General features: G+C 37.5%; 1 protein-coding gene across 1 annotated transcript; it reads right to left on the bottom strand.

Moving 5' to 3' along the window:
• Window positions 1–56881: 56881 nt before the first annotated feature.
• Window positions 56882–143688, bottom strand: TBC1D32 (TBC1 domain family member 32). The gene is made up of 34 exons (XM_039343546.1): window positions 143340–143688; window positions 140439–140593; window positions 138593–138754; window positions 134673–134850; window positions 131780–131851; window positions 129528–129653; window positions 126852–126930; window positions 126658–126761; window positions 126504–126565; window positions 125667–125811; window positions 123921–123980; window positions 123349–123448; window positions 120148–120285; window positions 116231–116320; window positions 115348–115490; window positions 113476–113606; window positions 112486–112687; window positions 111039–111121; window positions 104646–104784; window positions 104269–104356; window positions 101602–101720; window positions 96931–97047; window positions 95353–95441; window positions 91443–91565; window positions 90551–90659; window positions 89766–89859; window positions 85560–85685; window positions 80932–81015; window positions 72963–73023; window positions 69544–69659; window positions 68242–68396; window positions 65423–65563; window positions 60999–61187; window positions 56882–57646 (listed from the first exon to the last, which is right to left on the bottom strand). Exons 1-34 carry the CDS (start codon window positions 143340–143342, stop codon window positions 57527–57529), a joined length of 3903 nt encoding a protein of 1300 aa, XP_039199480.1. The 5' UTR covers window positions 143343–143688; the 3' UTR covers window positions 56882–57526.
• Between the last annotated feature and the right edge of the window lie 491 nt (window positions 143689–144179).

Here is a 144179-nt window from a genome sequence, read left to right as displayed (position 1 = left end):
TGTAAATTGCCAAACTTTCCCCAGAGCAAGCATAATTTCAATAGAGGGGAAAACATTCAGATTTCTCTAGAATCGTTCTATTCTTGAATATGTGTGTTTTGCACATTCCTGTTCCAATTTAGAGGGGGGGGCTGCAAAGTTAAGGTTTGTGAGTTTTTACATGAAGCAGAGCGGGAAAACATCCCGAATAATATGATAGATTACTAGCAACACCCAAAAAAGCTCTGGTAAGTAAAGTAAGTAATAAAATTCACTGGCTGGCTGTTCAGAGCTATGTCAGAAATCTTGTGATACTGCATTCCACCTCAGGATTAATTGTATGTTAATGTAGAATTACCACATTATTGAACAGAGTTATGGAATACTTTTCATTTGGTTTTTAAAAGGTGCTTTTCTACTTACTTAGAAAAAAATTTAAAGCTACTTTATCTCTAAGTGTACTCTGCAGAGAATCCTTTTATTTATCCTCTGAATTTCAATTTGACTCTCTATTTTGCTTCCCTATTTCATGTATACAAATGAAAGAACAGTCATGCAGGGCGAGTGCAAGTTCATATGCTATGGGCTTGTAGAACAGAGGAAAAAATGTAACAGCTATGACATTATTTGTCATAGCCAAGCACAACGAGGAGAGATTATCACAAATTTGGAGTTTAGATGTAGACTAATGCAGGCTAGAACCCGTTAGGAGCAGCAATGCAGGTGTTTTTTTAATTAAAAAAAGGTGTGTGTAGCTTTGGGGGAAAAGTCTCTCCACAGGAGACAATGACACCACTCTGATTTACATAACTTTGTTTTGGTTTTGGTTTTTTTGTGCATGCGAACAACATGAATTGTTCATGGTCATAAACTCAATTTTTCTCTCAGTAAGCTTTCTCTCAGCAGGCTGAATTTGATTTTGTTTTTAGGCCTTCCAGTCTCCTGAGAAGAAAGTGTTTAGAATAGCGGTTCTCAACCTGTGGGTCACGATCCTTTTGGGGATCGAACGATGCTTTCACAGGGGTCGCCTAAGACCATCGGAAAACACGTATTTCCGATGGTCCAAGAAACCAAGACACCGCTTCTCTATCCAGCCACCGCCACCACCCTCCTCCACCACCCTCCTCCTCCTCTGCCTCCAGGGCGCCCGTCTCCTCCGACAGTGCCTGCTCCTGCCACTGTAGCGCCCCCAACGCCACCCTGGGCTGGCTCAGCGGCCGGTCCGAGCTGAGCCGGGTCTGGCTGCTGCTGGCACTGCCACTGGGCTGCTCCTCTGCTGCCACTGCTGCTGGCTGAGCTGAGCTGCAGCGCCAAGCTGGTCTCCACCCCTCCTGGTTGCCTGGCCATGCTCCGCTCCCAGCTGCCCTCCGCGACATGCGGTAGCCTCCCCACGCCACCCAACCAGCCTCCCTCGCCATCGGAGGCTGCCTCAGCCCTCTGGCACCCGGCATGGCTCCTTCCCAGCTCGCCAGGCTCTGGGCCTCGGAAGTGGCCAGGTGGCAGGGAAGAGGGCGAAGCAGCGGCGATGTCCACAAGGCCATCGGAAGCCAGCCGGCAGGGCCAGGAGGGGAAAAGCGGCACCTTCCGAGCAGGAGCTGGCACTCCGGCCACGCCTCTCTCGTGTGCCATGGGCTGCGCGGCATGAAAAGGGGCTCCCATGACCCCGTCACTGCGATGGTGCTCAGGAGGCTGGAGGGGCAGGCAGGTCTCAGGGGGGCAGCTGGGAGAGGGCAAGTGGTGCCGGGATGAGGATGGGGGGCTCCAGGTTGGTGGGTGTGAGAGGGCAGCTGGTGGCTCCGAGGCGCACGGATCCTCCGTGCAGCTTCCAAGGCCCCGGATGTGCCGCTGCTTGGCTCTCCACCAGGCTCTCCACCAGAGCCTCCCCTCCTCCCCAGGCAATTGTGCGGAGCTGTTTGTGCGTCCTTGGCAGCGCCTCCCCCCTTCAATCTCCCTCTCCTTCCGTCCTTCCTTCCTTCCTTCCTTCATTTCCCCTTCAATCTTCTTTCTTGTCCATCTCCTTCCTTTCCTCTTCAATCTTCCTTCCTTCCTTCCATCTCCATCCCTTCCCCTTCAATCTCTCCTTCCTTCCTTCCTTCCTTGCTTCCTTCCCCCTTCAATCTCCTTCCTTCTCCATCTCATTTCCCCTTCAATCTTCCTTCCTTCCATCTCCATCTCCATCCCTTCCCCTTCAATCTCTCTCTCCTTCCTTCCTTCTTTTCCCCTTCAATCTCCTTCCTTCTCCATCTCCTTCCTTTCCCTTTCAATCTTCCTTCCTTCCATCTCCATCCCTTCCCCTTCAATCTCTCTCCTTCCTTCCTTTCTTCCTTCCTTCCTTCCTTCCTTCCCCCTTCAATCTCTTTCCTTCTCCATCTCCTTCCTTTCCCCTTCAATCTTCCTTCCTTCTCCATCTCTTTCCTTTCACCTTCAATCTTCCTTCCTTCCTTCCATCTCCATCTCCATCCCTTCCCCTTCAATCTCTTTCTCCTTCCTTCCTTTCCCCTTCAATCTCCTTCCCTCTCCATCTCCTTCCTTTCCCCTTCAATCTTCCTTTCTTCCTTCCCCTTCCCTCCCTCTCAACATTTTTGAGCAAGGAAGAGTAAGTTTCTCCAGGGAGCATTGCTATATTGCTTTTGTGATTAATCACTATGCTTTAATTATATTCAATTCGTAGCAATAAAAATACACCCTGCATATCAGATATTTACATTACGATTCATAACAGTAGCAAAATTACAATTATGAAGTAGCAATGAAAATAATTTTATGGTTTGGGGTCATCACAACATGAGGAATTGTATTAAAGGGTCATGGCATTAGGAAGGTTGAAAACCACTGGTTTAGAACATGTTCATGGATTATAATGTTGACATAATGACTTTTACAATGAATTTTACAGGACATGTAAAAAAGGCCATGTGTATTTTTGTCTTCCTTATGTAAGCTAAAATATAAATATTTTTATTTTTATAAGGATTCTTTCCTTACATAATAGCACTGTTGCTAAAAAAATAAAACAATTGGGCTGTGCTCCTCTGGATAGCCTTTCTCAAAATTAAAATGTTGTGGCAAGTGTGCCTGTTGCTGGGAGCTGAAAAAAATCCCAAAATATTTTTGCAAATATTAATGCTGGAGACCCTGAAATCTCAGCAATGACAGGAATGCATGTTTTAAAACCATGGTTGAGATGTTAAAGGATAGATAGCAAAAAAAATGAGGAATGTTTGTTTTATGTTGATTATGCAAATGATCATCACATTGAGAATTCTCTTTACAAACAACCGTTTGTAAGGAATTCACTTTACAAACAACCATTCAACTTTCAGTTTGCATATTTAATACACAATGCTTGTGATGATTTGGACACTATTAATCAGAACATATGGACACTGATCTAGAAGGTCAAGGATAAAGAACTTCAGCTAAAGTCCAGACATGTCAAACTCACAACATCACGTGACTTCGCGCAACGTATCAGGACAGTTTTGCCATTGCCGGCAATGGGGTGGGCACGGCTTCCACATGATGTGTCCAGCCCGTAGGCCGGCAGTTTGACGACACTGAGCTAGACTGTTCCCTTCTCTGAAGTAGAAGGGAAATTGCTCATGGAACTGAGACCTAGTTTAAAATATTTTTTTAAAAAAACTAACTTCCAAAGGACTCCTTGATGTCAGATCCATGCATTACTTGGAAAATGCATTACAAGAGTTATTTTAAGACTGCAAAGAGGCAAACAAGATAAATGTATTAAAATATTTAGCACTTAAAAGCACTAAAGCAAGCTATTAATGGTGACTCAAGACAGAAGACAATTGTTAATAACAATTTATGTACACAATCCTGTTTTATTGTACCATAAGGATACAGAGACTTCCAAATTTCTGACTTGCTCAAAGTCAGTTGGTGAGCATCCTTATGAAAGTAATAAAGTTATTTATTTAGATTTTGAGTCTGCTCAAATGAGTATTTAAGCTACCTAAAATAATAAAAATGTTTATTATATAAAGTGAATTCTAAAATCATTTAAATATTATAAACCTGACCAAAGGGTTCGAAATGCAGAGAAAATGAAAATCAAATACAATCACAACAGAGTGAATGAGAACAGTCCAATAGAAAATTATCTCTTATATTTCAGATAGGTGAAGCTATGATTGTAGGGTACTTTTCAAAGGACTTATAGAGAGGAGCTCAGTATGTTTAAAACAGAAGAATTAGAATTTAGGGCACTAAAGTTTTACTATAGCATTATATTGGGCTTGCCAAACAATTGGCAACCACTAAAAACTTTTTGATCTAGGCATCATGTGATCTGTAACTATGTCCACTAGCATTATCTGCCATATATTGCACTTACTGTCACTCCCACTTTTTCAATGGTCACTCCACATGGACTATGCTGATTTGATAAAAATGTAATAACCAAGACAAAATTTGCAAGTTCTGTGCAAATGCAGTGGAGGCAGAGAACTAAACATGCATTACTTTCTCCATTGCTTTGGTTGAACTTCACTTCATACTTAATCTGATCCTAAAAATCCTTTTACTTTCTGCTGATGTCTTGTCCACTTTACTCTCTGTTATCCAGTAAACGAAGAAGCTAATGTAACTGTGAATCTGATGCTATTTACGAGATCACATTATTGGCTCAGAATTAGCAATCATATGAACAGCTGAGCCACAAAAAGGCTTGCCATAGGTGAAAATAATAACAAATAATATTTGTATTCCTCTCCTCTCCATACTAATAAGATCAGGAATCTCAAGAAGAGTAGTAAAAAGTGAGCATTTAGATTTTATTAGCCTTACCATGACATTATTTCTTCTTTCAGTTGTTCCATAAAGAAGGAATTAAGAAATGATTCTGTGAAGTGAGTATGGCTAACCTTCCAGGAGATAAGAACAGATTGGAACCAACTCTGCTTATTTAGGCAGTAATCCACCCTGTCATCTTTTTTTCCAGTTTCAAAAGATATCATCTCAAATGCCATCCAATGTGAATTGATAAGAAGAGTGGAAACCAGGATTTCTCTGGTACCATTGCTACTAAATGAACTTTTGACATGGTGCAGTATTGCCTTTCTCATTTCTGAAAGCTGTTTTATATTTAGCCCAGGATCACTACAGTAAATCAGAAAACCTAGAATCGGAATATAAATTTTGAGTTGCTTTCCTATACGTTTAAACATCAAATCCATATCTGTATTATATAGCTGTTCCTTTTCATACTTATAAATAATACAAACGAAGCCAGTCAATGTTGGGAAAAATGTTTTACTTCTAGATATATCATGTCTATATTTATTACCTACATCACTTTGTTTGTTTATTGATTCCTGCTCTGCATTATTATCCTGTAGGGCTGTCAGAGTGACTTACAACCCTTTACCAAACCCATAACAGCATAATAAAAGTACAGTGTATTCCCCAATGTCATATTAAAAGAATATACAATTGTTACATATGCTGCCAATCAATACTATTTTTAAGCAAAACAAATACTGGTTTTCAGCTTTTTAACCATAATAGTTACACATTATTATTTATTCTCGTAAGTGATAAAAGTTATTGACTTTAGCAAATATTCTGTTTTATAAAATTATTGTCCATGGAAGGAATAATAGTGATTCAACCAAGCCTTTATGAACCTGAATCTTTGATCACAGGAGAAATAATTTCATGAAATAGTGTTTTTTACTTACTACTAAGTTTCACTGATTATTTTTACTGATTCATTTGGCACATTTATTTAGAACAAAGATCTACTGAAGTAATTAGGATTTTTTTTTCTGTTAACCTGAATACAGATTACTTGCTAAGAAATAGATGAAATGTAACTTTTCTGCTTTGTTCTTAAATGAATATAAAATGGAGGGGAAAGGAGGAAAGATGCTAGTCAGTTATTAATTATGCATAACATATGAATTGATTCTTATGTTATAACTGAGGAGCTAGTCTCAGTGAATTTGACACAGATAACTGCTGTGAATGCCATACCTTTGCAATTTCCATAGACCAAAGACTCAGCTATGAAAAGCTGAGATTGCAAATTGCAATAAATAGAGCTTCTCATTTGGAGAGGGATTTGAATAGGATTTCCTGGTTTTCTAGTAATATTGTGTTGAATTTTAACTGTATTTATTTATTTTGCATTTTTTAAATTTCCTGTATACAACCTGGAGTTACTATGTATAAATTGGGTGGTCTGAAATATAAATGAATAAAGTTTGAAAATGAGATAAGAAAATTGGAAAATCAAAGTACTCTGTGGCATTTCTTGGAAGATAATGAAGGAAAATTGAACAACATCAGAGCATGGTAGTAGCTTAAGAATGGCACAACAAAAAAAAGGAAGCAGAAGGAATGCTTTTGTAGCTGAAGAACATGTTGTTGTTGTTAGTTGCGAAGTCGTATCTGACCCATCGCGACCCCATGGACAACGTTCCTCCAGGTCTTTCTGTCTTCTACCATCTTCTGGAGTCTATTTAAGCTCATGCCTACTGCTTCAGTGACTCCATCCAGCCACCTCATTCTCTGTCGTCCCCTTCTTCTATTGCCCTCAATCTTTCCCAGCATTAGGCTCTTCTCCAGTGAATCCTTCCTTCTCATTAGGTGGCCAAAGTACTTGAGTTTCAACTTCAGGATCTGGCCTTCTAAAGAGCAATCAGGTTGATCTCCTCTAGGACTGACTGGTTTGATCACCTTGCAGTCCAGAGGACTCTCAGGACTCTTCTCCAGCACCATAGTTCAAAGGCCTCAATTCTTTTGCACTCAGCCTTTCTTATGGTCCAACTTTCACAGCCATACATTGGAAAACCATGGTCTTGACTATACGGACTTTTGTTAGCAGGGTGATGTCTCTGCTTTTTAGTATGCTGTCTAGATTTGCCATAGCCTTTTTCCCCAGGAGCAAGCATCTTTTAATTTCTTGAATGCAGTCCCCATCTGTGGTGATCTTGGAGCCCAGGAAGATAAAATCTGTCACTACCTCCATTTCTTCCCCATCTATTTGTGAGGAATTGAGTTAGCAAAGCAAAATACATAAGACAATCTGGATAGTACATGCCAACTGTGCTGAGGCATGGATGGAACAGTTGATCATTAATAATTGGATGCAGCAAAATCACATAGGCAGTTTGTTAAGAAAAAGCACTATTGAGTTGGGAAGATATCACACTGGCATTGATATAATTCTGAATTTGTGCCAATAGGAATAGCTACAAACATGAAGTCACAGAAAACGTCTGAGCAAAATTTAAAATTCATACTGATTGACACTTGGAAGATGCATTACACTAGCTATTACTGTCCCTGGAAGGAACCATGTTTAGCTGATAGATACATATTATAAAGATTATAAAATACTGAAATGTGCAAACAGAGACTGTAAAACTTTGGAAAAAGTCCACAGTATCACCAATTGTTATTTGGAGCACTAGATGCAATAGCATTAAAACTTAGAAAGAATTGAATTGCTTAGATGTAGAGGAACTTATGACAGTCTTACTGAAATAATTTTATTTGTTGGGCATCTCCTACAAAATTAAATGCCACTCTTGAAGCTCTTGGGCAAAGCTCAAATTATAAAGAAGAAAATTGATCACAATCTGATGTAGTACATGATTAATGGAACTGGGTAATAATAATAATTTTAGACAGATATGGCTTATACTCTAACTGGTGCATAAAAAAAGAAAGTGAAGAATTGATTTTGGCTGTATAAGAGCAAGCTATCTGAATTAATGCCATCAAGGTCAGAATTGAAAAATCATCAAATGATTCAGAGTGCAAATTGTGAAAGAAGCAGAAGAAACAATAGATCATATAATCAGTTCATGCAAGATTATACAAACGATTATAAAGAACACAATGATCAAACTGGAACACCTGTAAAAATTATCAAGTACAGGAATGAAAAATTAATGGGAACACAGAGTTGAAAAATTAGTAAAAATGTGCAGATTAAAATATTATGGGATTTATGAGTACAATCTGATGAGAATTTAGCTCTTAATATCTCAGATATAACTGTAGTTGAAAAGAAGAAAAAGTGGATAATTGTTGTAGCAATGCTACAAAAACAAAGAATAGAAGACAAAGAATTAGAGAATATCACAAAGTATCAAGGTCTGAAAATTGAAATGGAACAATTATGGCATAAATCAGTCATGGTAACCCCAGTGGTAATTTCCATGCCAAATACCATAACAAAAAATTGTGGGTAGCACTTAGAAAACTTGTGTATTGATAAAATTTCCATCCCTCAAAAGACCACACTGCTTGAATCTGCACATATACACCATGCCAATACATTGCATCATCCTAGGTTCTTGAGAAGAACTCCATGTGCATGAAATAGAGCACAACAATGATGAAAACTATCTTGAATGCATTTGGGTCAATATAAAGGGGGGAATGACAATTGCCATAGGTGTATACTATAGGCCACCCAAACAAACAGAGGAAATAGATGAACTTTTGCTAGTCAGCTAACTAAGGTATGTAGGAAGCAAATCACAATAGTAATGGGGGACTTGTCTCCCAAAAAGTAGAGAAGGGAACTAGGGGATTAGCCACATTGGATCTAATCCTCACTAACAGAGATGAAATGATAGAAAGTGTTGAAACCACAGGAACCTTGGGAGGAAGTGATCATGCAACATTGGAATTCAACATTATGGAAGCACAAGCAATAGAACACAGTCAAACTAGAGTCTTGGACTTTAAGAGAGCTAATTTCAATAAACTTAGAGAGGGCTTGGGAAGGATTCCATGGATGAGAATCCTCAAGGGGAAAACAACTCAAGAAGCTTGGGAAATTTTGAAAAGTGAGGTAATAAAAGCCCAGTCTAGTACAATACCAACAAGAAGAAAAATAACAGCTCTCAAAAGAAACCAGCATGGCTGCAGAAAGAACTCTCTGATAAATTGAAAGATAAAAAGGACAAGTATAAAAAGTGGGAAAAGGGGCATATAACTAAAGCAGAATATCAGCAAATAGTCTGAGCCTGCAAAGATGAAGTGAGGAAAGCTAAGGCTCAGAATGAACTAAAGCTTGCGATCAAAGTCAAAAAACAAAAAAAGCTTCTTTCAACATGTAAAAAACAAGAAAAAAGTTAAGGAAATGATTGGTCCATTAGTGGAGGAAAGTGGCAAGAAGGTGACAAGCAACAGGAAGAAAGCAGAACTATTTAACTTGTTTTTTGCATATGTCTGTACACAAAGGGAAAAAACAGTCCAACCTATCAAAAACAGTACCATAAAAAACACAAGTTAAGATAGGCAAGAAAATGGTAAGTGAGCACCTGTCCAGCCTAGACGAGTTCAGATCACCAGGACCAGATGGATTACACCCCAAGGTTCTTAAGGAACTGGCAGATATGATCTCAGAACCACTGAACTATATTTTTCAAAGCACTGGGGAACTACCAGAGGGCTGGAAAAGAGCTGATGTAGTTCCCATCTTCAAAAAAGAGAAAAAATAGATCCAGGAAACTGCAGGACTATCAGCCTGACCTCAATACTGGGAAGATTCTGGAAAAAATAATCAAACAATGAATCAGCAAACACCTAGAGGCAAAGTCATTACTAAAAGCCAACATGGGTTTGTCAAAAACAGATCATGCCAGACAAATCTTATTGCATTCTTTGACCAAGTGACAAAATTAGTGGACCAGAGGAATGCTGTGGATATAATTTACTTGGACTTCAGTAAGGCATTTGATAAAGTAGATCACAACCTACTACTTGATAAGATAGAAAAATGTGGGTTAGACAACATCACCACCAAATGGATTTGTAGCTGGCTTACCAGCCCTACTCAGCATGTGGTCCTCAATGGAACTTCATCTACATGGAGGGAAGTATGTAGTGGGGTGCCCCAGGGGTCTGTTCTAGGCCCAGTGCTCTTCAACATCTTCATCAACTATTTGGACGAGGTGATAGATGGGGAACTCATCAAATTTGCAGACAAAACCAAGCTGGCAGGAATAGCCAACACGCCAGAAGATAGGCTTAAGATACAGAAGGATCTGGACAAACTTGAACACTGGGCGCTATCTAATAAAATGAAATTCAATGGTGAAAAAAGTAAGGTTCTACATCTAGGCAAGAAAATGTACAAGTATAGTATAGGTGGTACCTTGCTCAACAGTAGCAACTGTGAGAGGGATCTTGGAGTCCTAGTGGACAATCACTTAGATATGAGCCAGCAGTGTGCCGCAGCTGCCAAAAAAGCCAACACAGTGCTAGGCTGCATTAACAGAGGGATAAAATCAAAATCACATGAAGTATTAATACTACTTTACAATGCCTTGGTAAAGCCACACTTGGAATACTGCATCCAGTTTTGGTCACCATGATGTAAAAAAGACGTTGAGACTCTAGAAAGAGTACAGAGAAGAGCAACAAAGATGATTAGAGGATTGGAGGCTAAAACATATAAGGAATGGTTGCTGAAATTGGGTATGTCTAGTTTAATGAAGAGAAGGACGAGGTGGGACATGATAGCAGTGTTCCAATATCTCAGGGGCTGCCACAAAGAAGAGGGAATCAAGCTATTTTCCAAAGCACCTGAAGGCAGGACAAGAAGCAATGGATGGAAATTAATCAAGGAGAGAAGCACCCTAGAACTAAGGAGAAACTTCCTTACAGTTAGATCAATTAACCAGTGGAACAACCTGCCTCCAGAAGCGGTGAATGCTCCAACACTGGAAGTTTTTAAGAAGAGACTGGACAGCCATTTGTCCAAAATGGTATAGGGTTTCCTGCCTGAGCAGGGGGTTGGACTAGATAACCTCCAAGATCCCTTCCAACATTATTATTACTGTTATTATTATTGTTGTTGTTGTTGTTGTTAAGCTAAGACCAGCTAAAGAACTGGTAACTGTGACTTCACATTCCTTTATTATGAGTAAAACTTGATATGAATATTTTCTAGTAGTCACTTTCAGACCTTGTTTAAGAAAAGTATTGTAACTAATTTTGATATTGCTGAAAAAAAGTATGCTTTTCATCTTTTTTGCATCAGTGGGCTTTATATCCTGATTCTTGAGCTACTTCACTGATTTTAATCAGAGCTTGAAATGACTCCAAACCACTTATCCCTAATTTACCATACTAAATTTCTTGCAGCTCATATAAAAAAAAACATTTCCCTGATTTAATTTCATTCCATGCTTAACTAACATCACTGATTAGATTCTTGGCCATTTATGGCATAATGAATACTGGTATGCCATCTATCTTTAATAACATTTAAGTACATTGAATAATATAAAATATAAAATGAAATATCTCTATGAATCATTGGAATACTGAAGAAGCCACAAAGATAGATGAGAGAGAGAGAGAGAGAGGGAGGGAGGGAGGGAGGGAGGGAGGGAGGGAGAGACAGAGAGAGAGAGAGAGAGAGAGAGAGAAGACAAACTGTTACTTTCCAAGAGAAATGACTCATAGAATAAGCAAACAATAGTGGCTGGACGAACCAAATGTACTTCACTAAGTGTTCCACAGTCATTCATACAGAAAGATTTTATAACATCTAAAGTACAAGTCTAAAAGGTAGCTCGCTAAGCTAAATAAGAGTTTCAAAAGAGCTAAGGTAGAATATCCATTGTGCAATCCCTTGTTCTTACATGATGATCACAATTTCTATCTACTGCTATAACTTCTTAAATGGGTTGGCCAATTTCTAATGCCTCTAGGTATTTTTTCTACTTGAGTGCCATTGTATCATCCAGTTCACATGAAAATAACCTCCTTTTTTAAAGGCGCACTGAATTTTGAAAATTATCTTCTCTTATGTCTTCTTTCAAGTTTTAAGTTTGGTGTCCTTTCCATAGCTGGATAAGATGAAATCTTCTGGAACTAAATTGTTTTATCTTTATTAGTTGCTGAAATTGACTCTCACATTCTCTCTTTTTGATACATATTTGCCTCTTCCTTGGGCATCTTCAGCAAATACCACCACCACTTCTCTACCTTTCCAAATTCAGGTTTATTGTGAGGCACTGAAACTTACTGGATGACACTGGACTAGACAGTTTCTGCTCAACCTATTCAAGGAAGTTCTCATTGTAAACTGTCTTGAGTTCCTTTAGAAAAATATACAAATAGAGCATATAAAAATTGAAATTCAAAAGAAATTACCAGGAAATTAGATTATAAGATTATAAGATTGTATAAACTTTTGCAATATCAGAGTACTATATAAAGGTACTTTGGAGCATATTCTAAATCAGCGGTTCTCAACCTGTGGGCCGGGACCCCATTTGGGGTCGAACCACCATTTCACGGGGGTCGCCAAACAACGCAGTCCACCATTTTTTCCCCTTTTCCTTAGCTGTGCTACTCCCTTTTATTCTATTGGCTTTTGAAAGCCAATAGAATAGACTCTCTTGAATAGAGTCTAATTCTATTGGCTTTCAAAAGCCAATAGGAATTGTCCAGGTGTCTCTGCCATGGCTGCAGCCCGCCAAAAGTCCCATTCTGCAAAACGGTGCTGCACCGTTGACTAGCCTCGACTTATGACCGGTTGAGTAGTCCTCGGACTAACGACCGATTGGGGTAGCAGTCATTTACAAAGGTTGAGAACCACTGTTCTAAATGGACTAGTAATAATTTTTCCTTATAAACTTTAAAAACTGAGTTGTTTCAGAGACTTCTGATATAGACTTTCCTTTAGACTATAACGGAAGTCAAGCAAGAATGCAGGGACAGGAGCACTTCTGAGCCAATATTCTACCTCCTGCAATTGCTTCAATGAATTTAACCGTTGCAGAATATTTATTTTCTGAGCAAAATCTGTCCTTTTTATTATTGATAATTTTATTAATAATTATATAGAATTTTATTCGAGTAAGCAGTAGGTTAATTGGCAGTAGGTTTTCTGAATCCCTTTTTAAAACAGTGTGCATTGACTTCCTCCTGTCCTCGATCGGAGACAATCTTAAGGAAATTGAATTTTCTAAGAATAGTATAAGAACAATTTTCTTGACCTATAAATATTGATGTTCTATACAGTTCCCTCCCCACAAAACGTCAGTCAGAAATAGCATTGCATATTATTGTATTTGCTTGTTATTGAATTTGTATGTGGTATGTAAATAAGTAATGTTCATCATACATAGGATAGGTAGTAACACCTCTTTGTGTATATTTGGTGTTCGGGTTCTCCCACGTAAATTGGAAGTGTCTTGGCGACGTTTCAACGAAGTCCCATTCGTCTATTCAGGCTGGTGTTTTCAGCTTCGGCGCAAGAGCAATGTGTGGTTTCGCTGGTCTTCCTTTTAACTGCCAGTGGGCTTTTTTTTTGGCAGTGGGGGATGAACGATTGGGTGGAGCTTGGCTTGTTATGATTGGTGTGGAGTGTGTGTTCTGATGGTAGGGCTTGGCGTGCTCTGATGAATGGGGGGTTGCGCTGTCTCTGATTGGCTGTGGGGTTGGCTGTGCTCTGTATTGGCTGGGGATTGTTCTGTTTGGTTGTGCTCAGGTTAGTCTGAGTTGAGGGGGTTTTAAGATGGTGGGCTGCCTTGACTATTTTTTGCACATACAAACCCTAAAACCCCTAAATACAGATCCCACCACCTACCTGGAAAAAACCACCAGATCCAAAATAAAAGCCTCCCCCAATAGCGAAGAGATCCAGCAAAGAATCATTCCCAGAGAGAAATCATCCAGATGCCCCAAACTCTATGGTCTCCCCAAGATACACAAAGAAGGAACCCCACTCAGACCTATAGTCAGCTCCATAGGCTCACCTCTACAAAACCTAGCCAAATTTCTCGCCAAACAACTACAGCCCTATGCAGAATCCATCACCTCACACGTAAAAAACTCATTCCAGTTTATAGAGATAATAAAGAAACAAAACTTACAGCCCAGCGACCTACTAGTGAGCTTCGATGTCATATCCCTCTTCACCCAAGTGCCTATCAAAGAAGCCTTGAAAGCTATCCAAAACAAATATAACCCCCCCCAAACACACCTTAGATCTGACCAACCACTGCCTATCCAACACATACTTCATCTATAACGGACAAAAATACAAACAAACAGAAGGAGCACCCATGGGATCACCCCTCTCACCTGTCATTGCAAACCTCTACATGGAACACTTTGAAACCCAAGCTCTAGAAAAATCGGATCACAATCCCAAACTCTGGCTCAGATACATAGACGACACCTTCATAATCTGGCCACATGGGAAAGAAAAACTGGACAACTTCCTCACACACCTCAACAGCCTACACCCCAAAATATAGTTCACCATGGAAACAGAAACTAACAACCAACTTCCCTTCCTGGATGTCTTAGTCTACAAGAAATCCAATGGCTCCCTAGGACACACCATCTACCAGAAGAAAACACACACAAACCGCTATCTGCACGCTCTCTCACACACCACCCAGCACAGATCAACTCTGTAGCCAAGACACTCATCTCCAGAACAAAACGCTTAGCTGACGAACAACACCTAAAACCCGAACTACACACTCTCACCAATGTACTAACATCCAATGGATTCCATAGAAATAAGATTACAAACCTAATCCAAAAAGAAACCCCCACCAAAATCCAAGACAAAGAACAAGAAAACGGCAAAGCCCTCCGCCCATACATAAAAGGCACCACAGACAGAATCAGTAAGATCCTTCATAAACACAACATCAAAACAGCATTCTGCACAAACAGAAAAATATCCACCATCCTAAGAAACCCCAAAGATAAAATTGAATTAGAAAATCAAGGAGTATATGAAATCCCATGCACTGCTTGTCCCCACACATACATCAGACAAACCAACAGAAGAATAAGCGCACGCATTGAAGAACATAAGAGCTCAGTCAAAAAAGAAGAACCAACATCTTCCCTGGTCCACACCTTAAAGCCACAGGACATGAAATTGACTTTAAAAATACCAGAACTATTGCCAAAAGTGAACATTTTAATAACAGAATAATCAGAGAAGCCATCGAGATAGAAAAACGCCCACACAGCATGAACAAGCGAGATGATACCTCCCACCTACCAGCCATTTGGAAACCCGCCCTTATTGACAAACGACTCCCTAACACAAAAAATGATACCAGACCCACACTCACAAAAACCACACAGGATGTCACCACCACACATCCACACAAAAAGCAAACCCAAAGCCACACCGATGATGAGGCATGACCACAAACCAGAAACCAGACCACAGCTGCATCATTAGCCACTTTAAACCCCCCCAATCCATACATGAAGCAAACTGACACCCTCCATGAAGATGAGGCACGACCACGAACGCGAAGCCAAAAAATAGCAAGGCAGCCCACCATCTTAAAAACCCCTGCAACTCAGACTAACCTGAGCACAACCAAACAGAACACTCCCCCAGCCAATCAGAGCACAGCCAACCCCCCAGCCAATCAGAGCACAGCCAACCCCCCAGTCAATCAGAGCACAGCCAAGCCCCTAACCAATCAGAACACACCTCCACCCAATCAGAACACAGCCAAGCTCCCACCCAATCAGTTCATACCCCCACTGGCAGTTAAAAGGAAGAAACAGCTAAAACCACACATTGCTCCTTGAAGCACGAAGCTGAAAACACCAGCCTGAAGATGACGAATGGGGCTTCGTTGAAACGTCGCCAAGACACTTCCAATTTTACACGGGAGAAAACCCGAACAACCAAAGACTTACATACAAACACCCACGAAAACCTCAGAAAATATATATGTATGTATGTATGTATGTATGTATGTATGTATACACACACACACACACACACACACATTGTAATTTATGTACCATTGATACTTTTGCCCTTGATTCACCCCACATCAAGTCTCCCTTCTCTACTGCTGCTATAAGTCTTTCCCCTAAAGCAGTAATTCAATCTTTCTGTGGAAGTCCTCAGATTTCATTGCTCCAATTATAACTGTCAGTTATGGCAAAACTCCTTGATTTAGATAGAGATGCCTTATTAAAACGTAGAATTAGTTCAGCACATTCTGATCTACATCTGTGTGCTATTTCACGCTTCATATATAGATAATAAAAGATAGACTACTGAAAATTGAAGCCTTGTTCTGAACTAATAATGACTAAATAAAATTATAAGGTTTTTTTAAAAAAATAAAATAAAAAAGTAAACTGAAACAATCTGTGCTCCTTTGCATACTTTGACTTCCATAAAGTCACTAAAACAAAAAAAATATTAGGACACATAAAATAAATCATTTATTTTCTTTGCATTTAATTTGAATAACTCAAGTTAGGCAAAAAATGTTGTAGTACATTAGTCGAGTGTGCACCTTTATGATTTTTACTTTTAGTAACACCATGAATAAGTCCCTGTAGTTTTCTGGGAAAGACTGTTGTAGTGGTTTGCCCTTACATGCTTACAAGGGTTGAGAAAGATATGATTGGCCCAAGGTCATTTAGGCTTCAAGCCTAAGATGGAACCAGAACTCATGGCCTTCCGGTTTCTATCCTGGTGCCATAACCACTAAATCATACTGGCTTTATAATAACCATAATCATATCTGAGAAAAATGGTCAGCTTAATGACCAAGGGGGCTGCAAAACTGGCAATCACTTCTCGGATGGATAGCAACAGGTTTGACTACATTAGTTCTGTGGTAGGACTATGATTCCATCAAACAAGATTGCCAACTGAGAAACCTGTTTTTTACAACAAGGAGCTGTCCTATGTATAAACATTGCTCAGTTTTAGTTTTAAGCTTAGGATGTGAGATGGAATAAAAGAATTGGAATTTAAGTAAATAGTACAGAACAAAAAGATGACGTTATTCTGTTTTGTTCTTGAATCTGCTACTTATTTGCTCCTTTGTCTATTTATTCTATAGATTTTTCAAAGCCACTGCCTGTCCATGATATTATTTACAACAGAAGCACATAATTCAGAGCACACTTTTTGAGGATATATTTAAAACTTTAATAAACTATTAAATAAATTGCGTTTAACTCATTGTATGTTAAAATCGCCTCTCTTCTGCCTATCAAAAAAAGTAATGGAGAGAACATAGAGAAAAGTAATGGAGAGAACATAGAGAAATGGAGAGAACAAATGGCAGCTTAGTCTGTCAACTACCAGACAGACAATTGGTCTGATCTTTTGTGTATGGTAAATATAGATTGGATTCCTGTGTTCTGTAATAGTTGGTGTTCTGCAGAAACATTCTAGATTGTAATAGTTTTTTTCTGACTATGTTGAGTCATTTAGGGTTCTGCTATTAGCTACTTGCTGAGTGTGGGAGTTAGGTATTGGAAAAGTCATGAATCAACTTGGACCCGCATAAAACTGTCAGGAGAAATATGTATCAAGAAAACAAACAAATAAGCTTAACAATCAAATTTTTCTCTTAGCTCACAGCATTAAAGTGAGATCAACAACTTCATAAAAAGTAATTCAAAGCTTCTGAGAATGAGAAGCAGAACTGTCTGAAGAAGAAAACTCTGGAACATTGGTAGACTGATTTTGGCAGAGTATTAAAATAGATGCTACAATAATGTTGGGTTTCGAGTTTCTATAGCTACACAGGGTGTTGGGTTTTGTTTTGTTTTGTTGCTTCCTTCAAAGGTCTGTTGTCCTCAAATGTGGAAGCAACAATTCAGTTTGTTCCTTCCACATTGTGAGTTTGTCAGTTTGATTAATATATGTTTATTGAGAGAAGGCGTACCATTTTACACTTAGCCTTAGACATCAAAATGTTTTTGGGTGGAGGACTGGGATATTTTGGAGGGCTGGGAAGATTGTGAGATATATTTATCTGTATTGTCTCCAGCTAGCCAGAAATGAGATGGCCAAAGAACAAACAAATTAAGAAAAAACAACTGCTCTCTTGTCCTCACCATTAGTCACCTTTTGTTTGTTTGGGTAACAGGTCAACAAATAAGCATGCTCTGTGGATGGAGAGCAGCAAAGCCTCCTCCCTATTTATTTTTTAAATATGATTCCAAGGTTACACTAAGCCTTGATTTCAACAATTACAGAACAATTGACTCACCTGCAACACAGATGAGATTCAGCTATTAGTCAGCCACTGGAGAGTGAAATTGTGTGGGAATATAATGGTGATGGACAAATCCAACAGCAATGTAAATTTGTTTTGTGGGAGTTCTCAAAAAACTGGCAGATTTATGAACTTGATTGCATAAATATATAGGCCCAAATCTTTACTTCTATTCCACAATTATCTTAAACCTGTCAGTTTTCTCTTGAATGCAAAGGAACTAAATAAGACCAATTTTCTATATGTTAGAGAAATATTTCTATTGCTAAAATGTCACTACAAGCAGTAGTGGAATTCAGCCAGTTCGCACTCATTCGCCAGAACCTGTAGCTAATTTTTTGTTGCCCAGGCCCAGAATGGACTTCCAGAAGCAGCATCCAGACAGAGAACCAGTTGTTCACATATTTGAATCCCACCACTGACTATAAGGCATATTAAATTTGCTTATTTAATTTAACTGACTTGAAATTACATACCTGAAGATGAACTTCTAGGGCTGTGATCCAGAAATACATCTGAACAATACAGAGAAGTATATGTATTTTGTGGGAAATGTTGTAAAGTACAGTTTTCCACAGTAAGAATACCCATATGGCAACAACCAACTGCCACCTAGCACCAGGCCTGAGAAGTGCAAGTAAATTGTTTTCAGACTTGTCAGAAAGGCTGGGGGGAAGTATCAGATTTGACCTATTAGGCATAACATTTCTGTTAAAGCATAGTTCAGATTGGAAACTTGAGCTGAGCCATATCTATCAGGGCTAAATCTGCCATTTAAATAAGAGACACAACTAGCTAGCTGCAACGAGTGACTTGTATTTTTTATCTCACTTTACCAGTTATATATAATTTGCAGGTACAAATCCCTCAGTTTCAAGCCCAGAAAGGAATATTAATATTTTCCTCAATAAGTTCTGAAAGCTCTATAATTGGCAAGGTGAAATGGTGTTCAGAAAGATCTTTTGTGGCAATTTGGAATGAAAGTCTGAAAATCTGTTTCCCTCTTAGGGACATACATGAATTGGATGGAGATAAATGTCCCACTTGTAAGAATCAGAGCCTGCAGCCTGTTAAAGGTGCAAATGCATTCCTATGGAGAAGCAGCCCCCTGTTCAGCCCCATGGCAGCAGATTTTATGGTTTTCACTTTAGAATATCAGTTTTTTAACAAAATTATTCATAATCCAAGTAGAACTGTGTGCTGGCCTAGAGGTGAAGACTCTTGCCTCCCATTTAGAAGCAATAGCAATAGCACTTAGACTTATACACTGCTTTATAGTGCTTTACAGCCCTTTCTAAGCCATTTACAAAGTCAGCATATTGACCCCAACAATCTGGGTCCTCATTTTATCCACCTTAGAAGATGGAAGGCTGAGTCAACCTTGAACCAGTCAGAATCAAACTCCTGGTAGTTGGCAGAATTAGCCTGCAATATTGCATTCTAACCACTGCACCACCATGGCTCTTCAGGAAGGTTGAGAGTTCAGTCCTAGGCAGTAACAAATGTTTCTCTATCAGGGCATCAAGAGAAAATATCTTCTGTAACCTCCATGTAGGCATCAGGAAGGGATCTGGCCAGTAAACTCTCAGCTCCATTGAGTCACCCCGAGTCCACCCTGAATAAAAGGGTTTAAAGGATCATAAAAAGAAAAAATCATAATCCAGGTAAATGTATTTAATATTAGACCATCTAATACAGTGGTTCTCAATGACCATTTCACGGGGGTCGCCAAACAATGCAGTTTGCCATTTTTTTCCCCTTTTCCTTAGCTGTGCTACTCCCTTTTATTCTATTGGCTTTTGAAAGCCAATAGAATAGACTCTCTTGAATAGAATCTAATTCTATTGGCTTTCAAAAGCCAATAGGAATTGTCCAGGCTGTCTGCCCTGCTGAGCCCGCCAAAAGTCCCATTCTGCAAATGGTGCTGCACCAGTTGAGTAGTCTTCGACTTACGACCGGTTGAGTAGTCCTTGATTTACGACCGGTTGGGGGTCGCGGCATTAAAAAGGTTGAGAACCACTGATCTAATATCTATAGATTTCAATGGAATTTTAGAATAGAATAGAGCTGAAAGGGACCTTGGAAGTCTTCTAATCTAGTACCCTGCTCAAGCAGGAGAATCTATATCATCTCAGACAGGTGATTGTCTAGTCTCTTCTTAAAAATTTCCAGTGATGGAGATTTGGAGACAAGCTGTTCCACTGGTTGATTGTCCTCACTATCAGGACGTTTCTCCTTAATTCTAGATTGCTTCTCTCTTTGATCACTTTCCAACCATTGTTTCTCGTCTTTTCCTCTGGTGCTCTGGTGAACAAAGTGACCCCCCTCTTCATGGTGGAAGCCTCTCAGATACTGGAATACTGCTATCATGTCTCCCCTATTTCTTCTTTTCTTTAGACTAGCTAAACCCCAGTCCTGCAGCCATTCTTTATATGTTTTAGTCTCCAGGCATTTGATCATCTTAGTTGCTCTTCTCTGATTTTTTTTCCCAAACTCTCAACATCTTTTTTGTGATATGGTGACAAAAATTGGCTGCAGTATTTAAAAGATATAATCATCACTTAACAAAATATCTTTGGTATTTTTCCTAATATTAGCACAGGATGGTTACTTCACAAAACAATCTAAGCATCACTGAATGAAGATAAGGCTTTTCCTTCTCTCCTCTTACTTAGGTCCCAACAGTTGTTTGTTTAGTTTGTCTTATGGGCTTAAATTTCTTAATCTTATTGGCGCTGAAATAGAATAGCTCTTTGAGCATCATCTCAATGAAACACAAATATAAACTAAACCAGCATGAAGTTATCTTTTCTATTTTTAAAATTTTCATTTTCTCTTTTTTACTTCATATGTTCAATAGATTGAAGCCTGGAGGTTGATATGTAAACCTTAGCCAACACAAAGGCCTATCTATCCCGTTAAATTGGCTTCAGTAAATCAAGTAATTTCAGAAAACATATTATAAGAACAATCAAGAAACAAAAAGGTTCTGTCATTTGTAATGTAATATAAGACAAATTAATTACATCATACCAGAGGCTTTTTGTCCAGATTGTACAATATTATGTCTTAGGTCTCAAAATACCATTCATTTCCAGGCATTGTGATTGACTGTTCTCTCTGTATGTCCTGTGGGCAGGAATTTGTAAGTAGAGAAATAACCAGCAACATAAAATTTGACCAGAAAGTCTATATGTTTAACAGCTGTTCTAAGAAAAATGTGCGTAAAAATAAAGTATTTGAATGCAGTTCTAATACAAATTATTGCAGTAACTGAATAGAATACATTTACAAATGTAAACATAAAAATGTGAAATAAACTGCAAATAGAGCATAAGATTCCAATTCTGCAGCATACAGATGAGATTGCAAGCCAATGGAAGGTAAGAATGTGGACTGACTTAAAAAGCAGGTACTACCTTTTCAATTCACAAGTATGTGAATGTTTTCCTACCTACAGTTACATTGTGTGTGTGTATATATATATTTGAGAGAAACAATCAAACACCAGGATAAATACAAACAAAACTGTTTAATAAACTTAGCTTTCGTTGACTAACTGCCGATGTTGTCAGAGTAAAATGCCGGATGTTTGGAAGCTTGTTTATGAGACCAGCTGTTTTTGTGCTCTGCTCATTGAGCGTGTTACTGGCCTACCTGCCCCAGTTGGCCATATTACTTCTAATAGTCTTGCATCTGTCTGTGTGTTCCCGGGATTCGTATTTTTAGTGTAATCAAAGATAGATAGATAGATAGATAGATAGATAGATAGATAGATAGATAGATAGATAGATAGATAGATAGATAGATGCAGGAAGTTTTTCAGACAGATGTCTAATTGATTACACCTTGACATTTTTTAACTGCTATACTGCAGTTTTACTTTTTACAATCTCTTTTGCCTTGCAGCCCCCAACGAGGAGCGTTAAGCAGGCTCAAGTCGCAACTGCGAAACATTACAAATCCAAATTTCTTTTTCTGACAAAGAATTAAAGAATTAAATTGGGAGACTAAGATGGCCATTTCGAGCTCATTCTGCTCTCTTCAGTTAGCCACACCCTTTATGGGATTCGAACTTGGGCAGTTTACATACTAGGCAGTGATTTAACCACCAAGCCACAGGCTCTCCTCCCTCTTTGCCAGCTGAGTCAAGGGAGTATATGTCAAGTTGCGACTTGAGCCTGCTTAACGCCCCTAGTTGGGGGTTGCAAGGCAAAAGAGATTGTAAAAAGTAAAACTGCAGTATAGCAGTTAAAAAATGTCAAGGTGTAATCAATTAGACATCTGTCTGAAAAACTTCCTGCATATACTCCCTTGACTCAGCTGGCAAAGAGGGAGGAGAGCCTGTGGCTTGGTGGTTTGCCCTCCTCCACTGCTGTCCATCTTCCCCTCTCCAATGTCCTCCCCGTAATCTGCTGACCTGCCTGCTGTTCATCCATTTCTGTCCATCCTCTCTTTTCTAGCATTCCTCCTCCTCTAACCTGCTGTCCTACATGCTGTTCCCACATGCCAACATCCGTTCCTATTAAACTCTCCTTCCCAAGCTTTCCTCCCCCCCAATCTACCGTCCTGCCTATTATTCTTATCTGTCCTTCTCCCTTCCTATCAGTCCTACCCTCTCCTGTTTCCTCCCCCCTCTCCAGTCCACTGCTCTGTGTGCCGTTCCTTCCAGCATTCTTCCTCCCCTTACCTGCTGTCCTACGTACTGTCCCCACCTACTGACATGCGTTCCTGTTGGACTCTCCTTCCCAAACTTCCCCCCCCAAACTGCCATCCTGCCTATTATTCTTGCCTGCCCTTCTCCATTCCTATCAATCCCACCCTCTCCTGTTTCCTCCCCCCCTCTAATCTGCAGCTCTGCCTGCTGTTCCTGACTATTCTCCTCCATTCTTACTCCCTTCTCAGATGTCCTCTCTCCCCCTGTGAATATGCTTCCAATCTTATGTGCCTCATCTTTTCTGTTCTTTTCTCTCTCCCCTTCCCTTTTGACCAGTCCCCTGGGGTCAGGCATACCCCTCCCTTGTGTTCTGGGTCATACGATCAAGTCTGCTGTTCCCAAGCCTCTTCCCTGGTCCCCTTCTCATTGCAATCCCTCATCATACCCACCTCCTCTTCCCTTACTACCCTTACCTGTCTGTGACTCTAATATTTCCTCATCTGTCTCTACCTTTAACGTATCTATGGGATCCTCCCTATGCCTGATTATGTAGTGAATACTCCCCCCCCCCAGTCCTGGTTTCACCTCTGACAATCAGCATCCGTCTCTTGATGTGCTCTTCCTGCACTCTTAGTGCCTGATATGCCAAGGGCAATTCTATACATCAGTTGATGAAGTCTGTGTTGGAAAACCAAGCCTCCTTTAGTATGCGTCCTCCTTTGGAGGTGTCCTGGGCAATGGCTTCTGCCTCCTTGAAATCAAAAGAATGTCCGGTGTTAATCATGTGTGTCCATATTTGAGAGTACAATATTGTTGGGAGGGTTGAAGGAAGGGGGATTGACAGGAATGGATGACGTAGGGCAGGATGGTCAGGTTAGAGATAGAGGAGAATTGGAGAAAGAAGGGGTGATGGGAATGAATGATGTAATACAGGCATGGACGGATCGGCGGGTGGGGGGGAGAAGTGTTGAGGGAGCAAAGAGGGACAGGAATGGATCGGGCAGGACAGGAACACCAGGGAGATTGGCAGATTGAGGGGGTAGACAAACTACCTGAGAGAGGAAGGTTGATAGGAAGGCAGGATGGGAAACAGGAACAGCAGGGAGACCGACAGAAGAGAAGGAGAGATAAGTTGGAGAAGGGAAGAGTGGAGAGGATGATGGTAAGCAGGAATGGTACACAAGTAGGCAGGTTAGGGAAAGGGAAAAATTGGAGAAGGGAAGGATGATAGGAATGGACAACAGAAGACAAAAAGGGTGTATGAATCGGCAGGTTAGGAGAGGAGGGGAGTTGGAGGAGGGAGATGAGATAGGAACTGGCAATGGAACGCAAAAACGGCAGGCAGACCAGGGAGAATAAAAAGGAGGAACTCCGTGACAGGACTCATGTGGTGTCAAATCAGAGGAGGCACCTTGCATTGGGTAGAGAGGAGGGATTGAGGAGTGTGTTGGTAATAACAGCGCAGGGAGGAGGAGGCGGCACAAGGATGACAGAGCAGGAAAATACAATATTGGAGTGCAAGAAAGAGAGGTGGAACAGTTAAGGCAGTTACAGGCAATCAGGAAGAGTGGCCCTGTCATGAGGGCAATGAGTAGGCATTTGGATCAGCAAGGGGATAAAAAGAAGTTTCCCACCCCCTAAGCCCCACTCTGAGGATGCTGACAGAGGACCAGCGAAAGCTAAGTTGTTTTAACCTTGTATATAACTGTTTTTATTGTTTTTAAATGTTGTTTTAACAATAAATAACTGGAGTATACTCTTCCCGGAGATCGAAGATTGCATCATTGAACAAATATGCCCGGGATTCATATTTTTATAACCATTAAGGATATATATATATATATATATATATATATATATATATATATATATATATATATATATATATATATCTTTGGTTGTTCGGGTTTCTCCCACGTAAAATTGGAAGTGTCTTGGCGACGTTTCGACGAAGTCCCATTCGTCATCTTCAGGCTGGTGCTTTCAGCTTCGTGCCTCGAGCAGCAGTGTGTGGTCTTGGCTGTTTCTTCCTTTTAACTGCCAGTGGAGGTATGAACTGATTGGGTGGGAGCTTGGCGGTGGTCTGATTGGGTGGAGGTGTGTTCTGAGTGGTTAGGGGCTTGGCTGTGCTCTGATTGGCTGGGGGGTTGGCTGTGCTCTGATGGCTGGGGGGTTGGCTGTGCTCTGATGGCTGGGGGAGTGTTCTGTTTGGTTGTGCTCAGGTTAGTCTGAGTTGCAGAGGGATTCAAGATTTTGGGCTGCCCTGCCATTCCTTGGCTTCGCGTTCGTGGTCGTGCTTCCTCTTCATGGAGGGTGTCAGTTTGCTTCATGTAGGGATTGGGGGGGTTTAAAGTGGCTAATGATGCAGCTGTGGTCTGGCTTCTGGTTTGTGGTCGTGCCTCATAGTCAGTGTGGCTTTGGGTTTGTTTTTTGCGTGGATGTTTGGTGGTGACATCCTGTGTGGTTTTTGTGAGTGTGGGTCTGGTATCATTTTTTGTGTTAGGGAGTCGTTTGTCAATAAGGGCGGGTTTCCAAATGGCTGGTAGGCGGGAGGTATCATCTCGCTTGTTCATGCTGTGTGGGCGTTTTTCTATCTCGATGGCTTCTCTGATTATTCTGTTATTAAAATGTTCACTTTTGGCAATGGTTCTGGTATTTTTAAAGTCAATTTCATGTCCTGTAGCTTTAAGGTGTTGGACCAGGGAAGATGTTGGTTCCTCTTTTTTGACTGAGTTCTTATGTTCTTCAATGCGTGCACTTATTCTTCTGTTGGTTTGTCCGATGTATGTGGTGGGACAAGTGGTGCATGGGATTTCGTATACTCCTTGATTTTCTAATTCAATTTTATCTTTGGGGTTTCTAAGGATGGTGGATATTTTTCTGTTTGTGCAGAATGCTGTTTTGATGTTGTGTTTATGGAGGATCTTACTGATTCTGTCTGTGGTGCCTTTTATGTATGGGAGGAGGGCTTTGCCGTTTTCTTGTTCTTTGTCTTGGATTTTAGTGGGGGTTTCTTTTTGGATTAGGTTTGTAATCTTATTTCTATGGAATCCATTGGATGTTAGTACATTGGTGAGAGTGTGTAGTTCGGGTTTTAGGTGTTGTTCGTCAGCTAAGCGTTTTGTTCTGGAGATGAGTGTCTTGGCTACAGAGTTGATCTGTGCTGGGTGGTGGTGTGAGAGAGCGTGCAGATAGCGGTTTGTGTGTGTTTTCTTCTGGTAGATGGTGTGTCCTAGGGAGCCATTGGATTTCTTGTAGACTAAGACATCCAGGAAGGGAAGTTGGTTGTTAGCTTCTGTTTCCATGGTGAACTGTATTTTGGGGTGTAGGCTGTTGAGGTGTGTGAGGAAGTTGTCCAGTTTTTCTTTCCCATGTGGCCAGATTATGAAGGTGTCGTCTACGTATCTGAGCCAGAGTTTGGGTTTGTGATCCGATTTTTCTAGAGCTTGGGTTTCAAAGTGTTCCATGTAGAGGTTGGCAATGACAGGTGAGAGGGGTGATCCCATGGGTGCTCCTTCTGTTTGTTTGTATTTTTGTCCATTATAGATGAAGTATGTGTTGGATAGGCAGTGGTTGGTCAGATCTAAGATGTGTTTGGGGGGGTTATATTTGTTTTGGATAGCTGTCAAGGCTTCTTTGATAGGCACTTGGGTGAAGAGGGATATGACATCAAAGCTCACTAGTAGGTCGCTGGGCTGTAAGTTTTGTTTCTTTATGATCTCTATAAACTGGAATGAGTTTTTTACGTGTGAGGTGATGGATTCTGCATAGGCTGTAGTTGTTTGGCGAGAAATTTGGCTAGGTTTTGTAGAGGTGAGCCTATGGAGCTGACTATAGGTCTGAGTGGGGTTCCTTCTTTGTGTATCTTGGGGAGACCATAGAGTTTGGGGCATCTGGATGATTTCTCTCTGGGAATGATTCTTTGCTGGATCTCTTCGCTAATGGGGGAGGCTTTTATTTTGGATCTGGTGGTTTTTTCCAGGTAGGTGGTGGGATCTGTATTTAGGGGTTTGTATGTGGAGTCTTGGAGTAGGTTGGTTAATTTGGTTTGGTAGTCAGATGTGTTCATAACCACCGTGGCGTTGCCCTTGTCTGCTGGTAGGATTATTATGCTGGTGTCTTCTTTCAGGTTACGTAGTGCTGTCTGTTCCTCTTTGGGTAAGTTGCTTTTGGGTGGCTTGCTGGTGCAGAGGATGTTGGTGATTTCGAGTCTGATTCTGTTGGCGTCGTCGGGGTTGATTTTAGTCAGGCTGGTTTCAACTCCACATATAATGGTTTCAGTGGGGATGTGTTTGGGAGCGACTGCAAAGTTGAATCCTTTGGAAAGGACATTGGTTTCGGCTTTGGTGAGGATCCTATCTGAGATGTTATGCACTGTTTGTTTCATGTGTGGCTGTGAGGGAGGAGGGGTTTGTTTCTGGCGTTCTTGTAGTCTTCGGAGTTTGTGGTGTGTGTATCTGTCTTGAGGGTGGTCTGTGTTTCGGCTCTCCAGACGGCAAGTTGTTTGGATTTGTCCCAAAGTGCGGGGTGGATCTTGTTGCTGAGTTTGAGGTGGAGTGTGAGGAGATCTTTGTTAATTCGGTTAGGAGGATCTTTTTGTGTGAAGTTCATTTCTGATTAGGGCCAATTCTGTTCTTTTCAGGATCCGTTTGGTGGCTGCAGAGTTGGAGTGGAATTTCAGTTGGAAACATGTGGGGATTAGATTTGATCTCGGCAGTTGCGTAGGAATGCGAGGTCGCATAAAATGGAAGCTCTTTGGACTTCAAGTTTTTCATAGGTCCTGGTCAGATGGTGGATTCCTCCCCGTAGAACAACACCTAAAACCCGAACTACACACTCTCACCAATGTACTAACATCCAATGGATTCCATAGAAATAAGATTAAAACCTAATCCAAAAAGAAACCCCCACTAAAATCCAAGACAAAGAACAAGAAAACGGCAAAGCCATCCTCCCATACATAAAAGGCATCACAGACAGAATCAGTAAGATCCTCCATAAACACAACATCCAAACAGCATTCTGCACAAACAGAAAAATATCCACCATCCTTAGAAACCCCAAAGATAAAATTGAATTAGAAAATCAAGGAGTATACGAAATCCCATGCACCACTTGTCCCACCACATACATCGGACAAACCAACAGAAGAATAAGTGCACGCATTGAAGAACATAAGAACTCAGTCAAAAAAGAGGAACCAACATCTTCCCTGGTCCAACACCTTAAAGCCACAGGACATGAAATTGACTTTAAAAATACCAGAACCATTGCCAAAAGTGAACATTTTAATAACAGAATAATCAGAGAAGCCATCGAGATAGAAAAACGCCCACACAGCATGAACAAGCGAGATGATACCTCCCGCCTACCAGCCATTTGGAAACCCGCCCTCATTGACAAACGACTCCCTAACACACAAAATGATACCAGACCCACACTCACAAAAACCACACAGGAGGTCACCACCAAACATCCACGCACAAAACAAACCCAAAGCCACACTGATATGAGGGCACGACCACAAACCAGAATCAGACCACAGCGGAATCATTAGCTTTTAAAACCCCCCCAATCCATACATGAAGCAAACGAACAACCCCATGAAGAGAAGCACGACCACGAACGCAAAGCCAAGGAATGGCAGGCAGCCCAAAACTTGAATCCCTCTGCAATCAGGACAACCTTGGAGCACAACCAAACAGAACACTCCCAGCCAATCAGAGCACAGCCAACCCCCCAGCCCAATCAGAGCACAGCCAACCCCCCAGCCAATCAGAGCACAGCCAAGCCCCTAACCATTCAGAACACACCTCCACCCAATCAGAACACAGCCAAGCTCCCACCCAATCAGTTAATACCCCCACTGGCAGTTAAAAGGAAGAAACAGCTAAGACCACACATTGCTGCTCAAAGCACGAAGCTGAAAACACCAGCCTGAAGATGACGAATGGGACTTCGTCGAAACGTCGCCAAGACACTTCCAATTTTACACGGGAGAAAACCCGAACAACCAAAGACCTACATACAAACACCCGAGAAAATCTCAGAAAACAAATATTGAACCTCTACGGGGAGGAAATCCACCATCTGACCAGGACCTATGAAAAACCTGAAGTCCAAAGAGCTTCCATTTTATGCGACCTCGCATTCCTACACAACTGCCGAGATCAAAATCTAATCCCCACATGTTTCCAACTGAAATTCCACTCCAACTCTGCAGCCACCAAACGGATCCTGAAAAGAACAGAATTGGCCCTAATCAGAAATGAACTTCACACAAAAAGATTCCTCCTAGACCGAATTAACAAAGATCTCCTCACACTCCACCTCAAAACTCAGCAACAAGATCCACCCCGCACTTTGGGACAAATCCAAACAACTCGCCGTCTGGAGAGCCGAAACACAGACCACCCTCAAGACAGATACACACACCAACAAACTCCGAAGACTACAAGAACGCCAGAAACAAACCCCTCCTCCCTCACAGCCACACATGAAGCAGACAGTGCATAACATCTCAGATAGGATCCTCACCAAAGCCGAAACCAATGTCCTTTCCAAAGGATTCAACTTTGCAGTCGCTCCCAAACACATCCCCACTGAAACCATTATATGTGGAGTTGAAACCAGCCTGACCAAAATCAACCCCGACGACGCCAACAGAATCAGACTCGAAATCACCAACATCCTCTGCACCAGCAAGCCACCCAAAAGCAACTTACCCAAAGAGGAACAGACAGCACTACGTAACCTTAAAGAAGACACCAGCATAATAATCCTACCAGCAGACAAGGGCAACGCCACGGTGGTTATGAACACATCTGACTACCAAACCAAATTAACCAACCTACTCCAAGACTCCACATACAAACCCCTAAATACAGATCCCACCACCTACCTGGAAAAAACCACCAGATCCAAAATAAAAGCCTCCCCCATTAGCGAAGAGATCCAGCAAAGAATCATTCCCAGAGAGAAATCATCCAGATGCCCCAAACTCTCTGGTCTCCCCAAGATACACAAGGAAGGAACCCCACTCAGACCTATAGTCAGCTCCATAGGCTCACCTCTACAAAACCTAGCCAAATTTCTCGCCAAACAACTACAGCCCTATGCAGAATCCATTACCTCACACGTAAAAAACTCATTCCAGTTTATAGAGATCATAAAGAAACAAAACTTACAGCCCAGCGACCTACTAGTGAGCTTCGATGTCATATCCCTCTTCACACAAGTGCCTATCAAAGAAGCCTTGACAGCTATCCAAAACAAATATAACCCCCCCAAACACATCTTAGATCTGACCAACCACTGCCTATCCAACACATACTTCATCTATAATGGACAAAAATACAAACAAACAGAAGGAGCACCCATGGGATCACCCCTCTCACCTGTCATTGCCAACCTCTACATGGAACACTTTGAAACCCAAGCTCTAGAAAAATCGGATCACAAACCCAAACTCTGGCTCAGATACGTAGACGACACCTTCATAATCTGGCCACATGGGAAAGAAAAACTGGACAACTTCCTCACACACCTCAACAGCCTACACCCCAAAATACAGTTCACCATGGAAACAGAAGCTAACAACCAACTTCCCTTCCTGGATGTCTTAGTCTACAAGAAATCCAATGGCTCCCTAGGACACACCATCTACCAGAAGAAAACACACACAAACCGCTATCTGCACGCTCTCTCACACCACCACCCAGCACAGATCAACTCTGTAGCCAAGACACTCATCTCCAGAACAAAACGCTTAGCTGACGAACAACACCTAAAACCCGAACTACACACTCTCACCAATGTACTAACATCCAATGGATTCCATAGAAATAAGATTACAAACCTAATCCAAAAAGAAACCCCCACTAAAATCCAAGACAAAGAACAAGAAAACGGCAAAGCCATCCTCCCATACATAAAAGGCATCACAGACAGAATCAGTAAGATCCTCCATAAACACAACATCAAAACAGCATTCTGCACAAACAGAAAAATATCCACCATCCTTAGAAACCCCAAAGATAAAATTGAATTAGAAAATCAAGGAGTATACGAAATCCCATGCACCACTTGTCCCACCACATACATCGGACAAACCAACAGAAGAATAAGTGCACGCATTGAAGAACATAAGAACTCAGTCAAAAAAGAGGAACCAACATCTTCCCTGGTCCAACACCTTAAAGCCACAGGACATGAAATTGACTTTAAAAATACCAGAACCATTGCCAAAAGTGAACATTTTAATAACAGAATAATCAGAGAAGCCATCGAGATAGAAAAACGCCCACACAGCATGAACAAGCGAGATGATACCTCCCGCCTACCAGCCATTTGGAAACCCGCCCTCATTGACAAACGACTCCCTAACACAAAAAATGATACCAGACCCACACTCACAAAAACCACACAGGAGGTCACCACCAAACATCCACGCAAAAAACAAACCCAAAGCCACACTGACTATGAGGCACGACCACAAACCAGAAGCCAGACCACAGCTGCATCATTAGCCACTTTAAACCCCCCCAATCCATACATGAAGCAAACTGACACCTCCATGAAGAGGAAGCACGACCACGAACGCGAAGCCAAGGAATGGCAGGGCAGCCCAAAATCTTGAATCCCTCTGCAACTCAGACTAACCTGAGCACAACCAAACAGAACACTCCCCCAGCCAATCAGAGCACAGCCAACCCCCCAGCCAATCAGAGCACAGCCAACCCCCCAGCCAATCAGAGCACAGCCAAGCCCCTAACCAATCAGAACACACCTCCACCCAATCAGAACACAGCCAAGCTCCCACCCAATCAGTTCATACCTCCACTGGCAGTTAAAAGGAAGAAACAGCCAAGACCACACACTGCTGCTCGAGGCACGAAGCTGAAAACACCAGCCTGAAGATGACGAATGGGACTTCGTCGAAACGTCGCCAAGACACTTCCAATTTTACGCGGGAGAAAACCCGAACAACCAAAGACCTACATACAAACACCCGCGACAACCTCAGAAAACAAATATATATATATATATATATATATATATATATATATATATATATATATATATATATTGAAATAAAGAGGAATTTCCTGACTGTGAGAGTTATTAAGCAGTGGAATAGCCTGCCTTCTAAAGTCATACTGTAGATACTCCATCACTGGAGATTAAAAAAAAAAGATATTGAAAAGCCATTTGACCAGGATAGTGTAAAGATTCCTATGCTGGGCAAGGAAGTGATTAGAAGACCTCCAAGGTCCTTTTCAATCCTGTGATTCTATGATTATATAATTTTAAGAATAGAGCTGAGTTCAAGAGGTCCCTGGTTCACATCAGGGTGCTCCCTCCAATGGCAGAAAGGCTAAATAAATTTTTGACTGAATTTATACACCCAGACCAAAATGGCTTTCTACCTAAAAGACAGATAAAAAATAATTTAAGAATGATTCTAGATATTCTAGAGTACTATGAAATTCATCCAGGGAAACAGATGGCTTTAATATTTCTTGATGCACAGAAAGCTTTCGACAACGTAAACTGGCAATTTATGTTTCAGCAACTAGAGGAAATGGATTTTGGAGAAAATTTTATAAATGTAATTAAAACAATTTATTATAAACAAATAGCTAAAATAATTGTAAATGGAGATTTTACATAAAACTTGGTTTTTATATTGGAAGAACCCCTTGAAACAAGCACTAAACTTATGGAGAAAACAGAAAAATTTGGAGATGTGGCAGGGGAAAAATAAACAGAGAATAGACTAAATTGCTAACAAAAAATCTAACAGAAAAAAAAACTAGCAAAAAAACAAATCTTCAAATAGTTAAAAAAGTTAAATATTTGGGAATTTATTTAACAGCAAGATGTGCAACAATAAAATAAGATAATTGTGCAAGGTTGCTAAAACAAATAAAAGTGGATTTGGAAAAGTGGAAAAATTTAAACTTTCAATGCTGGGAGAATTGCATCAGTGAAAATGAATATCTTACTGAAAATACTCTTTCTATTCCAAATGATACCTAAAAGACTGGGAAAAGTCTTTTTTTGATGAACTAAATAGAACAATACTGAAATTTATCTGGCAAGGAAAAAAAGCTAGAATCAGACTGAAAATATTACAAGAAGCGAAAGAAAGTGGAGGATTTGGATTGCCAGACTGGACGTTATACTACCGAGCGACTATATTAATATGGCTTAAAGAGTAGATAATGCTTAGAGATAAAAGACTATTATACCTAGAGAGGCATGACCTACAAATTGGTTGGCATGCCTTTCTGTGGTATGGGAAGAATATAATTCATAGATACTTTCAAAACCACTTTATAAGAAATGCACTTCTTTTAGAAGGAAAAAATAAAAGCAAAAATTTATATCAAGATACCTGGATGGCTTTCAACAATGGAAGTATTTGCTTACCCAAATTTAATTAATTATGACAAAGTTGTGACCTTTAAAGATATTTTGGATGAAGGGAAATTGAAAGACAGTTAAGATTTACAAGAACAAGGTATTGATCTACCATGGTGGCCATATTTGCAAATCCAAACAAGATATGAAAAAGATGCTAAAACAATGGGATTTTATAAAGAACAGACAGAATTTTATCAGATACTGCTAAAAACAGATAAAAATGGATTAAGAAACTCTATAAATATCTGTTAAGCTTAAAGATGGAGGAAATACAAGTAAAGGAAACAATGATAATATTGGCAAAGAACTTTGGACATAATATAGAATAAGAAAACTGGCAAAAATTATGGGAAAGAAACGCTAAATTAACAAAAGCAATGGCATATAAAGAAAATTTATATAAAATGTTTTACAGATGGCATTTAACACCAGTGACATTAACAAAACTGTTTAAAAATACTTCAAACAAGTGTTGGAAATGGAAACAAAAACCAGGTACTTATTACCATATCTGGTGGACAGGTGCTAAAGCTAAAACTTTTTGGTCAAAAATACACTTATGGTTGGAGAAAATGACTAAAAAACAAATAGACTTTAAGCCAGAATTATTTTTGTTAGGAATAATAGGAGCAAATTATGAGAAAGACTGTATATATTTAATTTTACATGTACTAACTGCAGCAAGAATTATATTTGCCCAATATTGGAAAAATGAAAATTTACCAATTGAAGAAGAACTAATTAAGGAAATTTTAGAGTGTGAAGAAATGGATAGACTGGTTTTAAAGATAAAAGAGAAAGAAGACTCAGTGTATTTTAGAACTTGGGATAATTTCTATCGATGGCTAGAAAAATGAGTTAGAGAGAAAGGAACGTGATATGTAACATAGTAAGAAGATTATTGAGCGATTAAATAATATATTGTTTATGATAATTAATTATTATTCATTGTGTGTATGTGTGTGTGTGTGTGTGTGTGTGTGTGTGTGTGTGTGTGTGTGTATTGATGAGTTAGAAAGCTAAAAATTTGACTCTTGGGTATGTCCATAATAAAACCAATAAATAAATACCGATCACCAATAGCTATGCAGAATTTCATACTTAGATGGATTTTCTGACTCTGTTCTAGAGCTTCCTTGAATTATATAAATAGTTTAATTGTATACATTTAAGCATGTCAATTTTTCACTGAAATGATATCCTCTGAGCTATAGTTTCTTCTCCTACACTAGTGGTGGTGAACCTTTTAGAGACTAAGTGCCCAAACTGCAACCAAAAACCCACTTATGTATTGCTGGGTGCCAGGTGGGTATGGCCCATTGGGTGGGCATGGCAGACTGGGTGGGTGTGGCCAAGGTAGGCATGGTCACCTTGATGTTGCTCGTGGGAAGGGATGCCTGTGGGGGCCAGACAGGATTGGGGGAGATCCAGGGGTCTCTGGCAGGTGGGGTGGTGGGCAGGAGGCTTGTCCTGCAGAGTGAGGTAAGGCAAGGTGAGGCAGGGTGGGGGTGCCATTGTCACAGGGCAAGGGGAGTCATGGGCCAGGGCGGCTGCTGCCTGACATCATCAGCCCCCTACACAGAGGCCAGCGAGCACATGGGGGCCAACAGTGTCCATCAGCAGCCACAGCCTGCCAGCCCCTTGAGCGGCGCACTCTGGGGCTCTGCAGCCCACCACCAGCAGTTCATAGAAGCCCCCTCTGAGCTGGATGGCCAGCTGGCAGCTGAAGAGGTGATGCAGTGGGTCGTGCCCAGGAAAAGGAGAGCACGTGAGGCCAGGAGGGATGGGATGGGGGAGGAGGGAAACCAGCTGTGCTGGGATGCATCCGGCCACGTGTGACCTTGGTAAGTTAGCGAGGGACAGTTGCCATCTCTGGGGCATGGCAAACGTGCCCACAGAGAGGGCTCTAAATGCCACCTCTGGCACGCGTGCCATAGGTTCGCCACCACTATCCTACCCTATCTACTGTATGTTGAATCTGGCATTAGGGAGCAGAGCTTTTTGTCTGGTGCTAGATGACCAGTCCATATTGATCCAGGCTTGCCTAGAGTTACACAGGGTTGTACCAGGATAGGTCTCCAGGAAATACTAGGGATGTAGATTAGATTAGGAAATTGAGGAAAAAAATCCAGAAGAAGGCAATGGCAAGCCATTTCCATAATTGTTGCAAACAAATATTACATTAATGTCTTCACCAGGAGACATACTTGACTTAAGACTTGACTTCAAGACATTGGCAAATACCGTATATATGTATGTATGTATGTATGTATGTATGTATGTATGTATGTATGTATGTTTGTACGTATGTATGTATATATGTATAGTAAAAAGAGATTAGGTGGTGAGCAAGGGAATCTTCCATGCACTTAATGATATGCCACATCTTGTTTTCTGGGACTTCAATCTTAAGGGTTCTTTAGCATGCTTATCACCTCTATCAGATGACTTAGTGACAATAATAGGCAGCGGCAGTTTCCAGATCAAATGACGGATGAAAAGCTTCGGTCTCCATCATTTAATTTAGCTACAGGTTGGTGAATTTCAGCAGGTTTTGCATTTCACTCTGACATGAAAATCTTTAAGATGGAAATGCAGTACTCACCCAAGACTTTCCCATGAGTCTGAAAAAAGTGAATTAACTGCAAAAGCTGGAGATTGGCAGAATGGATCCCTTAGCAAAGCAGCCAAACAAGACATTCCATTCTCCCTCTTCTCACTCTCAAGTAAGATTAGTTTCATATTGATTCATCATCTTACATTTCCAAGAGCTAGATATTATTTCTGAGAGCTTTGAACCAGAGGGGTCAAAGCAATGAAGAGCTCAGCTTTGCTTTTCATCAAAAGATTTTTCCCATGGACCCTTCCTCGGCTGTTTTTAAGACTGTGGTTTCTAAGAAATGCAGTCTCTTCAATTTTCATTCTGCAGTCCAGGCAGTACTTAAGATACATCACTCAAACTAAGTGAGGTGGGGAAAATAAATGCTCTGGATATGGGAAATTTCAGGCTCGGGGTCTATATCAGGGGTCCCCAACCTCCAGTCCATGGACCAATACCAGGCCATGGCATGCCAGCAACCAGTCCGCACAAACAAACAAAGCCCCATCTGCTAGATGCAGGCAGCACACAAAACCACGCACCTTCCGGTCCACCGAAAAACCTCTCTCCATGGAACTGGTCCCTGGTGTCCAAAATGTTGGGGACCACTGCTCTATACCTTTTCATAGGACCAAAAAAGAGATCTTTTAGAATTTTCTAAAAGCTTCTGCTATCAGCGCAGGGTAAGGTTACACCATCTGTACCCCTCCAAAGATGTTGGGTGTAGTACCCACCAGCCGAGCTAGTCTTTCTTTTCACAAAAGTCTATGACAGATGTAATTGGAAATATTTGGAGGGTAAGACTGTGCTGAGCATGTCAACTGGAGAACTCAATGGTCTGATTTAGCCAATGGCAATTCCCTTCATTCCTGATGATGGGCTATCTCATTGCACCATATTTTCCCTTGTTGAGGATCATGTCTCGAAAAATAATGACTGAGACGAGGGCAACTATTATGTATTTAATATACATTTCAGGTAAACGTAATCATTTTACCCGCTGATTATACTGAATACTTTTCCATTTCTGTTTTTAGAAGAATATTTATTATTACAGGCACAAGGAGAAATAAATGAAGGAGGAAGAAAAAAGCAAAAGCAAAAGGTCACAAAAGCATACATCTCTTATGCACTCACAAAATTACCCTTATTGTATATATTTGTCCTGAAATATAAATCAGTTCACATGAGAATAAGGAGTGGGAAGTTACATTGGCTTATTTATTTACAATTATAATTACAAATAGATGGAGCAGATGTTGCTTTGCAGAGCAATCTTAAACTGGATTGAAAAACCGGTTCAGTTTAACATGATGTTTCAACCATTCACTTTATCATAAGAGAAGTTATAACAGAAGCCATTCCACCGGAAATGGCTTCTGTGTACACAAAGAAGACTATCCAAAGTTCTCAGAGCCACTCACTTACTATGACTGAGCTGAACTTAAATTACTTTGCAACACAGCATCAGAGATGAACTCAGAGAAAAACCACAATGAGCTCAACCATAATTCACTCAGCCCAATACTTAACTATGTACTATACATGTTCTTATAGTTTCAAGTTTGAAATTCAACTGAGGTCCCCAATCCTCAGTCCATGGTCCATTGGGAACCAGGCCACACAAGTGGCGGGTGAGAAGGAGAGTGCACAAAGCTGAATTTGTGCAAGCAGCACATGTAGTGAAACCGTTACCTCTCCATCCCAACACCACCATCTCCAATCCACAGAGCCAGAAAGGTTGGGAAACTATTGAAATACAACACATTTGTGGAGCTTGTAATATGAGGGCAATTCAGAAATAAACCTCTGTTTGGTTATCAATGACAGACGCTTGCAGATATAGAACTTTTATTATACAAATTAGAAAACTACATTACTTTTTGACATAATCGCCATTCAAATTGAGGCACTTGCCATAACGTCTTTGAAATTCCTTAGCGCTAGTTGCTCGGCACCAAATCTGGGCCACGGGGGAGGGTGATTCAAAACATCCCATTGGAACTGCTTCAAAAGTTCTTGGGTGCATCTAGCGGTGTGCGGGTAAGCATTATCGTGAACCAACATCATGCTGGAAGTGGTGCCATAGATAATCCTGCCAAATGTGAAGATGCCAAAGGAGTACTGCTAATGAAATTCATAGAGCGTTGTTCGACCATCAATTCAGAAATCTACTGTGAAACACTGAGATGAGCCATCTATAATAAGCATTGGGGCATTCTGACTTCTGGTGTGGTGTTGCTTCACGATAATGCTTGCCCACACACTGCTAGACGCACCCAAGAACTTTTGAAGCAATTCCGTTGGGATGTTTTTGATCACACACACCCCCCATAGCCCATAACACCAAATGACTACTACTGAAGAATTTCAAACCTTGTAAAACGTTATGACAAGTGCCTCAATTTGAATAGCAATTATGTCAAAAAGTAATGTAATGTTGTAGTTTTCTAATGTGTATAATAAAAGTTCTGTATCTGCGAGTGTCTATCATTGATAACTAAACAGAGGTTTATTTCTGAATTGCCCTCATATTTCTAGGGCTTTGACTTTCTAATCTATGTTCTAATGCCAAAAAAGAGTTACTTTTGGAGCTAATGGAGTGTGTAAAGTATTCTACTATATCCTTAATTTCACATGCTAGCAAAATAATGCTTAAGATCATCTGATCCAAATTAGAGTCTTTAGTGGTAGAAGAGGTGCCAGATGTTCAAGTTAGCTTTAGAAAAGGCTAAGGAACACAAGAGATTGTTGCTGATGCATGTTGGATAATTGAGAAAGCAAAATAATATTAAAAATAAGTCACTGTGTTCTTTATTGATTATAGAAAGGCTTTGATTTTTTTTAAAAAATATTTTATTGATTTTTTACAATAACAATCCTTAGTGCCTACTGTACAATGTGTTGTCTTGATTCCTAAATTTTTTAGAAAAAACACACAATCAATTAATTTTCATACTTCCATAATTAGTATATTGACTAATAGTATATTTATTTGATCTTCTCTTCTCCCAATAGTATTCTCCTTTTTCAACCTTAAACAAATATAATTTTTAATATTTTCGTGCATAAATGATTAAATATAAACATTTTCTTCCATGTTTGTCCAACAATAGCATCCATATGTGACTTTTTTTTCTTATCAACTTGTATTATTTTTATAAAAAACATCTTATTAGTTCACCATATATCCTATTTTCATAAATCTTGTTTAAGCTTAATTTCTTCTTAATATTTGAACAATTCTTATCAATCATAATTTTCTCAGTCTTTAACATCTAAATATCCAAATTTTCTATTTAAATACATCATCCCAATATTTTCATATTTCATATGTTATAAAAATACTATACTACTTATTTATCTTATGATATCTACCTATAACATCTTTTCTAATCGGTTTATAAAAAGTTTGTAAAAGTTCATTTGTTAAATCACTATATATTTTTTCAAAGTTCTTATTTAAGCTTAATTTCCCCTCAATATTTCAATCATTCTAATCCTAATTCTCTTCAAACTTAATTTATCTTTAAAATTCAAACTGTTCATTGACATACATCATCCCAATATTTTTACATTTTATATATTATCAAAAGTACTATGTTACTTATATCTCTTTTCCCTCTTATTGTAAATCCCCTTTGTAGCCAAAGTTATCTGTTCATTTAATTGTATTCAAACAAGTGTATACTCATGTAATATTCCATCTGGTAGGGTGAGTCAAATCTCTTAAATCTGTCTCTGGCCTTCTTCTTTTGCCAAATAGGTTTCCAAATTGATAAGTGTTGTTGGGAGTAGAGAAGACAAAGTACGTAAAATATAAGCTTTTTGTCTCCCAAATAATGATTCTCCTGGCGTTGTCCATTTTGTTAAGTCTTCTTTCTTATCCTCAGGTTTATTTTGAAATTTTAATTAATAAGGTATCTTTTCCATTTTTATTGTTATGTCCAAGTCTTGTAAATTTTTTCCTGTTTGTATTAAATTATAATTCTCTTTGTAGCTTCACTGATTAAATCATTTTTTTCTAGTTTACGTTCTGTTATCTGATTTATTTGTCCATTCTTTACCATCATTTTCTGAATATTTTTTGATTGTGAGTTTAGATTAGAAATGTGTTCATTTATGTCATCAAGGTTATGTTTAATCTCCTCATGGTTTAAAGCTATTGTGATTTGTATTTATCATAGCATTACATAAATTTCCTCTTGGAGAGTATTTATCTTATCTTGAAATGTTACTTCTGGAGATCTTTGATATTCCAAGCTGAGTCCTACAGGAGTAGGTATTAAATATGGTTTTCTGTCATTTTTTGATAAGTATGCCATTTCCATGTTGTCTCCCCCTTTCAAATAATCTGTCATCAGTGTCATAGTCTCTGTAATTAGCCTTGTCAAACCAGCCAAAACTCAAAATCCAAACAGTCCAGTTTTATATGGTTCTTATCTTTATGTATAGTTTTTATAATCCACTGTATTTCCAATTGTCAAGGCTTCAGTAAAATCAATGTTTTGTAACAATTCTTTCATTCAGGAGTCAATTGTCAACCAATCAAAATTGCAGTTCAATATATTTAGCCACCTTAAATCCTTCCTGTAAATTAGTCAAAAATCAAAGTTTTTCTTTTTTTGTAACAATTCTTGAGTTTATTCAACAATCAGAGTATTTATTTTCCTTCAGATACTTTCTAATTTTATAGATGGCCCAGTATGTATTATCTTCTTTGTTCTCAGCAGCTATCTTCTTAAAGGCTATTAGAGTTCATGTGAACAGATTTTTCTTTGTTTCTGGGTGTTGTTATTAATGTGCTGTGTTCTAATTCTCTACTGGGTATTGTATATATATATATATATATATATATATATATATATATATATATATATATATATATATATGTTTGTCTTTGGTTATTCGGGTTTTCTCCTACATAAAATTGGAAGTGTCCTGGTGACGTTTCAACAAAGTCCCATTCGTCATCTTCAAGCTGGTGTTTTCGGCTTCGTGCTTCTAGGAGCAATGTGTGATCGTAGCTGTTTCTTCCTTTTAACTGCCAGTGGGGGTATGAACTGATTGGGTGGAGGTGTGTTCTGATTGATTAGGGGCTTGCCTGTGCTCTGATTGGATGGGGGTTGGCTGAGCTCTGATTGGATGGGGGAGTGTTCTGTTTGGGTGGGGGCTTTGTTGTGCTTAGGTTAGTCTGAGTTGCAGGGGGATTTGAAATGGTGAGCTGCGTTGCTGTTGTTTGGCTTCGCGTTCGTGGTCGTGCCTCATCTTTATGGCGGGTGTCAGTTTGCTTCATGTATGGATTGGAGGGGTTTAAAGTGGCTAATAATGCAGCTGTGGTCTGGCTTCTGGTTTGTGGTCGTGCCTCATCATCGGTGTGGGTTTGGATTTGCTTTTTGCGTGGATGTGTGGTGGTGACATCCTGTGGTTTTTGTGAGCATGGGTCTGGTGTCATTCTTTGTGTTAGAGACTCATTTGTCAATAAGGGCAGGTTTCCAAATGGCTGGTAGGCAGGAGGTATCATCTCATTTATTCATGCTGTGTGGGCATTTTTCTATCTCGATGGCTTCTCTGATTATTCTGTTATTAAAGTGTTCAGTTTGGGCAATAGTTCTGGTCTTTTTAAAGTCAATTACATGTCCTGTGGCTTTAAGGTTTGGACCAGGGAAGAAGTTGGTTCTTTTTTGTCTGAGTTCTGAGAAGAACCAACAAATTATATATATATATATAATTTCATCAAAATCCTTTAGAGTATAATCTTAGCAGTTTTTTTAGTTTTTAGATTTAGTAAAACTGTAGTATTTTATATTTGATTTCAGTATGTTTCTTTCCCCCTTAAAAGTTAATTCACCACTTCTGTCTTTGGGGGAATGGGGGTGTAGTCCCCTGCCCTCACTTCTTACTTTGGGGATCTTTCCCAGGGACTTAATTGCAGAGTAGAAGAGAAAAGATCGATACTCTCACCAATTCCAAACATGCTGTTCACCATTGTTCTTGCTTGTGCTCTTGGATTTCGGCTGCAGGTAGCTTGGGCTAGACACTGGTGTGCAGCTAGCCTTTCTCCTGTCAGGTCAGAGGGCTTCCCCTGGATTGAACGGAATGACCACTGCCATTCTGTGATCAATGGGGCACCCCTTTTTCTTTGCCACCTCTCCAGGGTGACTTCAGATACATTTACGGTCCCCTGGCAGGATGAAATCAGCCGCAGGATGCCGAGCTCCGCAATCCAGTGGCCATATGCCACAGTGCAAAAAAACTGTTTATAGAAAGGCTTTTAATTATATCAATCACATGAAGCCATGGAATGTGCTTAGAAAAATAGGTATCCTGGAACATTTAATTGTCCTCATGAGAACTTATGTACAGATCAGAAAGCCACAGTATGGTCAGAACATGGTGAAACAAGCTATATACTCTCTTCTTATTTATTCAGGATTATATGCCAAATTAAAAGAAGATGAGTGTGGTTTTAAAACTGGAGAAAGAAATTTCAATAATCTATGCTATGTCGTGGTAGTGCAGTGTTTAGAATGCAATCCTGCAGGCTAACTCCGTCAACACCAGGAGTTCGATCCTGACCTGCTCAAGGTTGACTCAGCCTTCCAACCTTCCAGGGTTAGTAAAATGAGGACCCAGATTGTTGGGGGCAATATGCTGACATTGTAAACTGCTCAAAGAGTGCTATAAACCTACTGTGGAGCAGAATATAAGTCTAAGTGCTATTTTTATTGCTATTGTTATGTTGAATACACTACTCTAATAGCTGTAACTGCATGGGATCTGAAAGGTCTAATAATAGAAATCAAGGACCATGACAAATAAATGGAACTAAATGAAATATAAAGAAGAAAAGAAGAAACAAATGAATATAGGTACAACAATTAGCCTTAGACCTGATAATGAAGAGTAAAGAAACATAAAAGAGTAAAGAAACATAAAAAATATCATACTATTTAAAAAATATATCCCTCCTAAACTAATATATATTTATTTCCTAAATTTCTTATTCTTTTTAACCCTAATTAAAAATATGTTTAATCTTTAAACATTCCACTTAATACATCTAGTCATCTAGTCCTTTAACTCTTATTCAAAACATTTTATCCATTATAATTTTCTTAAATTCTATCACATTTAAGTATCTAAAACATTTCCTTTATCTAAGTCATTTCAACCTTTTTATATTACTCATATCAAGAAAGAGAACAAAAAAGGCAAAAAAGCATACTATATTATTTAGGGAATTCATCCCTCTTAGAATGACATATATAGTCCAAAACTTTTCTATTTCTTTAACCATATTCAAACAAATATTTCTTTTTTAAGTATTCTTTATGGTAAGTCCTATCATCTTTTTTTTTGGTTTCTACTTTAGTCTTTTTTCTTTGCCCAGTATTTTTCTTAATCAGTGTATTTTGCTGAATCAAAAAGTTTTTCTGTATGTTCTTAATGTTGCTGTAGATATAAGTAAATCAGGTGAAGTGTCTAAGTCAATAAACGATACCCATCTTATTGATGGTAGAATAGCTCCTATGCATCAAGAGACAAAATATGACTGTACCCCAGGTAAAGACTGTGGCAGAAAAAGCATGAAGAGGTGGCAAAAGGATCAGATAAAAATTTCTGTGCCTGTCAGCTCACTTTTTTTTTTTCATAAAGCTTCATTATCCAAGCCACTAGGTTTGATTTTCTGGAAAAGCTAGGAACTTTGTCCCACTCATTCTAGAGGACTCCTTAATCTGGTCATGAGGATTACACAATTCAATTTCTTAAACAAGACCCATTAAATGAATATTAGGTACTAGTTCAAGAATTTGTTTGACAGTGAAAGGCTACAAGTTCCGCTCTCCACATCCCCACAAATGTGAATGCTTCTTTTTAAGATTTTCATACAATGATATCAATAAAAGACTTTGGAACTCTACAGGGTGCTATAAAGTCATTCATGGAAAAGGGCTTTAGAGATCTCTCCAGACATTCCTGCTGATGAGATCATACAAAGATCTCAAGAACAACCTGTATATGCTGGGATTAGGGCACACACGTCTACCACTGCTGTAAATTTGCACCACTCAAACATCCAAATGTCTCCATTCCAAGGATAAGAACCCATGGCCTTCAGAGATTGCTAAATGGTCATCATTGGTTATGCGTGTAAAGACTCCTGGGAGGTGTGCTTCAGCATCAACAGAAAAGTTCCAAGTTCTCTGTATAATTGCTTTTTGGGGGTCAGGGGAAGCACCACTATAACCCTGAATCTGGAAAGTTTTAGGAAGGACCTTTGCTTCCAGGCCTTTTGCTCCCTCTCATTATCACAGAATCATGTCTATTTTAAAGTAACTCCCTGAGGAGCCACCACCACCATCTCTCTAAAACAGTAATGCTGACTAGGCTCAGGTTATAAATATTAGAGGTAGGAAAGAAGATTTATTTTCTTCTTTTCTTGTCCTCTACTTTTCTGAAGTGAACAAAAAACAGCAAGATTTCATCACCTATAACAAGATGACAAGGAAATTAGACTGGGATCTGCAAATGAATGATAGATGTGTAGGGAAAATAATGTTCTAATCTCTCCAAATATCAGCAGAAAAGTTATCTGGTCAAAGCTCTTTAAGATTGGTTAAACGTGACTGATGGAAGAAGGACAGCAGCACACAAACAGAGGCATATCTTTCCTGAAAGTAAGACAAACACCTCCTCTTCACAAAATGTTTAAATATGTCTGGGCACTGGTTTCCTTCTGAAATGGGAGAATATGGATTTTGATTGTAGAGATTAACAAAAACAAATAGACAGTAAATTGTCTTTCTCCAGCAGAATCTCTGAAATCTTTTTTGGTTGTGATTGAGATGTGATTTTTTTTTTCCCCAGAGAAGGTGGCTTTTCATGGAAAAGACAATCAGGTGTAAATAATAACAACTGGATAATGAGGTTGTCAAACAACAGTTGCCCAAGAGGTGACGTGAATCATTTGATAGCAAGTAAGAAGCCAGAAACATCAGTATGGAGGAGGGAGTTATTAGCCTCTGCACACCATGTGCATTCCCTATTCTCAGTAAATATAGGAAGCTGCAAGCCCGCCCCACTGTCTTTTAGTCATATTGCAAAATATGTCCTTGATGAAGCCTAGATTATTAAAATAAAAGTATTTTGACCCTTTTTATCAGAAGGATAACATGATGAATGGAGAAATGGCATTTCCTTCACCTGCACATATTCAAGCATACTTTACAGTGTGGTAGTGGGAATGATCTTAATCACGTGAATCCAAATGCTAGTCTTCTTCCGAGCCATGAAATTCTACCATGAGACTCACAGTTCTAGTGATAGAAGTGATACCACATGAGAAGTGTAACAACTTTCAGATAGGGTAAGATGTAAAGGCCTGAGCCAACTGAACAATTTGAAAACATAATGTCTCCACATATCACATCCTTGGCAAAAAGTTCACCTTGATCAAGCATGTTGAATTTACAGCTTAGCACTGGCCTGGACCTAATCGCTCCAGGCAAGATAGCAAAGTGAAATCCATCAACAATGGCATTAAAATAAAGCAAAGCATTAAATAGCTAGGAAAGCTCAGACAGGGTCTTTATAAGGCAATTGTTTGTCAGTGTCCAGCACTTAAGGCAACAGCAATGAAGCTGATGGGAATATTAATCTTTCTCTCAAACAGCTCCTTCTGATGATTCAAGCATATTAGAATCTTTTAATTACTTTTATTGGAACATGGACACTGATACATGTGGAGAAGGTTTGGCAAAGGTGAAAAAATGCTGATAACAATCCATTTCTAATTTGGACATCGCACCCCCCCCCCCGAAAAAAATCAATGCAATTAGTGATAGTCCTTTGAGTAAGGTTATAGCAAAAGCATGCAAATCCCCCCCCCCAAAGGTTTGCTCAAGTTTTTGCATCCTGACAAATTGAGGAATAGACTGTTGCTAATTTTTGTTATTGATCCTAACAAAAGATGGACATACAGATGTTACTCTTGCTGTTGTTTGACAGGATAGGAAAGGCTGCCAACTTAAAAGAACATACTAGCTTTATTTTTAATTCTGTTTGAAAATTCTTTAATTCTGTTTGAAAATTCTTTTTGAGCAGAATGTTGAGGTACAATTAGATACCTGGAGAATAAGGCTATAGCTTTTTATTTATTAAATTTATATGCAGCCATCACACTCTGAAAAGTGACCCTGGTCAACTTATGAGTAAAATCATAAATATAAAATATTTAAAATATTATATTATTATATTACAATAGTTTATTTTTTGCCTTTAAATAGAATACACAGAGGAGAAAGAAAACCATACTGTAGAAAAAAAGAGGAAGAAAAGGAAAACAGAGAATAAAACACCAAAAAGAGAAGATGATGTGGTGATGATGATACTGATGATGATGATTCCTTTACAAAGATGTTGTAAAAATTTGAAAAATACAATGATTGCAGAATGCCATCAGTCAAATCAATAAGCAAATGGTAACAGTGAAACAAACCAACACAAACCACTTATATTTAAAACAATGCACTATATGAATGAGTGCATGCACATCCATCATTAAAATAAAATAGTATTAATCTAGGAATAGAAGGTTTTACAAAGTAAACTCCCAGAATTGAAGTCTATCATGCAATATTGTGAAAGAATAAATTTGCACCAATCATGTGCATAGACAATGAAATCCAGGAAGTGTTATTCTACAACAATTTGAAATGGTTAAATCTTTCAAATATTGCAGTGAGGTCCAAATAAGGATCAGCAACAATCTAAGGCTTTGAGGCTTGATTATCAAAATGTTCAGAATTTGAACCAACTCAGTGGAACAGCTTGGCTGAAATTCTGAATCCATGATTGGATTATCCCACAGAATCTCATTGTAAGGGATGCACAATTTCTAACTGTGATGATCCATTCACACCTGGAACTGTCAAGTTATTGTAACTCGAAGTGTTTTTTAAAAAAACCACCCAATCTTTGAACTGTAGATTCTTTTAGATTACATCCATTTGTCAAATCCAGGCATCTGTGTCCATTCAAATACACCAAACCATATATATTCATTCAGCTAGTTGTTCTGGAGGGAATGGCTATAGCTCAATGACAGAAGAAATGTTTTGAATGGAAAATATTTCAAATTTCTCCAGGCACTGGAGTAATTATTCATTCTGAAACCTTGGAGAATTGCTACTTGTCAGTGTAAGCTACACCGGTCTGGAAAAACCAATGGTCTGACCCAGCAGGTTCTTATGTCACAATGAAAGGTCTGGATCAATAGAGTAAATGAAGCCATGACTAAACACTTTCTTGGCAAAATCCCATGATATTTTCTGCAGCTTTCAAAATCTTGGGGTTTATTTTCTTTAATGAACAAATAATCCTTTCATTATTTGTACAAGTTTGCCCTTGGCACTCAGATAGATTGCACTGTAATCTTTCAAGCATTTGGTGAAATAAATGTATATACTGTCCTGTGATACTCTGGCAACAACTTTCTGCTTTCTGGTAAATGGCAGACTGAATCTTTTCTTAGACTTGCCAGCTATTCTGAGCCTCAATTACTTCTTCTGGCCAAATCCTCAATCTGTACTTTACTATTTCCTACCTTTCACTAGACAGGTTATTAATACAAGTCAAGGCAAATATTAGACCCATTTAATTGGGAAATTATCATCAGATCAAAAATTAAAAAGCCTAAGAAATTAAACTCAAAGCAACTTGAGTAATTACATGAACTTTTAAATATTGAATCATATTTGAGGTCTACGAATTTTTGCCCTTTTCTCCTTTGGCTGAATGTGTAATAGGCAAAATGCTGCATTGCAGAACAGTATGACCTGTATTTGTTCCTTTGAAAATAAGACTTACTTTTCAAAGAGCTCACTTACATGTCTTTATATATTCAGAAAGAAAACAGTCTCTTGATTAAAATCTTTTATATCCAGATCAACTCAGGAGTCTTTTTTGATACTGTTGAAATGTTAAAACTAGAAGGCAGTTTCTGTTTATACATTTGGAGTGGGGGGAGAGGACTGTAATTTAAAAGGTGAGCTGGTGCTGCCAAAGGCATAATAAGAGACCAGACTGTTCTCAGGCAAAAAATAAGACTATCCATCATGGAACATCAGAAAGCCAAGAAAGAAAATGAACAGTTTTTAAGTGCTTTATGAGAAGTCTTCTGCAGATTGTCAGAAAAAAGTAATATGGATTCGCATACCTTAATTTTTCACATCTCATTTTCTATATAGAGATCCAATGTAGAGATAATTCTAATTTCTATAATCATTTTATTACCGTGCAGAAAATTACCTAGGTGACCTCTATGCTTATGCAGTTTTTGGTCAAAATGGATTAAAGTAGCACTATTAAATAAAGGTCTGTCTGTAGAATTATATTTATTATACTTCATGAATTCAAAGAACAAAAAAAATCAAGAGTTGCTAATTGAATATTAACCTTTTAGACAAAAATGTGAAGGTGTTTGTGCTCATTTCTAAGATAAGGGAGCTAAAAGAAAGAAGTGTTTGAGTGTCTTACTGTTTAGTTTGTTGCCATCAAAGATCCTTCTCCAATCTCAAGGAGAGCTAAGGTCAACTGTCAAAGTATCACCTTAGATGTGATAAATTCAAAGTCTCATGTTTGTAGTCATTTTTAATGTTATAATCTGTGATACCCTAAAGAAAGTAAAGCAGGCACTCTCTTCTGTTAAATAACATTTTGCGCTGATCAAAAATTCAGATGCTACGTCCACCAGGCATAAGAGCTGCTACAAGATTATTACAAACATAAATTGAAAATTATGGTTATCACCTTATACTGTGTAGTTTCAAAATATTCCTTTAGTTCTACCTGCATTTAGAGCAGTGTTTCTCCACCTCAGAAACTTTAAGAAATGTGAACTTCAACACCCAGAGTTTTCCAGCCAGAATATTAAGAAATAGTAGATGCAATTCATACTTTTTATTTATTTATTATTTATTTATTCAATTTCTTTAGCCACTCAACTCAACTAAGTGACTCGGACATCTTACAATTATAAAATTATAAAACAATTAAAACATTAAAACAATACAAAAACATTTACAAAAGAAATCAATAATTTTTAAAATTGCTGATGTTGAGATACAGTGAACTAGAGTTAAGATCATAAATCAAGAATTAATTTTGCCATGGCATCTATTATAGTATATTTTGGGATCTAAGTTGTTTGGATGCAATAGTCATTATATCTCTTTTCCAGCATGGTCTTCAAATGCTTCATATATCTAAGACTATGAAGAATACTTTTCTATACAAGATGACAAGACTGAGCCTGAGAGGGGGGCCAAACATGTCATAAATCATGAGTCTCTTTGCACCCACAAGAGATCTAAGTCCAGCCTACCTTGAATACCTCTTTTATCTCCCATGCATCTCCCTTAATGGTCAGTTGGCCAGATTCTTTTAGAGAGCTGAAGCGTGCAATAAATCTTTATACTTCTTTGAACTGCCTGAATCTCCTGATTTCCTGGGCACTTGACAATTTCCAAGAATAAATGAATGCATTCAAAGACAGAAGGTATCTCCTGCCACTCACTTGCTGTCTCACATTACATAATTTACAGGGGAAATATTCCCCCTCATATCCTGCCCCACCCAAAAAGTGGTGATTGTCTTCTGAATCCTTTGTTACTGCATCCAGAGATATGTAATACATTGGTTCTGGGGGAAGGTGGGGGGGACAAAATAGCCTTGCCATGAGAAGAAAGAATATATATGGAATTTTCCCAGGCTATATAAGGTCAGCTTTTACAGTGAAGACCCAGCTGATCCCCTCCAGATGTGCTAGGCATCAACTTCCATAACCCCAGAGGCTAGCTTCTTGAAATTCTGTGAATTGTAATTCAATACAGCTGTAGAGAGTCTGATATGGAAAGACTGGTCCAATGTCATACAGCTTCCTCTAACACTGATGCAACTGAAGGACTAAATAAGGAAGATTTGCAGAACAGATTTCCTTTGCTTTTGCTTTTGCAGAAAGTGAGTTCTGTTTGGATCTCTTGAGAAGAAAAAGTACACAACAGAAATTGTGTAACATCATAAAAAATTGAGGCACAATATGAAGTCCAGAAGGAGAAGACCAGCACACAGTGTACATAAGATCCACCTGCAGATGAAAATATTTAGGCAACATTGACAAAAGAATGATAGCCACTCTTCTGTTGTTGTTCTTATCATCATAGCATTGGACGTCAAGGAAACTCTCCGTCTTTGAAAAATAAACTTTGTTCTTTTCTATCTTTTTTATTTATTTGTTCATTTGTTTAGATTTCCAGGAAATTCTGGGAGGCATACAAAATTAGGAAAAACCATAAAAAGCAGCTAAAAAGATTACATCAGATGGACAGGCCGGACCCAAAAAAAAAGAGAGTAAAAAACAACAAAGCCAACAAAAGAAAATAGAGACCCTAAACAAACTTAAATGTCAATCTCCAATCTGGGGCCAAGCCAGATTTTGAAAGCTTTCCAGACCTCCAGGAGTGAAGACACCATCTTTATCTCTGAAGGATGCTATTTCAGAAAATGGTATCATGTACAAACACGCCTAATTAACTCCTTAACTAGATCAAGAGTAAACTGAAATAGAGACAAATAAGACAGGGTGGGGTAAGGAGAAAGAGCAGTAAGCCTCCTAGTTATGATGAATGCATTGCTTCTTGCTAATATTTCATACTTATCCAGGGTAATAGCTGAGTTACTGTGGAGGTCTTTGAGGCTGTCCTTTCATAAAACAAATGAATAAATAAAGCAAAAATAGACTGAATGCCTTTGTTTTTCAAAATGCTTAAACTGCCCAGATGCACAGACTCCATTAGTGCATCTTTTTGCAAATAATTGATTTTAACTTTCTGCCTTAAGTGAAAAACATGTGTATCACCTCTCATCGAGTGGATATTTTCTGAAAGGCTAGGTATTCTCTAAATGAATAAAAACACGCGCTTGTATCCCCACCGAGCAAAAGAGAGCAGCTTTCAAATATTACTTCAGGGCAGTGGTGTGCTTCAGCTCGTGATAGCCAATTGTTACATTTTCTGGAATTTTGCAAGCTGGTTGAGAGCAGAGCTGATTGTTAAATATTTACCAGCACATCAGTGGTTTCAGGATATATGTGTAATGTTGGCTTTTTAACTTTGATGGAATTAGAATCAATTATGATGTGACTAAACTGGTAAATTCTTTCAAACCAAATGGAAGTAGACTTGTTTCAAAATAGAGGGCATTTTCTCTTAGATGACCCAGTTATGCAAATTAGAGCTGATCAAAGCTTTACAGGGATTCTTCATTTGGGCTAACCTTCAACTAAATCACCCGTGTGGATCAGACAAGGCAGAGAACCATTTTGGTGCAATGGATCAATCCATTATGCCTATGAAGTACTTGGGAATGTACTTTTTTCACTGTGGCTTATCAGGTCCTTTTCAGGACAGTAAGTTTGCCTTTGCTTTGGGTTTCATTTCCTTTTTCAAAGCCAGAAAAGTTCTTAACCTGGTGCTCTCTTTTATTTTAATGGAGCAATAGACTTCTGTACTCCTCCTGTCAATGCTGCTGGGAACTAAACTTGGCCATCAGAACTCTGAATATAGGTCCAATGTTGAGTAGTCCAATATGTACTCTTGAGTCAAAACTGCTTGATTAGATTATGAATGAGTTGCCAGATTCTGGCCTGAAGATTGTTGCTTCTAAGACCAAGCCATAGCAAGGCTAGAAATGGCATTTTTTCTGCCTGTCTCTGTGATATTGTATTTCACTAGATCAACCTATTTCTGCTGTCCCTTCTAAGAGTTTGGACAGCAAGCCACAATCCTGAAATAGCCAAGTCCTGTTCAGAAAAGACTAGTCTTTGCTAATGGTATGTGGGAAAGACCGTGGGAAACAGGGTGAAGAGATACCACCTATAAAACTGTTAGATAAGAGAGCATAGCCCACAAGGGGGGGAGGGATAGGAGGTGCAGAAGAGACCCTCTCTTAAGTTCTCTTGACTGAACTGTACCTTCAGACTTGCAAGATTGATGTCAGCCTTAGCAGTTAGCTAGACAGGAAACCCAGCTGGATAAATGAATTCTACCTTATTGTAAAGCTACATTAACAGAATCTTGCTTAAGGAAGATCCCTTCTAAGCCTCTTGTTCCATCCACAATGCAGTTGTGGGCTATGCTATTTCTTAACTGACCATTCCCTAGAAATCATTTTTTCATCTTATCTCCCAAAGTTTTTCCTACATACCCTACCATTACATGGGTCTTCTCGAGCCTGGCATCCTATCCAAAATAGCGGTGCTACGGTAGTCCAAATTTCCCAACTAGCTTCTCACAGAACTCAGTGGTCAAAGGTGACAAAGCTGCTAAACCCCATTAGGGCAAGTGAATGAGTATAATTCAGGGTCAAGTCTGATATCGCAGAAAAACAAGAGGAAAATAACTTATTTTTGAGACAATTTTTAAAGCTTAGCTTGGTTTTGCATTGGTTCAATCAACAGAGCTTCAGTTCTTTGTTAATACAGTAATTTGGAGGTTTGTCATGCTGTCCTTTCCTCATTCTTGCCTTCTCTGCTTTAAAAGGGTCACCAGGGAAACTATTTTTAAAAACCTTTTCAGTGAAACCCTTGGAAGTATCTTGTTGAAACAAGTCAGGATTAACATTCATTAAAGAATTGACTGTCCTTGCTACCCCCCTTCAACTGAAGCAACTGCAAGGCTTTTGAGGCTTCTTGATAATACCTTATTGATGGTCCCAATTATTCAAAAGATTGAAGATTTGATGTTACTTGCAATAATGTATGAATGATTTCCAGATATATATTATGCGCTAATGATTATAATAAAACATGGTCATCCTTTATTGAAACTGTTATGTAAAACTATACATGAAGCATACCTATCTTTCTATTTCTCTATCATCTTTCCTGTTCTGTTTAATTAAAGGTCAAAAGATTTTTAATCTCATTGCAAACTAACTCAGCCTTAATCAGTTTGACCTGGTTGCAACCTGCTTAGTTCTTCATTTTGAAATGAATCCTGAGTTACTTGCACAGAGTTAACATGGAAAAATCAGATGATCTTCTTCAGACATTTTAAACTCTTTACTCAATTATTTTGATTTCCAGTTCCCCAGATTCATTATTTGCATTTGTAAAATGTAAATTGTGCAGGTATTTCTCTAAAATATGAATGTAAATTCCTGGAGAGAAAGAAAACATGCAGGGCAGAATCCACTCTGCTGCCTCAAATCATCATTTTAAATGGCGTTAATAAAGCGTTCATGTCACTGCACCATATATTAAGCATATTTACACAGGATATTACACAGAAATATGGGTTCTCAGGCCCCATCACCACCATATTGAGAGCTATGACCCATTGGAACACACAGTACTTGTTTTTTATTCATTGAATGGAACAGAGCTATTGGCAAAGATGTTTCTTATATAGGCTTATACAATCTGTACTATTCTTTAAACATTCAGAAATGGACTGTGGAAGTCTTCTAATTGTCATTTCCAAATATGTTCAAGGCTCCCAAATGGAATTGATGGAACACATGGTCCATAAGTAAGTAAGATGGATCTAAGGGCACTAATATGCCTGGAAAACCTTGAAGTTGCCACCTGATTGCTCAAACCCTTTGGTTTAGATTCTTCTGGTGAACATAAATGGGAAGCCAACATATGCTACAAAGAAAAGGGCAAAATCTCTTCGTGCCACGCAAGAAGCTGTAGCTCAGTTTTTGTTTTTTTTTCAAAATGTGCCTATCTGCATGTTAAAAAAAACCCTGACATTTAAGCTGGAGAGAATCCTGGGTAATCAGGATACAGCAAGGAGGGACCATCCAGTTTTTAGGTCCTAATTACCAGAGCAAGCATATTGTAAATTGATGAGCATCCATCATGCCACTGATTTTGTGGAAATGCCCTTAAGCTGCATATTTTATATACTTTCTATAATCTACTATCAGCTCTAAAATATTCTAATAGTTTTCTTCAAGTTCTCTTTCATCTGAGTGGAGTCGTGCATTAGGACATGGCGTTACTGGATATTCATGTATTCATTACGATTCCCTACAATGCAGCCAAAATAAAATAGCTAAACAAAATATATCCACTTCGTAATGCTAGTGAGATTAAAGCTCTGCACATTTTTTATATGTGTCACAATTATTTTAAAAAAAATACAGGGAAGTTTATATTGCCATCAGGGCTACCATTTTGATTTCTTTTTAATTTCAACCTGCAGTATCTCTGCAAAAAAGTAAAATGAAAAAAAATCAACTATTTCTTAGTGAAGTTTAAAAGAACTAGTGCTTTCATAGAAAATAAATCTGAAACTATTGTGATATTCAGTATTTTATATGCACTAGGCTTTATAATTCAGATTATGCAATTAATGTACAGTAGAAGTAGCTTTTATTGCTCTCTAATAATTGCATATGCAGTCACAATTTTTTCATGTCATTATCCCCTATTTTGAATAAGGTTTCATTTTACACATGTTATTGTCTCCAGAGAAGCCTAGCAAGTAATGAAGAACACTAATAGAATATATTTTTACCCTAGGAAATAAAAGTACCATTTCAGTAATTTGTGTGTGTTATTTGTGTTTAAATTATCTCACTGTACAGTCACCCAGGCTCCAATTTTTCCAATGACTGCATTTCTATATCACACTTATCATCCACGTCTTTGAAATATTTTTATGGTGCAGTATACATCTTTACTTGGAGTTTATTCATTTGGAACTAACTGAAATATTTCTGGAGTGAGTCACTTCTATATTACCTTAACTGGCAACGTGATAGTCATTGGAAATATACCGTAGATGGCAGCTTCTGCACTGGGATTTTTCTAAGTGCAATTCACAGTTGTGAAGGTGATCCAGCAGTTGGATCAATAATCTTGTGTGCAGCCACAACATTCATCAGTTACATGCTAACAACAGTCACCAGCTTTAATGCATCTAAAATATGCAGCTTTGTTCAATAGTTATGAAATTGTGTAACAAGCAATTAGTATGTCTCTAGTCAACTAGCAACAAAGAACAAATATAACATATCAGCAAGTCAGTTTCCATACGGAATTACATTTGAAAAGTAGATGCTGTTAAAAATATTTAACGACTCAGGCTTTTTAAATCAATGTTGAATTTAAAGGCTGGAAAAACTTTTTTTTCCAAAACAAGCTATTTTTTGTTAAATTAGCTATTTTGAAAGCATGTGTAGCATGCAGACTGAAAATGTGATACTGTATTGCAGGGTATATTTGAAGGTAGCACTGCTACAGACCTTAAAGACAGAAAATAAAGAGAATGCTCCCCCCTCCCTTTTTCTGCCACATTGTATTCTACTGCTGTTTCTTCAAAAACATTGCCTCCTTTGCTGTAGGATTGTCACTAGATTAGAATCTTCAAATGCAATTCGGGATAAATAAAAGCTATATTTTTCCCCCTTACTATTCTCCTTTCAGAATAGCTACGGCTTAGGTTCTGAAATGGCTTTGGAAGTCTTATTCAAGAGTACTCAACAGATGATGGTCTAGTACATAAAAATACAGTATGTTTACAACTGTTAGCCTTCTTTTTTAAGTATTGAAAGCACACTGAAAACTTTTTAATCACTCCTCAGTCTTTAGGCTAAGATCAAGTGTTGTGGGTAGTATCTTAGTCAACGCATGGAGGCTGACAATCCATAAATACAGGTTACCTACAGATCAGCCTATGGCATAAAATAAAAAGAAAGCAGCAAATGGGAAAGATCTAATAAGAAAGATCTTCTGAGAATTATTTCTACACACCAATTAGCTGTTCAAGAGGCTGTAGCTAAAAGCCTCTACATCTCTCCACAGTACAGATTTGACTTGTCAGAAAAAATACATATAGGTGTATTTATATTATATTTAATAGAGTATAGCATATTTATTTGGGGGAATCTGATATACAGGAAAGTTAGCGGTAAATAGACAAGTCACTAGAGAGTTTTGAGATAAGAATTTCTCCTGGAACCATTTGGGTAATTTCAAGGAGCATTAGGGAGATCTCGTTAAGAATCACAGATAGTCAAGATACTCATAGACCAGTGTTTCTCAACCTTGACAATTTTAAGGCATGTGGACTTCAACATTGCTGGCTGTGGAATTCTGGGAGTTGAAGTCCACATGCCTTAAAATTGTCAAGGTTGAGAAACACTGTCATAGACTCTGCTTCAGTAAGCATAGTTTGAGAGAGGAATAGTGGCATCTTCTTAGACATAAATGCAACTTCTTTTAAATTTCAAAATATCGAGAAAAGCTAACATTTCCTTCAATTCATGCTCAAAATCTGGTGATTACAGAACTCCATGTGCTATTAGAACTTTATAATAAAATGGAGGCTAGATTTGATAAGATTTCCATTTTCTTTTGACTTCCTATGTACAGGTTCTCACTTACTGACCACAGCTGGGATTCACAATTCTATCACTGCGCAATGAGGTCATGAAATGTCACATAACTGTGTTTGACCCACATTATAAAGCCACCACAAATCACCTCCCCTAGGCAGTCTCCCTATTAAGGGAGAAAGCATCCAGGGATCTGTGCAATAATCACTCATGCTGTAAGATATCAGTGTAATTGATGGGTTGAAAAATATTATCTGGCACTTTCTTATCATTAGCATAAATTGAATCAATACAATTGATTCAATCCAAAATGGATTGATGATTGCTTGCCAAACCCAGGTAAATTAGGACAAAAGAACTAGGCTCAATAACTCTGATGGTCAATTAATTGGAATTGTGAACTACTGCTTTCAAAAAGTAGGTCTGTGCAAATATAGGCCTCATACGATAACCTAGTGGATCTGAAGTATATTTTTACAGTCCAAAGACTTTGTCCTGAGACTGCCTGTGGAATCTACCGAGGACTTTGCTTTGTGTAATTGCTTCTTATAAACAACTTGCTTCTTATAAACAACTTAGGGTTCATAAAAGAACTCATCTGAAGCTTCTCAATCATTCTGGGGAGGATGGGAAAACAAAGATGTTAATGTTTTCCAAAGGACTTACACTATCAAACAGCTGTAATTCATCAATGTACCATGATGGATACCTATAGATTCATAATGATTCTCAAGAGATCTGTTGAGAGCATGATTCAAGATCAAATGAACATGTTACCAATATTCATGTATGTTCCCAAAGATTTATTTTCTTTTCATTCAGTTTCAATAAAAAAGAGAACAAAATCTACATTTTTATTAACAGATCTACAGAAGTGTTAATTTACTCCTTCTACAAGTTCAAGTAAATGCTTTAGAGTGTACTGTACTATTTAAAACAAAATATTTACAGCAAAAACCATTAACAAACCTTTCATTCTACTTCAAACTGAGCCACTCAGGACCTGTAGCTATATTTTATTTTTTGACCTCCCAAGGTAATTTTTGCAGTGGTCAAAAGTTATGTGCATATTCAAATTACCATTCCTTACTACTAAACCTTCAGCAATTTAGAAATGGTAGGAAGCAAAATTTAATGGTATAGACAGTGCTTCTTGGAAAATATAAAAAAAAAACATTTAAGTAATTCAAAGCTAGTTTCTGAAACCAAGTGTAAACAAACAATGACACCTGGCTAGAAAAACACATTATTTTTCAGATGATCCAATTTAGAGGATGTTGTCTTGTGAAAATGGCATGCTGAAAAACCTTATTGATTTGGCTGCAAGGATAGCTACAATGAATACATATTTTATCGAGAAGGAAATAAAACAATCACCGTCTCCTTAAAGTACATAACCAAAATTTAAAATGATGCGCTCATCTGCTTGATCTACGTGCTTGGCACTCCAATATTCCTCATGTCTCTTAACAGAACTGGTCTGTAGGTTTGAGCCAAGCTTTCCATATATTCAACATAATTATTCACCTGAAATCCATGGAGTGCTTCTTCCTGCACATTGTACAGAAGAAGAGTATTATTAGTGGAGGGAAAAATAAAATCACAGAATGTGCTATTAAGTTAAGGCATTCTCTTTTTCAAAACTAGCTAATTTATTTCCCCCCTATTAATATTTACTTGGTACTTTGGGGAGTTTAACATGCTAAATGTACATTATGTCAACAGAGAAAGCTAGACCTTTCAGTCCTATAGAAGAGAGAGGAAAAAAGAATGGAACTGTGCAAGACTTCCAATAAGGATTAGAATCAGTAGTGTAATAGATAAAACTTAGCATCAGTAGTATAATGGGTAAAGGATTATTTTTCTTTCTGAAAGTTTTTGTTCCCTAAAATCATAAAGCAATTAATATTCCTGTTATCTGACAGGTTTGTAGTCACTTGCTTTAATAAGGCATGGAAAATCTGTATGCAAAGCCAGGGCATAATGGAAGTCACCAATGCAGATACAGATGTTCTTTTCTTACAATACTCATCCAAATTTCCATTAAAATGGAAGATGGCTGAGTGGCTTAAGATAGGGATAGACAAGCTCATTTGCAACCAATTCTTATCCAGAGCTAGAGGTAGTGGTAATTAAATAGCCATTTTAATGATGCATTGGTTTGTTTTTATATAGTTTGCATTGTTTATTTTAATACAAATATTATATTCTTAAGAGTGTAATCCCTAACCAGCTAAATCCAGAGTGGTTTAATTAAGCCTCAGCTGGAATCAGTATGTTGTGGATTTGACTCGTCAACCCTACCAAGTCAATTAAATCAGGATTCTATGCTTTTCTTCAAATATTTTTCTTTTATAGAATATAAAAACTGCTCTTCCCGATAGTGTTCTGTACGATTTAATGAGAGCTTTACAAGTTTTGACCTATAATTTGGCCTCTGTGTCTTAAGAACTATGAAATCTTGACAGCTTGTCATCAGATGTTAACATAAGGAAAGTTGTCCGGGTATGTTGTCACCTACTACATGATGAGAACTATAAATTCTGCCACTGTATTTTAAAATTAATGTCAAAGCTACCAAATTAATGGTACATTTGGGCACTCACATGAGAAAGCTGATACAGATAGACAGAGGCTTAATATTAATAATATGCTTTAACAATTAATTTGATTTTTCTTATTTTAATTGGGCTAATCACAAATGTCAAAAGTCCTTTCTTTTTCATACACAAAAGTTAAGTTTTATTTTATTTTTTATTTTAGTTTTATATTCAATTAAAAGATAAAAGACAAATATGAATCCCACATTAGGAAACTGGTTTTGGAGAGGAGAGGAGAGGAGAGGAGAGGAGAGGAGAGGAGTTAACAATCACCAAAATGACATATTCACTTCTTCTCTAGCTCAGCTCAGCACTAAAATAGACTTCTTCAAAAAAAAAAAAAAAAAAAAAAAAAAACCCTCTTGGTAAGACAGTAGTCCTACAAATTAGTATTTCCTTTCATACTGCTTTCTTGAGCTGATATAGACACAGCAGAATGAGCTATGAAACAGGAAATCTCTGTTCAATCCTGATGTCATCTGATGGCAATCCATGATCTCAAGAAAAAGTCTTAGGTAAAGGAATTCCTCTTGGCTGGTTCACTATTTCTACTATGATCAAAATGCTTGACCAGATTTTTGAACATTCTAAACAAGATGCACAGATTTCCATGAAATCATCCCATTAACAGCCTTTATTCCAATTTCAAATACCTTCGATTGTAACATGAAAAAAAATCTGAAAGCCAGTTTTCTTACAAGCAGGGTTATACAAAACTACCCGATCTATTTCAGGGCCACAAATCACTTCCAGTTCAATGAAATTCTTTTATTTATTTATTTATGAGACTTATATACCGCTTTAAGTGCAAGCACTCTCTAAGCGGTGTACACCAGTAAGCAATGTATATATATATATTTACATTGCCCCCAACAATCTGGGTCCTCATTTTACCTACCCCGGAAGGATGGAAGGCTGAGTCAACCTTGAGCCGGTGAGATTTGAACCTGCTGACCTGCTCAACAAAGTCAGCTAAAGTGGCCTGCAGTACTGCACTCTAACTGCTGTGCCACCTTGGCTCTTCTATAACGCATGAATTTATGGAAAAACAGGAAAATCAGCTGGGGAATTCTTAGAACAGTACATTTTGGGAAGGGGAGGGGAATGGATTTCAGGATGGACTATATAGTTTGTATGAGAGAAATCATCCTTCCCCCACTCCAACATTTTTCTTTCTATTACTTTCATCAGTACAAATGACGTTCTTGATAAAATTACTGAACAAAGGGTAAAGTCACCCTAAAGCAATGCTCAGTATTGAAGCAGATGTTTTGGCAACCCTGTGGAAGATGTTAAACTATGAGTACTAACCAAGTGTCGAACTCTGTCTAGTTTCTTGAGATAGCCTTACTGGTTAGCCATAATCATCAAACTGGGCAGAAATGCTGAATAGGGATCTTGATATTTCTCCATAGGTCGATTCATATGTTTGTATGTATACAGACATACACTCCGTATTCAGTATAAATACAAATGCAACCTTCCATTTTAAAAAAATCTTTTTCATCTCTATTTTACCCAATTTTTCTTTTTAAACCAGTATTTTTTTTAAAAGTTTTTGACCTATGTTTTTGTTTCTTCAATAAACAGGCCAGCACCCCCATACCTCCACGCACCCCCTCATACCCACAAATGGATGTACAAGCTCTTTACAAAAATAGAATAAAAATTCTATCAGTTCTGTAGAGTAATGTATCTCATCCTTTCTTTGCATAGTTGATGTACAGTCTAAATGCATTAGGAACATTAAAAGTTGTCTTGCTGGATCAGAGTTTCAAAGACTTATTTAAATCAAAGTTTTATTTCTAACATAGTCAGCCAAAATTCCACTAAGAGATAATTTATTCAGTGTCTATCAACGTCATAATGTTTGCTTTTGGGTCTATAACTCATTCCTGGTAGAATAAATTAACAGTTAACAAACTGAAAATTACCGTTATAAAACATTTGCTTTTGATGTCTCCAAATGACTAATTTCAAAGTCTTGTAAACCATAAAAAGAGAATTGGGCATCCTGTTTTTCACAGGCCTTTTGAAGTCCCCTCTGGACTGATTGCCAAAGACAGCAACCAGACAATAGCTTCCCAGTTTAAAGGAAGAAAAAACAGAAATATCTGTAGGATGTTAACACAAATAGGATTTTAAGAAGTGTTTTCCGTAATCTACTGAGCAAACCCTGGGGGGAAAAAAATTGGGTAACCTCAAATCAGCCATTTTCCACCACAGACCCTCAGCAACCATGTACGCACCACCAGCCCCCTGAAAGACTGGCCAGTCCTGGCGAAAGATAAAAAAGTGATTACTTTAAGAAAAACCTGAAGATCCTGAGCCTGGGTATGCTGAAGGATCTCTTGCTGTAGATGTTTGAACACAGATATGCACATATATATCTGGTAATCTGGGCCAAGGAAAATACAAATGGCAATATAATGACAAATCTCTCTCCAGTCCACGTAATTCCAGAAACACTGTGTGAGCCACTGCTGACAGATCTAGAACAACAATAATTAAAAACCCATTAAAAAAACATCATCATCATTATCGTCATCGTACTTTATGATAATACAAGTCGAACATGTCTGACCAATTCAGTAATCTACTATTCATTTAAGTCTTATTTAAACATCTCATATGTGGATCATTCTAATCCAATTCTAGTGACAAAGTATTTTTACTCTTTTCTAGTCAAGAATTGTTTCCCCCTACTGGCCATATCACTACTGACAGTAATTTGTTTAAATAAAACCTTTCCTCACTCTCTCTTGTAGGCTGCCCTCCCCACCCCCCATTTTCCTGGAGGTGAGAGAGAGAACAAGGCATCAAGAATATAAACAAAAGAATTAATGTTTCTTTATTGATTAAAAATGTAGGGAATAGTGGAAGAAGAAGTATTAAGTATATTCACTTGAGTTACTTTTAAAGTAATAAAAGCAGGATAAAAAAAATCAAATAAATAAATAATAAAGAAATAAAATCTCTCTCTGTCTCGTGTACAAACCAGTTACTATCCTTTTAAAGCTAGAACAAAAAACCATCTATATCATGCCAAAATTATTTGTGAGGAATCTTTATAGTATAATTTGTATCAGTTTAATAAGTGTTTCAATGAAGAAGAGTTCTATACTTTTTCAATAAATCTGACAAACAGCTGCTTATAAACTGATTTAAAAAGAACACTTAATAATTGTTCTCTTCCATATTAAAACTCTAGTACATTTCCTTCAACTAATATTGTTTGTTTAATCAGCTCTACATACCCACAGTCAAAAGTACAGGTAGTCCTTGAGTTACGAGTGTAATGGAGCCTGCCCATTCCACTCGTAACTCGAAAACTCGTAGAGTGAATCTCGTACTTTAAACGAGATCATTCCCTTGCTCGTTAAGACGCACGTGGCTTGTTAAGTGCACACGAGGTATCTCAGGGTGGGGAAGATCATGGGGGGGGCTAGTGATGGAATAGGACCCCAAGGCCTCCCTGACCCACTAAGATACCTCATGCGTCCCCCTCCCTTTCTGCTGTGCCGGACTCATTTATCTTGAAAAGCTCTTTCTCCTCTCTGCTGCGGTTTCTGTCTTAGAGGGAGAGGAGAGTTGATGGAGCTCCTGGGTGCCCATAATATTGCACGAGTTCAGGCACCGATCCTCTTTTACAGAGAAGGGGAGCCTGAACTCTCACAGTGTTTACTCCTGCCCCCAACTCCTTTCCGCCACTGCCAGAACAATTTTCACCAGGACGGAGACATTGGGGAAACTAGAAGCTCCATCTGCATACAAATGCACAGTTAGAAATGGAGTGCTTTGCTCTTTGGCTAAATTTTCACAGGAAAAAGCCATTTCTCAAGTCCTTTCCTAGTGAAAACAAGCCTCTGGAGGGTACAGAGATCTCTCTGCTGGAGATCTGGCAGAGACTAAAAGCTCTGTATGCCTGGAATGAGGGCTTGAGAAACAGAGCACTCCTTCCTGTGCAGTCACACAGGGTGCTTCAAAATGCAGGAAATCCCTGCGTTTTGAATAGCCCCACCAGAGCACAATCCACAATGCCAAATCCTAACCCCCACCACACCCCAGGGTATCCATAATGCCAAATCCTAACCCCCACCCAAGGGCAACCACATTCCTTCACTAACCTCCTTTCCAGCTCTGTTCTCCATGTGCAGGGCAACAAAAGAAATTTGTGGGACTAAAAAAAAGATCAATCCAACTTTCCAACTTCTCGTAAAAAAAAAAAAATCTCGCAAAGTTGGAAGGTCTGATTGATTTTTTTTAAAAAAAAACCAGTAGTTCTTTTGTTGCCCTGCATGTGATGGCAGAGAACGGAGCTGGAAAGGAGGTTAGTGAAGGGAGGCTTTGGAGAAGCGAGGGGAGACAGGGAAGGGTCTGCTCTGGCTGCCACTGCCTCACTCCGCAGCATCAGGGCTCGGAGGCTTGTTTTCGCCGGAAAAAGCCATTTCTCAAACCCCTTCCTGATGAAAACAAGCCTCTGGAGCAAGCGCGCCTCGCTCTTTGGCTCTGTTTTCGCCTGGAAGAGCTTGAGAAATGGCTTTTTCCGGTGAGAACGGAGCCAGAGTGAGGCTTGTTTTCACCAGGAAGAAGCATTTCTCAAACCCCTTCCTGGTGAAAATGGAGCCCAAGCATGCCTCACTCTTATTGAGAGCAATCCTACCAAAACAAGCCTCTGGAGCGAGCCAGCCTTATTGAGAGCAATCCTGCTCTGTGCCTCCATTTCCTTTCACCTAGATGGAGCAGATAAACTCAAGCCTGCTGCTCAAACACCTTTCATCCAAACAGAGACCTGAGTCACCTGGAGTTTCAAGCAGTCACATGGAACATTCCTTTCCATTTCTGAAGTGCTCCACTGTAGGCACATGGACCTTCCAATCTCTCTCAGGTTTGCGTTTTGGATAAAAAGTGTTTGAGCGGCAGCAGCTTGAGTTTCTCTGCTCCGTCCCGAAGGAAGAAACCGGAGGCGCAGAGTAGGATTGCTCTCAAGAAGATGCAGGTGTGCTTCATGCGCTGGCCTTATTGAGAGCAATCCTGCTCTGCGCCTCCGTTTCCTTTCACTCAGAGCAGAGAAACTCAAGCCATTGCTGTTCAATGAGTGAGGAGGAGGAGGAGGAGGCATTGTAGACTGTGCTCTGGTAGGGCTATTCAAAATGCAGGGATTTCCTGCATTTTGAAGCACCCTGTGTGACTGCACAGAAAGGAGTGCTCTGTTTCTCAAGCCCCCATTCCAGGCATACGGAGCTTGCAGTCTCTGCCAGATCTCCAGCAGGAGACTTGTTTTCACTAGGAAAGGACTTGAGAAATGGTACTCCAGTCATTTTCAGAAATTGCTTGTAAACTGTTTTTCAACAGTATGAACTTTTGGATTAAAATATTTTATAACTATGGTGGCACAGTGGTTAGAATGCAGTACTGCAGGCTAACTCTACCTACAGCCAGGAGTTTGATCCTGACTGGCTCAAGGTTGACTCAGACTTCTATCTCTCCAAAACCAGTAAAATGAAGACTCAGATTGTTGGGGGAAATATGCTGATATTTATAAACTGCTCAGAGAGTGCTGTAAAGCACTCTGAAGCGGTATATAAGTGCTATTGCTTTAGCAGATGAGCTTTTTTCAATCCTTAATAAAAGAAGTTTAGCTACAAGTTTAAGGACTTAATTCTTTTTTTTTCTTTTGGGATAAACAACAAAACAAATTTTATTTTGGAAAGATACCAAAATATCAAGTGCAGATAGATTTGAAATAAGATTTTGGAATTAATTATACAAATTCTTTCTGTGGAAAAGTATTTTTGTTTTGAATACTTTAAAAATAACATAATAGGATGGGATTTTTCCACTAGAGAGAATTAGAAACTAAAGATTACAATGAAAGAAGAACAGTTAAATCTGACTTACTAATACAGAAGGGACCAAAATATTTTAACATCGGACAAATTGAAGGATATTTTTGAAAATGGACTAAGAAGTTGCCTCTATAGATAGACTGTGTTTAAAAGAAGCTATGGAAGAAGAACAAATTTTATCAGATCAGACTGAGCCTGATCTGAAAGCGTATTTAGAGATGACAAGCTACAAGAATGATAAGGAAAAAGTTGCTCCACTAGATATACAACGAAATCCGCTGATGATTTCATACTTAAAATTTCTATAGAAGTAATAACCTAAAAGAGTGACCTTTTTTGGATTTACAAGAGGCTTGTCAAGGCTTTGAATAATTTTGTGGAAGGGACAAAGAAAAAATGAAAAGAAATCAAGTTCTAGGACATTATTTGAAGAGATTAAAGATCAAGATTGTTAAAAGAAGAAATATGAATTCAGTTTATTTGATCAAATATTTTCTTATTTTTAGTAATCCTGAATGGACTTTTTATGATCAGAACTGAAATGAGGTTTTGAGGATTTGTTTATAGGTAAGATGGGAAGAAGATATGATTTTTTGATATTTATACATATTTTTGTCATTTCTTTATATATTAATTTTTTTATTTACTACATATTCTTTCTTTTCATTTTTTCCTGCACCTAGTTTGTATTAGTTTTTCATCATTGCAAATGTAATCTTTAATAAAATTATATTAAAAACAGTAAGTTCATTTGAATTTGGTAAGTAGACATTATAGGATCACATTATTGAAAAGGGTATCACTTTGATTACAGTTAGGGAATAATCTTTTTCAATGGCACATTCAAAACAGTTCCTCGGGGTACTTTTTCTTATTACCTGTGATGATGTAAATCCAGACATATGGAAAGCAGAAGAAACGAGTGGCAACTCAGCTTTCAGCAACATCTCAACATAGTGAGCACTGCAAAAGTAGACTGGATGGATACCAGATGCTGCTGTGTCTACAGGCAGATGTATCTAACCATTGGAAAACACACACACAAAATGGTTCCTTATTACACAGCAATTGGAGCACCTTGTTACTATTACTCATAGACTGGCTCAGTTCTTGGAGAATTCAAAAGAAATAATTTGGGTTCCAGAAAAACAGAAACCTCCACCATAATACCTGACAAACGTTATCAACATTTTCTAGCTTTTAATTATTATTGATACTAGTTCACGAGTATTCTTTCCTTCATTTGATTTTCAATTTACTTTGCAGCAAAGGAATACTTTCATTTCTGCCAACAAAAGTGCGTATAGTCCAGGCCATGGTTTTCCCAGTTGCAATGTATGGCTGTGAAAGTTGGACCATAAGAAAGGCTGAGCAACAAAGAATTGAGGCCTTTGAACTATGGTGCTGGAGAAGACTCCTGCGAGTCCCTTGGACTGCAAGGTGTTCAAACCGGTCAGTCCTAGAAGAGATCAACCCCGACTGCTCTTTAGAAGGCCAGATCCTGAAGTTGAAACTCAAATACTTTGGCTACCTAATGAAAAGTAAGGACTCACTGGAGAAGGGCCTAATGCTGGGAAAGATTGAGGGCAATAGAAGAAGGGGACGACAGAGAATGAGATGGCTGGATGGAGTCACTGAAGCAGTAGGTGTGAACTTAAATGGACTCCAGAAGATGGTAGAGGACAGGAAGACCTGGAAGAACATTGTCCATGGGGTCGCGATGGGTCGGACACGACTTTGCAATTAACAACAACAGTTAAGTGGTTGCAAATGAATATGCAAACAACCACCAATCCCTCTATTGCCAGAGGGGGAAAAAAGAAGTCATTTTGAATGAGCTTTTTGGCAGGGAAAAGGTAAAGCATTCAATGCTGTTTTCCACTCCAAATTCAGATAAGCAAAGGCATTAGGGCTGTCCTGCATATTATATGCAATTAAGATCTGAAGCCATTATCATGTGTCAGAAAAAGAAATTGAAACAAAGATGCGCATATATCAACTCATAACATAATTTTCTTTTCTGATCCCGTGTAGTCTCCTGAAAATCCCAGAGCATGAGCTATCAGACATCGGAGGATACAGGTGGAGGGAACAGCGGGAATGCAACTCATCTCCTTCCCCCTTGCAGAAAGGAAACTAAGAAGCTCATCTCTATCCCTTCTCAGGGCCAGAGTAAAACTAAACCAGGCCATTTTACTGGCCATCAGCAAATGATTGCCAATTCCAAGATGTGTGCCCCTGAATTCCTTGCAAGGTTATGCATAATGCTATAGCACAATTTTTTACTTGTAAACTTTTGCATTATTTCCATCACTAAGCAATGCGGTCCCCATTGCTTAATGATAACAATCCCTGCAGTCCCCATTCCCCACAACTTCCTGCTGGCTTCCAACAACCAGCCAGTGGGGAAACTGGCGGCAAGTTGCAATTCCCAGGCATCTTGCAAGCAGGCCAGCAGAAGGTAATTGGTTAACGCCAAGAGTAATAAAAGATTTGCTTAAAGCCATGATGTGGAGGAAAATTTTATACTGCCACCCATCAACCAGAGGCCCGTTTTAAAAATTCAGCTATTTAAAGATACTTTGAGTTAAAGGGATAGGGAGAAAACTAGGTACCATCCATTCTATTTTCATCTCTAGGATTTAACCCAGAAATCAACTCAGGGCAGGGCTGATCCAAGGGAAGCAGACATGGTGAGACCTGCTTTTAAAACAAAGAAAGGGATAATAGTAATGCTGTTATGGATTTCCCATTTTACAACTCATTGTAACGTTAGATTTTAACTTTCAACTTTCACAGAAGCAAAGTATTGAAAAACCCTTATAAAATTATAGCAGATGTAAAGGTGACAATACACAAATACTAGAGTTTTCTTAATGCTGAAGAAGCCTTGGATTAGAACCATGCTTTTGTAAAATGTTATGGCATCACAAATGGGAAAGAACACTGGGTAGACCAAGCCTATTTATACAGTAGCACATTTCTAGAAGACCTGCCATTAAGAGATACAGTGCAGAAGAAGGTGCCTTTTAGGTGTTTTGAAGTGGGGGAATCTTCATTTATTTCACATAGATTATGTAAAGGTAAGGCAACAGGTTGCTCTAGATTTCTTCCTTCCAATTTGTATCTAGAGTATGCTAAAACCTGTGGATATTGAGGAAAATCCTTAATTTTCCAAGTTGAGGCAAAGTATATGAAAAAATTTGAAATGTCATGTATTTTGTTTAATGATATTAACTTAAGAAATCTCACTATTTCAAATGCCAAAATAATAAGGATAAGATACTGAGTACTGATTCTGATTTATTTATTTTTTCCCTGCCCAGGTTTTCTACTAACAAAAATAACGTCCAGTATTGGTATAATAAAACAAAAATTAATAATGTAGAGAATGAAAGCAATACAGAGCAATAGTAATAAAAGGGCACTGAATAGCTCTGCCTACACACAATTTAACGTGGCTAATAAAATGTGTTTTACTTCTCATTTTAAAATTCAATAACTACAATTGATATCGGTCTATTTCCCCCTCCTATTAGAAAACCGAGCAGATGACAAATCCATGTGTTTTTGCATGTAGAAATATCCAGTTAAAAAGTCCTTAAGTGAGTGCCCTTTTACATAGGCTAAATTAATAATCATTCACAGAAAATGCTCAAAGCAATTCGTCAAGGTTACGTTTCTTTTGAAATCTTACGGAATTATGTAGCCGTGGTACCCAAAGAAAGGCTGAAACAAGAAGATAGGAGAACTGGTGGAGAAATGTTAATGTCTTCTCTCGATTTCCCATCATTATTAGAAACACAGAAGATACAAACCAGTCATAGCATACGTATCCATCCTGCTGATTACCTGTAAGAATAATTAAGGAATTCCAATATTTTTGTCTTGTCCATTTTAGACAATTGGGAAACATGACAATAGATTGATTAGAAAAAGAAAAGGCAACATGACAAAACATAGATTGATGGCAAAAAGGAAAAAAAATGGCTTTTTTTGGAGCTTGAACACCCTGGTCTGAATTTTCAAACAGCTTTATCTCACCCTAAGCATATTCTTTGGCTCCCCCCCCCCCCCGTAGATTGGGAGGGAGCTAACAGCCAACATGGATTTCCATTCTTCTTTTTTCACTTTCACTTATAGAAACAAAAAAAGTGGATTCTTTCAAGTTCCAATTGTTTTCCACAGTACATTTCAAAGTTTGGTGTAGTTGAAATGCTTTAAGTAATGGTATCTTTGGAACGTGAAACACTTGAAACACTTCAGGTTTTATTTTTTTCAAAAGAAACACAATGGAATATCAAGGCTGTTTTGTCCCAAACACAAAAGAAAACACTTTTCATTGTATCTGCCCCTACAGTGGTAAACTTGATTACAGAATTCAGATCAAATTAGGATCACCTACATCTTATAATTATGTGGTACCCCAAATCTGAAGCATACATAGATATCTACTTTTTACAGACAAATGGGTGAAAAAAAATATAATTCCAGAAAAAAAGTAATTCCTTCCAGCATGAATATATTTAATAAAAACTAGGTCTGTTTTTTTTTTTCATAGGGAAAGGCTGAAAAATGACTCGATGATATATAAATTTAAGAAAACAAATGAATAATGATTTAGACAATTATGCTGACAAAATGGCAGCGCAATGGTTCAACGGTTAAAGACGCTGGCAAGCTAACAGCCTGGGTTCGAGACCAAAGAGCCATACAATGGGGTGAGCTCCCATTCCTTGCTCCAGCTCCTGCCTACCTAGCAGTTCAAAAGCATGCAAATGCAAATAGATTAATAAGTACCACTTTGGTGGGAAGGTAATAGCGTTCCATGCATCTTTGGCATACAGCCATACTGGCCACATGCCCATGGAAAATGTCTTCGGAGAATGAAACAGAGATGAGCATCGCACTCTAGAGTTGGACATGACTTGACAGGGAAACCTTTAGCTTTACCTACAAAAGATTTGGTGAACTCTATCTTCTTACAGCAAAAGGATACGTAATGATTTCCTTAAAGGTGCTTTCTGTTGTTTCAAATATTTCTCACAGTAGATTAGTACTTGATGTAGATCATTTTCTGCATTCTCTTTCAGCAGATTCAAATGTTTACCATAGCTTTAAAAGAAATAAATTTTTAAGTAGAAGCAAAACACTTTTTAACTATTTTTTAAATGGAAGAAGTATATAATATTGATGTCAACATTTACTGACCATAGGTAGATGTCTCAAAGAGAAGAAACAATCCGTATTATGTTTATAAAATCTCTTGGATTTATGCTACCAACCTTTTTAGCCATTGCTAAACAGAGGAAGAGAGCCTAATCCGTGACTTCTTCTGGATGGACCAGTGGTCCCAGTAAACAAGTCTATTAGGATATTTGAAGTGTTTGCCCAAGAGATTGTAAGATGAATTGACATCTAAGTGCCTGATCTTCATTTTAAACCCCTCCTCCCTTCCCATATAATTTCTCTTGTGAGACTTCAAAATCTCAGTCCTGTCGTCTTCCTAAGCTATTTTGGGAGTTATTTGAGGTAAATAATAAGATTAAAAGGCTTTAAATAAAGAGTGACTAAATAAGTAATCCTATTGCATAACCTTATCTACAATCCAAAAAATTGGACTCAGAGAACTGCTTTAGGCTCCTTATACAAATTTTAAATAGTTAAGTTGTGTGATTTTTTCTGAACATGCAAATTATGGTCTCTATGATTATTGCCATATTCATAGATAAAAAAGTTAGCTTTGTAGCTTTGTAGATGATTCTGCAATTATTTTCTATGTCCTAGCTTGCCTCCTGAGAAATAACATTTTCATTGTTCATTGTTTTCATAACATCTTGTACTCTCTTAGCCTTTAATAATAGTATTAATCTTTTAAATGCAGAATGTTTTTTTAATATTGTTGTTTTATGATTTTTATTGTATATCCAGAGTCATGTTTTGTGACATGGGCAGCTACATATGATATACAAATAAGCAAATGAATAAATAAATGAAATTGTTGTCATTGCCACATTTCTTTATGACAAGATTAAAGCAATGGGGGAAGCAAAACTGGACTGAAGATGGCTTTGCAAGATTGGAACTGACTATGGTAGAAAGTGGAGTTGAAGAATGGGTCAGCTCCTTGGAAATCCTCTCCAGAGCAAGGAAAGGGCAAGGATTGCCCACAAACTTTCCATACAGTGTCTCTGCACAATGAAATCATAAGAAGTGGTTTCCAGTGGGCTTTAGAACTGTGGGTTTCAAGGGAAAGTCATTTAAAGTTTCCAGATTTCCTGCTGTCTCCTAGAGCACACTATTCTGGCTATTGAGGATACTGTAAATAGTTTATAAATTCCTTCTACAGATGTCCAGATTAATTCCAAGAAATCACTACTAAAATAGACATATCAGTAGATACTGGGAGAAAACAGAAGATTTCTAGACCATTAAGACATCCTGTATCTGGAACAATAATTTTCAAAATTTGTCTTGCTATGTCTGTTCAATTGGCAACTTGTGGCAGCCCTCATTCAAAGGACTTGGAGGACTGTATCTGAACTAGGATATGGAGTGTTAAGTTGGTTTGAGGGCAAGGTATGAAAAGGATGAGAGACAGGAGGCAGAAATAGAGGCTGGTTGTTTGAAGGTTTCATAATAATATTTTTCCATGGTGAGAACAAGGACAAGGAGGTGGTGGTTGAGTCTATGAGAGAGGGGAGGGGTAGTAAGGTTGGTTTGGCACCCAGGTGCTAAGAGCTGGTTAGAGACACAAAGAAACTTTAGATAAGCAATGATTTAATCAATGTTGGGTCTCAATTTAGGTTCTACATTTAGGCAAAAAAAAAAAAAAAAAAACCCCAAATGCACAGGTTTAGTATAGGTTATACCCTGCTCAACAGTAGCAACTGTGAGAGGGATCTTGGAGTCCTACCTAGTGGACAATCACTTAAATATGAGCCAGCAGTGTGCTGTAGCTTCCAAAAAAGCCAACACAGTGCTAGGCTCCATTAACAGAGGGATAGAATCAAGATCATGTGAAGTGTTAATACCACTTTACAATGCCTTGGTAAGGCCACACTTGGAATAAGATATTATGCACACACATTAATATAACATAATGTACAGTACATGGAGTCTCCACATACAGTACATTAGATTATAATGTTAGAATGTATTATATTAACTCAATCTTGATTGCATCAGTACTCCTAATTTTACATAGCCATTTTCCCATAACAGCAACTTGTTTATATATTACATTGTAATAATAATATAATATAATATAATATAATATAATATAATATAATATAATATAATATAATATAATATGATATGATATGATATGATATAATAGAATAGAATAATATATAATAGAATAGAATGTAAATACTATACAAATAATGTATATAGAGTCTCCTAACTCCATCTTGACTGTATTAATACTCTGAAATAATTTAGTAGCCATTTTCCCCCACAAAACAGCAACTTTGTGAGGGACGTTAGGCTGAGAGAATGATTGGCCCAAAGTTACTCACTGAGCTTCTATGGCTTAGCATTGCCTCCCTAATCAAGGCAAACACCTTACCCACTACACCATGCTGGTTCTTTCATTTACTTTTCTCTTTCCTCCTTGTATTATTTTTAACATGTGCTTTATTTAGAAAATAAGGAAAAAGTACATGCTTTATGTCTGGTTCCTACTTGCAAGAAGAATTGGCTAGAATTACGCAAAGCATCCCAAAGGGGAAAATCATCTTAAGGTACATTGGCACAAATCACAAATCCTTCCTTAAAAGTAATTCTATTACCTGGAAGTCTTGCAGAGCTGCTTCAGCAGCTGCCTGAATCTATATACACATGCACAGCTGCCTTGCAGGGAGCCGTTGTGGAAAGGCTTTTCATATACACAAACGCAGGCAACCTTTGAAGCAACTGTGTACATTTTCCAAAGGCTATAGCTACTCTAATGCTCCAGCGAGAATTCTTTGTGCTAGTGTGCTTTGCTAAGTGTCCCTACCGAATGCTTTTACAGCCCCAATATTGGCACCAAAGATTCTCAATATTCAATGTTTCTTTGCAGATACTGGACTATTATTTTATGTTATTCAGTTATATAATCACTCACATTCATTAACCAAAACACAGCATACATACTAATATTTGATGAAAGAGCTGTTTTAAGTTTTAATCATTCATCTTGCTTGTCTCAAAGGACTTGGAGGACTGTATACCACTTTTAGCGCAATATTCATTCAAGGAACACAATTTGCAGATTTCTTGGAGGTGCAGGGCTCTGTCCAAATGTTACAAGCATTTATATGGGTTCACTGCCATTATCTTTAAAATAATGCCTTTTCACATCAACTCATGGAAATAATAAGAAAAGAAAAGCCTATTATAAATATCCATATGAAATATAGCAGTGAAAATTACCTGACTGTCATTTTAATACCGAGTTGCTGAATTGCTGTAAGGTTTTTAATCTCCATATCAGCTGAAAAGAAAAAGGGGAAAAACATACAAAAGTTATATAAAATTATCATAATCATTTTAACTAAAAACATAAATACACTTACCAATGTTCAGCTAAGATATATTTAAAAAGAGGAAAAAAGCAAGGAAGCAATATATTTTTATATATTATGCATGAAGTGAAAGAAATTTAGTTTTTATTATCACAGTAAAATACACATTTAACTACCTTTGGCCTTACTTTTAACAACTGTACTCAGTGCAACTTCCAATTTTAAGTTAGATATAAAGGACTATTAAATCACAGTTTACTTCTCCCAAAATAACTATATAAAACAGTATGAGCAAAACTACTCGTGGAAGAAATGGATGTGCAAAACAGTATTTTGATTAGTATTCCAGCCATGTCTTCTGAGCAAATACTTGTATGCTGTATAAGCTGTTGTTAGTTGGGTTGCGTTTTGTACGCGGTTTGCATGCTGCAAAGTTTGTAATTTAAATCATCAAAACAACCTGAAGGAGAACTTTCACAACTAAGTATATATAATAGGATCCTGTGACTGAATCCCTGATCCAGTATGGTAGTACTTAAATATAATTTTTAGCAGCCCAAAAGCATGTCCCTATTAATTGGCCCTATTAATCTTACTGTTTCTTTATCCATTTGCAAAACAATAGAAATTAGGCTCTTATACAAGAAAGGAGGCCCTCCTACAACCAATCAAATCTTTATTATGGTCATAGACCAGCACAACCTCCTACAACCATTTTGCAGTGGTGATACATAGAAAATATACTTGGTTTATTCATGTTGTGTTACTTGATTTCCCAAAAACTGATGGGAGATTAGTTCCATGAAAATGTCTCAAATCACTGTAGGTTTCAAGACTAAAATTTTAAAATGCTTTCATTAAAAAAACACCATTTTTCTTAAACAAAGGCTACAGTGCCTGTGAATTTTCAGACTAAAAAGTGAAACAGTAAAGCAGAATATAGTACCCTATAGTAGCAGCTCCCAAGCTGTCTAATTCAAGAAAAGGATTTAAAGAGGAAGTCAATGAACCTTGTTTAAAATGAAATAAAAATAATGCAAAACTGATATTAGTCAATTTTAAAAGAAAAAAAGATGATTCTTTTTCATTCCATAAAATGATAACTGCCAGGATTTCAGATATTTTCTTGAGAACCTATCACAAACGTTTTAATAATAATTTTGCCTTAAAAATAGCCTCTAGTCCTCCTTAATTCTGAAATCATGGACAAAATAAGAAGGCATTCTGTGTGATTGACATGCATTGTAACATTTAGCTTCATTTTCTTTTTACAGTTAGAATTGACTTCTGTTTTACATGCTATACAAATAGTAATTTGATAAATGTTTGCTGCAGTGAGATGAGTATACCAGGTGATGTTAGTACCAATTCATTATTATGGATTCCTTGACTTGATTTACCCAAAGACATTTCTTTGGACATAGGAAGGATCTTCTTATGAGTAAAGGAGCAGGGAAGGCTACTTTTTCTAAAAGAAAGCAGTATATTACATTTGATGAGATACTTTTGAGTTTAGATATTGAACTAGACCTTGGCAGAATGGACCTGAATGTTTTGAAATTATGTTATTTATTAAACCATTCTTCAACCTTGGATATCACAGCAATATGTAAGAAACAAACCCAAAGTTCACTGGAATACAGTGAAATAAAATGAAACCATGTCATATTTCTTTCTATTTTCTGCCTCAGGCAGAGACCAGTGTACCTGCAAAAAAGGAAGAATGAAATATCCTTTCAAAACCTAGAAAACCTCAAAGCTCCCTACACTGTTGAAGATCAAATTCTCTCAACCTCCAATTGCCTCCTTTGAAATGGAGGACAAATGATTTACCCCTTACAATTCATGCCGCTACCTTGGAGAATTTACCAACAAGAATATTCCTATTATTCTTTTCCAAGCCTGATGGCAGCAAGCAAAAGATATAACAGGATAATCCCTTGTTCCCCATCACTTGATTTAAAGAAAGCCAACCTTCTCTTGCTTGTGTTTACTCTGTCCATTTCCTATAGGAGTAGGTTTATGCTGGAGAGGAACCTCTCTCATTAGTAAAGAAGCTCTACATCAGGAGTGTCTAACCTTGGCGTCCAAAGACTTACGGACTTCAACTCCCAGAATTCCACAGCCAGCCATGCTGCAATTCTGGGAGCTGAAGTCCACAAATCTTAAGTTGCAAAGGTTGGACACCCTTGCTCTACATTTTGATATAAAAGGAGGAAGTTTTTATGTGCTAGAAAAGCCCATTTCACAATGTTGGAGACCTACTGCAACTATGATCTTTTTGACAAATTTCAGCTAGAGATGGGTAGAGTGAAGTTTAATAACATTTTAAAGCAAAACACCCCAAGTGGAACTTCCCTGGTTATTATGAAGCTAGAAAAAACATTTAAGTCTTTACGCTGTACACATTTCCAAAGTCTGTAATTTAGACAGCAGAAAGAATGCCTTTAAGCCCAGGAGGAAGAGCTGTACTATGACAACCGTTAGATAAGTGGAACTTGAGCCCAGACCAAGTAATAATTTGAAAAAAGGACTCAGACAATCCCCTCCCTAGTTCACATTAAGATAAAGTGAGGGAGTGAGGACACACATTCAGTCTTGCAAGATGTTGTTATTATAGCTGTTACAATAAATGTAATCCTGACCTATATGGTATTAGTTTCTTGCTCTCATCTATCTTGTAGAACTGACAGTAGTGCAGGAGGAGGTTCAAATATGATGTACACAGCTCATATCTTGGATAAAATGACACTATATTTTTATGCAGAGTTTCACAAATACATTCTTACAATCTGATGAGCAAACTGTTAGAAATAGCTCACGTGAAATTAACACAGAACAATGCACTTAGTTGTCCAATGCTTGATTGAGTTCATCACACAAGAATTTTAAAAATCTTTTAAACCCCTATCCATGACTACAAGAAATGTAGGAAGATTCACCATAGTATATTCGGATTTTAATCCCAATCAACAAGAACCTCATGATAGATCATGTAATCTTGAAATTTTAAAATCACATACGATCAGCATAAAGGACTTGCTGCAGAATCATATTTGAAGAATAAAAATTACAAACTCTTTAACTATGTCCAGGAAATCTCAAGAAGGAAACAAAAAAAAAGTCCCTGCAGTTTTCTCAGCAACATTTTTAGAAATGGTTTGCCATTGTCTCCTTTTTAGGGCTAAGAAAGAATAACTGCCCCAAGGTCACTGAGCTGGGTTTGTGCCTCAGGTGGGATTAGAATGCAAAGTCTCTGGGTTTCTAACCTGATGACAAATCTACCTACCAAATAAAATGCTGCTGTGTAATTGGCATCTCTGTATTTTGATGTTATTTACAGATGAACACTATTTTGGGTAAAGCTGAAGGCATTTCACAACTTTATAAACTACAGTAAGCTATGCTTGATGTTTTCAGATTATATCACTGCCTTAAAACCAAATGGAAAATAATATATATGATCTACTCTAGATGTAATTAAATAAGAAATATTCAGCTCAAAGTACTAACATAGCATTAAGTTAGCCAGCATTTAAAAACCTCTCTTCAAAGTGAATTATAAATAAGTGTTTCTTTGACAAGAATGTTTCAAGGACATGAAAAAAAAGATTAACACCAAAAGTGCAGATCTTTTCTTTAGAGAATGCAGTTAATCCCAATGAATCAAATCACAACCACACAAATGAAAATATTTGTATGAGTCAATAAAAGAAAAAAATATTCTTTTAAAAACTAATTCCCAAGTAGCCAAATGCATTACATTTTATAAGTATGTGATTATTGCTGAATCTTGTGACAAAATGAAAGGATAAACATGAAGTTTATCTGCTTACAAGCAATGGCAGATTCATTTTCTTTGATGCTGCCTTATGGCTCAGAGGTTTTCTCGGAAAAAAGAGGCAATTACTTGAATGATTCCCCAAAGCCTTGGTCTAGGAGGGAGGAGGCCATCTATACCTTTCTTCCACAAGACCAGGGCAGCTTTGAAAATGCTTTCACCAATCACCACCAGTTGCAGAGTTGCATTCTATATTAGTTTAAATTTGAGTGATCTGCACTCTAATACTATATTCTAGTCTGGAGGTAATAAAACCATGAATAACTGTTGCCAGAGACATCTCATAGCACTAAACATTTCCAACCTCCTCATATGCCAATGGGGCATGCAAATAAGGAGCATCAACAATAAATGATAGGCAAACAAGATATTCAGATATTCAAAATTTGGAATTATTATTTCCTAATTTCTTATTTTGTTGATGTTCCTTCAATCATTTCTAACTTTTTGTGACCTCATTCACATACTGTAACTAGAGCTGTCTCTAACTGCTTCTTCACATTCTTGCGAGCTCATACTTATATCATCAATATCTTCTACTTAAATATAGCTTTGCTTGATAAATACACAATTTAATTTCAGTGCTATCTATCCAATGATGTCAATATGATGAGTTCTCTTTTATCTTTTGCTGGAAGAAGATATCTGCTACTCAATTTCCATGCCAAATTCTATTTCCTGCATTGTTCTGTAGACTGAGACAAATGTTCCTGTTATTCCGGTTGCTATTTTCCTTTCACAGTTAGCAGTATTATAATTAGAAAGACATCTTTGTGTGTTATTACAAATTACCATAGAGCTATTCAACCTCTGCTTCCTCTATATCAATGGTTAGAACGTAATTTACTGCCTTGAACTCAAACTGGATTCAAAGTGCATCTGAGCACTTTTTTTGTTAATAAAGATGGCTACCCTACTTCTTCTATGACTTTTGTGTCTGCAAGAGAACTCTGCTATATTATCTATTCCAATCCATTTCAGCTTGCTGAATCAGTCTTGATACTTCTGCTGTGATGATAACAAGTCTATGGTTCTGACATTCCATGAATCAATGCTCTACTTACCTCTGTAATCTCAAACTTTTTTTCTCTTTCTCTGTAAATGTCAAGAGCTGTACATTCTTTTGGAGTTAATCCAGCCACATCATAAACACTACTGCTACTCAAACATACATGCTCTTTTTCAATTGTTTGTTGGAGACCTTTCAACCTTGGGGAAATCATGTTGGCCTTGCCTTAATTTAGAATGCCCACTTGGCCCTTTTATAGAATAGCAGAATGTGTTGCCATTTCCCTGTTAGCTTTTCTATAACATACTCATCATAGATTTCTTCAGGGAATGTATACGGTCAACAATAGAGCTGACAGTGTCACTGCAATGCACAAGCCCCTTCACCATTGCAGTGTAATGATCCATGAAGGGAACCACTTATTAAATATCCTTTGATAAGGAATGTGAGAATGCACCATCTGAAATAAATTGGTCAGTCAAGTGAGAAACTGGTGTTCAAACCATATGTTTCAAATGGAAATATAAAATTTAATGTTATCTCAGAGCAAAAAAGGAAAAATAATCCCACGACAGAAAATTAGCATATCAATTCTAATGTGCATAAACAACAATAAGTAATAATACAGTGAAGACCTCAGTATTAAGAGAGTATTGTTATGTAACAAATTATTTTACAGTTGTTTATCAATGCTACATCCAACTCTAGAAGTAAACTTTAAGCAACATTATGCTTATAAACATTTTAGGAAACATAGTTAATAGTGACATAACTTTTTAAAAAATTTTCTTATTGTTAAAGGCTTAAGTTATCTAAATTACCATAGTGTTAATGCAGTTTCTTGCTTAATCATGGCAATATCCATTGCTGAGTCATATGGCAATAAAATGCAAGGTCTAATAACTGCATCACTAAGCAACAGTAATCACTTACCAATGGTAAGAGGGAATCATGGGTTTTTAAGTTAGGACATCCTATGCCTGGAACCTGCAACTTCCTGCAACTTTCAACAAGCAAAGTCAATGGGGAAGCTGGTAGAAAATCGTAACTCCTGGGGGGGGGGCTTGCAAGCAAGCTAGTGGGCATGTGAGTGCTATGAAGTCCAGATGGGTGGGTAGGGTGTTGCAGCACCATATGAATATGGACAGGTGGAGTGCAGTGGCACAAGTATAGGTGATCAAAGGATGAAGTGCTACAGCACTGCTTGAGTGTGGCAAGTAGGGAAGGGCCATGGTAGCACTACACAAGTAGACAGGTGTGTGCTATAGAACTTATGTGAAGTGTTGCAACCATGTATATACTACGGAATGCAAGATCTCTGAGATCTTCGTAGCAGGCTCCTTGGGGAGAGAAGAAGCAGTGAGAGTAACTTACAGGAGCTCTTGCAGGCTTCCTCACTGACTTTGCTTTTGGAAGCTGGCAGGGAAGGTTGTAAATGGTGATCCAGTGACTGTGGGATATTGCAAGTGTTCTAAGTTGACAACCACTCAAATCACAATCATGTGATGGTGGGGCTGCCGTGACAGCCAGAATTTCAAAGAGCAGTCATAAGTGCCATTTGTTCAGCACCATTGCAACTTTGAAACATCAATGAATGAATGGTTCTTAACCAAGAAGTACCTATAATATTTAGTCTGTACTATATAAAAAACACTATATTCAATAATGTACTACTAATAATATAATCTCTCTATATATGTGATGTTTGTTTGTTGGTGCATGTTTGTGTGTATGTGTATGTCTATGTGTCTATAAACCCTAACCCTACCCCTAACTCTAACCTTCACAACATCTTAATTTAAAACTGGCAGATATAACTATTATAGCTTCACTAATTGCCCCAGCACCACATATACTAAGCTAGGAGCCAGTTGGATGCCATGTAGGGAATAGAAATAGAAAAAGGCAAAATTTCCTCCCATACACACATAATGAGACTTTCATTATTTGAAACTAGGAAAGATACTCAAAAGTTATATGCAGATCAATATTTTGCACGGGCAGAATAAAGGTAAGTCATCCAAGTCATTTATACATTTTCCCATGGTAACAAGCTGTATTCTCACTCAGTTAGATAGAACAGTGCTCTGCTAGAGCAATATTGGCAGGCAATCCTGTGTTAACTCTTTTTTATTATCATTAAAAACTAGTTATATAAATGTCAATATATGAGCTTATTATTCTCCTTCACATTTAAAACACTCGCCAAAATTAATGTGATTTTTCCTGATTTGCACATTTTAATGGATTCAAATCCTAAGAGATTTCAGAACAGTTGGATGAACAGTGTTACTTTTATTTTAACCACCCAAGACTTTAGAAAGCTACTGTAATTTAACATAATCAATTTCTCATTTCCAGAAACATGATAACACAGAATATCAATGCACTGACCTGAAACCCACTTCCATATCTGATTGATTCTATTCCCCAGAAAGCTAAACTCAAGTTTCCTCATGTACCTTGTGTTCTGATATTTAGCCAAGGTGTTTTAAGTGCTTGGACATGAATGCTGGCTGAACTGGGTAATCTGCTGACATTGCAAATCTCAAATCTATCAGGTTTCTTTAAAAATAATAAGACTATGATTTTTTTTTTAATTTTGTCATTCTATTTGGATTTTTTGTATCTGCTATAAACAATTCAGTATTTTTAAACTTTAACAGGGAGGAACAGAAAGACATATTGCAAGCATCAAATGAATAACTGTTTAAAAAATACTTGAAATGTGCATTTTTATTAACTTAGAAAATGAACTTTTGGCTCAGCTCATATTACTCAAATAAAATTAACATTCAAAACAATAATCATTCTGTTAATATTATATTTGTATGCTATATCTTTGTTTTAGGGCCAAGAATTAAAAGCAGCCAAAGCAATATAGGCACTATATAAATCAATCAAATCAACCTAAGCCAGAAATGCTCTCTCCACAGCTCCATTTAGCTTCAAAAGAAAAGCTTGAACAGGAAAGTGTCTTTCTTTTAGTTCACTAATGCAGGCAGAATAATAATATTGGAAAATTACCTTCATATACTTTGCAGCTGAAATAATGTTCTGATGGTATTTCAAAGAGGTGAAACACAATTTTTTCAATTAATTCTGCCAAATCTGCAATAAGACAAAATGATTAAAGCAAGAGTTCCATAAAATAAGATGCAGAACCAAAGCAACACTAAATTAAAGAATATAGGTGAGTAAAGCAATTTGAACTGCATGTTTATTCATACTTGCAGAGCAAAAACCATTCAAAACTAGTTTTGTATTCATAATGTTCCCAATTTAAATTAAATTTTTAATGGCTTCACTGACAATCTATTCAATGTAAACTGAAAGGGAAACATTTGTTATGCTTAGATTCTCCGAGGATTGCTTCAGAATATGTCAGACAGTTTCAGCATAAGGAAAATTAGCTGTAATTACATTCACTGTCTACATTAGTCTACTGAGGATAAAAGTTTGGCTTTCATTTTGATACAAAGATCAGCATATTTCAGAGTTTGTGATAAAGAGCTTTAGGTTAGCCATCCACAACTTTTTCATAAAAAGTCATTTTTCAGAAAGAGTTGTTTGAATTGAGCAAGACTACTTCAAAGGATGATAAATTCCATATGCAGTTTTTACCAGTGTCTCTATGCTGAATGTTACAGGGCAAAAGAAATAATATGTGCAATGACATTGTCTTTCAGTATAAGCAAGATCCTTTCATTGTCCCATTAATAAGGCTTTATTATGAATGGTAGTACCAAAAGCCTGCTGTTTGACAATTGCTTATTCTCATATACAATCACAAAATCTAATAGACAACCAGAGGTAGATATTCCTAAAATTTACCAAAGTATTCTATGCTATCCATTTTTTTAACAAAAATGTGTATATGAATACTGATAATATGACAAGCCATCTTAATTTTTTTAAAAAACATAGGCCCTATATTTATAGAGAAACATGTGATGCATTTAATCTTTATATATTCTACTGCAAATTGAATGTAATAAGCATATACTGTATGTTAAAGATGAAGATGCAAAGGCCTTTTCTTCAAATCATTAAGGCAGCTGTACCTTTTGCAAGGTGTTTTGAAAACAACAAAACTGCTTTAATAATTTAAAATATAAACACTTGTTTATGAGTTATAAAGCAACTCATCTGATGAGTCCTATTAAAGTCAGCATATACCCCAAAGAATGTTCCAAAATAGGGTAAAACATTACATTTTATTTAGATGACCAAATTAAATGTAACCTCAAGAATATCCTAGGTTTTTTCTTCTGGTTCTCATATTACATAATCTCACAAAAGTTATGGCCAAGAATCTGCAGTTTACAATGGATATCCAAATCAAATAAAACTTTTATTAGAACCTATGGGCCAGAAAGTACAACAATAAAATACAAAGACCTGCAATTATTAATAAAACTTTAATTACATAAAAATATTATTGGAGTAAATGTATTATAAATTGCAGTCTATAATGGATATCCATATGTTAAAAGACACAGATACTTAGAACAGGCCCTGAAATGGAAGGTATGATCGTAGTCCATCCAGATTTTGTATTTGAAAGGAAGGAAGTAAATAAGTATTTTCTGCAAATAGAGCAAAACAGGGTTTGGGAGATGGGAACATATCCAATCTATCAAAAGATGGAAAGTAATCAAAATGTCCCAGTTCTGCAGTAGCTCATGCTTCCATAGTTTTTCAAAAAGGAACTTCAGGCTGAGGAAATTAGCTTTAGAGGTTACATTCTTATACTTTGGTATGAGATTAGCAAGGCAAACTGCCAGCAGCTCTTTTTCTGGTTACTGATTATTCAATATTGAAATCTAACAATTGCAAGTTTTTGCAAATCTATCATATATCTATTTCTATATCTATTCTCACTGAATAATAGGAAAGTCAATCTAAGAATCTTGTCAGACAGAGAAATAAATAAGGTGTCTTAAATAAATTAATCTCACTGGATTTTCTAATGCATTCCCTAGTTTTATTGCTTCAGATAATTGAAGACACATTCCTGTTTCTGATCTCTCTCAGATGATTCTAATTGAGAAATTAAAATGCCTCAATTAAAAGCATTTAATTAACTTAGGCCCTTGGCCTAGGTTAAGCCTATATTTCCAGAAGATGAATAGTTACAGGATGGTTATTACAATCCTGAAATTCAACAGAAAGAACCACTTTTTAACCACCTTTCTGCTTAGAAGTGTGAAAAACGGGAAATCAGTTTGCATTAATTCTTTAAAAATTAATTACATAAGTGGTTCAATTTGGGAATGGACCACCAACATCTCAAAACAAGAAAAAGTTGAACTCCCAGATGTAATATTGAGAAATATGAATAACAGCCAACAAACAACATATGGCATTCAAATACAATATCCCAATAAAGTTGCCACATAATATTTCATTTCAGAAGCTAAATAATTTTCCTTAACTTCACAATGCTTCTATATGTGATAATATTATTTTCCTTCATGCAATTTGGTCTCGTAGGGGTTGCAAGTTTTTTTTTTCAAAAACTTTTTGAAAGAAGGCCTACATGAAGGGCTTCCTGAAAAAGCTTGGGCAAGCACCATAGGAAAATGCTTGCCTTGTCCAACATATCCTTATCAACATATCCTTATCTGGTTTGAGTAGGCATATCTGCTTCAGGAAAGAGAAACTTGTCGCCACAACAGTGCATAATTTTTTCTCAAAGCATATCTAAGTTACCCTTCACTGGTCCAATATCTACACCAAAAGTGTAATCATTTGGAAATTGCTAGTACGTTTCTTTAGCACTGCCTGTACATACAAAATAAAAAGTTACTCAAAAATATTTAGTTGATTCAAACATTCTTTAAAGATGAAAATTCACAAAACTTTTTTTCAGAATTATAACTTTCTTTCCAATGTTGCTTAAAGGCTCGAGGGCTTTGCAGAGATCTCAGTCTGAAGAGGGTGAGATGAACACTCACACAGCCCTTGTCAATTACTTGTTAATTCAAATATGACTTTTTCCAAGATCCTCTTGGCCTTCCTAAAGGGTCTCTAAACCTGGCTCTGCCAATTGGCTTGGGGCCCCAACAGAGATGTTTCCCGCTGGAGCTAGTGGACCAAGAAAGTCCCACCTCAACCCCCCCCCCCATTGTACATCAGTTCTTAATTTTTTTGTTATTTTTTAATGTTTCATATTTTTAACATTTTAATCTTTTATATTCTTGTTTTTAGGATGTTGTAAGCCACCCAGGGTCACTTGACAGTGAGGTGGACGGCATATAAATTTAATAAATAAATAAAATAACTCCTAGAGCAGTTTCAGAGGGTAGTTGCTGGATCTCAGGAAAAGGTGCAACTGTTCTAAGAAATTCCTTACAAGTGCTATGTGTGTGCCCATAGCTGGCTCTTAATCGCATTGTGTCCTTCAAATCTGGATTTCTGCACCATCCTCATATGCATTTCTCAACTAGCATTTCTTTGTCATTTCCTTTAGCAGCTGCTGCGAGCAAAGAAATATATCAGCCTTCACACTTGGATGTTAACAAGAGTAAATATCCTTAAACTGTTTTTGTTTATCATCACAGAGTAGTCATTTGGATAACTGATATGACCTATTTTAAACCCAATTCAGTTGATTTCTTTTCCCTTGCAAGTTAATTAATTTTAAAAACCAAGAGTTATGGTTTTCATATTTTTTATTAAGCAAATGTTTTCCCTGAAAGTGCTTACATATTTTTATATTCATCAGGCTATATTCCATTGACATTATTCAAGGCAAAGTGTAGGCTGGTGCTATACTACGAACACACAAATTAGTGGTGTGTGCATTGTACTGTAACATATTTCGAAAGCTTGCCTAAATACACTTTTAGAACTGCTTTTAGACAAATAAAAGGATTAAAAATAGAAATGTGCTAAAATGCAAGCCTTACAATTAAGGATATTTTTCTTACACAATCAGAACCTGCACACGGAGGGGACACCATTCAACAGGCTAATGGGTTCATCCAGTTTTGAGAAGTATAGGTTGGAGCCACATTTCCAAACTGGGCAAGAGCTGCTAAAAAGTGGGTGGGCCCAATCAAATTAAATAACAATGTTAAATTTAGACTCATCCACAAAGATTTATCCTCGCATACAAACTCAATCTCCCCAATTGAGTGTATATACTCATGCACTGGGTCAAAGGATAATGAGAAAGAGCAAAGAGGAAAAGAATAGGCCAAGGTATGAAAGGTAACAAAGAAGAACAAGGTAGTGAATAAGGGATGAGGCAAACAAAGGAACAGGGCACAAAACATGGCAAGGAAAGGACAGCAAAACACAGCAGCGTGTGAGAAGAGGAGGAGGAGAAGGAGGAATAGGAAATAGCACCTGGGAATGAAAGAAGGCAGCAGTGGTATTGGATAAGAATTGTATATGGAATTATGGGCTACAAAATGTATTTCTGACTTCTTTTTCAGCCTATTTTTTCTTGATATTTAGGAGATTCATAAAAGTACATCTCTTTAGCCAGGGCTTTTCATTGTTAATCTACTTCAGCAGTAATTTTAGCATTGCTTTTAGTTTTAGTTTTTACATTTTCTTTTTTAATTTTTAAATCCTGTCAGTCTCCTTAAATATTTACCTGAAAAGAGTATTTTGTATATAAATAAACAAAGAAATAAACTTACTGACTCCACTTAGGACATCTGGTTTCTTTTGCATGATTTCACAAAACTGCCTTTGAACATTTTCAAGCCATCCCACATGTTTATTTGGATTTTTTAATGTAGATAAAAGTTTGCTAACATCATCATCTGAAACAAAGAGGAAAATACCTTTGCAATTCTGAAAGCGGTAAAAAGGCCTCTTGCTAGGACTATTCTATTGTCCTAAAATTTGAAGAAAAGGAGTCCTAGGCCATTTAAACAATTACTTTATTTCGGCAACCGGGTCTAACATGAAACTGGGAAAGTACAGCTATAATTATCAAAGGTTTTTTTTGTCAAGTATCTCCAATGAACTGAAAACAACAAATAAGTTTCAAAAATGGAAAGAAGTGCATATAACAAAGACAGAATTTCAAGAAATAACCCAAATTTGCAAGGAAGGAATTGGGAAACTTAAGACTTAAGTATGATTTAAAGCATGGGTGTCCAACTTTTTGACTTGCCTGGGCCACAATGAGTAAAGACGAATTGTCTTGGGCTGCATATAAAATATATAATATAATTAAAGTACATAAATAACATGCTTGTTTTTTTCTTTTTTTATTATCTTGTGAAGCTTCGTTACTACCTGCCCAGGGACACATATAGTCCCCGGGCCATGGGTTGGATACACCTGATTTAAAGTTTGCTAAGACTGCTAAAAATAACAGAAAAGGATCCTTTGGACACGTGCAGTACAAGAGGAAAGTTAAAGAAAGGATTAGTCCACTGTTTGGAGAAGATGGAAAGATGGTGACAGGCAACAGGGGAGAAGGCTGAACTGCCTAATCCCCACCTTGCATCTGGTGATGACAGCACCATTGCCATGGTGATGTTATCACCAGAAGTCAAGTTCAATGCTGCTATGACTGGTAGAATATCTCCTATCGAAGGCATCAAAGCCAGTGTGTTTAATTCGGAAGAAAGAACACTCAAACTATTTTAACATGAAGTTCAACAAAGTGGTCCAATTCTAGCAACTGGAATTAGATTGATTTTTCACCTACATGTAGATGAAAAAGGAGTTACATTCTGTACAAATATTTACTCCACGACCTTGATATAATTGTCTCTGTCACAATACTTAGTCACTCTGAAATCACTAAGAATAAAATATTTCCTTATGGAAATGAGCATTGATTCTATAACAAATATATGCTAAATTTATTCAGGGGATCATAATTGGGGTTTTAGGATTTCAGAGTTAGCCATTTGTCCTCTGTAACTATTCAGATATATATATATATATATACTAGGTTTTCTAGGTAATGTTACAGTAGTCACAATTAGGATTATTCAGGTACTTGCAATATGGTGTGTCCTTTTCTGTCAAACTTTACACAGGGCAGGAATGTATAGCTGTTCTCTAAAAACTCAACTTGCATTTATAATAGCAGAAGCTTCACTAGCTGAATACAGCTGGATAAGATGCTTTATTGCAAACAAGAAGAAAATGCATATACTTTCCTGCCTGTCTATTAACTTGGAGAGTGGCCTCTTGCAGAACATAACAATCAAGTTCTACATATCAGTCACACCCCTTTCCTTTTACCCTTTTGAATCAATGGATTTATGGCCATCCTTTACTATGAGTCTGGCAGGTACTGGCTCAGTGTTTACACAATACTTCTGTCCAGCTCAGATACTCAACAGCTTAAGCCCTTGCACTTTCCATACATGTGTGCACATTTCTCGTATTACTCCACTCAGATATCACTCCTTCTAGTTTCTTTTTCCATCCCTGAAAAGCTTAGGATTTAGCAGTACCGTGTTTCCCCAAAAGTAACATCTGCCTCCCCCAAAAGCCCTAGCTTGGTTGCTGGGGGTGGGCCTAATGTAAGACTTACCCCCAAAATAAGACCTAGATTTGGAGCAAGGCGCATGCCTAAAGATCAAGCTAGGGCAGGGGTGGGGAGCTGCCCCATGTGTCCCGCACCCGCTTATTGTTGCAGCCAGACCACCCATGAATCGACACCTACCTTGCCTCTTGCCCACTTCTTTTGCGGCACCTCCCGGGCTGCATTTTGCCATCAGAGGCCTTCTGGAAAGGCCTCTGCAGCCGAGAACCGAGCTACAGATTCAATCTGGAGCTCCATTCTCAGCTGCAGAGGCATTTCCTTCGGCTGCAGAAGAAGTGGACCGGCTGGGTGGGGCTGTTGGTGCTGCTGCCACGGGGTGAGACCATGGAAAAGACACGCCCCTGAAAATAAGACCTGGGGCCTATTTTGGAGGCAAACCCCCCCAAAAAAAAACAACCGGGTCTTATTTTGGGGAAAACACAGTAGTTATCCAAAAATGTTTATTCCTTGTTTAATTTGGGCTACTTTTGAGATGTATTTCCTCCCAAGACTGATTCTACTTCTACAAAAGGTTAAGGTTCCTCTAAGCCAGTGATGGCGAACCTTTTAGAGACCCAGTGCCAAAACTGCAATTCAAAACCCACTTTATTACCGGTGCCGGGTAGGCGTGGCCGTGCTGGTCATGGCCACCCTGGCAGAGTGCCGCCTCTGGCATGCGTGCCATAGGTTCACCACCACTGCTCTAAGCATATAAAAGTGATCATTTTGCTTCCTTGGGGCCTGTTTTAGCTGCAGTCCTGATGAAAAGCCATTACCTCATATTGTATTTCATTGATAGATGTCATAATTCCCTATGGGAGTCATTATAAAGGCTAGATATCTATTCGTCTTTGCAATCTCTAGTCTGAAAAAATATTTACATAGCTGCTTCCAAATATCAAGTAACTAAAATGCTATCAACATAGTTACAAATCTGATAAACACTGAGGCAGAAAAGTGCAGCATATCAACACAGCATGCTGCTAATTCATGCAGATTTGGAAGGAGCAGACTTCTGGATACATTTAAATGAACAAAATATAGCAAGAGAGGGATTTTTGAGTTTGTTTTTACATGTATACTATCTGAGATGGTTTATTTACACATGCACAATTTCCTACCTCAATATATATAAGATTAAACTTATAAATTAATCTATTTTAAAACTATTTCCTTTGAGATGCCTGGAATTAAAAGTCTGTTTAGTAAACTATTGTTTAAAAATGAGTCTATATTAGGTTCCCAGTGATCAAGATTTTTTTTCCTCTTATTTGTCTATACTGACTTAAGATTTGTGCTATACTTTGTTTATTTCTAGAGTTCAAATAATTTAAATTCATAATTTTTTGGTCGAACTCAGTAATACTTGTTACCTTTTTCTCATGTCAAATTGCTAATACCCCATTTCAAATGATCTTTCCAAACAAAATAATAACTTGCAAATGAGCATTACCCTCTTTATTAAACAACAAAAAAAGTTTTTTTCTGTTTTCTATGTTCACAGCATACTGTATAAGCTGGCGAATAAGCTGAAAACATTAGATGCCAAAATATATCCTGAAAAATGAGTTGGGCTTATCCACAAATTATAGACAGTAAAACTCATTTTTTACAAAAAAAAAAAACAAACCCTCTCTTATTACTTTCTTTTTCCTTTTTCTTTCTGATTCTATTTTAATTTATATTAATTTTTATTCTTGTTTTTAAAATTTTTCAATAAAATTACATTTAAAGAAATCTATTGCTTTCATATGAAATTCAGAGAACAATAGCAAAGTTATCCCTCTCAATTCAATGCTTATTAATGTACATAAGTATGAACCAACATGTTATACCTAAAGGATACATTAGGTTCAAACTAAAAAAAAGGATAATAGGTACAGATAACTCGATTCTGATTACTCTTCTCTAGAGAATAAATACTATCCTTGGAACAGAAGTCAAGTGAAGGAAAATTCTTTCCTTTGCAGAGCTGAGAAAGAAAGTATTTTATATATTTGTTCTATTAACAAACATTACATGGTTAGAATCTATTAACTGAATGCAATGCCTGTCTGGACAAGTATCTCCACAAGCTTCGCTTCCTTCCTCTCAAATTGTGTTTGATGTGATTTATGTATGAGTGAAAATGGATAATTCAATAATAAACAGAATCACGCTGCATCTTAATGACAACAATCTTTCATTACCTGATAAATAACATGTATATTTCAAACTCACATGCAGGAATTTCCCTTAAAGAGGGGTTTCAATGTGTAAAAAATGATGTGGTAAAGATTGCTGAACTATCAAATAGGTACAGCCTCATTAAACAATGCATATATTAGTACATCATAAAACCACAACGTACCTTTTCTTGAATGGATTTTTCTAGGAAATTCAGCAAGATAGCATGCTGGCAAGGGGTAAGATGAAAACATTGGCCAAGGATATGGATCATCACCCTAAGGAAGAGCATAATTAAGAAGAAGTTATGTTATATAATTTGTTCAGTAACAATTTGTTCAATTTGTTCATAAACGTGAGTCGGTTGTCAAGCATCCAAATCTAAATCACATGATCATGGGTATGCTGCAACGGTCGTAAGTGTGAAAAATGGTCATAAGTCAGTTTTTCCAGTGCCGTTGTAACTTCAAACAATCATTAAATGAACTGTTGTAAGTCAAGGACTACCTGTATATGGTTATTTATTATAATTACTATATTAGTATACTGTTCAAATTGTCTTTTTCAGATTGAAAAAAATTCTATAGCTAATTAAATAAAAATACAGAGTTAATCAAAATGAAATGAAGTGCAATAAAATGTTTAAAAATGCCTGCATGTAAAGAGATTATTTACAGTAGTGCTAGCTCAAGTTTGCTGTACATTCTCAGTAGCTGGGGTCTTCAACTTTGGGAGTTTAATATTTTGCACATGTTTGGGGAATAAACCTGAACACTAAGTAAGCAATGCATATCTGGGGCAATTATGAGAAGAAGTTATGAGAAGCACTACAATACTGAGGGAATCTCTAAAGCTACTCAGCAAAAGTTTTAAACAAATCATTGATTAAATACAAGAGAAAATAATCAATTGCAGCAGTTACCTACAGTGAGGCTAGATAAAAAGGAAAACATAAAATACATTTACAACCTTATGCAGTATTCTTGGAGGCAAGATCCTTTCAGTTGGGCCCCCGACATGGCTTATCCTAACGAGAATATGGTTTCTCTCAACCGATAAGCCATCAATTATAAATTGCCTGCAGCAAAACAAAACTGAATTGAGAAATGACTGCAAAATTCAAAATGTAATACTTAGGATCCAGATCATCCACAAAACACCTCCCATTCATTTGCCAATATGGGAGTGCCAAACTCGGTTTTGAACAAGGATTCAGCACTTGGCATTAAAATTACAAAAATGGGGAGTAGGCACACACAGTCTTCCATTACATAAGCTTCCCTTATCTGGCAATACAATAGTGCCACACAAGATGAGTTTATTGAAGGTTTATACTGTACAGTATTTAGGTTAATCATCGGGTTTCTGAGATATACTAAAACTACCTCTTAAGAGCATCTTATAAAACAGAAGCTAAACATTGGAAGTGGCTGACAACTTCAGTCACATAACAGAAAGACGGATGTATGCACACTAATCATTGTTAATTCCTTTAGAGACAAGCTTTAACAAAACAACAGTAAGCTGTAATATTGGAATGCCTATTCACAAAAGTCAGCAATTTTCTGCTACTACTACTACTACTGCTGCTGCTACTATTACTATTACTACATTTATCTAACCTATTTTTTCCAGAACAACAACCCTGAAAGTGGGTTGAGCTGAAAGAATGTGTCTGACACAAAGTCACCCAGCTGGCTTTCATCTCTAAGGGTGTTTTAGAACTCACGGTCTCCTGATTTCCAGACCAGCACCTTAACCACTACTCCAAACTAGCACTCTCTCTGTATATATGCAGGTTCAAGAAGAATATGGAGAACCTTGTTTTAGAGTCACAACATACTAAGTGATCGTTTCTTACCGAGGAGTTTCAGAAATACTGATGGCATTTTCATTCTGGGCATCTAAAAGCACTTCTGATATCTTGTATTGAGATTCTAGAAGCAGAAGTGTATTTAGATCACAGCATAGCACATTTAATAACCTGTAAGATACAATATATAGGAAGGACAGTTAGAAGTCTTGGTGATGCAGAGATGTTAAAACATGAACATAAGATTTCAGACTCAGCTTATTCTTTATACATGAATAGAATAGAGTAGAGTAGAGTAGAGTAGAGTAGGGTAGAGTAGAGTAGAGTAGAACAGAACAATAATATGGAAGGTTTGTTTGTTATCCCCACTTGGTGTGAAAATTAATTTTTATGCATTTGGAGCTGGAAAAACATCACATTGTACAAAGTAAGGCTATTAATCCACTTAGCTATTCTCATCTATTCTGATGAACAGCTCTGTATCCTTCTTATTTGTGATCCTTCTCCGATGCCAGGGCTGATTTGAATACACTCCAGGCAAAAAGTAAATCACAGATTCTCCACACAAAGAAATCAGTTGATGCAATTATTTTAAACCGTTCATTTATTATTGAAATTATCCTTTTTTTGGGGGGGGAGATGAGCGGCTATATAAATTTGATAAATAAATTAAATAAAGTTTCTCTAGCCTAGTATTTCTCAACATTGGTGATTTTAAGATGTATGGACTTCAACTGCCAGAATTCTCCAGCTATCCATGCTAATGTCCACACCTCTTAAAGTTGCCAAGGTTGAGAGACATTGCTCTAGCCATTCCCTCAAAGACCCTGGTCCTAGTAATAGTATCAAAGGCCACTGAGAAGTCTAAGAAGACAAGAATAGACACAGTTCCCTCCTCCAGGTTTTGACCAAAGTTATCCATTAGATCCAACCTAAACCTGCATGCAGAGGGATCTGATAATCTGTTTCCTCCAGAGTTGGTCCCCACCATCACCTTGACAATCTTTCCCAAAAAGGAAAGACCAGCCAGCAGTTATCTAAGCTCAGTCAGACTTTTTGTTTGTTTGTTTTCTTCCAGTGACACTCTAGACCAGTGATGGCAAACATTTTAGAGACCAAGTGCCCAAACTGCAACCCAAAACCCACTTATTTATCGCCGGGTGCCAGGTGGAACTGGGTGGGTGTGGCCAAAGTGGGCATGGTCACCTCGATGTTGCTCGTAGTCAAAATTTCTAGTCAAAATTCTTCTGCAGTATTTGATTACAATAAGAAATAAAACCCCATTGAATTATATTGCTTCTTGATGCTTTCCCTTAAGCAGACTATCGACTCTACTCTATTTTAAGTTTCTACTCCCACATAAACATGAACTGTTCCTATCATTTTTCAAGCGTTATTCCTTTATGTATTGAAAAGAAATTTAGCAGAATTGAAGTAGTTCAACTGCAGAATAGAAAACTGTAAAAAGAATAGAACCTGCAAGTAGAAAACTTTTAATTAAAAGTGCAGGTGTTCTGGGTAACTTTAGCCAACTCCATGTGGCTATAGAAATCTGGTACTGCCACAATTCTATTTTTTAAATCAATCAAACTCAGATGAGAAAAAGAAATTGTGCAACACTAGATTGGATCAGTTTTTAAGTGTTACCAATATTCTTTGAGAAAAATGGATGAGGAAAGGAATTCTGATTATTTTATAGAACAAAAACGAATATGGAAGCAATCTTTATTCTTTTTTTGAAAATTCAAAAAAATCACTTTCATGTCTACCACAGAGCTGGTCTTACCTATGCTATTTTTTTCAAGAATCTATTTCCATGAGCAAGTGAAAATAGTAGCAATAGATTATTTTTCCTCTCATTTCTTTGCTGCTAAAAATGGCAAAATTTTGAAAATGCTACCTGGAAAATTGCATGGCCATGTCCAAGTAACTGCGAGGAGTCAAGTCTGACTTTGAGATCTTATATATCTATGTTTGCATGTAAATAAAAGCACAAAGCTACTACAGGCAATACAAAAATAACTATGTTATGTTTTATTCATAAAATTATTTTTCATAAACTTTAGAAAAATCATTCATCTATTGGTATATCTCAAGAAATGACACTGTAAGATTAATAAAATAAATACTTAGGCATTCAATGTGTATGTAAATATTTATGCCACAAATAGAATCCCTCATAGTTTTATGAATTATGACGATGTCATTTTATAATGTTTCAAAAGCTGAAAACCTAAAAGCTTTATTTCATTCTTGTTTTTTGTATTCAAAGGTATAATTTTTTCTGTCAAGGCTGTTTAGAGACAAATCAAATGAGAAACTAATAAAATGTTATTAATTAAAGTCCGGCATGTTGCATGATTATTATACTGTCAATAAAACTGACAACATATCAATTTTCTAGGATATTGTACATGCTTCCCATAATTATTGGAAAAGTTGTTCTATAAAATATATTTAAAAGTTCACTTAAATGTGGAAACTAGAATAAATCATACTTGCTTTGTTTTTTAAATAAAAACTGGAACAGCTGCAGTAGAATTTCCAACAAACATAAAACAAAAATAGAGGTAATAGGATGGCTGATTATTAAACCCACACAGCAGTTCAGTTTCAATTCCAAAAATGTGTTTTTGAGCTCATGGGAACACAAACAGAGTACCTGTCTGCAACTCCTTACACAACTCCCCTACTGTGTTTTCTCCTAAGAGAGCCAATGAAGACCAACAATAAAATATCTAATATAGGAAATGAACTAAAACAACTATATTAATAACTAGTCTTGACAGGTTGCAAGATTACTGGAAGAGAATAATGGTTTTAATCCAGATAATGCATCTTCAAAACAGGGCATCCAATTTAAATTCCTTATGCGCTAAGAAAGCCTTGTGGCACTTCAGGTACAAATCAAAAGCTAAAATTAACTTGGGGCTTATCATTATGCTCAGAAAGCACATGCATATATAACTGAATGACAATTACTTTAGCACATTTACTTGAGAACATGCTGAGTTACTTACTTTGGCGGAATGCTGCACATTCTCAAGAGTGTTAATGAACTGCTCTCAGAAAGACCTGGAAACTGCTGATTTCTGAACTGAAATCTATGGGGAAATCTATTTTTTTTTAAGACTCCCCAGCAATCTTATCAAACAAGCATCTACAACTACTGCAGATTCTCCCAAGCACAGCCATCCCTTAAAATGGTAGCCTTGGGGAAAGGATAAGCGGTATGAAAAAAGAAATGCATACTCCCATGTTCATTCATAATACTGCAGATAAAGATTTTGTGGAACAAACGCAGTAGACAATTGCAGTGACTAAGCAGCATTGCCGGCTATCTGAACTTATGTCTCCTGTGAAAATCTAAGAACATAAAATGACACATTGTTCACTTAGGCGTAGCCAACTCTAAGCAGAAAATGGACATCTTAGGCATCAGTAAGATTTAGAAATCCTCATGCCTATTAGAGAAAACATCTGGCCTACACAACATTGGCATCAGCTACAAGAGGCTGATATGTATGTTGTGATCTTCTATTTTCCAAGTGTATGGCATGATATGTACGTTGTGTTAAGCTAGTGTATAAAGATTTGAGAAATACACTCAAGGACCACACCTACAGTCTGGAAGCTTGTAATTAAAATGAGAAAAAGGCAGTCACAAGAGAGTTTCATTCTCAGATCGCGATTCTGCAAAAGTCTCAGAAGAATCTGGCTCCAATAAGAGATCTTTCCAAAAATGGCTGTGCATTTCTAGCTATAAAATACTGAATATCATAGTTATATGCATATTATATATCAATGTGAGATATTTTACTTGTCTCCATATTCCTTCTTACTTTGCCTGGATTCTTAAGAACTCTTTTTAATTGGCACTGGCAATAAGAAGTAACAGGAAAGAGAAAAAGTTATACATTTTTCCTTGTTAAATAAATCAGACAGGAAAGCATCTTACCTCAGACCAAAGATATGAGACTGCTCATAGTTGAATAATGAATGGATTTTAGCTTCAGTGTTAACAACTATAAGCCTGTCAATTATATCCTGAAATACAAAAATTGGTTTTACTAACTTTTGATCGTCATTGCTTCAGTTGCTGTTAGTCCTTAAAAGTTGTGTTTAAAATATATGAATACTTGATGAGAATACCTTTAGATGTTCTAGGCTTTAAATACTGAGCTGCTTAGTAACCTTACCTTTATACACAGACATGTCTATAAGGGATGGTCAAAAAAGGCATGATGGTAGCTGGGACTGTGAGACTGAAGCTCCATCCTTTTCTTATAGGTCTCACAATGATGTAGATCAGGGGTCCCCAGCCTATGGGCAGTGGCCTGGTACTGGGCCATGGGCTCTTGGCTAATGGGCCGCAGAAATGGCTGGCCAGAGCGTGCATGCCTAGTGCGCAGTCCCCAACACGCGCTAGCACCCACGGCCGTTTGTGCATGCACATAGGCGCAAGCGGGAACGCTAGCACGGGGGGCGTGCGTGCTCAGTTTGTGCATGTGCGAATGGGCCGCTAGCGCGGGGGGTATGAGCGGCCCATTTACACATTCACAAATGGCACTAGCCGCCATGGGGGTGGATGGCCGATCACGCATGTGCATGGCATCAGCACATGCCGCATGAACGAACGCAGCCGCTAGTACTGCACCACTGGGCGTGGCCCCATTTGTGTGCCTGCACATGTACAGTAATTTGGAAGCTGGTCTCCCCTCTGGGACACGAGCCCAGAAAGGTTGGAGAACTCTGATGTAGATGACAAAGGGACAAATTTCTATAATTCATACACTATCATACTGACTTTTTTGATCTACAGTATACATACACCCATATGCTTCTGTTTTTATACTAACAAGATAGATAGGTAGATAGATAGATAGATAGATAGATAGATAGATAGATAGATAGATAGATAGATAGCCAGATAGATGATAGCTAGACAGAAGACAGACAGACATAGATGATAGATACACACATATACACACACAAAACTTGTTCTGATATTTGATCAAGAAATGAAGCTGATTTTTTAAAGAAAAAATTGAAAGACCTTTCCAGCTGAGTTATCTATTGCCAAAGCACAAGTTTCAAGCAGAGTCAGTTCCATACATTTCAAAATTAAAATCACAATTTTTGGTTTGCCAAGACCAGGGAAAAGAAAACCAAGGATTTCTAACTCTAGCTGGAAACTAGTTATAAAGGGTATTTATTTAGACATGCAGGCTTCCTCACATGTATGATTTATATTATATAAATAACTTTCTTACCATAATCAAACCTACCATTTAGGTGGCATATTTGTATAAAGACAAAAGATAGTAGCTTTTGCAAATTAAACTTTTGCTATGATTATGGAAAAAATAATCTGCACACAGACTGCCCTCATGCTGCATGTAATAAAACTGCCAAAAACATATTCAAGATTTATCACCAATGTAGTAGAAAATCAAAACATTATGATTTTTATCATTCCTTGCAAATGAATCATTCCACATAACTTTTTAAGAAGATAACAGAAAATACTACTTACAACAACATCTGTAGGAACTTCACGAAGAGAATACTCTGCTTTATTAGGTATCTCTTGATCACCTATCAGTTCATAAACAGCAGGGCAGGACAGCAAATTTATGAGAGCTAGGAAAAACTAAGGAGGATAGGGGTACAGTTAATAAAAAAAAACAATACTGGTAATTCATTTAAAGCCTTTTACATAATCATTACTATTACTTGGGGAAAATGTAAAATTTTATGACACCAGTTCTGGCCTCTCAGCTTGTCTTAAAGCTTTTGAGGCACACAGCAAACAGAGAAAAGAGCAAGACTTAGCAATGGGTAATTAATTATTAATGAATCAGTTGATGATCCAAGGCCTGGAGATTAAAACATATGAAAAATGGCTGCAGGACTTAGGCTTGACTAGTCTAAAGAAAAGAAGAAACAGGGTGACATGATAGTAGTATTCCAGTATTTGAGGGGCTGCCACAAGAAGAGGGAGTCAAATTATTCTCCAAAGCAGCAGAGGGCAGGATAAGAAACAATGGTTGGAAACTGATCAAAAAGAGAAGCAACCTGGAATTAAGGTTTAACATTGTTTTTTTTTTTTTTTAAATTTAGTTAGTTATCATTGGAAGAAGAAATGAATGAGATTGGTGATGAGAAGAGGGCTGAGACAGATTAAGAACTTCAATATACTTGGTAGAGATACTTGAAGTGATAATTTGTTGATGTAAAACAATATTTGATTATGGTAATTTTAAATTGATAAAGCTTTAAAACAAGTTGAGTAGTAACAGAAATTTAAGCTAGAAATGGAATATATTAAATCTATTATGTTATTTGTGAGAAATAGAGAGATGATAGTGAATGTATTAAGTCGAGCTGTTTATGTATGTTTTTTACCTTGAAATGTTTGTTTACCCAAACACCACGGTGTGTCTTAAGTACTTTTTGTTAAAATTAAAAAACCAATAAAATATATTTTTTAAAAGAGAGAGAGAGAGAGAGAGAGAGAGAGAGAGAGAGAGAGAGAGAGAGAGAGAGAGAGAGAGAGAGAGAAGCAACCTGGGATTAAGGAGAAACTTCCTAATAGTGAGGACAATTAACCAGTGGAACAGCTTGCCTTCAGAAATCGTGGGCGCTCCATCACTGGAGGTTTTTAAGAAGAGACTGGACAGTCACTTGTCTGAGATGGTATAGGTTCTTCTGTTTGAGTGGGGGGGGCTGGACTAGAAGACCTCCAATGTCCTATCCTATCCTATCCTATTCGCAGGGTGCCTTCCATAGATTACAGAGTAGGAAGAATCCAATCCAATACCAATCAGGCAACAAGAATTCTAACTTTCTGAAATTAATACAAATTCCTAAAATTAAAAGAAATTTAAAAAAGCTGGTCACTTCATATAAGGGCCATACAAGTATGAAGATATAACACCGTCCCCTCCCAAAGAATAAAAAATTTGATTTAAAAACTTTGAAAGACCTCACTTCCTTAATTGTAATGACAAAACCAGTCTCGGCTCCATCAGCAAACCATTCTATAATCTAGGCCTGCTACAGAAAAAAATAAATTAGCTGTTGAGTATGGCAGTGGACCTGCAAAAAAATACCCTCCTGAAAAGCTAGGAAAGGTGGCAGGCTGCATGATCTAGGCCAGGGGTGGGGAATCTTGCCCCTTTTATGACTTATGGAGCCATGCTGGCTCAGGAATTCTGGGAGTTAAAGTCCACAAATCATAAAAGGACCAAGGTTCCCCGCCCCTAGTCTAGGCAGTCCTGTAAATAATCTGGGTCCAAGCTATATAAGATTTTAGTGAGCTTGAAAAGTGAAGAATAATCAGCATTGCTGTTTCAGCATAGCAATGAAACCTCTCCTGGAAGTATAACAGAATCCTGCTGCCATATTCCATAACTGGACAATTATTATTATGTTTTAATTGTTGCCTTTAACTTTGTATGCTGCTCAGAATCACTTCTGAGAGGGAAGCCTCATAAATTGTTTAAAATATAGACCAATAAGTCTTCCAGGACTGTCTTATGAAGAATGCATTGCAAACTGAGGTTACTAGTGTATTTATCACCAAGTCTAGGATCCATCCCATCCACAAATAGATGCAGCTAATTATAAATGCCCTCCTTACCACCATGAGCCAATCTAATATCAAGATTGGTTCTAAGAGAACCTCTAAGCCAGTGGTTCTCAACCTATGGGTCGGGACCCCATTTGGGGTCGAACAACCATTTCACGGGGGGTCGCCAAACAACGCAGTCCACCATCTTTCCCCCTTTTCCTTAGCTGTGCTACTCCCTTTTATTCTATTGGCTTTTGAAAGCCAATAGGAATTGTCCAGGCTGTCTCTGCCCTGCTGAGCCCGCCAAAAGTCCCATTCTGCAAATGGTGCTGCACCAGTTGAGTAGTTCTTGACTTATGACCGGTTGAGTAGTCCTCGACTTACGACCGGTTGGGGGTCGCGGCATTAAAAAGGTTGAGAACCACTGCTCTAAGCTGTGAACCTGAATCAAAATAAGTTTAAACCAATCCAGTTCAGGAGCATCTCCCAAATTCTGAAGTCCAGGCTCTCAAATTAAATTTACCAATTAGAGGAAAAAGTTAAATGGATGGTAGATCAAGTATTTAAAGCCAGTTTGGCAATTAAGGTAGCAAATGAAGAACAGGAACACTAGAGGCTGCCAAAAGTTTAAATGTTGATACATCCAGCTACCTCTTGTCTCAATTAAAGAGTACTAAACAGATTCTTCTATACTGGAAATAGCACTGGCAAAAATTGGTGGCATGTAACACTTATTTGCTCCTTAGGTGGCAGATGCTACCTATGGTGTTGTCCGTCCTTCCTTCCTTCCTTCCTTCCTTCCTTCCTTCCTTCCTTCCTTCCTTCCTTCCTTCCTCCCTCCCTCCCTCCCTCCCTCCCTCCCTCCCTCCCAGACTGTTTCCAAATTCTTACAGAACAGTCTAGGGCAGGGTTTTTCAACCAGTGGCAGTATGGGTACCACCTGTGGTACATTGGCACCTGACAGGTGGTACGTGACCATCCTAGAAAAATGGTAGCGGGGAAGGGGAATGAGCTAAACCGGTGGCAGCACTGCACAAGCCTGAGCGAGAGATGGCTGGAGCTGCAGGGCTCAGCAGAAGCGCCAGGATCAGTGCTGCTTTCCAGCTGATTGGCTCTTTGGGGCTGTCAGGGCTCAGAGGAAGCGCCAGGATCAGCGCCAGGCTCCAGCTGGAGCTCGGCGCTGATCCTGGTGCTTCTGCTGAGCCCTGAAGAAACACCAATCAGTTGGAAAGCAGCACTGATCCTGGCGCTTCTGCTGAGCCCAGAAGAAGCCCTGATCAGCTGGAATGTTGTAGCATCTCCAGGGTCTTATGATTTACATTCAGATGCTAAGCAACTGATTCATATTTATGATGGTCACAGTGTCCCAGGGTCATGTGAAGTTACCAAAACCTGCTGCAATCATCCAACAGACGAGGGGAATAAAAACCAAACACCCCCCACCCCACCTTCACTGCCAATCCTCAACAGAAATGCTCACAATGAAAACCTCAGACAGGAGGAAGAGTGCCGCCGGATGGGCAGGCAGGTATCTTGCTCGGCTGTGGCTTGGGGCGCACTTTTTTTCAGTGCCATTGTAACTTCAAACAGTTACTAAGCGAACTGTTGTAAGTCGAGGACTACCTATACTTTATCACTTTTTTCCTTTTTGTGGTCATCAAGTTTTTGACATCTTGTTAGGCAACTGGTGGTACTCGGATATTGCCATATCCTAAAAGTGGTACAGTGGGTGAAAAGGTTGAAAAGCCCTGGTCTAGGGACATAATATACTGACCAAATTCTTTTTACTCAGCTTGCAGAACCCATTTAAAAACAAAACTAAGCAAAACACGCATATTCTTACACTTAACATAGAAGCTGGCCAAATAAAAATCAGTGAAGGAAATTATTGCTGTATTGCAAAAGAATAAAAAGTGAGACTTGTAATAGAACGCAGGAAAGAACTTGATGCTTCACAAAGCAACAGCAATTTCATTTTACTGCAGGAATAGTCATTTAATATTACTTTGCAAAATATGCTCGTTTACATTCTAACAAAGGATATATTATTTGCTGAGTGATGAATATTTGTAAAAACAAAAAACAATCATGATTTTATATGGGAATCATTTTAATCTGGATAATTGTTTTTAATTTGTAGTTGTTAGTAAAGGCATTTGGTATTATGGCCTCTGGCTGAGATAATAAAACAGGATTGATACATACTGAAGCTAAAATTATCCTGAAGTGATTACACATAACTCTTCTAGAAATAATTCTGTTTCTTCACCTTAATATGCTATATTTTGAAAATATGAACCCTGAACTGAGTATTTTTGAGTTATTTGATTTATTTAATTGTTCACTTACATAATTTATATGATCACCCATCTCACAGCAGTGACTCTGGGCAATGGACAAAGATTAAAAAGTTAAAAAGGAGATAGCATATATGCTTTTCAGTTTTATGGAAAGTACCTAATAAGATGAGGCTCGTACATGGACTAGTAGCTTTTGATGTCCTAATATCAAATTAAGAAAATTAGAAATGTCAAAATACCCCAGGATTTCCCCAAGAAAACATGATACATAATATATTCAGGCTGAACAGTCACAGAAGTCTTTGTGGAGAAAAAAAAAGAATCAATTCACCTTTTGACAGCTTCGATCAATTGGATCTACTGGTGTTGATCTGGGATGAGTCATTCGGACATCATCTCTTCCACACTCCAGAACACCCCACAATTCAGTAATTAGGGCCTTTATAAATCCTAGGAAATAATATTTTTTTCATAATGACACCTATCTACTAAAGTATTATATTTGCTAGAGGGGAAAAATACTTCTCTTCACGCTTGATTACTGTAGTGGGCATGCATGACTTTTGGGGATATACTTAGAATATACAGGAAGAAGCAATGCTTGTGTAATCTTGAAATGTAGCCATGGAATTTAGGAAAAACCTTAAAAACAGATATTGTCAGGAATATTTGCTTCATCACTTGGAACACTTTCCCTTATTAATATTAGTCTGCCTGTCCTACTATACTCCTTAAAAATACCATCATATTTCTTTCAGAATAATATAATAGGCATAATTTGGTACTAAGTCCCTGACGTTGAGCCATGGTGACACAGTGGCTAGAATGCAGTACTGCAGGCTAATTCACTTCTCAGTGCCAGTAGCTCGATTCTGACTAGTTGAAGGCTGACTCAGCCTTTCATCCTTCCGAGGTTGGTAAAATGACGACCCAGATTGTTGTGGTTAATATGATGATTCTGTAAACAGCTTAGAGAGGCTGTAAAAGCACTATGAAGTGGTATATAAGTCTATGTGCTAAGTGCTACATTTTATTTCTAACAGAAGCCTAGTGGGCACAGACTTATTTATTTACCCACCCAACAATCAGTCACATTCTAGATGGTAACTTTACATACATTTCCACGTGTCTGTTCTGGAAGATTCAGTATTTTATTAATAGTTGGTTCTTTGTTCTCTTCCATCTATCAGGAGATCAATGCATTTATTTTAACTGTAATAGCTGGATTTTACATTTCAGATGGAATTTTATTTCCAAACCAAGGGTCCAGTTATTATTAGCTTCCACTTTTCCCCCCAGAAAATGCTGAGACAGTCTTTGGTACAATCAAATGCCACTTATAAATCTGATATGACCCAGTTTATATGTCTAGGCACTCTCCTTCACTGCATTTAAAACTACAATAAGACATGATGCAAAATCATCAAAAGTTCTTTTCCTCATATGTTCTTCTTCAATCATTATCCCTGAAGAGGAGTTCTGGGATAGCCAAAACCTCACAACCATTTATAAACCTTCACTTGATTTAAAAAAATAAATGTTATAGATTCTGAGTAACTCAGTGTCCAGAGTTATGCGTGGGGGGGGAAGTTTTGTATTTGATTTCCATCAATTAATATACCATTACTTAATTATAGATCTTTTCAAGACAGCTAAATTTTAAAAAATAATTATTATTATCCCATACTTTCTGTGAGAGGATAAGGGAGCATGCAGAATACTTGATAAGAATTGATTAAAACCATTCCTGACTGATACTGACTGTATGCTGTTGCTGCTGTTGCATCCAGACATACACAGCAAACAAAGATCCTCTTTTAACCAGTGGCTTGCTCCTTTCCAGCATTTATTTGCTCTAAGCAATTCACAAAAGATATTTAATAGGTTGCTGGAAGCATGGAAGACCTGTTTTGTTTGAGAACAGCTGAAGCATCTGAAGCAATCATGAATTCAGTATGAGTAAAAAATACAACATCGAGGAAAAGAATCCTGTTTACTGCAGAAACTGTTGGGTGTCTGCCTTATAAAAAAAGAAGGGTCCTGGACAATGGAAAAACAAAGATTTTGTAGAAGTTGGGGGCTTCTATAAAGTGGGAAATCCTAGAGATCTGATTGGCTGGACAGTCTGGGGAAGCTGAGCAGGTATTTGTCACTGTACCTGGAGTTATTCCTCCTGTTAGACAAAATGGGCCTTTCAAGAGGGCAGCAGAAGTTAATTGTCAAAGGAGATGGAATCTGGCGGTATCAGCTGATAGAGGATGGGAACATTAGGTTGCAACTGGTGAGGAAGCTTCTGTTTCATTTAGGTGGGAGAGGTTCTACCTGGGACAGGGCAGAGTCAGTTTGGGGCTGGTGGGAATAGGCAAAGAGATGAACTGGGTTTGACCATGGTCATATCCAAAAGACTTGGGGGAGGTGCATTTCGTTTGTTAGATTTATTTTCTCCACCACATTATAAACTCACAAGAACTCAGCAAAGACAGTGAAGATTCCATTACACCAATAGAGTAAGCAAGCACATTTTCTTCTTCTCCATGTACAGACTAATTTACATCACATTAACTACAGTTGTGTGCTAAACCCTCTATTCCAGAGAATACTGAAAAGTTCCATACAAGGAACCTTGTCTCTCTCTCTCTCTCTTTTTTTTTTTTTTTTTTTTTTGCACATCTCTGATTACATATAACCTACTGGATAATACCCATGCATCTACGAATTATCTATGGGAATCTTTTGTCTGTTTCAATGCAATGCTGCCTATAATTGCAAATATCTCCCCCTTTCTCTTCCCTCATGGTACTTTTCCTCCTCCTCTACACAAAATCAGAAATTACCCTCAGGACTAGCACAAAAATCAAAGGATAATCAAATAAATAAACATAGAATGTAATTATCAATGTGGGAGAGATGTTCTGATGTAGAGAGAAATCAGAGTTACATTACTGAGCTTTAATTACAATGATGCACAATAAAATGATATCAAGCAAAACAAAATTACCCGAATTTTGTAGAGCTACAGCCCCAGGGGCAGTTGCAGCTACTTGTGAAACAATTGCTCCATAGCCAAACTTTTCACATCCACTCACCTGGTGCAAACAAGAGAATCTGTTAGCCCACAAACATATCATTATCACAGAATGAGCATAACTTAATTGAGACAATAATTAGTAGTGGATTTTTGCATATACATCTCTTGTTTGTTTGGATTTGATAATCAAAGGCATCATTAGATTCTAATTAGCATTCTGAGACCAACAAATAGCTCTGACAGGAAAAGGTTATAGTACAAGCAATCAAGTTATTTGGGTAAGCAAAATAATTGTTTTTATGAATTTTTGTTCTAAATATTTTTTTTTTAAGAATGAGAATGCCAACCTGGAGGTTCTTCATGAACCTGTTGAACATGAAGGTGACACATTCAGTGACCGTTCCTGTGTTCTGTAAAAGGAGAAGACCTTTCGGTGTGGTAGCAAAATTTAGCAAGTCATCCAACAATGTTTCTTCTAATACAATACTGAGAAGGAAAAAAAGAACAAATCAAATACAATTCTGGGAGCACAACAAACAGCAAAATAAACCAAACACTTCCTTCTCCCATAAAAACTGTAATAGCACTTAAAGCTGCTTTGTTTTTTCTTATACAAAGGACGTCTTTGCAATATGAAAGACATATGCTATTCTATTAACACATAATATTCGTTATGAAAATGTTTCCCTTCCATATTGCCTCTGTTGCCCAATCCACCATCTGGTTGCAATTAATTCATGTACAAAATCATCTGCATATCCATGTCTGCTCTACCTACACTGCAGCTGTCTCCCCTGAAGGTCCAACATTCTCTAATAGGCTTGGCTATTAACTCTACTAAGCACATTTTTCTCCAATGCCCAGGAAACAAAACTCCCCATGTCTTCAAGCCGGACTTTTTATTGCTGGTTAAGAAAACAACTTTATTACTCTCCTTACTGAAAGGAATCTGGCAATGCTTTACAAAATCCTAAATCCTAGAATTAAAATAAAAAAACCCCAATCCAATAAAAGTAAACATTAGTGAGGGAAGGCCTATTTAATACTGATTTTGAAAAAGATGGCTAGAACTCATGCGTGCTATAGATCTTCTACTCAATATTATATTATTCCACAGAGAAAACCTACTTCCTTGTCCCTGGAAAGTAGCAATCTGTAAATTTGACCACGAGGAGTAGAACCTTTCTCAAAGACATTAAGTACTGGGGAGTAATTGAAAAACTAGTATTTGGGGCACCTGAAATGTACCCTGTACATTGAATGGCAAAAAGAAAGCAGGATCTTTTAAAAATAGTGCTCATTCCTATATTCAAAACTTTTGTTTTTTTGACAATGATGATGATGATTTGATTTGTACTTCACTATTCCAGAAAGTAGGATGGTTACAAAGCATGATGATAAGTACAATCCAGTGTGAGAAATGAACTACCTGAATCAATTCTTGGATTGGTATAATTTTAGGTGAGACTAGTATGAGTTTATAGCATCATTCATTGCTTCAGAATAACAATGAAGGCAACTAAGAAATACTGGTGGTGTTCATAGCACCAATTGCTAGACTTTGATTTTTCATATTAATATCTAAGTAATCTATGGAATTTACTTCTAAATTTGCAGAGAATTATATTATTGAGCCAATACAGATCAAAAGCAAGCTAAGATCTGTAAGTCTAGAGCCATATTTTGCAATTCAATAATCATAAAAATTCTGTATAGTTGAGTTTGACCTTTGCTGATTATGTGACTGATTCCAGACAACTTTCTAGGCAACTATATGGAAATGGTTTATCAATGTCTTCTTGTGCAATGTGTTTTCGACTTCTTGGGGTAGTTAACAGCCTCTTAAAATATATTATTATTTACTACTACCGTAAACTGGAGTATAAAATTCACAATTAATCTACTTTCAGTTAGGGCTACAAGATCAGGAGGCTAGCTAGTTAGATTGAAACCTGCATAGAAATTTCATCAAAATAATGAACCACTATAAAATAAACTACAAATTAAAACAACCTGTATTTTGCACGTAGTCCCAATGCTTTTTGGCCTTCCCATGATTGAATCTCAATAATTCAGCATAATACTCAATGTTTTACAAAACTTGTGGAGAAATAATCTTCTTCATATTCTAATTTGACTTAAAAGGAAAAAAAATGGCGCCGGAATGCAGTTTCTTTGTTTGAAAGATTTGACTTAAAAGGAAAAAATGGTGTTGGAATGTTGTTTCTTTGTTTGAAAGGACAGTTTCAAGAAAGATATATTTGGCAACAAAGTTTTAACAACGTATTAAGGGGAAAGTGAAACTTATTTATACTGAAGATATTTGCTTTTTCTCTGCCTCTTTTGTTTTCAATTCTAATGAGATAAAGGCTTTTGAAGTGTAAAGAAGAGCTTTTTGTAGTTATTGAGGACATCTGGTGGCGAAAATTACTCCAAGAATTAATAAGAAGAAAAGACAAAGGTTTGGAAATAGCTGTGGGTCAAGTGTGGAGGATTCTTAATAAATATAGTTTTCACAAAAAGATTAAAAGACTTTTTGTACTATGGAAGTAGACCGACAGATTGACTATGAGCTGATATTGGAAATGGTAGAGGAGAAGTTATGGAGTAAAATTAAAGATTATTTTGCAGAACCACAAGCTGAGCCTCAAACTTTAAAAGATCAATTTATAGGCTAAGAAGAAGCCTATATGCAACAGTATACATAATCTGAGATGGAAGAAGAAGTTACTGATCAACTGAATTCTGGACCGGATTATGAGCTGATACTGGAAAAAATAGGGGAAATGGCAGAGGAGATGAAATCATGGAGAAAAACTAAAGACCTAGAATCACAAGCTAAGTCCCAAATTTTAAAAGATCAACTTACAGGCCAAGAAGAAGCTTATATGCAACAGGGTACTGAATTCAAGATGCAAGAACTTATGACCAATTGAACTTTAGAAAAAATTTGGATCCAAAACCCCAGATTGAGACTTTAAATATTACAGAGGAGGATATTTCACAAGTTTATGTACAAATGGAGTACTTTGAAGATCAAAAAAAAAAAAAAGGATTATAAGTGAAGTTCTTCCGTTGCCAAAATTAATTGACAGCCAGACGCGACCGATTGAAAGTTATGATAATCTGGATAAACAAGCTGAAACTATAATATGGAATAAAATGGACTATATTGTTTATATGATACTGGAAGAGGGGGAAGAGAATTTTGATCAGATTGACTTGTTGACTCAAATATCAAGATTTGATGACATTAATGTGATATTACAAAAGCCAGCTTGGTATAGAAGAAAGGCCAGAGTTAGATTTAAGAATGTGATGTAAAATTTTAATTATTGGATCAAAAAGGTTTTAGAAATTTGGACTGATTTGACAATCTAATTGAGTAAATGAAAGTACTAAGATAATAATTGATGTAATAATATGTTTGTTTTAGATTTGATAGTAAATTTGGTTGATAGAGTATATTAAGAATAAATAAGGGAAGTTTTTTTGGGGGGGGATTAAGTTTTGGTGGAACATTCAACTGATTCCATAATTATTTTTATTGGATGTTATTATAGATTGTGATGCCAAAGAAATTAACTTGATATTGAATTTGATAATAGTTGCAAGGTTATTAGTAGGGCAATATTGGAAGAAGGATTGTTTGCTTACTATAGAAGCATGGATGCTTAAAGTGTTAAATTTAGCAGAAAAGGCTAAGATTTCCGTTTATTTGATGGATCACTTACAGGAAAGATACATTTCGGTTTGGAGAAGATAGATTGTATTTAGAATAGATATGGGATTAAAAGGTTATATTTAGCTTATGAGTGAATCTTAGAGTATTATTATTATTAATAGTTTATTATAGTGGAACTTTTTTATTATATTAACTTGTTTATGTTTTTATTATTATTATGTTTATTTTCAATTTGCTTATGTTAAAGGGGAGTTAAAGCGTATTGTGGACTTGGTTATTTATATAGTTGGTTAATGTTAGTTAGAGTATGATTATTATATTTGTAATCCTGTAGTCAGCTCTGGGAAGTGGGGGAGGGAGAGGGGGGGGGTTTAAGGTGGGTGGGCTTTGGGGTGTATAATTTTTATAAAACTTTTTAATAAAAAAAGGGGGAGCATGCTACAGACCCCATCAATCCAGGAATTTCAGCTGACAGAGTCCAGGACAATAGTCTTTTCTACCATGGTTGCAGCCTTCTGGAAAATTGTGCCACTTGAGGTGAGATCACCCCAGCCAGCTTCTTGGCCTTCCGAAAAGGTCCTGGCTGTGCTAACTCACTTGTGGCTCCAATGGGGACATTCCATGTTGGATTAAGAAAAACATCCCATTCACATCCCATGTGTATACTGGTTCCTAGTTTATCCAATTTCCTGTTAATTTTAATATTTTTTAGTGTTTTAATCTTTGTATCTTCATGTTTTTATGCCCAGAATCATATAAATATAAATCATATAAATTTAATATATGAAATAAAATAAAATAATGATTAATTTTCTGACAATTATCACCCAGGAAAATGAAACAAAACAAAAAGACGGGACATGATCTTAGACACTTAATCTTAGACACTTAAAATGAAAAACAAACAAATGAAACCCTAGAAAATTCTGGCTCTACTTGTTCATGTTATGTTTTTATGGTATAGCATTGTCCATTATAATCCTCCACCACCACAGATACAAGCGCATGTTGTATCTCCACAAACTACTCATATTATATTGCTGGCATTAGTATGCATTGATAAGCCAGAATCCAGTTCACCATGAACTGCATTTTCACCATCTTTCTCTATCTCTTTCTGTGCTGCTGCTGCTGCTGCTGCTGCTGCTGCTGCTGCTGCTGCTGCTGCTGCTGCTGCTGGATTCCTCCTGCCAGTGGGCCCAAAAAAATTAAGCTTGGATGGCCTCATTTGTGATTTGTTTTCATTGTATGTGTTAACTGGGAAGTCTAGTCTGTTTTGCTCCTAACAGAGCAAAAGCATATGCCAAAACAAAATAATGTTTTATGATTCTGAATTACTGAAAGAAAAATAAATCAGTCCCTGATTCGCATGTAATGCTAAACAAAAACGGATGAAGAAACCTGACTTGTTTGCTTTATAAGGAAGGATGATGGAAGACCCATTACAAGCAAGCAGCTCATTCCTCATAACTCTGACTTATTATTAAATGTAAACACGGCCAGGTAAGATTCATGATTTTTTTTCTTTTTGTTATTGCAAATTATACAGAAAAGACATGAGTTATTATGATCTAAAGAAAAACATTGATCCGCAAATAGATTTCCCAAGAAACCTAAACAAGAGGATTGGTTTCACCTTCAATAGACAAAATTCACCCAGCAAATGTTTTTATATTGAAAGCATGGAGGGCATTATTTGGGCAACAAACCTGTTTTAAACAAGGCATTAGAAGTGCTTTTTGTAGGGTTTAAAAACTAAAGATGAGGGTTTTTTAAAAATAAAATAAAATGTATCTTTCTATAATGATTTTTTTTCTTGGCACCAATACTTTGTATAAGATACTAAAAAATAATGTAACTGGTCTCCTATAATTTGGCAGTAATGTGATACTCACATTTTAAACATTCTTACAAATGACTGCGAGGAATATAAATCATTCCATTCCTCCATATTCAGTCAGAACTGAAGAAGCTTCTTGGATGAGAAGCAAATGTCTCCAAGGAAAAGTCCAGTTGCCTCTTGAAAAAGTACCTCCAAGACTGCCTTGGAAATATTTCATATATGGATTGGAATCATAGAAAAATGAAGCATAGGTATAGATGCACATAGTACGTGATTTCAGTGGCTGCTAATGTCATTGTGAGAAAGTTATATACATTTTTAAAAATATGGAGATAGAAAAAGGAGGATAGAGCTCAAGTCCTGACATCTCCCTGACCACTTTAAGTGCTTAAGTGCATCAAGTTGGGATATAACTTCCAATATCATCATCATCATCATCATCATCATCATCATATCCCCCCGAATTGGAATTGGAAAATCTCCATTTGGAATTTAGAACCCCTGAGAACCACTGTTAATGAACAATGACTAGCAGTGCTTATAGCAATTTCTAGCAATTCACATATAAAATTCATGAGTTCCGGAAAACACCAAAGCAACAGAGCTAAAAGTAAATAAATGATCATCATCACAGCGCAAATGCTGATCATTATGTAAGAAATGCAGCATCACTCCTAAAGAAGACAAGTCAAATTTGCCGTTGTTCTTCCCTAAATAATTCAATGCATCCACTGCATAGCTGAGTCTTCAGGTTTTGCACAGCAGAATCAGAAAGTCACCAAGCAGATTTCTGCCTGGGTGAGGGGAAAAGGAGAAGCAGGAAGAACCAAGAGCAATGATGAGGACATTAAAAAAAGAAAGGGATTAAACAAATTCTAACTGGGAGATGAAGAAAAAGAAAGTGAGAGAAAACAAAAGTTGTAAGTGAAAAGACGAGAGCTGAAAAACCAAACAGAAGCTGTACCAGCAAAATAACTAAAGAAGAGAATGAGAGAGAAACCAAAGATGAACATGAGGAAACTAGAAGTATTATATACAAAGACAAGTAAGCGAGAGAGAAAGTATCTACGACACTAAGCCTTGTACTACTATATGCAATATCTCCATATCTGCAGCCATAGTAGCAAATTACACTAAAAACTCTTCATCGGCAACAATATAATTTAAATGTTATCCTGAATACATACCAACATATGAAATAAAACCACTCACCAACTCTGAGATTCTTGGTTTACTGAAGAAACAGTGTCTACCCCAGCTACAGGGGTTGGAATTCTCTCTGAAAGCAAACTAGTCTGTTGAATAATAATAATAATAATAATAATAAAAAACAACAACACAGAAATTAGGGTCAGAAGAACAGAACAAATTTAAGTACTGATAATAAGCACTAAAGCATGGTAAGTTAAAACAGAAAGAATTGTTCAGATGGAAACTTTTGTATCCTTCATTCAACTAAATAAGGGTGTCGTGGACGCTCAGTAGTTAAGACGCTGGGCTTGTTGGTTGGAAAGCCGACAGCCCAGGTTCGAGAGCCAAGGGCCGTGCAATGGGGTGAGCTCCCGTCCTCACCCCAGCTCCTGCCAACCTAGCAGTTCAAAAGCGTGCAAATGTGAGTAGATAAATAGGTATTACTTTGGTGGGTAGTTAACAGCGCTCTGTGATGTCATGCTGGCCACATGACTACAGAAATGTCTTCGGACAGCACTGGCTCAATAGCCTTCAAAGGGAGATGAACTCTACCCTCTATAGTTGGCAATGACTAGCGGAGTAAAATCCATAGGGACTTATCTTTTTTATATATTTTTAATTCAATGAAATTCTGTAATTGTGTTTAGATAATATTGCTCTGGGTTTGTCTGTTTTTTTATGACTACCACAAAATAAAAGGGTACTTAACAATTGAACAAAAAGTTGTAAACTTTTTAACATCTTGTCAAAGCCACAATATAACCACAGTAGCAAATTCATGCTTCTAAAGCTCAATTTAATTGGGAGGAGTTGATGCCTATTATTCACATCTGTCTATTTAATTAAAAAATATGTCTCCATGGTGACTTATGTCAGATGCATGATGATATCATTATGCTAACAATGTAAATCTCCATGGACACTTGGTATCTTGTTTTCAAAGCAAGATGTAGCTAGATCCTATAAATTGAGGTCGTATTACACGAAAATGGCTGCAAACTATATCCATTGCTTTATGCCACACTCATATAAAGAGAGTAACAATATCCTCCTTTGCGATAGGACAATCATGCCTCAGGCAAAAAATAATATATATTTTAGCATTATTCCCTTGATAAAGTTTATATGGAGGGGGAATTAGGGGTAGAGTTATGAGTCAATCTTGATGCCTGGTAATGCCTGGACAAGTCCCTGAAGTTTTCTTGACAAGATTTTGGAAGTGGTTTGCCTCTGTCATGTTCCTAGGGATGAGAGAGTGTAACTGGCCCAAGTTCACTCAGACGACTTTGTGCTTAAGGTGGGATTAGAACTAAGGATCTCCTGTTTTCTAGACCGATTCCTTAACTACTACACCAAACTGACTCTAAAGTCTATACTATGTGTTTATATGAAGAGTGACATTTTGGAATACAGGCATCAATTGGCAGAACATCTCTACAAGTGCTCTGTAAAACATGCATAAGGCTACCTTTTTCCAAGCTTCAGCAACAGATTCATGTAACTGATAAGGCAGCAGCACCTCTAAGCCTTCACAGGTACTATACATTTGACGGCATACAAAGATAAAAGCTCCTTTGAGGACTGGTAACATCTCAGATCCAGACAAAACAGAAATATCTTCATCAAGAAGCTTCTTTGTAAACTGGGCAATAACATGTGCGCCCTTAAGGCTAGAAAAAAGACAAATTGTTTAAAATGTAATGGTCAAATAGCCTTTTAGACATAATATGGATGCAAGGATCTGACTAGAAAAGATGGGAAGTGCAACCATCTAGCATTTTTGTCACTCCCTAGAGAGCCCAATATCATAAATTCAGCCAAATAAGACTGCATCATTATTATGGTATCTTCAGAAATAAACAGGTTTACTAAGTGTATTTCCAGCTGTAGAAAGGTCTTCCATTCCTGACTATTAGAACCTTTTCATAACAAAAAAAAAAAAACAAAAGCATACTTCAACAAAATAAATGAAGGAAATCCCTCTTCTCGATCCCCCAAATCTGTTAAGTCCAAATTACTTAGCTAACTAGTCATTATGATAATCATATTTTTCCCATTATCCCATCTGTATATTATAACCAAAAAATTTAGCCTATTTTACCATGTATTCTTTCACTTGTTCTTCTTCTGTTTCAAATTTTGGTGGAAGTTTATACATTTTAGCAATCGCATGTTCACCCTTCGCCTGATATAACTCACTCATACTTGCCTCTGAACGCAACTACACATTAATCCATGAAGAAACTTGACAATTGCCTAAAGACTTTTCAAGTGACTCCTAGACAAAGTGCTCTGCAGACAGAGTACACACCCTTGGACTACCAGTTCATAAATTTGGTAAGATATAAATAAATCATGCCATAATTTTCAACTGTGGTATTTGCTATAAAGGAAAAGACATTATTAGTGGGATTAGAATCCAGATGTCTGCTTTCAGTCCTTAATGCTGTTGTCATACCTTGTGCTATCTGGGGCAGGGGACTTTTCTTCTCCATAAAGAAGTAGTAAAAGACCATCATCTGTAGCAGCAATTCGCGCCAAAATATCAGCTATATGTGTTAGAGTTGTTTCTGGACAATTCAGATTCACCTGTGTGTATGTTGAAAAAAATGTCTGAAGTTAATTGATAAGCACAGCCAAGAGCAAATTGATATAACAATATTAATTGCTTTTAAAGCATTTTTTTTCACCATGACTATAAACCTTCATTTTGTCAACAAGGCTACAAGGTTTCTCTTGATATCCTTTCTTTTTCATTTCATGAAATCCTTCTGTTTAGATTCATTTCATCATTTCTGAAATCATTTTTTTTAAATGGCCCAATCCCTTCAATTCTTCACAGATTTAAGCTAAATGTTAACCTGCTCTAACTATAGTCAGTCAGTTCACTAATGGAGATTTTTAAAAACTGGATGTACACACAGACAGAGAAAGATGAAGACTATTTGGGCTAATTCCTCTTCTATATTCTCCCATTCTCCCCCCCCCCCTCAGCTGCCAGAATTTTTTTAGCAGAGTGGTACTGCAGATTGCACTGTAAAAGAAAACTAAACCAAAACAACTGACAACTATCCCTCTCCACATTGATCTTGGATGCAAATAACCTCTGGGAATACGTCCTTCTCTTAGACCAGTGGTTCTCAACCTTTTTAATGCCGCGACCCCCAACCGGTCGTAAGTCGAGGACTACTCAACCGATCGTAAGTCGAGGACTACTCAACCGATCGTAAGTCGAGGACTACTCAACTGGTGCAGCACCGTTTGCAGAATGGGACTTTTGGTGGGCTCAGCAGGGCAGAGACAGCCTGGACAATTCCTATTGGCTTTTGAAAGCCAATAAAATTAGACTCAATTCAAGAGAGTCTATTCTATTGGCTTTCAAAAGCCAATAGATTAAAAGGGAGTAGTACAGCTAAGGAAAAGGGGGAAAAATGGTGGACTGCGTTGTTTGGCGACCCCTGTGAAATGGTCATTCGACCCCAAATGGGGTCCCGACCCACAGGTTGAGAACCACTGTCTTAGACCAAGAGCAGATTCAGTTCCAGCCCATTACGTTTCATTTCACTGTGTTTGCCAAACTATTTAGAATTTTGCTTGGCTTCAGTCACCACACGTGCTCACTTACAAGCAAAAATAACACCATTTCTCATTTGAAATTATAGCAATTATGAAGAAAAGAAACAACACCTTAAATACCACCCAGATGGTTTGTTAGCACTAATACTCAATTATAGGCAAGTAACCTGATGCACAAAGTCATATTTCACATTGCAATTCTATACTGAGTGGCGAAAAAGGCCCATGGAATTCAACAGATCTTACTACTAAACAGAAATCACAGGATTATACTGTTAGGCTTTGAAATCAGCTTGTTCATCCTTTTCTGGATGAACATACCAATTCTATGTGAATTGAACACTTCTAAGTGAAGCTCCCACAGATATCTGAGCAAAGATTCAGATTTCTTCTGTTTTCCAATTGAAATAAAATGTGTATTCTCTTTCACTTCAGTATCTCAGATATTGTCAGTTATAACAAAGCCTTGACTTTGACTGGTCTCTAGATCAGAGGTCCCCAAAGTTTTGGACACCAGGGACCGGTTCCGTGGAGAAAAGTTTTTTCACAGACTGGAGAGTACATGGTTTTGTGTGCTACCTGCATCCCTCGGATGGGGCTTTGCTTGTTTGTGCGGACTGGTCGCTGGCATATCACGGACTGGTACTGGTCCACAGACCAGGGGTTGGGGACCCCTGCTCTAGATGGAAGTCTGCCATTGTTGGGTTTCCTCAGCCCATCCCCCATAAGAAATTGCATAAAAATGAAAGACAACCTCTGTTCCTTTTAATAAATAATGCAGTGGTTGAAGAAGCTCTTCTATCACTGTATTTGTATATAGACATTCAGTTGCACATTCTTTTCCATCACAAAAGACCCGGAGTATATCAGTAATGAGGCCAGCTGGAGAATAATTGCCTGCGAAAATGTAAAAAAAAAAGTTGTTTCAAAATAGTGGCAAGGCAAAAAAAAAAAATACGTGTTTATTTATTTACAGAACTTACACCTGTCTCATATAATACTCCTATGCAGTTCACAAAACCTGATAAAAATAAAACTACCCTTCCCAATAGAGGCATCTGATCAAATAGCCTTCTAGCTCAACCCCTATTCTAGTCAATACTTAGTGGAAGAGCCAGAACTTTACAATCTTTTGGAAGGGTAAGAGGATAGAAATCCATCAAATTCCATATGGAAGGCTCTTCCAAAGGGCTGGAATGGCCACCAAGACATGCTTCTGAGGTCCCATTGGGTCGAGTGCTCCAACCTTTTCGGCTATGCGGACCAGCGGGGGGGGGGAGGAAATGGTTCTGTGTGCCCTTGTGGCCTGATTCTGAAATGCTCAAGGCCCAGTAATAGGCCACAGCCCAGGGGTTGGAGACCTCTGCATTGGGTGAAATATTTAAAGGAAGGAATTACCCTGTCTAATGTAGTAGGATGGGCAGATACCCTCAAAATGAGATGTAAATAATTTGCTCCTGTTATTACTTTTCCCTCCCTCACTTCTACTCCAAGCCAGATATTAAAGGCTGCCATAACTTCCTAACACATTGGTTATTCATGTGTCTACAGACACAGAATAGGTTAACCCTCAGGAGACACTCTTTTCTCAAAGCAAGTTGTTTATAAAATAACTGCATATAAATGAGAATTATTACCTGAATGCACAGTAAGGGGTTTGGGACAATTTGGGGAACAATAAATAAGACGTGTAAACATTATGATGAGATCTGCCAGTGTCATCAGATCTAGGGAAATCAGAAGGAGAAAAAAATACTTGAAAATGAAAGCAGTGTAAAATGCTTTTAGTAACAATGTGTGGAACAATATTTATGTACAGATTTAATATAAAGAAATGAAGCAGCATTTCCATTTCTTTCAGCTTAATCAATTGAAGCCATTAAATTAACCATAATTAGCTAGTTTCAAATATAGTGCTCTTCTAGCAATGTTAAAATAGTTTGGGTGGATACATTTATTCCTCTAAATAATTTAATCAAGAAGATTTGTTGCTGTTTTAACAGCCACAGGGCATGGAGACCATGTAAAGAAATACCATCTTTATTTTCTAGGATCTTCTTTTTCCTAGTGTTTTGACACAGGTGCAGGAAAATATTGCGTACAGTCAGTCTTCAACTCATAACCATTAATAATTTAGTGACCATTCAAAGTTACAAAATGACTTACAACTGGTCCTCCTCTCCATAATCACATGATCAAAACTGGGTGCTTGGGAACTGGCATGTATTTATAATGACTACAGTATCCTGGGATCATGTGATCAACATTTGCAACTTTCCTAGCAAAGTCAATGGGGCAAGTCATATTTGCTTAACTGTCATTCACTTAATGACTGTGATGATTCACTTAATGACCACAGCAAGGTCATAATTTGGGTATGACTCACTTAATAACCACCTTGCTTAGAGATGGAAGTTCTTGTCCCAAATGTGGTCATAAGCTGAGGACTACCTTGTACATCATAAATAAATACATGCATACTATACAAATGATCCCTAGCAAATTACTTCTACTAAATGAAAATTTCTACCATAAAAAAAAACCTGAAGTTATAATCATAAGCCATAGTTTGCATTAACTAATTGTAGTCTTATGTAGAATTAAGATTGCCGGGAGAAATCTCAACAACCTAAGATATGCAGATAATACCACTCTATTGCAGAAAGTGAAGAGGAACTAAAGAGCCTCTTGATGCGGGTGAAGAAGGAGAGTGCAAAAGTTGGCTTGAAACTCAACATTAAGAAAACCAAAATCATGGCGTCCGGCCCCCTCAATTCCTGGCAAACAGATGGAGAAGTAATGGAGGTAATGACAGATTTTATTTTCCTGGGCTCCAAGATCACTTTAGATAGGGACTGCAGCCAATAAAGACGCTTGCTCCTGGGTAGGAAAGTTATGGCAAATCTAGACAGCACACTAAAAAGCAGAGACATCACCCTGTCAAAAAAAGTGTGTATAGTCCAGGCCATGGTTTTCCCAGTTGCAATGTATGGATGTGAAAGTTGGACCATAACAAAGGCTGAGCAACAAAGAATTGAGGCCTTTGAACTATGGTGCTGGAGAAGACTCCTGTGAGTCCCCTGGACTGCAAGGTGTTCAAACTGGTCAGTCCTAGAAGAGATCAACAGCTCTTTAGAAGGCCAGGTCCTGAAGTTGAAACTCAAATACTTTGGCCACCTAATGAGAAGGAAGGGCTCCCTGGAGAAGGGCCTAATGTTGGGAAAGATTGAGGGCAATAGAAGAAGGGGACGACAGAGAATGAGGTGGCTGGATGGAGTCACTGAAGCAGTAGGCATGAACTTAAATGGACTCCAGAAGATAACAGAGGACAGGAAGACCTGGAGGAATGTTGTCCATGGGGTCGTGATGGGTCAGTCACGACTACGCAATTAACAACAAGTCTTATATATGAATGACATATAAAGTGACATGGCAAAGGACTCCTGAAAGCACTTTGCTGCTTTCCTCATCCTTGGCCAGTATTTTACACCACACTAATTATTTTATTATAATTTAATTGTAATTATTTTGTAGCACTTAAAACCAAAAAAAAGAGGACACATAGTGGTTCGATCAGAGTCAGGTTTGTATAAAGTAAGAAATTAATCTTCATCGCAGGCATTTCTTTTTGGTTATAAAAATCTCCCGATAAAAACTATGAAGAGGCCAGGCAAGATATATGCATTTGAACATGGTAGAATTAGCACACTAAGACTAGTCACATTTTGGCTTAGATATTATGCAAATCAAGGCAATGTTTAAAAACTAATTGTAGCTCTATACAAACTAGAGAAATGACTTTCTTGATGACTCAGCCTTATGCGAAACAGGCATTGTAAGAATCATTTAGAAAACACTCAGTCGAATCAGGGAAGAATATATCTCTCTTTGGAAACTATTCCCACTTCCCTGGAAAAAGTGATTAATTCAAATGGGTTTAATTAAGTGACTGGTGGAGAGTTACAGCCATGCTGTGAAATCTCAGGGATTCTCAAAAGTTAAAGTCTCTAATGTGTTTAGGTAGCTATATTTGAAAAGTTTTAGTTAATACAGTCTATGCTTTGGTTTATGTTAAACATTACATCTGGCTCTTCTTGGCTGGATTCTTTAATAAATCAATTGAGTTGAAAAGTGGGATTACATTGTACAGTATAGCCTGTGGAATGGTTTATTTATATAGCCAACCAGGAATCTCACTTTTTTGTAAGTTGATGGGCATATTGCAACTTTTGGGAGCGTGTTGTGAATGTTCTTGAAAATGGCTGCTGTTTACAAAGTCAGAATCTACCAGGATGATGTTACCTATCACATTCTCTTATCCACCATTCCATAGGCCTTTCCCTGATTATTTCTGCCCTTGCTTTGACACAAAAGCATATTTCAAAACAAAGCCCTTGACTTTGTAGCCATCCATTATTTTCATTCGTGCAGAGAAAAGCAACTAAGATGATTAGGGGACCAGAGGCTAAAACATATGAAGAATGGTTACAGGAATTGAGTATGTCAGCTAGGGGAGACATGATAGCAGTATTCCAATATTTGTAGGGCTGCCACAAAGATGAGAGGGTCAAACTATTTTCCAAAGCACCTGAAGGCAAGACAAGAAAAAATGGATGGAAACTAATCGAGAGAAGCAATCTAGAACTAAGGAGAAATTTCCTAACAGTGAGAACAATTAATTAATGGAATAGCTTGGCTTCAGAAGATGTAAGTGCCTCAACACTGGAGGCTTTCAAAGAGACTGGACAGCCATTTGCCTGACATATTATAGGATCTCCTGCTCAAGCAGGTGGTTGGACCAGATGACCTCCAAGGACCCTTCCAACTCTGTTATTCTGTTATTTCAAGTCCAGAATCCTTTTTGGAAATAACAATGAAGCTTATGGCCAGGATTTTGCCAGAGAATCTAAGTCTCTCATATTTTACTGCTATGAGCTCATGAACTAAACGTAATAGACAAATATCTATATGTATGTTTGTTTGTATGGATGGGGTAGGCATACTGGTACCTCCAGCATCAAATGGGGACAATTTAATACCATACTTACTTCTTAAAACATATTAAAGGATAGCTCTGAAAAAGAGTGTTCTTTTCTGGAAGTGCAATCCACCTTCTACTATTAAGGATTATTAATCATACAAGTGATGGCAGCTTTTCTATTTCCAAACTCTTTGAGAAAGGAAGGGCTGGTGACCTTTCTTACTGCACAGAATTACAAGTGTATATACTATGATTGTCACGATAAACTATAAAATGAAATGGATCTGTTTGCAGTCATGCTGGAGAAGGGAAAGGAAAATACAGGAATCCAAGACATTTTGCTATGTGCATACGAAGATGATGATTTACTGTTAGCTGAATTATTTTTTTTCCACTCCATCTCTGCTGTTGACACAGTACTGAGTGCCCATAAAACTTATACCAAGTTTTTCATTCTCTTCCACAGTATTATCTATTCATTTTTTACAGAAGGGAAATTTAACAAATGGAAAACTTTTGAGAAAAGCAGTCATAAAATAAAACAAATTGTTATCTTTTTCATTAAGTCCTTACCTTTTCGGTTTTTCAGTTGAATAGGAAAGAGTTTTCTGCCTTGTTTATATATTAATAATGTGCCTAAGAGGCTCAGGGAATGAACAAAATAAATATATTGCAATTCTTTTCCTGCGTAGAAATTCTTTTGTTTATTACCTTGAAAGAAAAGATAACTCATATCAGTAAAAGTGCTTTCTTTTGCTCTGCCCTTGTATACTAGAGTACCACACCCTTATGATTAATATTAATGTTTATAAATTTTATATAAAACACATGTTAGCAACAGCTGGTTTCAACATTTTCAAAGAAGAAAGCTTTATAAAATAGAAACAAACAATCAGAAAAATGGATTTAGGAGTTTTGAAACTGAATATATTATCTCAAAAGTCCTGAGCCTCAACTAGTCAGAATGGAATAATAATAATAAAGTTGGAAGGGACCTTGGAGGTCTTCCAGTCCAACCCCCTGCTCAGGCAGGAAACCCTAGACAAATGGCTGTCCAGTCTCTTCTTAAAAACTTCCAGTGTTGGAGCATTCACAACTTCTGGAGGCAGGCTGTTCCACTGATTAATTGTTCTGACTGTCAGGAAATTTCTCCTTAGTTCTAGGTTGCTTCTCTCCTTGATTAGTTTCCATCCGTTGCTTCTTGTCCTGCCTTCAGGCGCTTTGGAGAATAGCTTGTGCCTTCCCCATCCAGTCATCTATAGGTAATCCTTGACTTACAAGAATAATTGATAATAATTTTATTGCTAAACAAGACAATTGTAAAGTGAATTTTGTCCCATTTTACCACCCTTCATGCCACAGTTGTTAAGCGAATCACTGCAATTGTTAAGTTCATAATACTGTGGTTATGACATGGCTTCCCCATTGGCTTTGCTTGTCAGAAGGCCGCAAAAGGTGATCATATGACCCTGGGACACTGCAATCATCATAAATACATGCCAGTTGCCAAGCATCTGAATTTTGATCACATGATCACGGGGATGCTGCAATGGTTGTAAGTGTGAAAAATGGTCATAAATTACTTTTTTTAATGGTCACTGAACAAATGTTGTAAGTCATGGACTACTGGTATAGAAGATTGATTAGGAATTATATCCTTCAAACAGTCCTACTCTATAGTAGCCCTCACCTTCACAATCCCCTATATCTGCAGTACTATGTTTTCCCCAAAATAAGACCCATTCCGAAAATAAGTCCTAGCTTGATTTTTGGGAGTGGACCTAATATAAGCTCTACCCCCAAAATAAACCTTAGTTAAGGCCCCACCTATCCATCCACCTCTTCCCTTTCACTCCCAAACCAGACTGCTGGCGCTTTAGGCCCCCTGGCCCATTTTGCAGCTCTGCCCACACAGCCACCGAAGTGGTAGGCGGAGCTCCGAAGGATCAGGGAGGATGCTGAAGCAAATGGGTGTCCTGCCTGCGGTGCCCATGCTGGCTTCCTGGGCAGCTGCTGGAGAGAGATGGGCCCATTTCAGCGCCTGGCGCCCTTGGGGGGTTTACCTTGCCACATGCTCTCCAGCTCCGTCACATTTCTCCACCGCCAAGAAGCTAGAGAGCTTGCCTCACAACTGCCCAGATGCCCTTGTTTCCCCCAAGCATTTCTTCACTAACCTGTTTTTCAGCTCCGTTGCGTTTCTTCATCATGTTTCTCTGCCGCTGCTTGCAGGAAAACAAAAGAAGTTTGTGGGATTAAAAAGAAAAGTTCAATCAGACCTTCCAACTTCACGAGATCTTTCGGAAGAAGTTGGAAAGTCTGATTGAACTTTTTTTTTTAGTCCCACAAACTTTTTTGGTTCCCTGCATGCAGCGGCAGAGAAACGCAATGGAGAAACACAAAGGAGACACGCGATGGAGCTGAAAAGCAGGTTAGCGAAGAAATGCTTGGGGGAAATGAGGGCATCTGGGCAGTGGTGGGGCAAGCTCTCCAGCTCCATGGTTGTTGAGAAACTCAGAGCTGGAAAGCAGGTGGCAAGGCAAACCCCCAAGGGCACCAGGCGTTGAAACAGGCCCATCTCTCTCCAGCAGCTGCCCAGGCCCACTGGAGGGAAGACCAGCATCTACTGATATGCAGCAGCATTCCAGCTCTGGCGGGGAAGAGGCATGGGCACTGCAGGCAGGATGCCTGCTCACTTCAGCAACCTCCCTGACCTCCCTCCGCTGGCTCTTTGGCCCTGGGCTGCTGCCTCCCAGTTCACCTCTTTGGCAGGACAGGACAGCAGCTCCCTAGCATCTCCAGGACAAAGGTTCCCCGCTCTGCCCAGAGGAGTGTTGGCCTGGACACCACCACCTCGGCGCCCTTTCTGCCACCACCCAGCACGGCCACCCTGGGGCTGCAGGAGCTGGCCTGGCACGGGAAGGGCACATGCATCCCCCGACCTGAACACTCACATACCTTTAGTTGGTCTGCCCACATGCTCTGAGGTTGGCCCAATCACCGCCACGCTTCGAAGCTCTGCATCTCCACCCCATGTGCAGGCCCCGCCCTGCCCCTGCATGCTCGCTGTAAGTAAGACATCCCCCAAAATAAGACCTAATGGGTCTTTTGGTCCAAAAAAATAAATAAGACCTAGTCTTATTTTCAGGGAAACACAGTGGTAGTCTATAAAAAAAGCCCTTTTTAAGACCCTGCAATCCCTTAATTCAGGGTACAGTTGGGGAGACTAAAGGGAGCTGATCATTTATTGGCTGGATACCCTTCCTGATACCATACAAAGTTCACAGCAGATATTTTAAATTTACAGCCTAGGAGAAAAACAACTATCGCTGCCTAAGATTGAACTCTCAACCTTCTGAGTGGGAGGCAAGCATCTTCACCACTAAGCCACCATGCTGCTTTTCTGTAGTAGCTCTCTCTGTAAGTCTATAAATGATTAAAATCAGTATTATTCCAATGAGCCTTTGACACAGGCTGATCAAATTGTGAGCATCTTAATTATTTTATACATCTTAGCTACTTTATTCTCATTCAGTTTTGTTGCAGAATTTTCCACTTTTTTTTTTTTTGTTTTAATGTTACAATTTTATTTTGGTATTATTATGAACTGCCCAGAGCCTTTCATGACTGGGATGGCTTAGAAATGATGATACAAAAAGAAATAAAACTTGCTATTAAGAGTCTTGTTGATATATTGCTACTCACTGTATTAGAATGGTGTAAATAATAAAATATATATTTAAAATATATTGTACAGCAAATAGAAATAGCACGTACTATTATGTGACGTGGAAAATGCATTAAATGTTCTTGATCCATTCACTGCTGACTCACAAGCTTCCAAGTAGGAGGCACACTGCTCAACAGTTGCAATGATCTGAAACATAAAATAACAAATCATATCAAACTTCACCATAAAGACCATGTATTGTATAATTTTTAGACCCTCCAAACAATGTTTTACTTCATTTAGATTATTAGCAAAGTTAATGTGGTTTTGCTTCACTCCAATACATTTATCTAAAAGATGCATATAAGTGATAAGATGAAATATAAAGTGTCTCTCTATAAACTATATCTAAAATGTGAAACCTGCCTATAGGCTGACATTAGTATGTAAGCAGAAATGATAAATTATCTGTATCTTAGTTCGGTTAAATTGGTATCATATACATCTCATTTCTTTTATTGATGCAAAAGTGCCTTAACTTTCGATTTTATTAAATCCAGTGCCAAAATGCCCACAAAGCATAATTCCCCAAGACATTTTGATTAAATGAAGTAATATTCTAAACACTTTGAACTATTGAAAGCTACAGTATCTGAAAATCTGGGTAGCACAGACTTACCAAAGATTTGTATTTCTTTTCAAGTAGCCTTAACACTACTGTTCTGCTGTAGTAGGCATGCTAATATCACAAAACAGAGGTATAATACAGTTAGCACTTGTTTCTGAACAAAATTTTATTCATTTTTTTCTTCAAAGATTACAAAACATTTTGCAAACATTGTATAAAGAGGAAGTAGCACATACTAACATAAATTCTATTCACTGCAAGATAAGAAACCAAGCCATTTTAATGAAAACTCTCACCTTTAAAGGAAGCCAAATGAATATACTGTATAATGCACAAGCTAATAGCTATGATTTATGCCTGAAGTCAAAATAACAAAGTATTTGTTTTCTCCACATTTTCTATTTAAAAGAAATAAACATCTCATGTTTGCTTGAAAAGATTGTGCAAAATTGTACATATATACGTTAAAAAGTTCCAATCCTAGAACAGATCTCTGGGGGAACCCACTAGTTACATCTTTCGATGGTGAGAAATGTCCACTCCTAGTCTTTGTTTTCTGTTTTTTAGACAGTTGCTTATTGATAATAGGGTTATTTTTTTATCCCATGGCTATTTAGCTTACTGAGAAGTCTTTGATGGCAGATTTTATCAAAGGCTTTTTGAAAATCTAAGCAGATGATATCTATTGGCTTGCATTTTTATTAATTTCCTCAAAGGGCTGTAGAAGTCTAGTTAGGCAGGATCTTCCCTCAGTAAAATCATGTTGAGAATTTGTTGGGTAATTTTATCTTTAATTGCAGTTTCTACTATTTCCCCTGGAACAGAAGTTAAACTGAGAGGTCTCTCAAGGTGTTGGTTATTACCTTTAAAGCTCTATATGGCTCAGGGCCAGGCTATTTGCGAGACCGCCTACTACCTCATAATTCCCTTCGTCTGGTTAGATCCCACAGGCTGGGCCTCCTTCAGGTCCCATCGGCCAAGCAGTGCCATTTGGTGGGGCCGCGGGGGAGGGCTTTCTCTGTGATGGCGCCCATGTCTTAGAATCAGCTCCCCCCGGAGATTAGGGCCGCTCCCACCCTGTTGGTTTTCCGCAAGCTACTTAAGACCTGGCTTTTCCGGCAGGCCTGGGGTTTATAAAATCTGACCCCTGGATGAATGTTACTGTATTGTTTGTCTTCTTAAGTTATATTGTGTTTTTATTGTTAGCCGCCCGGAGTCCTGTGGGAGTGGGGCGGTTTATAAATTTTAATAAATAAATAAAGAAATAAATTTCCTGGATCTCCATATGAAATCTTCTTCACAATTACGTTGGCTAACTTGTAGTTTTCAAATGTAAACTGAGTTTAGAGATGGGTTATATATTTTAATTGCAAGCTCTACAATCTCTGTTTGGGATAGATGACATCAGGGTTTGATGATTTGTCTATGTTAAGAAACAGAAGTTATATAGAATTGTTGAAGTCAAGAGAGTACCTGGACAACCAAGAAAAATCAATCCTTAAAGTTGTCGGACAAAAAAATATTAACAGATCACTGCAAATGCTGGCTGAAAATTTTAGGCCTACAAACCTACAATATTATGTAAATGGAAGGAAGAATAGATTCAGTTAACTATTAACATTACTCGGAAATTGGTGTCCCAGCATTAGCATAGAAAAACACTAAAACTAATAAGAGGATGGATATCTCATCAATACTTTTTGGAGAAATATACTTTTGCTCAGTCTACTTGCACCAAAGAACCTTGAAAAAGTAACAAAACAAGACTGAATATCAAAATTGTACACATTTCCTTACCATCCATTTTTTAAACCACACAGCTTTGAGATCAACCAAAGCCAAAAAGTATACTGGATCCCAAAATTCGGAAGAAGCAATCAGACTTAAATTATGCTTTACAGCCAGAAGGGATAAAGTACTCTCCATTATTTCTTCCATGTACCTAAATAAATGGGGGGGGGAGAGTTTCATAAATATCACAATGTTGGTATGGATGCTACTTGTGCCTAAGCTTTCTGGTAAAATATTATTTAAAATTCTAGAAACTGTCTCATTGCCCCTTGGACCAACCAAATGAGAATTAAAAAATTTAGACTGCTTTATAAAAAAAACTGGAATATTGTGAGTTTTGCTGGGAAAGAGTGCTTATATTATGAAGTTAGTCTGGAAAAATAATTTAAATTAAGCAGAATGTCATATTTAAAACTGAAACAAATCTAAAGTCAATTCAAAAGGAAAAGCAGTTTTGATTCTAACTGCACAATCTTATGAAATTAAAATAGCCACATAAAATTTCAATGGGATACATTCCTAAGTAACAAACACAAGACTGCAACCAAAATCTTCAAACATATCACGTGAAACCAATAAGTAGGCAAGTAGTACAAAGGAGAAAAATTGGGGGAGGCAGGGAAAAAAAAATCGAGGATCTTATTTACATATGATCATGTTTTTTATAGATTTATGACTGCTTCATTGAAACTTCAGGTACAAAGCTTTTTCAATTACATTGAAACAAAGGCAAAGCATCTGATAACCTAAGGAAACTTCATCATCCCTATCTATCAATCAGCAGAAGCAAACTGGAAACACAAATGAAAACACAACCACATTAAAAAAAAAAAACTTATATACTTTTCTGGATGACGTATCCAAAAAGAAGAGACTTCTCTCTGGTACTTATTCAGGAGTCGCATCTATGAATAAAAGGATAATTATTCTATTTTAAAACCCTTGATCAAAAACACCTTAAATAACTAAATAACATTGAGAAATAAGTATATTGTACCTTTTTAAGTAAACGTATTATGTCTGGGTTGCTTATGTCAATACCCATTGATACACTAGGAATGTAATTATCTTCAACAAGAAAATAAGCCTCTAAGTACTTTGCTGTAAAGAGAAAAATAATTGCCAATTAATTTAAGAGACCCAGTGAAAATTGTGGTCATTTGTTTCTGAAAAGAAGTATCTTGAGCTCACCTAAACTTGTATAGAGTTCTCTTGTCATATTTAATGGAGAGGAAGAAAATGTCTTGGCATAAAATTTCAAGACTTTGTCCTATAAAAAAACAAATTAAAGCCAAGTTACTAGGCATGGACATCAGCTAATACTGATGATTTCAAAAGGATGACATCTGAGTTGTAACATCAAAGTCAAGCTCCACCATTTTGTACATGCATCATGACACTACATACAAGTATGTAACAGTTGTGATGCACATTTAATTATTTGCCTTTTCTTGGTCCTGCAACTCACCTGCATTACTAGGTTCATATAATCTGAACCAAACCTGTACCACAATATATGCTGCTGGTTTCTTTTATTTATTTTTTCCCCACTTATATTCTGATTCCCCTTCAACAAATTTGAGGATTCTAAGATTATTGTCATTATTATTACTAAGATTGATTGTGCTCTTTCCCTTCAAAGCAAAAGCTCTCCAAGCTAGAATGACCTAAAAGAGAAAGATTTTAAATCAAGGTCACCCAGTTAGCTTTCCTGGCTGATATATTAGAATCTGTGCCTCCCAATTCTATAAATCAGCCTCTTATCCCTTACATTATCCTTGCTAATTTTGCAAAAAATTATTCCCAAAGATCAATGCTGATTTTTATCTAGAAGACAGTGTCAAAATAGTGTTGGACATTCTAGAGTACTTGGAACAACATAATGAAAAACGAGCTGCATTTTTTTTTTTTTTAGATGCAGGGAATGCTTTGACAGTTTGAACTGGACTTTTCGATTTAATGTTTTGGGAAATATAAATTTTGGACAGAATTTTATAAAATGGGTAAAATTGATTTATGCTTCACAGAAAACAGAAATTGTTAATGGAGATCTAACAAATATATGTGAGATACAAAAAGAAACAAGACAAAATTGCCCAGTGTCTTCTGTTTATTTTGTTTCTTGAAATTCTGAACAGAGATATAAGATTAGATGAGAAGATTGCAGGAGTAAAAATTAAAAAAAGAATTACAACTTAAGAGCTTTTGCAGGTGCAACTGCAGGTTTTGAAAGATCCTTTCAAGGGAATCGAAACACTAATGGGAAAGCTAAAGAATTTAGTGCATTAGCAAGTTTTAAGATTAACAAACAGAAGACAAAGATGATAACAAAACATGAAGATAAAAGATCAAATTTATGTTGGAAATGTAAACAACAAAAGGGGACATTTTATCGTGCTCAACAAAGTCAGAAAATTTTGGATTCATACACCAAGTCAGAAGATTTTAAAAATTAGTATATAATTAAAATCAGAGGATTTTCTTTTAGGCCTGATTAATAATTGGAAAAAAGTCATGGAATGTTGTTTTTATGCAGGATGCCTACAGCAAGATTATTCATGCATATAGGTGGAAAGATTCAAAGTTACCTACAATGGAGTAACAGTTGGTGAAGATGACAGAACTTGTCAAGATGGCAAACTGATATCTTTGACCAGAGAAAACATATTATCTAAAGTTATTGCTGACTGGAATAAACTTTTTGCATGAAATAGAAAAAAATGAAATTATGATATACAGTTTTTATGATAAGAAAAAAATTAAGATTATAGGAAAAATTAAAGCCATGCTATAATTAACAGGTAATAATATAAAATAGATAATAATAAGAGTAGGAGGTAAATTTATAACTGTTGTAAAGAAACTGAGAAGCTACTTCTTTATATGCTCTTTTTTCTCTCCACTGTGGACTTTGTCTCTTTTTCTTTCCTTTCTTCTTTTTTAATCTATCTATATAAATAAAAATGTAAATGTTCGTTTGTTCAAAATCTTAAAACTCCGAAAATTCTTCACCGATTGCTTTGAAATTTTGACACAACGTTGCATTCGAATACGTGTGTGTTTTTATATACCTATATTATATAGATGTCAAACCTGTGACAGGTAAAAACATGCTTTTTGTGAAAAAGAGTGCCATCTGTTGGACATAAAAGCAACACACGCTACGATTTCAGACAACCTCTATATCTGCACAGACAATGGAACAACAAAAAATATTGTATACCCACAAGCATTGTGAAATTAAACATATTACAAATGTGCGCTTTCTCTTTTCTTTCTTTTCCATTTAACCAGACTGAGCCACAGCAACACGTGGCTAGGAACAGCTAGTTCTAAATATTACTTTCTGCTAATATTTATCTTTATTAAAACCTTAATAAAATATATTTTTAAAACAGTAAATTAAATATTGTCCAATGGCTGAAAATTACTGTGCAAATACATCAGCTACAATGGATTCATTAGAACTACATTCATGTTTATGGATACAGAAATATTATCTATTTCATATTACTAACAGATCAATCATTTTACATCTAATATTTCTGGAACTCTCGCATGTTGCTCTTATCTAATTCAAAGAAAATTCTATAATATTATCATATATTAGTAACATTTTCCTGGTTTTATTTATTCAGGAGTTATTCAGGCATTATGTATTCAGGCATTATTCAGGAAACTAATGTTTTCTGACTAGTGCCTGAAAAAGTCATAAAAATACATCTGCTTCTTTAACCATATAGTGAGAATCATTTTGAATTACCAATTTCTTAGGCAGCTGGTACAAATATTTGGATTTTATGTACTGTATAAATTACGATCAATGGAAATATTGGTCAAGAATAAAAAGCTTATTAGTATCTTTACACTGAAACAGGAATCAGGATCTGAGAGTGCTGTTGCAAGATGTTTGTGTAAGGTACTCCAACTTTCACAATTTAAAATATCAGATGGGGGTGCAGAACACAAGGTTTGAATAGCTTCTTGGCGCACCTAAAAGATCAAGGAGAACTGAGTAAGAAAACTGTTTTATTAGAATAAAATAAATACATATTATAAACCTACAATAAAGGCTATGTCAAAAATCTAATTCTCCATCATCACCCAAATCATTAAGGATGGAAAAAACTCATTATTTCTTTACCTTTTTTCTTTAGACACCTCTAACTTCTGCTATATCTTTTTTTACTTGCCTCCTTCCACAGACTGTCTTTCCTCTCAAATTCTGCACAGCTTGTCCTTGTGTCAAAGGTTATTTGATCTGCCCTCTTCTCCCCTCCCCTTCCTCTCCCTCTCCTCTCCACTCCTTTCACACATACAGACCTTGGTCTGATTTCATAAAGCTAATCAAGCTCAAAAACTGTCCGGTTTGGCACAGCAACTAAACAGGACAGGTACAGACTTCAATGGATAGTTAGGACTGCAGGAAAAAATGAAGGCAACCAGGCTGCCTTTCACTGAGGATCGGTATACTGCATGGTTCAGGAAGAACCAGGAAAAAAATATCTACAGATCCTTCACATCCTGGTCATAAACTGTTTCAATTTTTCTCTTGGAATGCCACTACAGGAAATTGCATGCCAATACAATTAGACACACACTTTTTTCCCTCCTGCCATCACTCTGAACACCTAATTCCCACAGCACTGTCTTATGTCTAAAGATATTTACCCATTTAGTAGGGCTGTATTACTATTATCCTTCTCATTTTTCCTATTACCTTCTCCTATTGGTATCTTATTATTATATTATATTGTATGTACACTGAGAGGTTATGTTCTGGAGACAAATTCCTTGTGTGTCCAATCACATTTGGCCAATAAAGAATATTCTATTCTATTATACATAAAGCTAATCAAGCTCAGACACTGGAAGATCCCAAATTGTAGGCTAAAACAGGAAGTCAAAAAGCATCCTAGAAGTCAGTGGCAGACCATTTCCTTAGCCATGCTTTTGTCAAGAAAGCTACCTGGACTATCCTTTTCCATTCTCTTCCCAATATTGGGAAGATTCAATATTGCAATTTCAATTCAATTTAAGAATGCAATGCCAACCATTGTTCTGCTATTTTATGGAGAATTAAATTAAGCACAAAAGCTGTAATAAAACTTTTGTAGAGCGCAGCAGTCAATTAATTAAATTATGTACCTATTTTAAATGGAAAAGGTGAAATTTTACAGCCTCCCATATATTAGAACATAAATGCTTAACAAATGAGATTCAGACTGTAAGAAAGGTCCTGATACAAACATTTCAAACAAAAAAAGCATACTTTCAGAAAAGAGATAAAGTCATGTACTTATATAGTCACTTTTTGTATTCTATATCTATTTTCAACACCTGCAGTTCTCTGTTTTCAAACTGGGCAACTGCAATGTTAATTTCATTAAATAACATTGGAGAAAGAGTTATGCTTAGCAAACTAAAACCAATGACATCTGGTTGGGGGGGAAGGGTGTTCCTGAAAAAAATATTTATTACATAACTGTTATCCATTTTTAGCCTCAAATATATGCACATAGTTTTGCTATACTATATTCCCACCTCTGTTGAATAACTTTTATCAAAGCAGTTGATACCAATGAGACTTATAAGGAACCATCTCAAGGAAAGAAGTAGATATAGACTATGCTTAAAGTATAAGATGGAGAAGAGAAACAGTGGGAAACAGATTCTATCCCATTAAGATGTATATTTCCATCCATCTGCCAAGTATCCTCACAACACTGATCACATCTCCACCCCTTTTACTCTACCCTATGCTTTTCCTTGAGTTTTATGTTTTTTTAGATTACAAAAATGAAACTGCTTTCTCTTTTAAGAGAGAAGATTCGGTGTACTTTAGAACATGGGATACCTTTTATCAATGGTTAGAAAAACGAGGTAGAGAGAAAGGAATATAACATGTATTAGTAAGTTAAATGTTGGAACTCAAGACAATATGCTGATAATAAAATATAAAGCATTTGTGACTATAAAAAAATTATATATAGTCTCAAATATATATGAATGAAACTGCTTTTATATTAGCTTAACATGTGGCAAAACCAAACTTAATTTGTCTGTGCATATGCAAGAGAATAAGATATTTCCCCCTACCAAATTTTTTTTAAACTTACCTCCTTAGGTTGTGTCGGATCGAGTCTTTCTACAAGCAGCTGTAATTGTTCTTGATTCATAAACGTGTAACTCTGCAATACATAGTAAAAATGCTCACTAACCAAACCCAAATGAAACTGAAGATTTAGATCACTATTAAAATTACAGGATTTAGATCACTATTAAAAAAAGAAAGAGCACATTTTAATTATTAAATCTTTAAATCTTTTAAAAAAATCTTTAAAAAATGATATAATGATTTAAAGCAGCCTCTTCCTCCATAAGAACACCACAAAGAAGTAAGTAAGATATGTGATTGGCTCGAAGTCAATGACTGAACTTCCACATCTATGGATGGATCTTTGTCATAAACTGCTACATTTTCTTCCTGGGTGAATTCAGTTTATGCACACTCCTATAAATATAATTCTGCCACATGTTGTTTAGAGAGCTGATGAGCTAGTTGCAGCCATATTTTTTAAAAGGTGACATCTCCAATGTTTGTAGACCTCTTTCTCCTCTGTTCTGCAAGTCTTTGGACTACGCCTTCTAGCTATCTTTCTACCTTTCTACCTACCTACTATCTATATCTATCTATCTATCTATCTATCTATCTATCTATCTATCTATCTATCTATCTATCTATCTATCTATCTATCTATCTATCTATCTATCTTCCTTACTCACTCCTTTCCATTCTCTCTCCCAGTTGTCAATTTTCCCCCTTCTATCCTGTGAACTGTTTATGCCACTGCAGTGGATGGCAGAAAGAGCTATGGATATTTTGGATACCTCTTCTACATTACATTATAGTGAAGATAAGCAATTTAATTCACTTCAGCACTGCAGTTAGTGAGAAATCTTTAAATGGGAGAATATTCTGTGCGCCCCAGAATTTCTGTAGGCACTCTCGTGTATTTTGTCTTCCGCCAAAGAAAGCACACGTCTCTAAAAATCAATAGGCCTCTAGACTTTGCTTTAAATGGAATAGATTTTATTTATTGATTTTATCATAACAGTTTCAAGAAAATACAACTTTAAGCCTAGCAGTGTAAATTAGAGAAAACAATCTCTCATTGCCTTTGTCAGCAATAATAACCACAAAGAAAGAAATGCCTATTCTCCACCAACTTTGGTGCAGAACCTACTATCATGCTGACATAAATCTATGTGACTAAAAAGCCTGATATGATATGATACCAAATACACAGACCATTCCAGTCTTGAATGTCACATCCCAATTTCTGCTCATTTTGATTTTACAGTGTAAGAAATACCGAAAAAAAACCCCCTATTTATACTGTAACCAGGAGAAGCAATCCACTCTTAACCTCACTCCCCTAACTGTACCTTGTCTCACTGCCTCAAGATGCCAGTTTATCTCTGAAAACGGCAAGCGGTGAAATTGGAGATATTGATAGCAATTAGCACAAGTCTTAGCAGCATATGAATAATTTTCATCCAGTACAAATAAGTATTTATAGAAATACAGATGTATTTTCTAATAAAGAAAAACATATACCTTCACCATCCATATGATTAAAAGAAACTGCACTCAAAACAGAATTGAAAGGATGCACTGATCACTAGTCACGGAGCTATAAATCTGTAAATTGGCCAATACAAAACTCAATCTGAAAACATTATTTCAGAACTAATCTTTTCTCTACTCTAAGATAGGTCAGCTTTATCCCCCTTGATCATCCACATGCCACCTTGATACTGGTATTAATCTTCTTTTTTACAGAGCACTTGCCAGTGTGGTCATGCCAAGTAATTAAAATCTCTGCTACTCTTTCCTAGCAATGTTCTTTCTATTCTAATTCCCAACACCTCTTTCCAAGCTATATGCTTTGGTTTGCTCCTGTCTTCAAAGCAACTGCTTTCTCAGAATATTTGGATATACCATCTCTTGATCTAATGGGAGCATAAGTATTCTAATTTGACTACGGCATGAAGCTTTTGCCAATTTTTAAAATGATAAACAGTTGGAATCTAATGAACAACCTATGCTCAAGACATTTTTTTTTAATTATCTGGGACCTATTTTCTGTTCTCCTTACTGTAAATCACAATAATTTCAACAATTATGCTCTATTCTTCATTTTCCTCTCAAAATTTCTTCTTTTTCTTTCAAACTAATTGTGCGTGTATGTATTTTTAGTTTTATTGGTTAGAGCCCTGTTATTTACACACTGCCTTCCTTTGCACATGCTCTCTTCTTTAAACCCATCTTTTTTACCTGTTACAGCAATGAAAAAACAGCATACCAGTCCAAGGAACAGGAACTAAATATATTAAGCTATTTTTCTCTTTTGAAATACACGTTTCTGAATGTGTTGGAAATAAACTCTGCAAGTTTGGTTATGACTGATAACTCCGGTGAGATGATAAGAGCATGAATCTGTAGTGGGTAGCCTTTGACAAGCATTCAGTCATTTTTCTCATTGACTGAAATATATACAGTTTATGAGAAAAGAATGAAAGTTAAAATTTTTGTTACATATTTGTATTCAGTGTGACACTACATCATTTTGCCAATCCTTTCCTGTTACAGATATCAACCCAAAGCAGGTTTTTCAGGATAATTGTTTTCTAACTTTAAACAACCATGATCTAAAAAGAAACAACCAGCTTGCTTTGTCCATATTCAAAAGGGATACATTTTGGAAACTGAATGGCAAATTTCCTTTTTCCCCTTTACGGTCTTCAAAACACTAACTCTAGTATAGAGTATAGAAGTACAAAGGGATTAGAAGAACTAGAAGGCTAAAAAAATGACAAAGGAGATGGAAACCTAATTTGTGAAAATATTATCTTCAACAGTGTTACATAGCACCAAAGAGTCTCAGTCAGTCAGTCAGTCAGTCTCTCTCTCTTTCTCCCCATCCATTCCTTTGTATAACTGCATACCTGGTTGAAGGAAGAATCACTATCAGAACAGTTATCTGCATAATAACTGTTGGGTGGTTCTGTTTTCACTTTTCTTTGCATCTCTTTGTAGCGCATTTGATCTTCTTCAAACTTGTTAATTAGAGATTCAACTACAACCATCATGACATTCTTCAGCGAATGCATCATTTCTCTATACCTTCCGTTAAAAAGTTATTAAAAAAACCAAATTATTAAAATCCACATGTTGTATCATGTACAAACTAACTTCCTAACACTCCAAGTTAGGAAGAAAATCTTACTGAAACCAGTGAGTACTGTCTAAAGAAAAGTATATACTGAGAAGTAAAAGTGCAATCCCACATATACCTGTTCAGAACCGAGTCCAACTGAATCCAGCAAGATTAACTGTCACATATATGAGTTCAGAATTGCATCCTAAATCATTCTGAATTCAAAATATTATTTTCCACTAAACCAGTTCAGGATAAAATAAAGATGGACATTACAGGTAGTCCTCGACTTACAACAGTTCATTTAGTGACTATTCAAAGTTACAACAGAACTGAAAAAAGTGACTTATGACCATTTTTCACACTTATGGTCATTGCCAGCATCCCTGTGGCCATGTGATCAAAATTCAGACACTTGGCCACTGATTCATATTTATGACGGTTGCAGTGTCCCAAGGTCATGTGATCCCCTTTCACAACCTTCAGACAAGCAAGGTCAGTGGGAAGTCAGAGTCACTTAACAACCGTGTTGCTAACTTAACAACTGCAATGATTCATTTAACAATTGTGGCAAGAAAGATCGTAAAACGGGGAAAAATTCTCTTAAATGTCTCACTTAGCAACAGAAATTTTGGGCTCAGTTGTGGTTGTAAGTCAAGGACTATCCATATACCACATTTCCTAAACAAGAATACCTTGCTTTATTCAAAAATCCAAACTGGTATCAGAAAAGCAACACCATCCAATGTTTTAGATTCCCAAATATTTAGCAGAATATAGACAGATAGCTAAACATTAGAAAAACATTAAGGTTATTTTTAGTAGCATTTCTTGTAATTTTTAGAAGAATATATTCAGCCCTTGTAATCATCTATGTGTTTTGGTTGGGATTACTGTTTATATCAGCTTGTGATTACAACCGTATTTTTATGCTCTAGCAGATTCTAATGCTGTTATTTATGCATTTCCCTAAACGAGATTTCCATTTCTTGGAACGGTATGTTGTGTTAATAAAGCAAGGAGAAATGTATGAATGCACAACACATGCATAATTCTGGTGATATTATGTAAGTGTAAGAAATTGTCACAGAATCTTGTGAAATAAGGTGAATAGAAGGCTTGAGATATTTTATGCCATTTTCAAGCACAGAATAAGAGGGAGGGAGAGAGGGAGGAATTAAAAATTGCAAAAATATATTTATAGAGGCTTTAGGATTTGCTTTGGATATTGTATAATTACAGGCCCTAATTACAGGTATGAATCCTGCATGACTAGAAGGGTAAACAATATTTACGGTTTATAAGGGTTGAATTCTTCAATTAAAAAGAAAAGAAAAAAGAAAAAGAACCTTGCCTAGCTAGTTCAATTCCTGAATGTAAATAAATGGCTTATTAAAAATACAGCAGGCCACATGATAACTTATAAAAGCAATTAAGTACTGATTAAGTAACAGAGTTTTTCACAATGACATTTCTAATTTCCTTTCACAGAACATGGCCATCCACGTATCACTGCAATTAACTACTAAAACATTTGCAAGATTGATCTCATCATTAGAGTTGGACATTGGATGTTCCTGCACAGGGTTCCTTTTGCTCTTGGTATTTCTGCCTTTCTATCGTATGAACTACTGCCTGCCAGTTTTATCTGAGATTTTACTAAAAACATTATATATTGTCTGCCACAAATGTTTCATCACATGTTGAGGAAAAAAACCCGTTTCATTAAGTATATTTGTTTTCTTTCCATTAACAGATGTAGCAATTTGTAATAGACTAGATAACCTTTATTGTCATTTTTTCCTGATCACATGACCCCAGAACACTGCAACCATCATAGATATGAGTCAGTTGCCAAGCATCCAATTTTGATTATGTAACCACGGGGATGCAGCAATGGTTATAAGTATGAAAAACATTCATAAATCACTTTTTTCAGTGCTGTTGTAACTTTGAATTGTCACTAAATGAACTGTTAAGTCTAGGACTACCTGTGGTCTTATTTTACACTGGAGTACTTAGAGAATTCTACATCAGATGTCCTTTCTTCATAAATCTGCCTTGGAGTAAGAAAATATGTTTGACTATTAAAAAAATATACAGATCCAGTTTTATATGCTGCCTTCTTTACAGTAAGGCAGTGATGGCGAACCTTTTAGAGACCGAGTGCCCAAAAACTGGCCCCGCCCCCACTCCACCCCCTGCCCCACCCTCACTCCGCTCCGCCCCATCCTGCCTGCCCACAGGGCCACTCACTGCCTCCAGGGCCCACCGATTGCCCAGGCAGCCCAGCACGCTATGGCAGCCACGCCCTCTGCCTGTGCCCCGCAGCATCAACTGTGCACATTGGGGCATGAGGGCAGAGTCTTGTCTACGCTGCCTGGTTGTATGTCCTTGGCTGCACTGCTCCGCATGGGCCATGCTTGGGGGCAACTCTCCTCCAGGGGGGCTGCCGGTGAGGAGGGGGTCGCGGGCGGAGGCAAGGCTGGGGCAACAGCACTTGTGCGCACAGAGAGGACTCCGAGTGCTGCCTCTGGCATCCGTGCCATAGGTTCACTACCACTGCAGTAACATATTATGCACTATAGAATGGTTAAGACAGGCAAAACTTTAATATTGAAAAATTAGTATTCAATCAGCTTTAGTCAGCTTCTCGGTTATTTTTCAAAGACATTTTTTTTTTAATGCTTCCTTAACAACCCAATGGAGATTGTATTCAGAACATATCGTTCCTTTGTACTACTATTTGGAGGGAATCTTGTATAGCATAAACTGACTGTATTTCTCACACTGCTTTTCCTAGAGGCATTTTATGTAATAAAGAAGAGTGAAGCTGAATATCGGAATTTGCTTTAAAAGAAAACAGGGATAGAATCGTAAACTGGTATGGGGCCATTTTAGCAATCAATACTAATCCTTTGTTCAGTGCCAAAAAGCATTGTGTTGCATGTGGCAAGTTTAAAGGACAAAGATCCTGTCACTTTTCGGTAGTTCCTACCTGTGCTTATTTTGAAAGCACAGAAGTATTAAGCCAATATAATACATGTATACAGCACATATGTATGTGAATATGTATGTATGTATGTATGTATGTATGTATGAAATAGGGAGCTACATATTTATTTGAAAATAGGCAGCTTTCTTCAAATATGTAAAACCAACAATAATCTGATAATGCAAGGCAAACAAGAAGAAAGCAGAAATAAATTTTTCAGAGTTATTACAATATTCAGGAAAAAAACAACCCAAGAGTGTTATCAAGCACTCAAACTCAAAAACAAGCAGAGAGTAATAATTTACAGGTAATCCTTGACTTACAACAGTTCACTTAGTGACCATCTGAAGTTACAACAGCAATGAAGAAGTGACTTATGACCATTTTTCACACTTATGACTACTGCAGCATTGCCATTCGGAAGCTTGACAACTGACTCATATTTATGATAGTTGCAGTGCTCTGGGATCACGTGATCAAGTCAATAGGGAAACAAGATTCTCTTAACAACTGTGTTACTAATTTAACAACTGCACTGGTTCACTTAACATATGTGGCAAGAAAAGTCATAAAATGGGGCAACTCACTTAACAAATTTCTCACTTAGCAACATAAATTTTGGGCTCAATTGTGGGTTATAAGTTGAGTACTACCTGTAATTAGCTGTTCTCTTTTGGAAAATGAATTTTCAATATGTTTCTACATATACTTACTCCTTTGATTCCCGGGTCTTTTTAGTAACATGCTGTACCAGAGTGTCATAATTCGAACCTTCCCCCTGATTTTGAGCTGAGGTACATTTTTCAGTTTCTTCTTCTATTACAGACCCCAAGATGTTACTTATATATTCTCTAAGATACTTTACAAATTCATAGCTGTAATAACAATTAAAATGTAAAATATTATGCTTAATATCAATTTGTTTTTATAATAAATATATTTCATCAAGCAAGTATAAAAATATTTCACAACTATGGTAAGGAAGAATTTCAGAGCTAAAGAGAAACTGGACATTAAATTTAAACATCAAATAGCATTTGAAACCTTATGTTGACTGAAAATGTTGAATGACTTTTTCACTAATTAAAGAAAATGATTGTTTAGAGCAGGGCTTTTCAACCTTTTCACTCATTGTATCACTTTTAGGATATGGCAACATCCGAGTACCACCAGTCGCCTAGCAAGGTGTCAAAAACTTGATGACCAAAAAAAAAAAAAAAAAGGAAAAAAGTGATAAAGTGCAGGTAGTCCTCGACTTACAACAATTTGCTTAGTGACTGTTTGAAGTTACAATGGCACTGAAAAAAGTGTCCCCCCAAGCCACAGCCAAGCAAGACATCTGCCTGCCCACCCGGCGGCGCTCTTCCTTCTGTCCGAGGTTCTCATTGTTGTGAGCATTTCTGTTGAGGATTGGCAGTGGGGGTGGGGTGAGGGGGTGTTTGGTTTTTATTCCCCCATCTGCTGGGTGGTTGCAGCAGGTTTTGGTCACTTCACATGACCCTGGGATACTGTGACCATCATAAATATGAATCAGTTGCCAAGCCTCTGAATGTAAATCACAAGACCCTGGAGGTGCTGCAACGTTCCAGCTGATCGGCTCTTCTGGGCTCAGCAGAAGCACCAGGATCAGTGCTGCTTTCCAGCTGATTGGTGCTTTTTCAGGGCTCAGCAGAAGCACCAGGATCAGCACCGAGCTCCAGCTGGAGCCTGGTGCTGATCCTGGCGCTTCCACTGAGCCCTGACAGCCCTGCAGCTCCAGCCATCTCTCACTCAGGCTTGTGCAGTGCTGCCACCAGTTCAGCTCATTCCCCTCCCCCACTACTTTTCTAGGATGGTCATGTACCACCTGCCAGGTGCCAATGTACCACAGGTAGTACCCGTACCACTGGTTGAAAAGCCCTTGTTTAGAGCAGGGGTCCCCAACCTCTGGGCCACAGTCCACAACCGGGCCGTGGCCTATTCAAAATTGGGACACATGAGTGGCTGACCAGAGAGTGGCTGACCAGAGTAGCTCAACTTGCGCAAACGGCGAGCCAGCAGGCAATCGCACACATGCGCGCCAGCCCATTTGGGCAGATTGAGCAGCATGCCTGCACGGCAGCCCTTCACTAGCACAAGGGCTGCATGCCGCATGCACACCAGCCCACTGCTCACGTGGCCCAGTTCCCTTCCCCGACTCAGTTGGGCTGCCAAGCCGCAAAGGTTGAGGACTGCTGGCTTGGAGAATCTGATGGTTGGAATAACAGAAGAAGTAAATACAAGGACCTGCTGGATGCCATATTCCAAAGCTTGAAATATTGCAATGAGTATCTATTAGGAACAATATTTACAAGAATTATGGAGTCTTGCTTCAGAAGTGGTTTGCCCTTGCTTGTTTACCAGGGCTGAGAGAGAATGAATAACCCAAGATCCTCCAACTGGCTTTGTACCTAAAGCAGGATTAGAATTCCTGGATTTCTGGTTTCTAGCTTGGTGCCTTAACCACTAAGGAAGAATTCTAAAGGAAGAGTTTCCCTTTTAAAATTATCACAATGTCACAAAATCATGTAAACAGATTACTTATGAAAGTTCTCATCTGTTTCTTCCAAATGGAGTAGAATCTCTTCAGCACATTCTACGGATGGTGCTCCTGTGATTTTTTCTTTGACACTTTGCAATAACTGTCTGAGCATCGGTTGCAAGAGAGCTTCATCTTCAGTAGAAAAATGAGACATCTACAGAAAGAAACACAGAAGCAAAATATGAGTGATCTACCCCGAAAGATCTTATTAACCAGCTATGAAGTAAATAAAATCAATCTCTTGGTCTATAAATTCTATGTGGAGATGTTGAAAGTCTACATTCTATCCCCTATTAAAGAGTCAGATGAGAGCAATTAGAAATTACAGTTTTTTATTTATGGCCCCATTCTCTGGAACATCCTGTATAAGAATTCCATATAGCAATATCTCTTTTAGTATTAAAGAAAATGTTACAAATGTGATTCTTCAGGAGAGAATGCTTACTGCTTCAGATGTTGAACGTATGACACATATTGAAGAGTTATAATAATACATTTAAAGTCGTATGGGTTTCATTTTATCATGTGGTTATATTTCATTGTCTTATGCTATAAATTATTTGTAATACTTTACGTATAAAAATGAAGTAAAGAATTAAAGATTGTGTGTATAAACATAGAAGGCAAACAATACCCTAAAGATTAAAAAGGAAGTCATAAGGATGAACTATTCCTAGACTCAAATATTCCACCTCCTTCTGCAGCAAGGGAGCATAAGGCAAAAAAGGAACCATGTGCCCAACTTCAGAGCAAAAGAATGGAATTAAAAATGTTACCTACTAGTATAATTGATGTAGTTCCCGTGTAACGTTAAGTCAAAATTCTATGAATTTACTTCTTGCTTCATAATGTCTAAAATACCAAATGTTTACAAACAAATTTGGATTCTTAACCAACACTTTAAATTTTGCCTAACAAGTACATGAAAAATTTAGGATATTCCCAAACATGTCACAGATACTATTAGAATATCAAATTCTCTTACCTAGTTAATAGGGAGGAATCCCAACTAAAGATTGCTTGTGCCTCTTTTCACTTATTAAAGTAGAATTTGAGATTCCTTTCCACCGATAGCCAATTTATTTCTTGAAGTCAGCATAATTATTTTTATTATTTTGCATTTTTGTAAATATATTGTTCATTAATTATTAAGAGAGCCTGTTTGGTATAATAGTTAAAGTGCTGGCCTAGAAATCAGGAGATATGAATTCTCAGCCGCTCTTAGGCATGAAGTCCAATTGGCCTAGACACACTTACTCTCAGCCCAACCCATCACACAGGGTTGTTGTTGTGAGAAAAATAGGAGGCAGGAATTTTAGTTATGTTTGCCATCTTGAAATAAATATAAAAGATGGGGAAAAAATCTAATAATTATTAAAATTACTTGATTTCACTTATCAACGTAGAATTTGAGGTTCCTTTCCACCAATAGCCAATTTATTTCTTGAAGTCAGCATAATTATTTTTATTATTTTGCATTTTTGTAAATATATTGTTCATTAATTATTAAGAGAGCCTGTTTGGTATAATAGTTAAAGTGCTGGCCTAGAAATCAGGAGATATGAATTCTCAGCCGCTCTTAGGCATGAAGTCCAATTGGCCCAGACACACTCACTCTCAGCCCAGCCCATCACACAGGGTTGTTGTTGTGGGAAAAATAGGAGGCAGGAATTTTAGTTATGTTTGCCACCTTGAAATAAATATAAAAGGTGTGGGGGGGAAATCTAATAATTATTAAAATTACTTGATTTCACTTATCAACTATCAAAATCTGCTCATTTGTAACTACTAAATGGAAAAAGGGACACCCCCTCTCCCTAAAAAATGTAGTTGAATATGTAATACGATAACTGGAATATATGATCCCACTTTTCCTTTGCCTCTGGCTGGGAAACAATTAGAGTATAATCTAATTGTTTTTGCAGCCACGGATACGGCTAATTAGAGTACACCCACAAATTTTTGCTTAAGATTTTCTGTACTGTATGTCCTAAATGAGCAAAAATTTCATACAAGATTGAGGAATTTTATAGGCACATCATTTGGACCCGTCATCTCTTTTTACAGCCTTCCCAATTGACAGGAATTACAGAAGCAGAAGAGACAAGTAGTACAAAAAGTATTCATTTAACAGAGAATAAAAACCTCAGTAAGACAATAGTAATTTCACTGAATGAAATTCATATTTGAGTAAAGCCATATAACCATAACCAGCAAAGGGGAATGCTTTGTGAACCCACTTAGTATGAAATAGTAAACTCTACTAAGATCTGAGTTTGTTTCCTGGTCATTACTGTGACACATACGTTTGTGGGAAGGGGATGGGTGGTGGCAGCAACAATATACAAGTAATTTGCCCTTGCATTCTTTGGAGATATTACCATTCTGACTTAAAGGTTGATTTCCCATTCAAGTCTTAATCAAGCTTAATCCTATTTAGCTTTTCCCATATCAGCCATCTTTGACTAGTCACTGCCACCTGCTGACATCAAACAGCAAATTGTATAAAGCACCCATTTCTTACAAGAGGGGCTAAGCTAAATTTGGAGTAAGTCCTATCGAGCCCAATAAGACTTCCTCCCAAGTGTATGTAATCATGCATGAAGTATCAATTGTGTGCTGACATTCTCTTAATTTTAGGGGATAAGCTTGGAGTTAACGTTGGGACGATTTTTCGAAGCAAAGCAATGCGAGATCGGGTAAGGTGGGTAAATAACCCGACGATGGCACAAGGGGGTATCAGAATCTGTCGCTCTCTGAAATGCGTGGATGTAGAAGCATCCCAAGTGCGGTATGATTATGGACCACTGGACATGGGAAACGGGACAATGATGTTGAAATCTCTGTAATACGGATAAACCTACAAAGTACAAGCGGGTTGGATGGGGAATTATGATTACCATTAATCTGTGTTTTGCCAGGCAGAGAAGCTCTTTTCATATCGTCACCGCTCCAGCCAGCAGCCGAGTCCAGATCCCAGAATCCCGGGATTTGAGGCTGGGCGGATGCGACGATGGCGGCAACGGCGGCGGCAACAAAAACAGATGAGAAAATAGCGAAGCACTCAGGAAGAAGAAACAGGGGCAGTGCTTCCGCGGCAGAGTCGCAATCACAGACGCCTCGCCCCTCTGGTTTCCTATTGGCCCAAGCAGAGGGGGGCGTGGCCATACAACTTGGATATAAGGATGCTGTGACACAGCGAGTTAAGGGTTTGGATATTTGTTAAGTGGGACAAGTGATCTCGTGCAATAGTAAGGCTCTTTTTTTTTTTTTTGTCCCCAAAAATCCTGCGTATTATTATATCATTGCCGAAAATATGAGTTTACTCCAGGGTAAGCGCAAGTTTCTATCTCTATCCAAACGCTGTTACAACTAATGTTGTAAACGTGTGTGCTACCCGGCTCTCAACTCGGTAGAACACAATTTATCCAGGTGGGATGATTAGGAAATACACAAAACATGGATTTTACTTTCCATATTGGGTTTTCTAACCATTAATGTTTTAATGGTGTTTTTTTATTATATTGGACTGTTCTGCTTTGCTTATGTTGTAAGTTGTTTTGGTTTAATATTACATTTTGTAAACTGCCCAGAGCCTGCTGGAGTCTAGAATAAATTTGATGAAAATATAGTGATAAAAGTTATTGGTTAAAGGGCATGATTTTCAATAGAGGAAAGCAAATATCTATTAACCACACACACACACACACCTATCCCCGACCCCAAAACTAATTTTGCCA

The sequence above is a fragment of the Crotalus tigris genome, unplaced genomic scaffold, assembly GCF_016545835.1.
Source record: "Crotalus tigris isolate CLP2741 ecotype Arizona unplaced genomic scaffold, ASM1654583v1 scf7180000017861.769447, whole genome shotgun sequence".
Taxonomy (NCBI): domain Eukaryota; kingdom Metazoa; phylum Chordata; class Lepidosauria; order Squamata; family Viperidae; genus Crotalus; species Crotalus tigris.
Note: the sequence above shows the minus strand (reverse complement) of the source record. Positions and strands in the feature narration are given on the sequence as shown.

Coding starts and splice junctions, on each gene's coding strand:
- TBC1D32 (XM_039343546.1), bottom strand. Junction 104,785..111,038: donor AACCAAGAATCTCAGAGTTG/GTGAGTGGTTTT, acceptor TTTCCTTCTCAG/TATTGTATTAGAAGAAACAT. Junction 69,660..72,962: donor GGTATTAAAATGACAGTCAG/GTAATTTTCACT, acceptor TTTCTTTTAAAG/CTATGGTAAACATTTGAATC.